General features: G+C 42.3%; 3 pseudogenes; 2 read left to right on the top strand and 1 right to left on the bottom strand.

The window, feature by feature from the left end:
* Positions 1 to 29,186: 29,186 nt before the first annotated feature.
* On the top strand, positions 29,187 to 33,506 carry LOC142434887 (protein kish-A pseudogene; annotated as a pseudogene).
* A 2,650-nt stretch (positions 33,507 to 36,156) lies between these two features.
* On the bottom strand, positions 36,157 to 119,102 carry LOC142434799 (prefoldin subunit 6-like; annotated as a pseudogene).
* Positions 119,103 to 123,075: 3,973 nt separating this feature from the next.
* Positions 123,076 to 124,173, top strand: LOC142434693 (neutral amino acid transporter B(0)-like; annotated as a pseudogene).
* The last annotated feature ends 20,006 nt before the right edge of the window (positions 124,174 to 144,179 follow it).

Genomic DNA, 144,179 nt, shown 5'->3' with positions numbered 1-144,179 from the left:
TGTTCCATGGCAGACAAACTTGTTTTAAAGTGTTAGCATTTAAATGGTCACACCTCTCCTTTGAAGTTAACACTCCATTAAGGGGCTGAGGGAGCTCACACCTCAGCCTGCAGCGCCTTTCACTCTTGTTGAAGCCTAAGAAGGAGAAAGGAAGGAGGAGGAGGGGGGAGGAGCAGGAACAAATGGAGCAGTGGCTAAGCTTGGTTCCTGGGAAAGTTGACAGTCCTGGTTATGCCTGATACAATTATTAATTATTAATAGGGTTCTCTCTTACTGCCAAGGTCTCCTGAAGTGTCCGGGCTTGTAAATTATATCATCACCCAAAGAAGAGGTGAACAGTCCAAAATGACAGTGTAGCAGGCCAACAGTTACTCACATTTGTGAGTATAAATAAAAATGACAATATCTTTTCCTTGGAAGGCATGCCTTAGTTCAGATACTTCTATGTCATCATAGATGCTAAGTTTTCATCATACCAAGAGTCGAATCAAAGAATTAAAATCTCTTAAAAGGGACTTTGGAGGCTACTGTGCTCATATTTTAAGAATGAAAAAAGAAGGCACTCAAAGAGGTTCCCTTGCCTGAGATCTCACAGTTAATTAATAGGAGAGCTTGAATAAGTAAGACCCAAGACTCCAAAATCTAGTGTGCATATTTAAAAATATGCCTTGTATATTCAAAAGGGAGCCCTGGTGGTCAAGTGGTTACCAATTGGGCTGCTAACCTCAAGGTCAGCAGTTTGAAACCACCAGCTGCTCCGTGGAAGAAAAACGAGGCTTTCTATGCCCATAAAGAGTATGGTCCCAGAAACCCAGAGAGTCAGTTCTCTCTTGCCCTTCAGGGTAGGTATGGGCTGGATTGACTTGATGTCAGTGAGTACGGTATTTGGTTTGCGTAAATTCAGAAATATAGGCTATTCTCTCAGGAATCCTCTCATAAAGTGCAGAAGGCCTAGGACAGAAGACTCGGGGATCAATGGGGTCTACCGAGAGTAAGCACCAGCTGGGGGTGGGGTAGGGTGTGGGGGGTGGGGTGGTAAGTTCTCAAGCATTTTGGTAATATAAGCTTACAAGGAGACCGAGAAACTTCTTTGAATGAACAAAAGTCAGGAATCAAATTGGTTTCTGATTCTACAACTGAATAATCAAGTGACATTTGGCAATGCTACCATTTGTCTTTAAAGCTTCCATTTCATCATCTATAAAATGGATAAAAATTACACTTCAGATGGCTATTGTGAAGATTAAATGAAAGTGCACATGTAAACCATAATGTGCCAACTGTTGGCAAGTAGCTATGCATTGAGTAGATATCAATAATCTTCATTATCAGGAGCCCTGGTGGTGTAGAGGTTACAAGTTGGGCTGCTCACTGCAAGATCGGCAGTTCAAAACCACCAGCTGCTCCCTGGGAGAAAGACAGGACTTTCCAAAGACCCTATCCGAGAGGGTTATTATGAATTGGAATCAACTTGACGGCAGTGAGTGTGGGTTTTGGTATCCATTATCACCATTATTACCATAGTCGCCATGGTCCTGCATCGTTATTCATAACTATCATCGTCATTTTCTTCTTCCCTCCTAATCTGACCCAATTTGACTGACTTCATAATTACACCTTTGTTTCCTTTATGTAATTGTAACTATTGCTCCTTTTGAACACATAAGGAAACAGATTCAGAGATACTAAATCATTTTTTCAAGGTCACGCAACTTAGAAGTAATGAAAGCAAACTTTGAACTTACGTTTTCTCTTATTTCAATTTGTCTGCCGATGATTCGAAATGAGGGGGCTGGAGCATGAAATGGAAAAGTGAGGAGGGGGAAAGAGTAAGAGATTAGGGAGTCCCTGGGTGATGGGAATACTTGCACATACTTGGTGGCCAACTGAAGGGTTGCATGATTGGGTCCTTTATGGGATACCTCAAAAGAATGGTCTGATAATTTACTTTTCAAAAACCCGTCGTCAAAAACCCAGCAGATCACTGTCCTCTTCTTCATACACATGGGCTCTCCCATGAGTCAGAATCAAGTCAAAAGCAACTGCTGTAGTTGGTAGAGGGGAGGTGTGTCCAACAACAGTTGTGCTGGTGGCTTAGTGGGTCATAGGTTGAGCTGCTAATGGCCAAGTCAGCAGTTTGAAAGCAGTAGCTGGTTCACAGGAGAAAGATGAGACTCTCTGTTCCTGTAAAGATTGGAGCCTCTGGAGTCCAAGGGGACCGACCATTCATCTCTGACCTATGGGATTGCTATGCATCAGAACTGACTCAATGGTAGTGGTATTTTTTGCTTTTTGTGGGCCAGACAGTAAGATGGTGCTGAGCATTCTTTGGTAAACCCTTCCTTAGGTGTTATGCACACACACTTGGGTTTTCTCTCAACCTTAGACAATCAAGGAATGTAGATTAAAATCTGAGAAAAGCCTAGATACCCTTTTGGGGAACGGAAGAACTGTCACTTGACTCCCCCCACAAAACACCCTCATAGGACCCAGAAAAGGAGGATGGGCAAAGCAGAAGGTTTAGTGTCCTTGGGGTAAAATACAGAGATCTAATTATTTTCCAAGTCACTGTCTCATGGTGTGTTAAATTTCAAACCCTTCACTTGAGTGACATAATAGCCAGGTGAGTAGTAGCAATGTGGTTGTTATTTATGTTTCCTTATCATTTCTTGAGACAGTTGAGCTTAGTTTGATGCCACTGGGCCCCTTCCTGTACAGTGATACTTTGTAGCACCACAATTAGTCGACTTGAAGTTCTTTCTAATCACTCAATTAGGACATCCAGTGAGGAGCAGAGAAACTTTACCACCCCCCCAAAAAAAGCTAATTAGTAAAAGCGCAAGACAGATAGAGGTGACAGAGATCCTTCTCTATCCACTTTCACAATGGATAAATCAAGGGCCTCCATTTCCTGAGGGCCCCCTTGCATTATGCCTCCATGCACTGTCTATTCCTATAATCTATTCAGCAATCATAAGCACATGTGTTGGAGTCAAACCTACTTGAACTTTAATCTTGTTCATCCCCTTGTTCATCACCTGGCCAGGTGATTTACTTTCTCTTACATATAAAATTTCTTCCCATGTAATAATATCAAGCTCAAAATATATGCAATGCACATAATCCTGTCATGTTAGTTACGGTGTTAGATGCTGTGAAGTCAGTTCTGATTCATAGCAGTCTGGCCCTCTGTGCAACCGAATGAAATTCTGCCCAGTCTTGCGCCAGCCTCATGGTTGTGGTTCTGTTTGGACCCCTTGTTGCGGCCACTGTGACCATCCATCTCATCAAGTTTATGTCCTTCCCATGATGCAGGTTTGAATAAGCCTTCTTTCAATCCTGATGTTGCATTCTTCTTCTTCATCTTCTCAGATAACTTTCCCAGTCTGGCTTCACAAATTACTTTCTCAACATACAGATGGAATAGATATGACAAAGGCAAACAACCCAGACATACACCTTTGCTGATTTCGAACCACGCAGCAGTCCCTTGTTCTGTTTGAATGATTGCCTCTTTGACCATATACTGGTTCCTCAGGAGCACAATGAAATGTTCTGGAATCCCCATTCTTCCTGATGGTATCCATAGTTGGTTATGGGCCACACAGTTGAATGCCTTTGCATAATCAATCAAATACAAGTAAATATTTTTCGCACTTCTCACTCTGAGCTCAGCTCCTTCAGGTGTCAGCCATGATAGTCCTTCAAAGTCCTCTTTTGAATCCGGCTTGAATTTCTGGCAGCTCCCTGTCAATGTACTGCTGCAATTGCTGTAGAATGTATTTGAGCAAAATTTTACTTACATGTAATTTAATGATATTGATCAATAATTTTTGCATTCTCTGTAGTCCCCTTTACTTTTTGGGGGGGGTACAGATATGAGTCCCTTCCAGTCACTTGGCCAGGTACCCATCTTCCAAATTGTTTAGCATAGACTAGAAGATGCTAGATTCAGAAGTGGATGAGGAACGAGGGATCGAATCATTGATGTCAGATGGAACTTGGTTGAAAGCAGACAATACCAGAAAATTATTTACTCGTGTTTTATTGATTATGAAAAGGCATTCAACTGTGTGTTACTCATAAACTCTGGATAGCAAAGAGAGGAATAGGAGTCTGAGAACACGTAATTGTGCTCTTGCATCACCTGTACAAGAACCAAGAGGCAATTGTTCAAACAGAAAAAGGAACTAATCAAGAATGATGTCATCAGCATTACAGGATCTCACCATCTTTATTCGATGCATTTGCCAAGCAAATAAGCAAAGAAACTTCACTATACGAAGAAGAAGGAAGCATCAAGATTGTCGGAAGGCATTTTTAATAACCTGCAGTATCCGGATGACACCATATTGCACCGGGCTTGCTTGCTGAGAGTCAGGAGGACTTGAGACACTGCTGATGAAGATCAAGGTCTGCAGCCTTCAGTGGGGATTGCAACTCAGTGTGAAGAAAACAAAAACCTTCAAAACATCATGGTAAACAGGAAAAGGAGTGAGAGGGTCAAGATCTGTCTGGCTTGGATTCACAATCAATGTTCATGGAAGCAGCAGTTAAGAAGTCAAATGACATATCGCTTTGGGAAAATCTGCTGCACATTTTTAAGGTCTCTTTAAAATGCTAAAGAGCAAGAAGTCATTTCAGGAGTAGATGAGCATGACTGAAAAGAGCATTGGAACTTTCTTGCTAGATGTTGAACCACACCCCACACATGGACTAGAGTCACCCCAGAAGGTCTGGGGAGCCCCAGTAAGAAACTAAAAGACCTATCAAAGTGCTGAGTCAACAAGAAGTAAACAAGTGGAGTAGGAGCCACGTCAGAAGGTCTGGGAGCCCCGATAAGACATCAAATGAGCAGCTGTACTGCCTATGTAAAACCCGTAGAAAGACTGAGAATTCAGAGAGCTACAACCAAGGCAAAAGCAACTCCTGCTCTCTCCAGCTCTACGGGGGGGGGGGGGGGGGAAGGGAGGTGAGTACACAGATGAAGGCGATGCTTAACAGGACTATGATGCTAGAGTAATGGTGTGTAACCCTTACAGTTAATGATTTAAGTTAATTTTAGAATTGTTACATTGTTTGATGTGTTTGCAGTGAATAAACTGAGCATTCGAAAATGTCAAAGAGCGTTAAGTCATTATTGATGGCGCCACTCATGACAATGAGCCAAGCCATGGTATTTTCGATGGTCTCGTCTGCTTGTGGAAGGTGAATATTGAATAAAAAGACTGAAGATGAGCCAATGCACTTGAACCATGGTGCTGGAAAACCATACTCAAAGCACCACAGACTGACAAAAGAACAAACAAATCTGTTTTTGGAAGCAGTACAATCAAAGTTCCTCTTAGAAGCAAGGACGGTGAGACTTTGCTTCACGTGCTTTGGACATGCTATCCGGAGAGACCAGTCCTGGAAAGGGCTATCCTGGTTGGTAAAGTAGAGGGACAGCAGAAAAGGAAGAAAACCGTGATGAGGTGGATCAACACAGTGCCTGCTTTATGAGCTCAAACAAAAAATAATTTTTAGGGCCGTGCTGGGAGGAGCGGTGTTTCCTTCTGTTGGGCCCAGGGTTGCTGTGTACGAGGGAATTCAGGGGCACTGACAACAGCACGTAGTCCGTGGGGGTTCAAATATTCTAACAACTGGTTCACTGCCTTAATGACCAATTTAAGTATAAAAGAGATTCCTGAAAGGTAGTTCATTATTCCATACAATTGATACTTAATAAGAACAATAAAAGAGATACACTAAACTAGATTATGTTTAAGAAAGCGTTCTAAAATATCAATAAAACATGTTGAATAGTACCTGACAAAAGCCAATCAAACCATTATTTAAGGGATTTCCTATTGCTTCTCGATTGGCATTCTCATTTGCAATATTCTTTGCTTATATCAGAGCATCATTGGCTGGGTGATTTATGATTAACCATCTTTTTACTGTAGGAGTAGGATCCCATTGCTTTAGAGGTAGGCCAATTAGACAATAGACATTGTGTCTGGTGTATTAGAACAGGCACTTTCTCTCCTCTGAACATACTGTGTTCATCTTTGAAGAATATTTTCCACTTCTGCTAAACTTACAGCAATTTTTCTGCAAACATTTTGAGCTCTTTGAACACTTTCAGGAATGGCACAACTCACTAATAATACCTCATGGGAATTTGGAGCCTGACACAACGCTGAAATGAATGGCAGCATGCCACCCTGTGGTCGTTTGGCACTTTTTCTCTTTGTGTCATAGGTGTGTTTACAGAAGTACCAAACACAAGAGCATCAAAAGTGTAGCAAGTCTTATGAAATGAATAAACATTACAAGCACCATTCCGTCCAATTGTTTGTACCTATGGACAGAATGAACATTACTCCGGGCACCTAGACGATGCTGTTGTGCAGGTGAACGTTACAAAAGCGTCAGGAATGTACATGTGTGACTTCCACTCTGGGCGGCTGCCCGGCCCTAGAGAGAAAACCCTGATTATAGGTGCCATGTTAACTCAGCAAAAAAGTAGCTGACAGTTCTACGTCACAGATATGAGCTGGCTGAAGCCCACCGGGCCCTCGTGCATGTTTCATTGCCAGGGGTGTGCACAAGAACGCTTTTTCTGAAAAGGGAGTGGCAGACCAAAAGCTTTTGGGAACTTATAGTCTAAAACGTTCAAAAGTAAAGATGTCCGTTTTAGGACTAGGGTGCTCCTGGCCCAAACCATGGCATTTTCAATCATTCATATGCATTCAAAAGATGGACAATTAATAAAGAAGACCAAGAAACAGTTGATGCATTGGCGTTACGGTGCTGGGGAAGAATATTGAAGATACCACGAACCACGAGTCGGCATGGGACAAGTACCGTGAGAATATGCCCACAAGGAGGAGGGTGAACTTCATCTTACATATTTTGGACATTTTGCCAAGAGGATCGCATTTCTGGGGAAGATGCTCATGCTAGGCAAAGTAGAAGGTAGGAAAAAGGGGAAGCCTCGCAGAATGACCTGAGATAGCTGCTCCAACAGTGACAGTGGGCTCAACAATAGGACCATTGTGGGAACTGCTGCGTGGCAACACTCCTTACCGTGGTCCCTAGAGGCACAATCCCTTTTGGTGTGTCCAGTAAATTGTAGCCTCTGAGCCTATGGTCATAATCTCATATTGGAGAGTGGGCTGCTTTAGGTTGAAGATGGGATGGATCCTTCTCTCTACCCTAGAGAGGCCGACACGTTGTCAGGACAACGCAAAGGAGAGTGCGGCCTCAGGACTGGAGGAAGAAGGCGTTTTAATAAGCTGAAATGTGCGATGACATAATCGTGCTTGCTAAAGGTCACTTGCTGATGAAGTTTTCCTTGGGGATGTGGTCTGATGAAAGATAGAAGTCACACCTCCATCAAGTTCTTCCCTTTTGGGGACCTCTATTCCCTGACTATTGGTAGGAGCAAGAAGACCTGCTTTGACTTTCGACATATTCAGCTTCTGGCTCTGAACCCTGCATTTGGTTTGCCTCTGCCTAACCTTAGGATTTGGGCCCTAACACAACTGACAATCATGTGAGATATCCCCTTAAGGTTTAGTGAGTGTTTGTTAGACTTTGCAGAAAATTGCAGAGCCCAGGGATGTGAAGGTATATACTAAGGGGAGGAGTAAGGGAAAAAATGGAGCGACATATCATCTTGGAAAAGTTACACATTTAGTGCATGTTTAATCCCCGAATCCTTGGGACTCAAAAACAAAACAAAACAAAAAAATGAATTACCATCAAGTTGATTCTGACCCCATAGGCCAGGGTAGAACTGCCCCTATGGGTTTCTGAAACTGTAACTGTTTACAGGAGAAGAAAACAGTGTCTTTCTCCAGTGGAGCAGATGGTGGTTCTGAACTGCCGACCCTGAGGTTAGCAGCCCAATATGTAACCATGATGCCACCAGGACCTGTTATTAATTCTTTTAAAATAAATTATAACACAATAGGACTGGACAGTGTTTATAATTCTGTTTTACATTGTGCCTTTATGAGTCAGAACCAACTCCACAATAATGTAATATAGTCATCATCCATTTTGCTGTCTGACATGAGTAGCCAGTCAGGTGAGAAGCCAGTCCATTGAAAGCGGATCTGTTTTCTTGGGGATGTAGCTTGTATCCAAAATACATTTATATTCTAAATATTATATTTATATTCTGATAAAACTTGTTCTTACTTGATCCTGCATCTAACTCATTAACCTCTGACTTCTTAATCTTGGGATATGAGCCAACACCTGCCTTCAAAATTTGGAATGTTGTCCAATTAAAAAATCTGGCCTACAAAATTTGGAATTCCCCCCCTTCCCACATCAGTCAGAAGAAGTCTCTAGCATGATGCCTGCCCTATGGATTTGGGACATGCCAGCATCCATAACCATGTGAGTCATTTCCTTGAAATAGATCTCTCTTTGTGGATAGATGATGATACATAGATAGATGATACATACATACATTGTTAATGGCCATGGTAGTTTCTCTGAAATAGGCTACTATGTGACTTGGATATTTTGGAAATACCATATTATGCACAGGCAGTCCCATGATATCTATAAATTAAATTCCTTTAAATTATATTAGAGTCATATGGGAGCTCACTGTCAAAGACAGAGCTGAATGCCCTGTGCAGATCAAGACTTTGTACACATGAGGGAGCAGGGCAGGTGGCACTTACAGAGCACAGACAGGGATCAGGTATGTGGGCGTCAAGAGCAAAAGTGGTGGGAGTGGCCTGTGCAGGGCATCTACTGCCCTTCTGGTGAGGCTACTTCCTGACCATGTACAGTTGCTCCTAGGGCCACCTACAGCTGGGGACCATGCGAGCCCAGGGTTTGGCCAGAGCTGCCAGCGCCCACACAGGAGCAGAAGAGGCACGACAGGCACTGATGTGCACTGGAAATGAAAGGCTTCGCAGCTGCTGGGTGGGCGAAAGAAGCCAACAGCAAGGGAAGGAGGCGTAGGGCACTATGGAGATTGGGATGCACCCTGGAGTTCGACTGCTCACACGTTATAGGGGCTTGAGGCCCTGAAAACCACTAGAGAAAAGCAATAAACAAAAAGACCACAACTTTCCCTTAAAGCACACATACATGCACACAGTGTTGTGTTATTGAACCACAGACATACATGTGGTCCGGCGTTGCCTGACGGGACATTGAACAATGCACACCTCTGCACAGCTGTGCTTCACTGCTTTGTTCCCCTAGAAAACCTGGCCTAAGATGGAATGCCACTAAGACAAAGCAGGTTCCAGGCAAATGGTTGACCTGGAAGCCCTGTAAGGGCCCTTTCAACCACAAGCATCCGCCCGGTGGTTTGTGCATTCCAGAGGGCCAAAAGTATTCTTATTAGAACAAACAGTCAATCCTTTTAAGATTGCCAAAGGAAATAAGAAAAAAAGTTCAAGTTCGTATTGTAGGTGTCTTCGTAAATCGGAAGGACAAGCCTCCCTGCTGTGACTCGTCTCATTTCCATAGATCTGGTTCTTTCTTTAGAAAGTGCTCTCCAACTGTAAGTATGAACTGGCCATTCTAATCCCTGTGCACACTTGAGTCAGTTCCTCCTCTACTCTGCCCCTTACCTGTCAAATATCCCAACCCCTTCTCTCTACAGATTCATCACCTCCCTCAAAATTGAACTCTGCTGACTTTCTTTAAGAGGAATCCCTGATTTCTTACATTCTTCTACGTTCTTTGAGAACTGGCTCCCCTCAACATGCTTGCTCACTGTTGTCTATGAATCGTCCTCAAGTTATTTCTGGTTTATGTGACTCTCCCAATAAAATATAAATTCTTTAAAAGCAACGAACCTTGAACAATGGAGATTAAGAAGAAGCGCTCTGGAGTTTCCTAATGATCACACAACGCTGAGCACAGAGCAACCGCTGGGGCCTCGCGCATCAAACAGCAGGGAAATGCTACTAGCGTTGAGGGTGGATGGGGCAATCAGGTTTCAGAAGATCAGAGGCATTTATATTCTGTTCTGAGAGGCCCACAGTCCTTCCAAATCACCAGGACTGCAGACAGACATAAAAGTTTCATCTAGCCACCAGCTCTAGCTGAGCACATTACAGCTTCCTTTATTTATTTAAAAAATTTTTAATAGCAAAAATGATTCTAGAATGAAACATAAAGTAGCCGCTTTCCCCCCTCTTTCTTGATGGTAGTAGACTAACCTTTTAAAGAATAGCAGCCTTGCCCTAGAGAGGGGCATAAAAGTGGAAAAGGTCATTTTCTACATTTTATGTAACCTCCATGCTCACCTTTCCTCCCTTTTCACCAGTTCTGCGCTCAGGGTGTCTGTGGCACAAACTCACTGAAAACACCGGCTCCATCAATGCATGATTTACTTCTCTTTACTTGGAAAAGCACAGGCTTCGTCTTTCAAAGCAAATCCATGCTTCTGTAACTCATTACATACTTGGTGAGACATGCTGGAGTTTCTTTAAACCTCCAAAGAGCAAAGCAAGTGCACTGTTCGAGAAAGCCTTCCTGACCCACTCAGAAGAGCTGGTTCTTCCCTGCTGTGGGTTTCTACAGCAGTTTTAACTTATTGCTCTCCTTAAACTTCTCGTGTCTGATGGTCAGTATTTGTTTACATGTCTATCTGACATATTTCAGCTGCCATCTCTAAGACAGCAGAAATGCTGTCCTGTCCATCTATTGGTAAGCGCATGCTGTAGATGCTTCGATGTGAGACCCATAGCCCTCCTCCTGGAAAAGGGCCATTTTCTCTCTCCTAGTGGGACTTCTGCCTCCTGTCAGCTCACAGCCAGGTCTCTCCTGCAATTGTGCCAAGCTGCTTTCATTCTGTGACTGGACGATCTGAGGGTCCGAAGGCCCAGTCACATGACCTGAATTCAGAATAACTCTGAAGAGCCATCTAGTTTCAGATCATTGCGCTCTCAGCCGAGGCCTCAGTTGTAATCACATCACAGATAAGCCCTTTCTCTGCTTCGCCGACCTCCTCCACACTTTCACATCCATTGTTCCTGAGAGACCTCCCCGGAACCCTTCTGATATATACAGCTCCATCTCACAATCCCCAGGGAGCCCAACTTACTGTATCCCAGACACTCCTACAGTGCCTAATGCCTAGTGGGTATTCAACTAACAAGCGTTACACGAATGAATCAGTGTCACAGGGAACTGATCAATATTAACAATTATACATGCTAACCTTCCTCTCTCACAGCTGTCTTTGTCTAATCCTCTCTAGGCTTGTGCTCTTTGACTTCAAGGTTGTTGTGTGCGCTGTCAAGTCCATGCCAACTCAGACAAAGTAGAGCGACAAAGTAGAGCGACAAAGTAGAGCGACAAAGTAGAGCGACCCTAGGGTTTCCTAAGTTTCACCAGTAGAGGAGTAGATTGCTAGATCGCTTCTCCAACTTTTTGGTTAGCAGCCATCCACTTCGCCATGTTAGACAATGCATTAGGCTAGATCAGTGGTTCTCAACCTTCCTCAGGCTGTGACCCTTTCATGCAGTTCCTCATGTTCTGGTGACCCCCCCCAACCATAAAATTATTTTCATTGCTACTTCATAACTGTAATTTTGCTACTGTTATGAATCGGGCAATCCTCGTGAAAGGGTTGTTCGACCCCCAAAGGGGTCGTGCGACCTACAGGTTGAGAACTGCTGGGCTAGATAATGTGCTAAGTACCAGGGAGCCAGAGACAACCGGCCTTTCTTTGAGAGTCCGTGTCCATGACCAGGCACAGTTTGCCACACATATAGCACATGCAGTCAGGCTTTCTTTTTTTTTTTTAAGATGAGATGGTGTAAGAGTGATTTTATGTATAACAAGATATGAGCACTACATCCCTGTGAATTTTTTCTCACTTTTCCCAGGCAGCAACTCATGGATAATTAAAGTCTTTTTTAGAATGGAAGGACTTTGATACTTCACCTTAAAACTGATGTTTCTCATTTATAAATGATTTTTAAGGGGATGGGAAGCAGGTCAATTTAAGAAAGGAGACTATGTTTGGCACATAGCAAGGAAGAAAAAAATAAACTAGTCCAGAATGTGGGGATATGTGACCCTATTAGAGTTAAATCCAAGAGAAATATCTAAAATCCAGACATGATAGGTACGAATTGCTGTAAGGAGTGAATCAAATATTTTTGGAACAGACCAGGTAAGGTAGGTCCCCCAAATCTAACCAAAGCATAACTAAGTTTGAACAAAACGTATAGCCCAGTTAAGGGTAATAAGAAGGGTCTTAAAGAAAAATAAAGAAATACGAGTTTTTTGTTTTTTAAAAAGTGTACATGGAGAATAGAACTAGAGAAGGCACTGAGACGGTGTGAGTGGCCATCCAGTGAGGAGTATGCACTCCCACTCCTGTTCAGTGTCACGAGCAGCCTGGTCCTTGACTCAGTGTCCACCGAAGCCAAATAGGGAATCTAATCTCCTATCTAAACACAGGCTTAAATAAGATCCAGACTCTTTGAACATTGTACCTCACAGAGCCCAAGTTTCAAGCAAAAGGCACATGCTGTACCCAGAACTATCTCTATTCATGCAACATAGTAGTTAATTTTCTTTTTTAGTTAAATCTCTGCCTAGTTTTGATATCAGGGATATGCTCAATTTGTAAGAGGAACTCGGGAGTGGCCCATCCTTTTCTATATGCCAACATCAGTGGAGTAGAATTGGTGTCAGCTCTTCTCTGCTTTCTTTGGTAAAATTCACTGGATCTGTTTGAACCCAGGTTTTACCAATAAAAGATCACCAGGTGGATCTTGGTGGTGGTGGTGGTGGTGGTGATCTACTTTGGTCCATGTTCATTTAGGCCGGTAATGTGTTTCTAGAAATTTATCCATTTGTAATAGTTTTCCAAATTTTTTGTCCTTTTTATTTCAGCTAGCTCTGAGGCCTAAGGTGGCCCTGCCCCAAGCCATGGTATTTGCAATTGCCTCACCTACCTATGAAAGTTGAACACTGAGTAAGGGAGACCGAAGAAGAATGGATCCATTTGAATTGGGGCGCTGGTGAAGGATACTGGAAATACCAAGGTCTGCCCGAAGAATAGCGGTTTTGCAGGTGCAGCCAGCTGCTTCTTAGAAGCAAAGAGAGGGAAATTTCATCTCACATACTTCGGAGATGTTGTCAGGAGATACCAGTTCCCGGAGAAGGGAAATTGGAAAGGTGGCGAGGCAGTAAAAGGGGGAGGTCCTCAACAAGATGATTGACACCGGGCCTGCAACAATGGGCTCAGGCGTAGGAGCCAGGGTCAGGATGGCGCAGGGCTGGGAAGTGTTGGTGCTGCTGTGCATCGGGTCGCTTTGAATGCGAACGACGTGGGTGACCTCACAGCAACGGCAGCTCTGTGGCGGCGTGCCCCAGTTAATCTCCTGTTTCTGTCACGTGCACCTTCCGTTGCTTTGTTAGATTTGTCACTGGTTTGTCAATTTGGTCAATTCTGTTCAAAGCATCAATTTATTGACTTGTTGATTGTATTATATTTCTGCCTTTATTTGTTCTATGTTAGTGTTTATCATTTCTTTTGCTGCTCTTTTGCTAATTATTGGGACTATTGCGTTAAGGACTTGGTTTGGAATCTTTCAGCTTTTTAAATTTGTACTTTTATTGCTATAAGTTGCCTTCTGAATGCTGTTTTTTCAGAGTCCCAAAGATTCTGATATGTTGTTCTTTCATTCTTGTTTCATTCAAGGAATTTTTATTTCATTTTTATTTCTCCTATTACCCAGTTGTTTTTTGTTTTGTTTTGTTTGTTATCATTTCAAAAATCATTTTATTGGGGCTTTTATTACAGTCCAAACATACATACGTACATTGTGTCAAGCACATTTGCACACATGTTGTCATAATCATTTTCAAAACATTTTCTTTCTTCTGAGCCCTTGATATCAGTTCATTTTACCCCATCCCCAACTGTGTTAGTCTGTTTGACTAGAGAAACAAATTCATAGAGACTCATATATGCATAAGAGAGAGTTTTATATCAAAGAGTAATTGTACATTAAGAAAACATCTAGCCGGATTTGTAGGGTAGAATTAGGGTCATGATAGTGAGGGTGGGGTGGGGAGGAAGAAGCATTAAAGAACTAGAGAAAAGTTATGTGTTTCCTTGGTGCTCTACTGCACCCTGACCGGCTTTTCTCTTCTTTACCCAGTTGTTATTAAGAAAGTTGTTATTTAATTTCTATGTATTTTCCCACCTTGGTCTTCCTATTATTGATTTCTAATTTTATAGTGTTGTGGTTTGAAAATATGCTTTGTAAAATCTCAGTGTTTTAAAATCCTTTGAGACATGCTCTGTAGCCTAACATATGCACTATTCTGGAGAATGTTCCATGTGCTCTGAAAAATAATGTGTTTTGTGTTGTAATGGCTAGGGTATTCTGTCGAGCTCTATTACATCAAGTTGGCTAACTGTGTTTTTAATTCTTCTGTATCTTGGTTGTGTTTCTTTATAGTTTTGCTTTTCATTGAAAGTGGTGTGTTAAAGTTCCTACTATTATTGTGGAGTTCTCGATTTCTACCTTAAATTCTGAGAGTTTGATTAATATACTTTGAGACACTCACTGAGTGGGTGTGCTTCTAGTTAAATTGATACTTCAATAATTACATAAATCCTTCCTTTGTATCTTTTTCAGAAATGTCAGTAAGTCTTATTTTTTTCAGAACTTAATATTGCCACTCTTGCTTAGTTGCCATTATTTTGATATATTTTCCCAACCTTTGATTTTTTTTGTCTATTTTCTTATTTATGTATAAGCTGTGTCTCATAAAGACAGCATGTTGATTGCCCTGTTTTCTTATCCATTCTGCTCTTCTATGTTTCTAGACTGGTGCATATAAACCAGGTGTTTTTAACCCATTTCCATTCCAGTATTGATGGTATAAATTTGTTGATGCTATTTTGCTGTGCATGCTTCATGTGGTGTTGCTGGTTTCTTCATGCTACATAATTTTCTGTGATGAGTTCATTTTATTCATGGATTTTCTTATTATTTTCTTCCTTTTCGTTGTTTTAGCATTTAGTAAATATCTTATTTCTCTCTTTTTTATTTTGATGAGGTTTATTTATTTTCTTTGAGTTGACCCATTAATTTATTCATATCTTCCAAAGTTTTAAGCATTCTGCTCTGGTTTGGAATCCACTTGACTTTCTCTCAATGTGAAAATTCTGTAACTCTGTACACTAGTCCCTCTATTCACTTCTGGTTGTCTTTGCTACAAATTAACATCTCTGGCTCCCTCTTGTTGATGCTGTCCTGTGAAGGTCAGAGGTGCAGGACCATTGGTATCTTTTCATCTGATCTCTACTCTCCGTGTCCTTGTTGTGTAGTGTGTCTCCTCCATCCTCTTGGAAGTGTTCGCAAAAAAAGACATGGGTGCACAAAATGTCACACCTTTCCACGATCAAATCTCATAATATCTCAACTTGGAAAACGTGTTTCCAAAAATGAGCATGTAACAAACATTACACTTGGTGGTAACAAACTTAATGGCTTTCTTGGGAATGAGGAAGGGATGTATGGCCTCACCATTCACCACAGTCAGTTCTGGAAGTTCTAGCCAGTGTGGTCAGATTAGAAAAGAAACTAAAAGACATACCATTGAAAAAGAGCAGAGAAAATAAAAACCATATTTTCATATGATGTGCTTGTGTTCATAGAAAATCACCTGGAACCTATAAAACAGAACAACAAAACCATAGAATTAATAATTAACTTCACAAGAGTTGTAGGATAGAGAATAAACATGTAAAAATGAATTGTATAACTAGTTATAAAATTATAGACACCAAAATTATACAGTATAATTTACAATTACTAAATTATTACTAAAAATATTACTAAAATTGTAACTAAAATATTAAATACATACAAATCTAACAAAATGTGCTAAAACTAAGTTCTAAAACTACAACACTTTGATTAAAGAAATCACTATCTAAATAAGTAGTGATACATATCATTTTCATGAACTACAATATGCAACATAGTAAATATATCAAATCTTCCCCAAAGGATGTCCAAAAATGGCTCAATTCCTTTCAAAATCTCAGCCAGATTGTTCCCAGGTTTAGAGAAGACAAAGGTCTTAATCTATATAAAAGACAAACATCATGAAACAGCTAAAACACTTAAATAAGCTTACATAATATGAAGATCTAATTTATAGATACAATAATCAAGATTATGTGGAATTGGCAGACGGACTAGGATAGAGAACCCAAAATAAACCCACAAAATATGCTCAACTTGTATTTGATTCATGGCAAAGCAATTAGATGAAAATCAAAATCAGAAACAATACGTATATTCTTTAGCATGTGAATGGTGAAATCTACATGATAGAATACTATTGAGTCTAGGTCCCTTGGCAATTATGAGGCTCAGTGTTCATGAACCACTGACACTCCAGTTTATGTAGTGGCCTGGGATTTGAACTTGAATCCCCAGTGTACATGATCCTTAGATTGCCATAACGAGCTAGGACCTAGAGCTGTCGAACCAAAGCAGGGGTGTGGGCCACCACAGTGCCTTCCTGCCTTCAATGCTTTGACTGCACATTCTGCCTGCAGAGTCAGCCAGCCTCACTTCTTTCCTTGGATCTTTGGTTTCAATAGAGACAATAATGAGACTGCTGGTTCAAAGGGAACGTGATAGCCAATATTCTCTACCCTAAAAACAGAAAAAATCTATTTTTCAGACAAGAACTCACAGTCCATAACTTGCTTATTCCTTGTGTGTAAAATCTTTGCCACAGTTTAACCACCTTTCCAATATGAGAAGCCAACATTGCATCTAAAATGCTGATAGGCATATGTCATATATAACAATACATACTATTTTCCTTATTTCTATATCTTTGACTGTTTTCACCCACATCCTTACACAGAGAGTCTCTGAATCTGATTCTGTTCAGTCATACCAATTAGGATTCCTATGTTGAACATCTCTATAGCTATATCTATATCTATGTATGCTCCACTTTGTTCAAACAGGGCAACTCCAGATTGATGCCTCCTGAGATATACATGTTTCGTATAGGGACCACTGAAAAAGGTGAGGCTCCTGGTGACACAGGACTATAACCCTGGCCCACACAGTGATGTGCTCTAACCCTAGCCCACACAGTGCATGTGCTAGGCTGCTACTCTGAGGGACTTGCCTAAGGACTGACTCAGGCTGAGGCCTTCTGGGGCTTTAGATTTTTGTTACCCAGAAAATAGGATCAGCACCTCCACCATCATGAATTATTTAAAATCTGTCCAGGCAACTCCTTGGTGAACAATGAAATAATGGAAGCTGACAAAATTGATTTGCAGCGAATTTTTAGTGAAGTCAAGTTCATGGCAAGTGAGTAAAGGCCAGCAGGGCTAGGAAGGACTTGACCACAAAGACAGTCAGCAGTTCCTCTGGGGATATCAGCATATGGCTGAGGGTACAGGAAGGCCGGAGCCCCTGCACAGAGCCCCCTTTCCTCCCATGGGCTAGGGAGACGGAATGTTTCTCTCCCAGGAAAGCACAGTCACTTGGATCCGCGGAGTCAGCTCCCCAGCCAGAAGGTTGGGCAAAACTTGTTAAGTATTTCATGAAGCGCTCAAATTGCTTATTAATTAGTAGCTCAATAATCAAATCTCTGGACATCATTTCAGCTGCTTAGCTGAGCACTGAGAAAGAAGGGCTTCACGTCAACATAGTATGAAGTTTGCATTTCATGTTCACTAATTAAAAGGGAAAAAAGTATTGGCACCATGTCACATCCTTCCATTAATCTCCCTCAACAGATATTCTGTTGCTCACTATTGTATAATCATTAACTGTGAAATATTAAGCTGGACATTTGACTGTATTGATCTCTTTATGGACTCTTTATTGATCTCTTTAAGGATACAGCTAGTAGTTATCTACCAGGACAGATTCATCGATTATGCTGTCATCTGGAGAGTTTTAATTGACAAAGGGCTGATCATCATTCTTGTATGTTGTTTATATCAATTATTTTGTATTTTTCTTTCCCTCATCAAGAATTTTCTATTTATAGTTAGTTTCTATTGAATAATTCAGTATCAGACATTTTTACCCTAAAATTGGATGGGTGGCTTATTGCGTAGATCAAACTTATTACAATCTAAGTGCACTGACTTAGTTTGGCAGGTATATATGCTATCAGTCCTGATACCAACCCAGCCAACTTTGACCAGTATCTGATCTTTCTAAACCTCTATTTTTCCACTTGAAAAAGAAAATAACATTATTTTCTTATAGATAATTTCCTTCCTTATGCGTCTTCTTGTCTCCACATTCACAAATCAGATCAGCTCTCAATGTCCCAGGCACAGTGCAGGATGCTGGGGATACTCATAGAAGTAGGGCAGAACCCCTGCCCTCAGGGGAACTTTTCATCAGGTCAAAGAGAAAGACTTGGACCCAAATAAAAGGTACCATATATACTCGAGGATAAGTCAACCTGAATATCAGCCGAGGCACCGGTTTTACCAGAAAACTGCATTAAAAATGTGCTGAGAAAGTCGGCTTATACGCGAGTATCTACAGTATGTAAGAGTATGAAGAGGTGCAGGCCGGCCAGTGGTATTGAACAGAACAGGCTCCTGGTTCCTTTGTAGCTAAGAGTGAGCTGTTTGAAACTCCTGTCTGGTGACAGTGTCACCATGGCCCACCCTATCCCGAAGGTGAATGACAGATGGAGGACGGGTTGCCCTGAAATCCCACCCGAACATGCAAGGAGGCAATTGGCAGAGTTCGTCTTTTTCACACTCTAGCAGCTGGTGTTACGGGGTGAGCCCTAACAGACTGAGATTCATGAAATTCCATTGTTGGAAGAGTATTGGAGGACAGCCCCAATGTAGTTTTGCATGTTGTTGGTACTCCTATTTTGTTGGCTTGTAGATATACACTTGCGCAACATAACATTCCTACATGTAGTTCCTTCCACAGGCAACTTTATCCTTCCTATGGGCAGAGACCATGACTTCTATGTTGTTTTTTATTTAACCTTTTTCATCGCCTCCTTGTATTTCAGCCTTCTGCAGCTATACCCTAAATGATAACGGAAGCCTCTTGTGGGGCATTTGTAGGGTAATGGCCTTCTTTGGGCAGCTTGCTTTCCATGAAGTGCAGTTTTATATTTCAGTTCATTTTTCCTTATGCTAAGTAAGCGTTAGTCTTCTTCCAGGTTACCTGAGACCTAGAAGCTCAAGTCCCATCAAATAATTGGACTTGAAGGTTGATGGCACAAATTAGTAAAGCTGAAAATCAGTTTTACTTATGCATCATTTCAAAGTTGGCAAAGGATACTGCCTGGATTATAGAAATAGTATTATATTCAGGTTAGGACAGTGGTTCTCATCCTGTGGGTCGTGACCCCTTTGGGGATTGAACGATCCTTTCACAGGGGTCACTGGATTCATAACAGTAGCAAATTTACAGTGATGAAGTAGCAATGAAAATAATTTTATGGTTGGGGGGGTCACAACATGAGGAACTGTATTACAGGGTCACGACATTAGGAAGGTTGAGAACCACTACTCTAGGCATTGCCAAAGACCTGTGTGGGAGGAGGTCAAAATTGTCTCTGGTTGAGGGCCATCGCTTAATGCTACAGTCGGGAGGCAAGTCCAAGTGATACTCTAATGCTTCCTCTCAGCTGTGCCTTAACAGTACAGGGTCTGCACATTGTCTCATCTCTAAGAGAGAGCAGGAGATTCAAAGGCTTGCCAGGGTAAGGTCAAGAGTCAAGGGTACACTGTGTATGCACAGCCCTCTGTGAGCGCGTGGTGAGGACTGTGGTGAACTGAGAACTTGGAGTCCTCTAACAAGAACGTCTGCTTGCTCCAGCTTATTGCTGCCTGTGGGAATGTAAGCCAGTTTCCAAATACTCTAACTTTCAGGAGACACCATAGATCCTCGTGTGTACATGTATATACACATATAAACATGCAGATGTGTACGTGCAAAGTGTGCATAATATTCATGAACTGTTTCCACTTTTAAGTATAAATTAAAAACTCACTGGCATTGAATAGGCTCCAATTCATAGCGATCTTGTAGAAGAGAATAAAGTTGCACACTGGGGTTTCTGAGGCTTTAGATTGCGATGAGTGCAGACAGTCTCATTTTTCTCCTGTGGAGTGGCTAATGGGCTTGAACTACTGACCTTGTGTTTTGCTGCCTAACTCATAACTCACTAAGACACCAGAGTCCCTTTCGAATATATTTTTGAGCCCTGTTAGCAGACAGAGAGCATTGTAAAGTCCATCGTGGCAGACATAGTTAGGTCAAATGTAGTATCTTTTCATTTGATCCTCATTTTAGACCCATTTTAAAGGTGTTTCGGTGTTTTTGTTTAAAAAGAGTGAAGGGGAAATACATGTGGATTAAGTCCGTAGCAATCCCCACTGGCCATGGACCAGGGATGTGAATAGACTTGCTAACATGCAGGATGTATTGGAAAGTGGGTAGCTGCAGACACAGGTTAAAATATAGTACCCTATCATTTGGTCTTCTTTATGGTCCATTTAAATTTGTCCTAGGTTTTATTGGGTTGTTTTTGTTTTTTTGTATAAGAGAGAGCTTTATGTCAAAGATCAATTGTATATTGAGAAAACCTCCCAGCCCAGTCCATATCAAGTCCATAAGTCTGATATTAGCCCATATGTCCATTACTAGTGCATAAATTCCTCTTTAGACCCCAGCACATGCAATGATGCTGAATGTAGGAAGCCCCCGGGTCAGTGGTGGATCTAGCCTGGTGCCGGTCTCCTCATGGTGCCTCCAGCTTCAGGGTTCTGGTTGCCATCAGCATTGCTCCACGTGGCTTGTCAACAGGAGTACAAAACAGAGAGTGTGTGTCCTGCCTCCAGGGAGGATGACAGAATTCCCAGAATCCTTAGGAGAAGGCCATGCCCACACAGAGGCATGATTAGCTATGATCTTTGTTCTAGTTTTTAATATTTTCTGCTTTCTTCTTTATTGAGGTGTTTTCTTATTTTGTTAGTTTGTTGTTGTGGTTGTGTGCTTGTTTTAAATGGTTTTCTGTATATAAAACCCAGGATTCACAAATCTATAGACAGTAACGGGATAAGTGGTTCCTTGAGGGTCTGACAGGGGAAGCTGTGGGGGAATGGGGATCTAATCACGATGAGCACAAGAATGAATCAAATATTCTAACACTGATTGTGATGCTGATTGCCCAACTCGTTTTGAGATGCTGAACTTTCGAATTATATGTGATGTGAATTATATAAGACTGTTGGAAATATAGATAACTAATTTTGAAATATATTAAAACAGAGTGAGGGTAAATCACAGAAATGTCACATTGCAATGTGACTTTCATTGGGCACATAATAGTTGCTCACTGAATACTAGTTTTCCACATTCTCTCCCACGCTTGGCAGGCAAAAGGTCATCCATCCAGCTCGAATCCCCGCGGCCTTTCTAGTGATCCGCGAGTTGCATAAAGGGCTTCGGCAAACTAAACCCAAACCGCGTTCCAGGATTGTGCCATCCGCACTACCGCCGCCTCTTTCTGTGCAAAGAAATCGTTCCTTTACTGAAGCTCAGTCTGCGTTTAATTGATCTGTGGATCACTCGATACACATACCCTTTAGGTACTGCCTAAGGAAAGATTAATTTTCAGCCCCAGGAAAGATTTAAAATGGGAAATTCTGGACCATGCTAATGTGGCTAAGGCTTTACCTTAGAAGTAGCAAATCTGGAGAATTAAAAATGGCACCCACTTTGCCAAGAGAAGCACAATTGTGCTGTTTCTAAAGAGTAGGGCATTTTTAAACAGAAAGAAAGAAATCCAAGTGTATTATGTAAGCTGGAGCAATACAAACAGCAAGTTAAAGTCGGAAGTTGGGATTGGAAGCAATGAAGTGAGTTACAGACAGTGCAAAAGGCATGAGGACTTTAACCATCGAAAGGAAGATAAATCGTTGTGCTGGTTTGACAGGGATTTTAAAAGAATGAGGCTGCGGAAGGAAATGAACATCTTGTTGGGTAAGTAGCTATTACTGCATGACAGACATGGTGACAGATACGTCACCTTTACTGACTCATACATCTAATTCTCTCCAACCACCTGCAAAACCAAACCAAACTCACTACCAGAGAGTGGATTCTAACTCATAGCAACTCCACAGGACCGAGTAGAGGTGCTTCTCTGGGTTTCTGTGACGGGAAATCTTCACAGGAGCAAACAAACACATCTCTCTTTAGCAGAGCAGTAGCTGGAGGCTGGTGGGTTTGAACTTCTGACCTTCTGACTAGCATCCCATGCTTACCGCACTATGCCACCAGGGCTTCTTAACTAACTACGAAGTAGATGGCTTCAAAAGGGTCAGAAAGGTTAAGTAACATGGTCATGGTCCCAAGGTTAGCAGGAGGCAGAATGGAGCAGGCTGAAGCACAAAACCCCTGTTCTACCATGGACTCTGGGGGACGAGTTTCAACCTGAGAGCAGCCTCCTGCTCTCCCTCCCGGTCATGGCCCTGAAACTGTAGGCAACACGTTCCAGAGTCTAGAACAATGCTGTAGGTCACGAAATACACGTGAAGTGTAGTGGACATAGCATCTAGACAGAGGGCTGGTTGTGTTCATCAAACTGCAAGCAACAATGGAGCCTTCGCTCACTCACCATCGAGTGCAAGCAAGAGACAAAAAGCGGTGCCAGCTCTGCCGCATTCCAAGAGAAAAATAGCAAGTGCATCAGGTGAGATGGAGGGAACTGTCCCATTGCGGAGGAGCATGAGCACAAGGCTTCCGCCTTGGCATGGATGTGGAGAGAGAGAGAGAGAGAGAGAGAGAGAGAGAGAGAGAGAGAGAGAGAGAGAGAGAGAGAGAGAGAGAGAGAGGATTGAGAACCCCTGCCCTAAAGATATGTGGAGTTCTGGCCCAAAAGATTCATTTCAACTCATAAAGACTCTACAGGACAAAGGAGAACTGCTCCCAAGGCTTTCCAAGGAGTAAATCTTCATGAGAGCATAAAGCCCCATCTTTCCCCTGAGGAGAAACTGGTGGGCTTGAACAGCTGACCTTGAGGTTAACAGCCATCACATTGCCATGTATACCACCCATGGGTCAGAATTGCTTTGCGAGCAGTAGTTTGGTTTTGGTTTGGGCCCAGAAGATTGTCTCCATAGTTCTGGAATGGCATAGGAACCATTTTACAGATTGACTTGGCAATTGCAAAGGTAATGTTGCTTTTTCATGAGTACTTTCCAAAGCCTAAGGCAAGACTAATTGGTTACTAGCATCTTTCTTTTCGATATGTGTTCTATAAGGAGAGACGCCACAGAGGGTGTTCAGACTTACAAATTTTAGGCTCTTATGTCTGGAATTGTCATCTTGAATAAAATAATTTCCTAGCATTGCCTTATCTTTTAATGCCCTCATGAATGCTATCAATGAATCCATTCAACTCAAGGCAAAATAGAAACCAGAGTGCCATTTCTGAGTACTGGCGCAATTGTTTCCTTTAATAGAGGAAGTACCCTTTCTGAAGTTTTAGGTCATTTTCCAGGGCCAGAAAGACCAAAAGACTTCTCCTAACCCACTGTCTCTCCACCTTCCTAATGTCACAGGTGAGGGGAAGGCTACTGGTATCTAGTGGATAGAGGCCTGCAAAGCACAGGGCAGACACAACAAATAAGTAATCGATTAAATCATCAGCATTGCTCAAGTTGAGAAGCCCTGCTCTAAAGAGGCCCAGGTCAGCCCTGGTGGCACAGTGGTTAGACATTCAGCTCATAACTGAAAAGTTTACAATTTGAACTCGGCAATGACTATGTGGGACAAAAGGCCGAGCAATCTGCTACCATAGAGATTTCAGCCTAGGAAACCCTGTGGGGCAGTTCTATGTCCCACAGCGTTGATATGAGTTCGATCTACTCATTGCACATAACAAGACCAGAGATGAAGAAACTAACTTTTGGAGAAGTTGCCTGTGCAGAGAGTCTCCTTATTCTGATCCAGGGAACCCAATTAAAGTTCTAAGAAATACAAGACAAAGTTGTAAAACCAACAGATCCTCATTACAAAAATTCTGAAAGACCGTACTTTTGAATAAGGAAGATCAATTAAGAATTTATGCATTTAGATCATGTGGTTGGCAAAGAATATTGAATATACCATGGACTTCCAGAAGAATGAAAAACTGCCTTGGAAGATGGATAGCCAGAAAGCTCCTTGGAAAAAAGGATAGAGAGACTTCATCCCCCATATTGTGGATATGTCACTGGGAGAAAAGCGTTCCTGGAGAAGTACGTACGTCATGTGTGGTAAAGAAGGTGACCAGCAGAAAGATGAAGCCCCTCAACGAGACAGCCTGACAGAGGCTGCAACAATGGGCTCAAATGTCGCCAGGACAGTGAGGTGGACATGGAACTGGACAATGTTTTATTATGTGGTCCACAGGGTTCATATGAGTCACAGCTGACGATGGAGCCAATTCACAAGAATAACACTATGTTTTAAAGAAGGACAATAATTCCAGAAGGAAGGCCTAAAATGCAGGACGAAATGACAGGGACATTACAAAAGTTAACAATACCTAAAACAATGATATCGAAATAGGGGAGTCGATTCCAACTCATATTGACCCGCTAGAGCATTTCTGAGGCTGTACATCTCGGGGAGAGGGAGAAGACAGCCTCGTTTTTGCGCCAGGATGCAGCTGACCCTGTGGTTAGCAGCCGGCATTCGCCCAACAGTGCCAGCGGGCTCCTTCAGGAAACCATAGCACCATGTAGCATGGGACTGAAGTGATTCAAGTTTAAACACTCTAAATTACCTGTATTATGTATCCTGAGGATAAACTGTTATTAAAAGTCTATCTTGCCAAGAAATCCATGCATATTAAAATTTTTTGAGTAATGACTGAAAGAATAAAAGTAAAATCTCAAACTAATGCGAGGTAGTGAGTGTTGAATGGAGTGTGAAAAACATCTCAACTATGAGAAAGGAAAAGGAAAACACAGAGCTAGAAAAGAGCAATAAATTGCTGAATAAGTCAGTAACATGATACATGTAAAATCAACTAAATGTTCCCTCATCAGACGGACTGCAACATGTGGATGTTAAGGTGTGCCAAGGACAATATGCTCTGCTTGTTCTGCTGTCCACACGGCCACCAGGATTCAGCACTAACCAAATTGTGCCCGACAGCAATATACAAGGGGCACAGGGGAACATGAGGATCCCACCAGTTGGATAAAAGGAAAGGCCATGGACAATAAAAGGGAGGTGGGCCCCAAATGGGGCGATAGGAAAAGACTCTCAGAGAAGTGCAATAGTTGAAGGTAACAGGTAAATATTTCTATAAACAAAATCCCGCAGTCACAGTAATCCGTGATTAGGTGCATACTTAGACACAAAGGCAGAACTGAACGGTGTGGGAGAGAGCGTGCAAGTATACCCATAGAGACACATAGACAAAGAGATATGTTTGACAAAACATATTTGTATAGGAGTATTTACCGTTGTTGCTAAAAGGGCGTGCAGTTATGAAAACTTCCCCAGGCATAAGCAGGCACATTGATAGAATGCGCTGTGGGGCTTAGGGGCTCAGGAACATAGTCTCAGGGGACACTGAGGTCAATTGACATAACATAGTCCACAGAGACAATGTTCTATATCTCACTTTGGTAACTAGTGACTGAGGTCTTAAAAATCTGTGACTGGTCCTCATAGGGGCTCTCCATCTTCCATGTGCACCTAGTTTCTGTTCAGGTGTTAAGGGTGATCAAATAATTTGAGAACTGATAAGGATGGTAGCTGGACAACATGACACAATTCAAGTCATATGTGAAGATAATTGGAGTGGCAAATGTTTTATTTGTTACATACATATATATAATGATTTTTAAAAATCATTGGGGGCTCGTACAACTCTCATCACAATCCATACATACATCCATTGCATCAAGCACATTTGTTGGCATCATCATTCTCAAAACATTTACTTTCTACTTGAGCCCGTGGTAATAGCTCCCTATTTTTCTCCTTCCCTCCCCACTGCCCCTCCCCCACGAACCCTTGATAATTTATAAATTATCATTATTTTGTCATATCTTACACTGTCCGACATCTCCCTTCACCCACTTCTCTGCTGTCTGTCCCCCAGGGAGGAGGTTATATGTAGATCCTTGCAATCTGTTCCTCCTTTCTACCTCAACTTCCTTCCACTCTCCAGGTATTGCCACTCTCACCACTGGTCCTGAAGGGATCATCTGTCCTGGATTCCCTGTGTTTCCAGTTCCTATCTGTACCAGTGTACATCCTTCAGTCCAGCCAGATTTGTAAGGTAGAATTGGGATCTTGATAGTATGGGGTTGGGGGTGGGGGATAAGCATTCAAGAACTAGAGGAAAGTTGTGTGTTTCATCATTGCTACACTGCATCCTGACTGGCTCATCTTCTCCCCACAGCCCTTCTGCCTGGGGATGCCTTATATCATGATTTACAAACAAATAAAAAATTAAGCTTCATTTCTTCCTGAAAGAAAAAGAAAATAGAGACATAGAAAATGTTATAAATTCCAATCTAAGGCCATAATCATGCAGACAAAAGGAGGAAAACCATATATTGAAAAAAACCTTCTGATTATCAGGAAGCTAAAACAGTTCTGACTTCTCCACACCTCATAGGATGATATGAACTATTATCCCACTTTTTGCAGCAGCCACAGAAGCCAGCGATGAATTTGAAGAATTCTACCAAGAACTCCAGTCAGAAACTGATTAAACATGCAATCAAGATGCATCAGAGACTGGAGTGAAAAAGTCGGCAACAAAGAAGAAGGAACGGTAGTTAGAAATATGGCTTTGGTGATAGAGACAAAGATGGAGATCACATGATAAAATTTTGCAAGACCAATGAGTTTATCACAAATATACTTTTTCAGCAACCAAAAAGGTGACTGCCTAAACACTTGGATGTATCCAAATGGAATTCGCAGGAAATCAAATTGACTGCATGTGTGGGAATAGACCGTGGAGAAGCTCCATATCAGCGGTGAAAATGAGGCTGGAAGCTGTCTGTGGAGCAGTCTATGTTTTGAAAAACAAGGATGCTTCATTGAGGACTAAGGTGTGCCTCACCCAAGCCTTGATGTTTTCAGTTGCCTCATGTGCTTGTGAAAGTTGGACATTGAATAAGGAAGACAGAAGAAGAATTGATGTGTCGGAATTCTGGTGCTGGTGAAGAATTCTGAAAGTACTATGGACTGTCAAAGAACAATTCTTCCCTATCTGTTCTGGAAGAAGTACAGTCAGAATACTTCTTAGAGGCCAGTAGTGTGTGTGTGTTGACAGGAGAGCCCAGTCCCTAACAGAGGACACCATGCTTGGTAAAGCTTCAGGGCAGCGCAAAAGAGGAGGACCTTCAGCAAGATGGGTTGACACAGTGGCTTCAACCCTACAGAAAACGGTGAGAATGGCACAGGACTGGAAGCATTTTGTTTTGTTTGCATCGAGTTGCTATGGGTTGGCGCCAACTCGACAGCACTGAACAACCAAAGAAGTGACTCACTGGCTTAGTAATGAGAGAAGAGAAAAAACCATGTTAAGGCCAAAGGAAAGGCTCTGCCATGGAACTGGGGCTAATATTTTTAATTCAACCCAAGATATCTTGAATTGTGCTCAATGATTTGGTATCTTGGCCTATAATCCGCTGTCACTGATCTGTGAGTCCATGTATGTGTGTGAGAGAGAGAACTATAGATTCAAACATCCTTAATGTCGCCAACAGAAATGAACAGTTATCATGTGTCTGGATCAGGGTTCTGTATGGAATTTCTGCTGTGAAAAATATGCATTTATTTCACTTAGAAATCTTTGTCTTTATTTATAGTACTGACACAATTAGTTTTTCTTTTGTGAGGCCCATTTATGAAATGCATATTCAAAGCCATGCTTTCATTTACTGGAAATTTCAAATGACCTGTCAGAAGCTGGAATAGTTTCTTGGTAAAATTAATCCATTAGTGAATGTGTTCTCATTTTTAAAATAGACTATTCTGAGTTATTGGGGAAAAAAGGAAACATACCTATAACCAAGAAATATTACTTTATGCACATTTTATTTGTAGTGATACATCAAATGGTCAATATAAATTGAACAGCTTTAACATATTTAGGTTCTGTCACTTGTGTATTATTTGTTACACATCAAAAAGAAATGCTTGAGGAAATAAGACCTATCATAAAGAGTATCTGTTTGCAACTGACCACAGGTGTTATATTTTTCTTTAACTGGTGTTATTTTGCTTGTTAAATGCATCCATAAACCCAGAGAATCTTACAGTGGACAAGGGTCTCATCCCTAAAATCTATAAAAACTGCAACACCTCAATAAGAAAAAGACAAATAATCCAATTTTAAAAATGGGCAAAGGACATGAACAGACAGTTCACTGAAGAAGATATTCAGGCAGCCAAAAGCATATGAAGAAATACTCGAGATTCCTAGTCATCTGAGAAATGCCAATCAAAACAATGAGATGCCACCTTACACCAGCATTGACAGCAAGGTTAAAACAAAACAGAAAATAACAGATGATAGAGAGGGTGTGGAGAGATTTGAACCCTCATCTGATGGTGGAACTGAAAATGTGCAATGACTGGGAAAGCCAGATGGCACCACCACAAACAACTGGGAATAGAAATTCCATATGATCCAGCAATCGCTTTGGTGGTGATGTACCCTAAAGAAGTAAGAGAAATAACAAGAACAGATATATGCACACCTGTATGTATTGCAGCATGGTCCCAACAGCAAGAAATAGAAACAACATAAATGCCTATCAGAGGAATAATAGATAAATACAAGTTGGTGCTTACACACAAGGTGACGTTATGTATTGATAAATACTAATGATGAAATTGTTAATCACCTCATTGCATGGACAGTCCTGGAAAATAATATGATGAGTGAAATTAGTTTATGACAAAAGTATAACTATTGTAAAAGAGCACAATTATGAAGAGAAAATCCAGAAAACGTTTTCATAACCAAAGAAATAGACTTCAGTGGTGGGGTAGAAGGCAAGGGAGAAAGGTGAAGCTATCGGCTAGACAGTAAACAGATGCTAGCGCGGGAATAAGGGAAGACAGTAGTCAGCACAGGGAGAATTCCCACTGTCAATCTGACTACGTCAAGTAGCAATCATGGCAGTCTTCAAGAACGCCGAAGCTCTCTTCGTAAATGTGTTGCTTACCATTTTGGTAAAAGATGTGTCCTCTGGGCACTCAATATCCAAAGGCAGATCTAGCACTTCAACTTGGTTTGGTTTGTCTGGCTGGTTGACTGACCACATTGAGTAGACCTTTGCTTAATCCATGTTTCAGTGAATCAACTAAATAATCGATTAGCTCCTTGTCTAACCATTCAAATGAAAACAGTGAATGACGAACTGATGCTTAGGAGGTTCATATCGTTAAATTCAGATATGCACCAGTATCATTGTTCCATACCTAAATACCCATCCCCACACGTGTCTTAGATTGCTCTTTGTAAACATTTGAAAAACGTGGCGTGAACATTGGAGTACAGCTTATCTTTACTTTTTTGTACTTTATTTATCATAGTTTAATGGTTGAGAGGCAAATAGGGGTGGTAGCGGTGGGTCTATGGCAGTGGTTCTCAACCTGTGGGTCGCAACCCCTTTGGGGAGGTCAAATGACCCTTTCACAGGGGTCGCCTGACTCAGAACAGTAGCAAAATGACAGTTATGAAGTAGCAATGAAAATAATTTTATGGTTGGGGAATCACCACCACATGAGGAAGTGTGTGAAAGGTTGAGAACCACTGATCTCTGGGGGATTCCGCATTATCGTATAAGTCCCCTGCCTCAGGAAATGGCACGGACAATGCCTCAGCACTTCCCCGGGTATCACCCCAGGGCATATCTCACGCACAGACCTATAAGGCTCATCTAGGTTAATTTAATCAGAATGGGGGGGAAAGGATCAAGGGTTTTACTGGGAGGAGTGATTTAGCAGGATGATGTACTAAAAGAGTCCACCGACATTTTAATTCAGACAGTCTTAAAACAAGACTTTGAATTTGAGTTTTGGCAATGTCAACTTGGCTATTACAAAAATAAGGCTTTCTTTTAGTGCACAAGTAACAACTTTTAGGTCGTGTATGTTGTCGTACTTGAGCTATGACTCTGAAGCTTTGTACACATCCCTTTGTTCCACCCTTTTGTCTATGGAAAAATGGACCGCCCCATTAGTTTTAAACCTCTTAATCTACAAAACTGAAGGAAATCTCAACTATGCATTCACCTGGTTTCTCACAAATATTTGATTAAACAGTCAGAATATTTTATTAATTTCTATTTCCCTCTCATGCTGTGAATTAGCAGGGTCCTCTTTCCTATTGGGACAAGAGTCGTCGGTGTCCTTAAGTATATGCAGGCTTGACAATCACATCCTAAAACTCATTCTTAAGGCATTTGTTCCTCCAATACCGAATGCCTTAGGCAGGTTTCTCATGAGTGAAGCATAAATGCATATTTAAAGGAAATGACTAACACAGCTGTGGATGCGAGCGAGTCCCAAATCTGTGGATCAGGGTTCAGGCTGGAGGTTTCTCCTGACTCACATGATTGCAGGAGCTGATAACCCCCAAATTAGAAGGTTGGATGGCAGGCTGCTCTTCCATGGGGGTTACAGGCGCTGGTGAATTCCAAAATCTGAAGGTCATAAGGGAGGCTAGTACCTCGTATCTCAAGAACTGGAGGTTAGAGAATGACAAGCCAGATGCAGAATCAAGCGGGTACAGGCTTTTCAGGAAATGCTCATCAACACTGGATGCAGGTCAAATGCTCAAGGAAACATTGGTTTCCAAAGGATTGATTTTTTTTTTTACCATTTTTGACATTTCAACTATTTACATCTGATAATAAAATGAAGAAAAATTTCATCATATCACATTATGGGCATCAGTTCGATATTTTCCAAACCACTGAGATTCATAGCCTAGCCATGGTGACATATCACATTTACCATCTTATCACCTGATCTCCTTCTTGACCCATTTTAAAGTTGTTTTAGTTTTTAATATTTTCTGATTTCTTTTCAATTTAGGAATTCCTTGCTTTGTTTTGGCCTTCTTGGGTTTTTGGTTGTTTTTTGTTTTTGTTATTGTAACTTTCTGTATATGGAATCTAGGATAGGCAAATTTACAGACACAGTAATTAGATTGGTAATTACCGAGAAGCACGGCAAGTGAAGTAAGGGGAGTTACCAACAATGAGGGTGAAGAAGAAGAAGAAAATTTTCTGAAACTGAGTGTGGTGATGGTTGCACAACACTTCTTATTATTGAACTATTAAATTGTATGATACCTGAATTATATGCCAATAAAACTATTTTTCAAAAGCATGGCTATCAAGGTTACAATTTATACATGCACAAGTTTATTTTGCACAAAACATGTTGAAACATGACTCCATAACCCATGGGTGGCTGCAGACAAGTTCTCTGAGTAATACATATGTCTTAGTTTTATTCCAAAAACTCACAGGCATCCAGTCAATTCCAATGCATAAATTACCAATAGGACACAGTAGAACGGTCCTTGTGAGTTTTTGAGGCTGTAAATCTTTACAGAAACAGAAAGCCTCGTCTTTCCTCCATGGAGTGGCCCATGAGTTTGAACTGCTGACCTTGTGGTTAGCAGCCCAACGTGAAACCCACTTGGCTACCCATGCTCTTTAAAGTGTCTTTTAAAAAGATGTCCCATCAAAGCAGTAAATTCTGAGGGGATCTGCCCAGCCAGTTAAATTCAAGGCCGAAAGCTCAGAGATCTATGGCAGCAGTTTTATTGCGTTCCAAAGAAGCAATCATGATAACTCTTCTCAAATGACATCAGGTAATCAGAGGAGCTAATATAGAAGACGTTTAAGTTACATTTGGAGAGAAAGAGGCAGGAAAGTCACACAGTCATTTTGTTCCCCATCGTGACGATGCCCCTGCTTATTAGGGATGCTCTGAGTATTTAATTTGTAAAACGCACCCCGTCAACTCTACAGTCCTTATCCTTTCCTTTGGGGAATTCATTTTGTTCCAAATCTCAAAGTGCACTGAAACGGAAGGTGATCTGAGTCCCTGGAGGTTGTCGTAACTGCCGTGTTGCTATGGTGCCAACCCAAGAGGGAAGGATTCGCCAGGGAAGGGTTAGTAAGGCGTTTCAGCACTTGGAAGCCCAAAGGGGCAGGGCTACCCTGTTGTTTAGGGTCACCATGAGTGAGTTAGCTTAATGGTAGTGAGTTGGCTTGGTAGAGTATGGAAAGGGTAAGGGTTCACTGCTAACATACATGTGACACTTCAAAACTATGGACCGTCTGCTTCCGTCGAGATAGCCTTGAGGATCGTATGGGCCACTCAGTCAAGATTGGATCCTGGTCATGAGTTTTCTGGTGATGGCATATTAGGACAAGCATTTTACACTGGGAATGGTCGGATAACATCATGCTAGATGGGGAAAAGATTGAACTTGCCCAGGCCTTCATTTTACTTGACTCACATGTAACACTCACAAAAGCCACAGTGAAGAAATCAAACTCGGGTTGCATTTGCAAAGTCCGTTACACGAGACCTTTCTAAAATATTAAAAGAGCAAAGACATTCCTTTCAGGACTCAAGTGCCCCTGACCCAGGTCATGGTTTTTTCAGTCACCTCCTAGGCTTGGGAAAATGAGACCCTAAATAAGGAAGACCGGAGAGGAATGGATGCATTTGAATTACAGTGTCGGTGGAGAATATTGAAGGCCCCACGGACTTCCAAAAGAACAAGTACATCTCTCTTGAGAAAAGGACAGCCAGAATGCTCCTTACAGGGAAGGAGGGCCTGCTGTGGGCATGCCATCGGGAGGTGCCAGTCCCTGGAAAGGTACACCATATTTGGTATCGTGGAGGGGCAGAGAAAAAAAAAAAGACGACCCTTAATGAGATGAGCACACACCGTCTCTGCCACAACGGCTCCAACAGAGCAGCAACGTGAGGCTGGCGCGGTGCCAGACAGTGTTTTCTTTTGTTGCATACAGGATGCCTATGAGTCGGAACAGACTCGACCACCCCGAACAACAGTCTTCACATGGACTTTTTAACTTGGACTTTGGTCCTTAAGTCCTGCTCTGTGTAGGACCAAGAACATTATCCCAGAAGGCGTTTCCATTCTTCATGTCTGTCTTTTTGACCCCAGAGGGAGCTCATACTAGAGCCCATTAAGAAATATAACCAGACGTGGCTGGGGTTTCACCAGCCTCCCTATATCTTCCATTTTCAATTTTCAGAGTCTGTTGACTGCGATCTTGCTGCTTATATATACCTCTACTCATGGCACTCAGTGTCCTGGAGAGAAATAAAACTGGACTAGTGGGTATATTTTGGAAGTGTGCCAGCTTTGGGGAATGGAAGAATCGTTATGTTGCAGTCCATTGTACAGTGATGGCATTCAGCGTACGATTCATACAGTAGCTTAGGGAAATGCCAGAAATTATTTTCCATGAGATTCCAATAAAAAATGACTCACTTGCAGAAACTAATGGAAAGAATGGTTAATCATTTTTATCTCTGAACACTGAATGACGTATGTTTTTTTTTTTCAATTGCTGCTCTCTATACCTATGGTATTGGACCAAAATAAGGTGTAACCATTTAGTACTCAGAGTTCAATATGTCTATGACAATCAACCTCAGTATTGTCACTACAATAGTACATTCTACAAGTGTCATTCTATTCTGTTCAATACCAATTTTTAGTGAGATATTTCTAAGGCAAATAGAGAAAAACAAAATTGGTCAGTGAGTTACTATATGTTCAATGTGTATTAGCAAGCATTGCAATCGTATGTAATAAAGCTTGCTTGCTTTTTTGCTGACAATATTATTTTGGATGCACATGAACCAGAGTACCTCTATGCTCAGAAAACCCTAGTCTATTAGTGGTTTTAATTATTTAAAATACGAGTATGCGTTTCTTAAGGAGGGTGATGAATGAGGTGCAACTTCAGAGTACTACTAGGAGAATGCTCATATTTAAAATAAATTTAGACAAGCTGACTAGTGTAGTAGCTGTGTTAGACTGGGTTGGCTAGAGAAACAAATCAGAGACACTCTTATATGTGTAAGAGAGAGCATTACATTAAAGATCAATTGTATATTGAGAAAACATCCCAGCCCAGTCCAGATCAAGTCCATAAGTTCAATATTAGCCCATATGTCTGATACTAGTCTATACATTCCTCTTCAGACTCATGCAGCCCATGCAATGATGCCAAATGCAGGCTGGTGAGTGAAAAGTCTTGTGGATCCAGTGTCAGTGGAAGCATCGCAGTGCTGGCATGGGTCTCCACCACATAGCTCACTTGGGTCTCAGCATTTGCTGCAAGTGGCTTACCAACAGGAAGTGGAAGACAGAGGGGGTGAGGATGTAGGCCACCTCTTCTGATGGCAGAAGCAAGAGAAAGGAAGTTCCCAGAATCTTCATGAGAAGGCCATGCCTACAGGTGGCATCATCAGGTTGTGACCTGATGGAAAGGCTAGACTCCACACCTCCACTCTTAATACCCTCAAGTTGATCTGAGATTATGTAACTACCACAGTAGCTTCTGAAACTTCTGCTTGAGTATTGATAAAGGTCTCAAACACAAACTTAACCAGTTAGCTATCGATCTCTGATAAAGACTCCATTCTTAGAAAGCAAAGAGCAAAATGGAGCAACTATAGGATAATGATCTTATATGTGTTTTTCATTCTTTTTAGTTTCAGATCTTCAAAAATGAAAGTATTTTAATTGCCCCCAGATACAAGCAGTATTTTTGTTTTCTTTTTAAATACGGCATTTTAAATCTAGATTAGGTGTTTTCTGTCCACTTTAACTGGGATCTCATGGCTATTTGATTCTGTATGTGGTAGGTACTGATGAAGAACTTTCAAATATACTTATCCATATAACTTGAAAAATATTTCATCAAAACACATTTGCTGTCGGGGTACAGGTCTCCAACACACAAACAGGGACTCAGGAGTGAATTTGCGATTGTGGAAAATTATACAGACAGATAGCAGGGCAGAGGTGCTCCGTGTCCCTATGTCATGACCAAGAGAGTGAATATATTTTTCAATGGGTATATATATAATAGAGATTACAGATATTTCAAAAGGCATACACATCATACAGCAAACATAGTACACAGTTAATGGGTAATATCATAAGTGGGTAACAAGCAATGAAGTGAGTCATCTTATATGAATGATTCATCTTCTATGGTAGCTCCTTTCTGACAGTTCCTTTATGGGGGAGCTAATGGAGGGGCTGTGTTCAGTCATGAGAGGATAATGTGTATTAGGAGTTTTTTTTTATATCTCATCACCGTGAGGGCCTTCCCCCATCAGGGACTTCAGAGCACCAATTGTGAACACAGAGGCTGTAGCTGTACTGAATCCTTACCCAGTCCCTCCGCGTGCACCACTGTGGTCCTCATAGAATCATTGGCATCCCCAATACTGAGCTCATCTCAGCAAACCATGTCATTCACGGCAGAATTAGTTCACGCACGGAATAAAACTGGAGAATATAAATCACTTGTCTGGAAGTGCGTTGTGCTGTGCAGGCTTGTGCACCGCTGTGCTGCTACAGCGGTGTCACCCAGAGTTAATGGTGTTCGGGAAGGCATCCAGACTAAGAAGAGATTTCAAAGAAGGAATTGGCTACCACTTTGGAGGAATTAGCCACTGAAAATTTATAGGTAGCATCAAACCTTGGCAAATACTGAAAACCTCATGGAAAGAAGCAGTACGTCGTGAGAGATAGTGCCAGAAGGAGAATCCCTCAGGTCAGAGGCACTCAAAATGTGACTGAGAAGGAGCTGCCTTCTCAAAGTAGAGTTGACCAAACAGACTCGTCTGGAGTAACTCCTCTGGAAGTAAAGCCTCTGCGACGGTCATTTGCTGATAGAGCACAACTCACAGCCACACTCCAGGCATTCAGCAACAAACTCGGAAGAAGAGAATCCCAGTAGGAGGCAAAAAGCCCCAAACCAGGATCCTAGTAGGCCTTTGCTTCCTCTGAAAGATCTAGGACAGAAAATTCCCTTACCTACTACTAGGCCCTGTTGATTGCTAGTCATCCTTGGTGTTCCTGGGTCTGCAGCTGCAGCCCTCCACTATCTGTCATCCGCTGCTCCTCGGTGTCCTGGATATTCATAATACCTGCTTATAAGGGCAGCAGTCATTGGGATCAGGGCCCATACTAATCAATTATGATCACATCTTAAATTATTACAACTTCTCAGTTTTTATTTTCAATTAAGGTTCCATTCTGAGGTCCTGAATAGACATGAACTTGGGGGACACTGTTCAATTGGATACAGACAGACTGGGAGCACCGCTTTAAATAGGCAGGACTCCATACAATGCAAATAGAAAGCAAACTACCTCATCCTTTTCCTTGGGGCTGCCCCATGCTCAGGAGAATTGTGTACCCCATGCACTCTTCTTATGAACCCTAACACTCACTCATCCCAACACCTTCTTCAAAAATGTCCCCCTGGTCTCTGCAGCTTCAATACTCATACCCTCCAGGTATATATAGCAAGCTGAGGTTTGTGAAGACATATTTCTGGCAGGCTGCCAACATGGTCTAGACCAGGGGTCAGCAAACTATGGTTCATGAGATATATTTGGCTCTTTGGGTGTGTCTATGCAACTGAAGTAAAATGAAGATGCAAATAAAATGATCATAATTTCATTTATAGTATTACTTTAAATTTACCTTTATTTGTAAACATATATTTATGGCTCTTGAATAATTTTTAAATCATTACTAGGGACAGGGTTGGCTCTTTCATCTTAAAAGCTTGCGAGCTCTCGTCTTCACCCTTGCTTTGTCATTAGTGTTTTCTTGGCGCCTGTTGCTTTCTTTTCAGCCTGTATTCCCAAGTCTTCAGCTAGAACAGAGGCTACAGAGAACTGTGATTGCTAACATTTTACAACAGGAAAACATCATCTAATTCAGAGGTTTATCTCTCATGCTGTAGTCAGCTGGTTGACATGGGAATAAGTACTGAGACTCAAACTCAAGCTCACAGACACCATGAGAAACGGTCAAGGCCCTAAGGTGAAGGACAGGGCAGAGGCCGCTGCATGTCACATACCTGCCCCAAGGAAGTCATCCTCAGGATGAGGAATCTGAGTCGGATTCTGAAAAGGAGAGAGTGCAAGTCAGAGGAGTGCAAATCAGGACAGGTTTCTACTGCCTCCTTGTTAGCGAAAAGCAAAGAAGACTCAAAGCAGTCCTGATGAAGATCAAAGACTACATGTTTCAGGATGAATTAAGTTCAGCGTAAAGAAAAGCACAATCTCCCAACTGGACCAATAACTAGCATTATAATCAATGGAGAAAATATTGAAGTCGTCAAAGATTTCATCTTTCTTGGAACCACATCAATGCTTATGGAAGCAGCAGTCAAGAAATCAAAAGGTGTGATACAGTGTGCAAAACGGCTGCCCCAAATCTCCTTAAACTGTTGAAGAGCATGAATGTGCTTTTGAAGACTAAAGTGTGGCTGACCTGTACCACGGTACTTTCAATCACCTCCTACTCATGTGAAAATGGAACAATGAATAAGGAAAACCAAAGAAGAGTCGCTGCCTTTGAATTATGATGCTGGCAAAAGACATTGAAAGGACCCTGGACTGCCAAAAGAAGGTGCAGCGTGAATGCTTCTTGGAAGCAAGGATGGGGAGATTCCATCTCACGTACTTCGGACACATTGTCAAGAGAAACCAGGACCTGGAAAAGGACACGATGCTTAATAAAGTAGAAAGTCAGTTAAAAAAAAAAAAAAGAAAGACCCTAAATGAGATGAATTGACCCTCATGGCTGCAATGATTAGGTCGAACAGAACAGCCATTTTGAGGATGACCCAGACCAGACAGTTTGCTCTATTGTACAGAGCTGACTATGGACAACATAACATGTGAACTATTGATACTGAAAATTGGCTCGCATATTGCCTTCCAGATTCACCTTCTGTTTCTTTGCTGGGTCTCTACATATTCTGAGATCACTGACAATGGACTAAAATTTGTCTTTCCTTAAACCTACAATGAGTTTTTATTCCTCTACGCCTTTGGGCACTTAATGCCACCCCATCTACTTAAAAGGGCCAGTTCCCAATTTCCCTACTAGAATCCTACCTTCTTCATAAAACTTCCCGTATTAACATGTTACTTCAGCATGAATTTCGCCCTAATCCCCAGACCTCCTTTCACCTGCCTCTACTACAACCCTGAAGTATTCTCCAAGAAACTAGAACGAGATGTTTCCGTGTTTGCAATATTGTCTATGACTAAGGCTGCTACATTTCTCTCCATATCATTGCTCAGCTTCCTCTTAATGAGTAAAATGCCCCATGCTTTCTGGGATGTAGACATGATGTTAGAGACCTGAGCAGCCATATTAGACCATGAATGAGACAAATGCCATGTATTGAAGATGATAGAGTAACTAACAAAAAGAGTGACAAGCCTGGGTCTGGCCTGCTTATGAAGCTGACTTTGCTCAACCAAGAGGAAAACACTTCTTTTCTTCTAAATTCACTGTTTTTGGAATCCTGTTTCTCTTAGCCAAATTAGAATCATTATATCAGTCCTTCTTCATAATCAGTCACACGATGCACTACAGCAATAAGCTCATTGAAGAAGTGAACTCCAGTAGGTGTCAAAAGTCTGTAAGACCCTAGTGAAACTATTTTGTGGATGATTTGGACTTGACCTTCCAGGAAAATTGGAAGTTATCTCAACTACATAATATCTAGTTTGATATTTTAAATGAATTAATGAAAGTTTTCCATGAAGATGATTTTATTCCCTTTACCTTAATAAAAGATGTCCTCTTTCAAATATCCACAGTACTGAATTTTAGTAGTATTTTATCCTTTTGTTTTTAGTCACTGCCAAGTTGGCTCCAGTGTGTAGAGCGATCCTACATACAACATAACAAAATGGTTCCTGGTTCTGCTCCATTCTTCAGGATTTTTTGCATGTGCAGACTTATTGCTGTGACTATTGGGTCAAGCTATTTAATTGAGGGGTTTATCTCATTTTTGCTGGCCCTCTAAATATCACTGCATCCTACCCCCCCTTTTTAAGGATCCCTAGTGATGTAGTGGTTACGAGTTGGGCTGAAATCCACATGGTTAGCAACAGGAAGCCACCAGCAGCCCATGGGAGAAAGCCTGGCCTTTCTCCTCCCGTAAACAGTTCAGTCTCAGAAACCCACAGAGAGTTGATGGCAGTGAATTTTGAGACACCCTTTTTTATGATGGCTTACAAGCTCATCCCATACGCTTAACTATTTCATCAGCTCCTTGATGTCAAGGTTTTATTGTTCTTGTTTGGCTTTAATCTAAGTGAACTCCACCGTACCTCAGGCATCAGCAGGCATTTGCAGGATTGCTTTTGCACCAACGGAAGCAATGGTTAATACCGAGTGTGCACACGTATGCACACACACACATACACACATACATACACACACACACATAAACACACATACACACACACATACACACACATACACACATGCTCACAGACACACACACACACACAGAGAAATGATTTCAACTCCATCTTCACTTTTCAGTCTAGCCCAGAGTAGGATCTGAAAACTCTACGTGGAACCGCCTTGCCTAACTGACTCCCAACTGCTGAAAACATACAGAAGGTAGACAAGCAAGCACCTCTAGATGTTGATCTGCAGCTCAAAGCTGAGGCTTAGACATGACAGGGTCAGTGCACTCAGGCGGGAGCTCTGGTGCCAGCTCCATCCTACAGAAACTAAGCTTGTTTCTTCTCATTGTTAAACAAAGTATAAACCCACCTGCTCATCCTGAGCAACTGTTTTCAGTCAATAATTAAGTAACTTTAAGGTCCCGATCTATACAAACTTATCAATATTTTCACTGAAAAGCAATCAATAGAGACCGAGGGAAGCATCCACGTGAACCCTTTTAATGGCCACGTTTGGGTTGTGAGAAGTAAAGGAATTGATTAAATGAGTGGCCAATATCGGCCTGCCAATGCAGTCCTCATTTCACTTTCATAAACCTTCCAACCAACCCAGTAGAACACGCTCCCCTGGCGTTACGCTACCTTGATAAAGTTCCGTTCTCAATGTTCTGCTCAAGAGGGGGCATTCGCTTCTAATCCGGCGAGAGAGTTTCTGAGATACTACTTTTGTTCACTAACTGTGAGTAAGCATTGTGCCCAGTGCAGTTCGTGAATCATCTCATTTAATAGCGACACAATCCTAGCAGACTGTGGGCATCCAGTCAGTTCCGATTGGTGGAGCCCCTGGGTGTTCTAGGGCAGCACTCCGCTCCATTTCATGGCTGTGACTTTTCAGCTCTCCAGCACGCTCTAACCACCTGCTTGTCGGTTAATGGCCCCGTGCTTAAAATGATGTGTCACCCAAGAACTCCAACAACCCCTTATGTATGTGATTATCATTATTATTCCCCACACTGAAACTGCAGGGCTGAAGATGTAGCAACAGCTGAGCATCTTAACCTTTTTTTACCACCCCCAGACTCAGAAAAGTGAGATGCCTGTGGCAAATCACAATAGCTCAACAGATAAGATCCAGTACCTCTAGTCTGATCCAACCTCCTGTCAAATTAATCCCAAGCCAAATCAACTGCCAGTGAGCCAATTCAGACTCATGGCAACCCTATGTAACAGAGAAAAAAAACCTTTGGGTTTTCAAGGTTATAAATACTTGTAAGAGTAGGACACCCTATCTTTCTCCCAAAGAGCAGCTGGTGAAGTTACACTGAGGACCTATCTGTTAGCAGCCCAGCTGGTAGCCCACCCTGCCCCAAGGGCTCTTGGTAATCTGCTGGATTATTGGACTCGCCCTCCTCACCCCTGTGCGCCCTGCTGCACAGAGAGGAAGTGTGGGCCACCGTAAGAGCAGCTGTCATATAAATTATCCCTTTGGACTCCATTTACTTATTTCTGCCTGAGCCCCTTGTTGACATCCTTCGGAGAACTCTGGAGATTTGTCCTCGGGGCCTATCAAAGCCACCAGCTCTATCATCTGATTGAGTTTGGTTTCCATTCAGCTCCAAGACGTACTGGCTACATGGTCTGGAGCAAGTTAACTCTTCTAACTGAGCTTCCATTTATGAATTCACATGTTAGATACTATGATATTCCATGGGTGCGTTGTGAGGATTAAATGAGAGTATCCACACAGAGCAAGGTGGTGCACACAGCAGTCATTAATGTCGTTTGGGAAGAAGCTGCGTGGAAATAAACGTGCCGGGAAGATGCTCTGGTTTGGGATGCAATTGACAATGCAGGGTGGCTCTAAAGCTCCTCCACAGCAGGCTGCCGTGTGCTTGTGTGCCTCGTCCACAGGCCAGGAAGGTTTTGGAGTTGGTTGCCAGATAGAATGTAGCACAGCGCCATCCTCAGCCCAAGCGCACTATTCAAAACGATTTCAAAAACTAAAATACACTTGAACATCCTATTTCTGTGACCTTATTTTGTGTTTTAATTATATCTCATAAGATTTAAGAGGGACTCTCACAAATGTAATGTTCAGAGAAAGCAGGCAGCCAGACAGGACTGTATGACTCCATTTATAAGAAGTTCAAGAGCAGGCCAATCTCATCTATGGCGATAGAAGTCAGATTAGTGCTTACCCCTGGGGAATTGTTATTGAGTGAGAATGTGCAGAAGGGAGCCTTCGGGAGGGCTCGAAATATTCTATATCTCAGATTGGGCCTGGGTCATGAGCATGTACACACATGTGAAAATTCATCGAACTTTACACTTAAGATTAGGACACTTCACTGTCCTTATCTCATACCTCAATAAAAATAGAGTTATTTTAAAGTCACTCATTGTATTTATCATCCAATTGAGTGGCTTTTTCTGTTCTTCCCACCTACATAGCGCTCTGGAGATGGAGTTGGGTACCTCCAGAGACAATAGTGGGGAAAGGCCAATAGAAAATACTCAAAATGAGGTGGAAAACATGCTGGGGGCCCAGTATTCGAAGATGTAAACACAGCCTGGTGACTTTGAACATAGTGCCAGTCCTCAGCTTCAGAATCCATTTGGTGGAAGTTTCCTATTTGCCAAAAAGAAGTGAAAAATCTTTGTCCAGTCCCAACTTCAGAATCTATTTAGATTCTCTCTCACGCGCGCTCTCCCCCCACCCCTCACTCCTTCTCTCCCTCCCTGCCTCCTTCTCTCTCTGTGTGTGTGTGTGTGTGTGTGTGTGTGTGTGTGTGTGTTCCTTTCTTTGCAGGCAGCTGTACTAACTGGGCTCCTTTTTCCCTCTGGGAGAAGTGTTTTCTCAACGTGATGTGGTGCACGTTTGGCAAATAGTCTCGATGTCGGAAAGCTTTGGCCTGCATCCTAACATTTCACTGAAGAAAATCAGAGGCTGTGGAGTTCAAAGGGCCCTTAGCAGGAGCAGTCCTCCAACCCATCTTCGCCCCTGTCAGAATCCCTTTCTGTAGCCTCCCTGACTGAGGACCAGGATATGACAATGAAGTTTAATTAAGACACCCTGAGAGTTTCCATCTTCTTTGCCACTAGGTCATCTGAGGATGTGAGAGGCTGGAGGCTGGGTATGGGCTGAGAGAAGAGAAGAGCCGCCAAATCGCTTTTATGTGTAATCAATACAGAGCGATTCCACAGCAATAAGAATTGCTACATCTCCCCTTGGGCTCTCTGTGTTGGCTTCTGAAGCCAGCCACATTGTTTAGAGTAATTCAGTGCTGGATTGTTGGAAACTGGCATGTCAGAGAGATGGGAAAGTTGCCCTGGCATTTGAGGTTCCCTTTGCCCATCAGCGGCAATGGACATTGCCATTACATGTGCCCTGGTCACCAAGGACACTTTTGTCGCCCTCAGCTATAGAAAGCTTCTGGATTCACTTTCTGTCTTTGTAGATATGTTTCTCAAAAGTTCCCTTTAAAAAAGGAAGGAAGGAGGGAGGGGAGGAAGGAAGAAAGGAAGGAAGGAAAATTTATACATATTCTCTTCCATAACAGTTGAAACTTCCCTTTTCCGTTTTTCTCTGCCTTCGTTATGTAGTGCCGCTAGAACAGAAAATCACAAACAGGTTTTTATTTTTTTTATTTTAACAATTTATTAGGGGCTCATACAATTCTTATCACAGTTCATACATATATACATACATCAATTGTATAAAGCACATCTGTACAGTCTTTGCCCTAATCATTTTTTTCTCCTCTTTTCTTTTTTTACATTTTATTAGGGACTCATACAACTCTTATCACCATCCATACATATACATACATCAATTGTATAAAGCACATCCATACATTCCCTGCCCCAATCATTCTCAAGGCATTTGCTCTCCACTTAAGCCCCTTGCATCAGGTCCTCTTTTTTTTTTCCCTCCTTCCCCTTTCCCCCCTCCCTCATGTGCCCTTGGTAATTTATACCTCGTTATTTTGTCATATCTTGCCCTATCCAGAGTCTCCCTTCACAAACAGGTTTTAAAACAAGAATTTATGTCTTCACACCTTAGGGGGCTCAAAGTTCAAACTCAAAGTGCCAGCTTTAGAGAAAGTCAGTCTCTCTCTCTCTCTCTCTCTCTCTCTCTCTCTCTCTCTCTCTCTCTCTCTCTCTCTCTCTCTTCTGCTCAGAAGGAAGCTCTGGCAATCTTCATGTAGCTTGGCAAGTTTGCCTCTCTCAAGTCTTGTTTAACCTCTTTTATATGTCAACCAGATGGACTCAGGACCCACCCGTCACTCAGTGTGTCTCATTAACATAGCAAATCCACTCCAAAATGGGGTTACAGCCACAGGCCTCCAAACTCCAACCTCACTGCCATCAAGTCTGTGCGGACTCATAATGACCTTTCAGAGACTGTAACTGTATACATGAGTAGAAAGCCGAGTCGTTCTCCTGTGGAGCAGCTGGTGGGTTCAAACTATGAACCATGAAGATTGTAGCCCAATGTGTAACCACTAAACAAGCTGCCAGGGCTCCTACCATGGGCATAGGGTCTGATTGGCAGCACATATTTTTGGTGGACACAATCCAATCCATAACATTCCACCCTTTGACCAACAAAATTCTGTCTTACATGCAAGACACATGCACCCCATCACATCTTCCCCAAAGTCTTAAATCAACTCCAAGTCTTAATCTCATCTTCTGAAACATATGAGTAGGGGTGAGATGTTTATGTGTATTTTAATCCTAGGGCAAAATTCTTCTTCATTTGTTAACCTGTGAGATCTAGACTACAAGCTATATATTTCCAAAGTACAGTGATGGCGCAGATACAGAGGAGACACATTCCCATTGCAAATGGGAGAAATTAGAAGATAAAAAGGGATGGATATCAGGAAACAAGCAAGTCTAAAACCCAGTAGAGAAAATTGCATTTGTTTTCAAGGCTTGGAAAGAAGAGTCTGCTCCTCGAGACGCTCTGGGCAATGCCTACATGCATGGAATTCGCTGCTTTTGCCACGCTCCCAGTCATCCTGCATCAGCTGGCTTGAGAGAACCATGGAAGGCCTTTGATCGGCATAATTAGGGTGTCAGATCACTAACACCTCTAGGGTTGGGAAATTGTTCTCCGGGAGTCTTTACTCATCTATGACCTAACCCAGCCTCCAATAGTTGGTGATGTTTCACCCACATCTAGAATTCACGGGCCCGGGAATCAGAGGGTTGAAATGGGAGTGATACTGTTACCCTAGTGGCCATTGGTCAACCGTTTGTTTCCCATCCCCGTGACTCGGTGCTGTGCTGGCCCAGAGGCCTTCATTCCAAATATATGGGAAGGCTACTCCCATCTGCAAATACAACACCGATTCCACTGAAATGGAAGTTTTGAAAGCCACCCAGCCACTTGGTGGTCATCATGCCCATGGATCCTACCTGACAAGGAAGTTACCATGCTGGTTGGTGCAACTGAGCCTGACTACTAAGGGGAAATAGTGGTGGCATTACATACTGGAGGTATGAAGGCTTCTCTGGAATACAGGAGGTCCTGCAAGACATCTCAGTACTATTACGCCCTGTGATTAAAGTCAATGAAGACTTACAGCAACCCAATTCCAGCATGATTCTTAATGGCCCAGACCCTTTATGAAGGATTTGGACCTTCATTCAAAGAACCACAGCTCATTGAAGTACTTGCAGAGGACAAAGAGAAAAGGAACAGGTAGTAGACGAAGGTAGTTCTAAATACCAGTTATGACCATATGACCAGTTGCAGAAACGAGGACTATAACCATTGTGAGTATTCTTTCCTTGTTGTATTGTACACATATGTGTCTGGATACGTATATACTTGTATATGTATACATATTCAAAAATAGATATGTCTATATATTTCAAATAGCTCTTCTTCCCTTTGTTATGCCACTACTTATTGTTAAATATCAATGGGTCTTCCACATTGTCTGTTGTACTTGTGTTGCTGTTGCTGCTTGTTGTTAGCTGCCATCGTCACAGCGACCGCATGTGCAGCAGAAGGAAACACCGTCTGCTCTTGCACCAGCCTCACAATTGACCTTGTGTTTGAGTCCATGGTTCTTAATCCACCTTCTCGAGGGTCATCATCTTTTTCACTAACCCTCTACTTGACCAAACAGAATGTCCTGCTCCAGGGATAGTCCAGGGACTAGTCTTTCCTGACAACATGTCTAAAGTACATTGGATGAACTATCACTGTCTTTGCCTCTAAGGAGCATTCTTGCTGTATTTCTTCCAAGACGGAGAGTTATTTTGGTGGTACATGGTACTAGAGTAGTCACCGGCACCATAATTCACATGCATCGATCCTTCTTCAGTCTTCTTATTCAATATCCAACTTTCATGTGCATATGACGTAATTGAAATTACCATGTCATGTTAGTCCTCAAAGTCACATCATTATTCATGTTAGTAGCACCATATTAGACACACACATGACTTTATTATTGCATTTATTTAGAGATTATGTGTGACGTGGACAAGTGCCAAGTTGGCAAGTCATAGACGGTGAAGGTTAACATCTTGTGTCGATTTAGCTAGGCTATGATTCTCAGTGGTTTGGCAAATAATTATGCAATCAACTTTATTTTTTGACATATATGAGCAGCCAATCAGTTTAAGGAGAAGTTTCCTTGGTAATGGGGTTCATATCCAATATAAGAGGGAATACCGAAACAAACACACACACACATTAAAATAAAGCTCTGCTGGGCAGAGCTTTTGTAGTATGCATTTTTCCTGCTAGATGAGCATACAGCAACTTGCTCTAAGTTGCACCCAGTGGCGTTATCTGGGAAGGCTCTCTCTGGTCACAGTCAAAATTTTCATAAAATCAGCTTCCCTCGAACCTCATTTTTTTGTGATAGCCAATTTAAGAGAACAGTGTGTGGCTATGAACTTTTGCTTCCTGTTCAGGAAAGCTGCTGTGGTATTGAACACAGGTTACCAGACAGTGTTTTGAGAAAAACACAAGTGTATGAGTGTCTTCCTCATTTCAAAAAAAAATGAAATGTCAATTGATGACAAACCTCATTATGGATATCTGTCACCTTCCCGAACAGATGAAAATGTCAACAAAATTCCTACCCTTGTCACAGACTGACTATGGACTATGGGGAAGTTATCTTGACTATCTTGGAGCTCTGTTCAGCAAATTTTAATGGAATATTTGGCAATAAATGGGGTCACTGCAAACTTTGCGCCTCAGATTCTGACGAACCAGAAAAAAGAGTGTCAGCTGGAAGCATGCTGTGCTTTGGGAGACCAGCTCTGAAGAGACCCAGACTTTTTCCCAAGGTCGTTACTGGTGAGGACACATTGTGCTGTTCCTATGACCCCGAAACCAAATATCAATCAAGCCAGTGGAAGATCCAATTGTTACCTCGCCCCCCAAAAGCTCGTCAAGTGAAATCAACGCTCCTTTGTTTTGTTTTGTTTTTTTATGTGAAGGGGATAGTGCATTTGGAGTTCATTCTAACAGCTCAGACTGTTCATCAAGCTTTCTACTGAGAGGTTCTCAAAAGATTGTGTAACAGTGTGTGACAGAAAAGGCCCGATTTGTGGCAGATGGGGGACTGGTTTTGCCACCATGATAATGCACCTGCTCACGCAACCATCTCAGTGCACCAGTTTGGGGCAAAAAACCAACATGCCCCTCTTGCTCCATGCACCTTACTCACCCGACCTCGCTCGGTGTGACCTCCTTTTCTTCTCACAAATGAAAAGGGGCATGGACAGACAGATCTGATGATGTAAAAGACCTGAAGGAAACAACAAAGGAGATGCTGTCACTCATCCCAACAGAGGCGTTTTGAAAATGTTTCCAAGGTTTGACAAATGCATTCAGTGTAATGGAGAGCAGTTTGAAAGGGATAAGGTTGTTCTGTAAAAAAAAAAAAATTTTTAAATACATAGCCTTGGAAAAAAATTTTCAGTGTTTTAGGTGGTGGTGGCAGGGAGCCCCTCATACATGGCTGTCCTATCAAAGCTTATTCTCTACCTTGAATCTGACTCATCGTCCTTTGATTTCTAGTTCTTGGGCTGGGAGACAACAGCCTGCTCTCTGACCTGCTGATTTGGAATTTGCTGACCTTTGCAAGCACACGCATCAGAAGAGGCCTCCAGCCTTTTACCTGATACATGGATCTGGACCTTGCCAGTCTCCACAACTGTGTCCACCATTTACTTGAAATTGTGTTTATATTTACATATATTTACAATTCACTTGGCTTGCTCTTCTAGAGAACTCAGTCTAAGACACTACCCTTCTTGGAGCTGTCTCTCCCCTGCAGAGCAAAGCTGAGAAGTGTTCGCTTAGGCTCTGGCAGAAAAGACTTTCCATGCAACAGAACAGAAACTCTCTAACTACAAAAGTGAATGGAAAATTGCACAGAGCACTTACTAGCAGCTGATGGGTCCCGGCTATGAATAATTATTGATCTGCAGAGTCTAAAAGTTGGATAATTATGCTTGGGAGAGTTCAAGAGACACAGTTTAGAGAAAAGTGGATTGTTTCTGGGTCTAGAAAACGGCCTAGTTAATATTTATATAGCAAAGGATAACAATGGATCGTGTGCATCAGGTATGAGTGGATCTCATATTTTGGTTTGGTTACAAAGCAGGCTAGAGTAGTAATTTAAACAAGTATAAAAGTCATTCAATCTGTAGAGAAGGAAATTCGAGTTGAAATATCTATGAGCATAGAACAGCCCCTGCCCCCACCCCAAATTACATGTGGAATATCTGCCTATAACTCTATCATCCCCAAACTTGTTTACGAGGCATTCAATGCCGCACAGCGCTGAAAACAGAGCAGCCCTTGCTTCTGCATCTGTGATAGAAGTATAATAAGGAGAGGCCCAAGCACCCTTCTAGCTGAAAAGCGAGACGGAGAACTAGCATTTCCCAGGGACGGATTATGAATGGTGCATCACGCTGGGATACGAGTAGCAGCAGATTTTGAAATGTTTTTTAGGATGACATTAAACAGTGGGCATAAATAACACAGCACAATGCCCATTTAGAAGATTTTCACCAGATTGTCGCTATTTTAAACAGGATGCGCACACATACAAATTCATAGGTTTAGGCATACAGCCACACACATAGATGGGGGCTTCACTTCCTTTTTCTTTTGTAAGATCCTCAAACCTTTCAGTTTAAGGTTGAAACATTTTTCTCATTCCCTCAGCTAATAAATAATTAATTAATGATCCAAATATATGGGAAGATAAAAGGATCTTTAAAAAATCTTTCAAAGTCAGTCAACATTTGGCTGAAAATACTTCCATACCCTTTTCTTTACGTAGATATCAAACATATGCAAAAATACACACTTACTTTTACATAAGTTGTAGCATCCTGTTTATACATTTTGAAAGCTGCTGCGAGGTAGATCCATATTACCATCTTCATCTGGGGACCCAGAGCTTTAAGAAAGCTGAGACTCAGAGAGGTTGTATAAACATTTCCCCAAGTCAAAGGGGCCAGGTTGAAATGTGAACTTTCGTCCTGTTACTCCAAACCCAGCCTCCTTCCATACCAAAAAGAAAAATGAGTTGTACAGTAATCCCCAGTAATTGAAAATTTCCCTGAAGAGAAACTCTATTGTACACAAATTTACTTCTATAAACCATTTTAGCAACTTGCTTCCAGTACACATGAATGGCAGGCCTGTCACGTTGGGAATAATTTTAAAAAGAGACAAGCAGGGCTTGGGAATAGAAAGGGGCGGTAAAACAGATGGCAGAGAAAAAGGAGAAGATCTTGCGCAGCCGCCTTGGGAAAGATTAGGGAAGATGAAGGAAAATCATTCCAGTCTTAGAACTGCACCTCTCTCCGAGGAGGGGGCAGCGCTGTGTTTAGGAGGAGCTGGCAGCAGCAGGGGAGTTCTCGAATGGCGCAAAGGGTTAATTAAGCACACAACTGAGAATCATGATTGAACCCTTCCAGAGGCACTGCTGAAGAGATACCTGGCAGCTTTCTTCTCCAAAATCTCAGCCTTAAAAATCGAATGGGGTGTTACTCTATTCCACATGGGGTGTCTGAGTTGGATTACTCCAGGACAATGGGTGTGTGCTGCGTGCTTGTTTGGCTAGTCCTTTGTGAAATCAGTCCCAGGGCGAGCCTGAGCAAGGGAATCCTGAACAGCACGCAGAGAGGGGAATGTTCACTGCAGCCGAGGGGGCGGGGAGGGCGGGGGTCCGGGGGACTCATGCGGCCAAGTGACTCCTCTCTGATTCTATCACAGAAGCTATAGAAAAGGGCTCGCAGCCAGAAGGCTTTGGCTGGTCCAGAGGTTAGAGAAAGAGAATCAAACCAAAGAAGCCAAACTCGCTCCAGGGACTCAGTGCCAATCCATAGCGACCTTATTAGAACAGGAAGGGTAGACCTGTCCTTGTGGGCTCCCAAGACTACAGCTCTCAATGGGAGTGAAAAGCCCTGTCCTTCTCCCAGACTGAGAAAGACACCCCACATGTTACCCTGCATATTTCCTTTAAGGAAGCAAAATGGCTCTCTTCTTGAAATGGTGGAGAACAGTGAGGCTGGAACTTGCAATTAAGCTAGACAACATAAAGAGAATAATTATATTATGCATTATTATCTATTACTAATTTTGGTGGAAAGTCATTGGTTGGCTATATTTGGTGTTTGTTTTTATGATTCAGTTTTTTTTTTCATAGGAAGCCCTTTATAAGAGCTTTCCTTAGAATATTTCTGATTATTGCCCTAATAATTCTATTTTCTCCCATAAGATCTTCAGTTCCTTAAAAACAAATTCTCTTGTCACAGAGGTTTCCAAACCCCAAAATCCACCACTGGAGAAATTCTTACTAAGTCGTAATATATCATTCATCCAGACCCTCAAGATATGGAATTTACAATAATTGCATAGAGTTGCTTGCAATTTACTTTACCATGCAATGAATAAAATGAAAGCAAACTTATAGGTACCCCAGATTATGAACTAATTCCACTCCTAAATCTGTCTTTTAAGCTTACTTTGTATGTAAATTAGATACAGTTCATATCTAATGTCAGTTAGTCAAAGGTTTGTTTTACTAATAGTGTATAGTACTTTTCTCTCATTAAAAAAAAACATTAAAGAAACCCATCCAGATACACTAAAACAAAAATAAAACAAACAATGATGTTTTGATACACGTTGCAAAATAACATGTGTTCATTATTATGTCCCTAAAATTTAATGTAATAGGCTTTACCTGGGTTGTTTACTAACTATGGGTTGTATGCAAGTCAGATATTTGTAACCCAAGAACTACCTGTATATTAGATATGTCAGGAGAAGGTAGAGTTCTGGACAATCATGTGGTTGTCGTTAGGTGCTATTGAAGTGGCTCCGGCCTATTGTTATCCTATGCACCACAGAACGAAACACTGCATGGTTCCCGTGCCATCCTGACAACTGTTCCTGCCCTTGAGCCGATTGATGCAGCTCTGTGTCAATCCATCTCATCCAGGGCCTTCCTGTTTTTCCCTACCCATTCCTACAAGATGTCCTTCTCCAGGGACTGTTCTCTCCTGACATGTCCAAAGTATGGAAGACAAACTCTTTCCATTCCTGCCTCTACGGAGCACTTTGGCCTGATTTCCTCCAGTACAGATCACTTTGTCCTTTTGACAATCTGTGGCACTTTCAATAGTCTTCTCCGGCACCACAATTCAAATACATGCCTCATCATAGGCAGGCAATAAAAATGTGTTGGAGGAATGAAATGTTACTCAAGCTATACTTAGAGGTTTCAGCAATGGTTACTGCTAATTTCCCGTGTGCTCTAACTTGTATTTCAGTGGTTTGGATGGATCAGAACTTTTCCCAGTGACACTGGCCATCAACTGGAGTCATTATGTCAAAGATAGCTTCATGTGCATTTAATGCTCTGTCACCATTTTGAAAGTCTTAGGAATGTGATCTTTGAATGTACGCTTTTTACATGTGAGACAATGGAGCAAGTGAATGAAGTGAGGAGAGACAACGAGTAGGTACCCTCCCTTCCATGCTGCCCTGTGTGCATAGAGCATTTGTGATTACCCAGAGCAAGGTTCGGTGGGCTCATATGCGTGGGAGTTCATTGCTCTCAGAGGTAAGTCTACTCCACCTACCACTCAATATGCAGGAGCACTAACCACCGCAGCAATCGTTTCCTTTTTTTCTATGTCATAACTTCCTCTCAAAACTGAACATGTTTGGCGCACAGACAAGGTGTTGTGACATTGTAAGAAACACAGGTGACAAAGAAACTCATCATACCCATTCTTACCCCCCTTTATTAGCCCATCAGTTAGGTGAAGACCATGACAGAGAAGAAGAAAGCAATACAGGAAAGCCCACGGTTCCCTTCCCTTCCAGTTCTAGCTTTCTTCCCAAAATAGGAGGTGGGGTGTTGGTTTGTTATGTTCCAATGACCTTAAGTAAATATCAAATCAAAACCAACGTGCCATATCAAGAAAAACCTTGAAAGAAATCTTTAAAAGTTGTATATTTTTGTAACTTTAACAGCACTTATTCCCTACATTTTGAACAGGAGCTGCACATTTTAATTTTGCACAGAGCCTAGCTCATCATGTAGGTAGTAGCCCCAATGAACTTCATCTGTAAGTAAAAATAACTGTCTTACTCCTACTGATTGACTCACTGTCCCCTTCATGTGACAAGAAATGAGCACTTTCTATTAGTGCTAGAACTGGGCCTACAGTGGTGAACAAACTGGCATGCTGTCTACCCCCACCGCGCTCCACCGTCTAGTTCTTGAGGCAGAATCTACTAGAAGGCAGTGGGCTTGGTTTTTGCCCTAGGGTTTGTTTGTTTTTGGTGGGGGGGCATGGACAGGGGCCCGATATGCTTTACCAGTTGTCGGTGGGTTGATTCCAAGTCATGACAATGCTAAGTGTGCCAGAGCACAACTGGGCTCCATAGGGCTTTACTGTAGACCTCCAGGCCTCTCTCCTGAGGTGCCTCCAAGCATTCAGCTGAAAGCCCAGCACATGAACCCTTTTCCCTGCCCAAGAACTCCATATTTTATTATGCTGCAATTCAGATGTGATTTTTTTTCACATTGGTTCAAAATGAGTGATGTTTCCTTTTCTATTACTTGTTTGAGAAAAGTCCTCTCACTAAGGTGCCTCCCAACCATCTGCAGCAGTGATGCTAGAATCGTGTTGAACCAGTGACCACATGGGCTATGGAACTGAGGATGCGAAAACACGTGAGGAAGAGCAGGCTGAGGTCCAAGTGACTGGGTTTTCACATCGGTCTCGTGTGGTGCAGTCTGCGCCCTTTTTTGCACCAGTTCTGATGTCTCACCCCTGTGGAGATGACAGTGACACTGCAACCACTGAAGTACTTCATGTCTGTAGAGCTGCCTTCTTAGCAGCAAGAGTCCAAGCCAAGAGAGTGCAGGATAGATCCACAGATGGGGGTAAGTGGGTAGAGGAGAATGGTCAAGTAACCACCAAGAGGGCAGATTATCCAGTAGAACTAGCCATTGGTTTGGATTTCCTCATCTAGGAAATAAGGGTTGAGTAAGATGATTTCACATATCAACTAATATCAGTGTTTTCTAAGTATTTTGTCTACTGTCTTCTCAATCAACTCGTACAACCCACATGGCACTGTCTGGAGGTCAGGGACATGTCTCCTTTGGTACTTGGGTCCCCATTGCATGACATGGTGCCTGGCACACAGTAGGTACTCAATAAATATTTATCACATGCTTGTTTCTTCAGGAACTCCTCTGTGAATGGATGTTGCTTTCCATTATCTCTGCCCGGAGAATAGAGGCGGAACTCTCTGGTAACATAAAAAGAGAGGGTGAGGGGGTGTATTCTAATAGTTGATGACACAGAATACATTAAAGCAATGCTCAGTCACCATACATTAAGTCTTTTTAATATAGCTTTTAAACAGCTTTTCTTATTAGCCAAATGAAATACAGTAATCCTTTAACTCTCCTGTGTCAGATTATCAGCTATTTCGAGTAAGTGTTAACATTTCTGTCACTGGCAAAAGTGAATTATGTTTTCCTTCCAAGCTTGCATCAACATGCCCAACAAGCAGGCTGAGCACGCCTCTCTAATGGGACAGTGTGAGGTGCCACCGCTTGGTGATTATGAAGCAGCTAGGCAACTGGTGGAAGGGGCATGCCAGCTCCACCCGTCAGGCTGAGGCGTGATGGAGTCTGACAGGACAGGGACATGCTTACAGGATGAGTGAATGAATGAATTGGAGTATTATCCAGGGTCAGTGATCAGGCTCCTATAACCTTCCTGGCTCTGTTCTATAAATAGCCCTCATGGAAGATCCTGCATGTTGTTATCCCTTATGTATTTCTGTTTCACGCACATCGACAATGCTGGAGACTCCGATCACTCTGTGAGCAAACGGCCATCTTTTGAGAAATCTGAAGAACTCCTCCACCAGGAAAATTCGAGTGGAGGACACAAAGCACTCATTTTGCTAATCAGCTGCCCCAGAGAAAATCGGGAAGTGATCGCATGAGCGAAAAGCTGCAGGAAAGAGTTCATCTGTCTTAGCAAGCCTGTGTCATCGGCCCCCAGAGCACATTTCTTGTCTGTTCTCCTATTCCGCGTCCCTGCCCGTGAGGCCCGCCGCTGCATGCTCACACCCTCAGGATGCTCTCCCTTCTGCTTGCAGGGATAGCCTGTCTCTTCTATCTGGAGGACTTCCACTGGTCCCCAACGGAATGCTGGCCCAGGAACTATTCTACCCTCCCCACACCTCTCCCCCCAGACTTTGCACTGACGCCTTCCAGACCTTATCCTGTTGATTCGTGTGTGATCTGGCCCCTTCCATCAGACAGCAAATTTCTTGAGATCTGAAACTAAATTGTATTCTTCTTTGAATCCCAAGTTGCTCTGGCATGTACTTAAACCCCAGTAGCTGTTTATGAAATCAATGATAACAACGACACTACTGACAGTGTCTTAATTTTCCGCGTCGCAACCCTGAGAAGTAAGCATCATTGCTTTCATTTGCAAGGTAGGGATCGAGCATGAGAGCTTTCAGATAACCTCTCTGAAGGAATGAGCTGATGAGAGGATATGCAAGGTTGAAAAACCAGTGTCTCTGACTCTGGGATTTAAATCCTTTGTGTTGACACAACAGTGGTGCAAACAGTTAAGCACTTGACTACCAACTAAAACATGGGAGGTGTAAACCCACTCTGGGGTGCTTCAGAAGAAAGACCTGGCCATCTGATTTCAAAATTATCAGCCCTGAAAATTCTATCGAGCACAGTGCTACTCTGACACATGAGGTCACATGACTTAAACCCACTCAACAGCAATTGGTTTGGTTTTTTATGCTGCTTAATCCTCTGTCTCCAGATGATAACTGATTAGCATTGCATAGCATTGGCATTCCTCTAGTAAATGTTTTCATATAAAATTCTTATCAAGTTCTACCAACACCCTTATGAAATGCTGTCTTAGCTCCTCCACAAAATGACGCTCACTTATGACAGCCTCTCCTTTGTGACCTTTCCTCCCTTGGGACACATGCTGATCTAGGAAGCAGGAGCTCAGAGAGGTGACATGATTATCCCAGAGTCCACTGAAATGGCATATTCAAATCCAGGTCTGCCGCCTTCACACCTAGATTCATACAAAGCGGTGGCATCAAAGAACTGTGAAGCACTGAATTCTGCGGCACAAAATTTACAGTGACTGGGCTCCACCGGCCGCTCAGCTTTCCAGAGAGCATCCCTTGATGCTGAGGGTTAACGAGGAAGACCCCTCTGGTCCATGCTTGTGTGGACCCATGCTTGCAGGAGCTGTTTTGCCCTCTTGATCTGAGGTGTGCCCTCTTTCTGGTACTTTTCCTTGGCCCTGTGCCCTCCTTCTCCACCCAGACACTTGAAGCGCAGACACTATTTAGGAAATATCTATATGCACCTCCAGTCTAGTCGGGAACGCCAGCTCTCCTGAAACGGAAACGATTGAGTCTGAAATCAAAGTTCACTGGCTTTGCTTTCTTCCCTTTCGCCTCCTTTCTCCTCTTTGGTAAGTGTATCAAGAACCATTCTTTCTCCTTAGGACAGGGCAACACCATTTTATATCAAGTCAATTATCTAACAACAACAAGACTTTCTTCTCAGATACCCAATGTTGAGCCAATGCCAACTCATTGTGACATTACAGGGCAGGGTACAACTGCTTCTTTGGGTTTCTGAGACTTTAAAACTCTACAGGAACAGACAGCCTCCTCTCTCCCAAGGAGCCGCTGGTGAGTTTTAACTGGAGTGAGCAGTCTCATGCTTATCTATCCAACCCTGGGGCCCCACTAACCCATGGGAGCATGGTTGTGTGTTCCTTCCTCCAAAGGGTTAGTATTAATAGATAAGATATTGGTGAAGAAGCCCAGGCAGTAGTGCTAATTGTTGACTCCTCTGCCTGCGTGTCTAATCCCTTAGAAAGGGTTTGACTTTCTTGGTTACACCAAAAGCACTGATTCATAAAAACCATCTCAGATCAAGGATTCTCCGGTGGTGGTCATGAGCAGTGGCCATGCAGACAAAGCCATGTGGACCCATAAACATCTGGCTCACTTTAATTATACCTTCAGGAATTCCTGAGGTTACAGGGCTTCAGTGGCACTGTGTTTTAGCACTTAGCTCCTAATGGAAAGGTGGGCAGCTTAAGCCCACTAGCCCCTGTGTGGGAAGAAGACATGTAGCCTGCTTCTGAAAAAATGTTCCATCGTGGACATGTTACGAGGCAGTGCCACTGCAGTTGAGTGGGTAGTGGTTCTACCCTCTTCCAGAGCGTCACTGTGCATTGGAATTAACTTGATAGTAGTGAGGGATGTTTTTGTTTGTTTGTTTGGACTGAGTAATTATGGGCTGGAATTGGCCCAAAGACTTGGAAAATTCCCACTATTTAAATCATTCAAGACTATCTTCATATAATTTCATACCTATTCACTGCACAAAACAAATTCTTCTTCTTCCTTCCCCGAAATAGGACTGGAAAAGACCATGTACTTTGCCAGCCTCGATGCCTCTTTGCAAGCATTTACAATGGCTTTCTTGCACTAAGACAGAGACATGAGGTGATTCTCCACCTGCTTCCACAGCTCCAATTTGGATTCCTGCTCTGTCTTTGACTCAACGCCGTCTGTCGGTTGCAATGAGCCAAACACGCTGTGTCCTCCTCACTGGTTTTCCCATTGCGCCCAACGCCTCCCATGAATTCACTGACTCAGCACATCATATGGACACATTTCTCCAACAAAGGGGTTTCCTTCAGCTCAATAGCAATCATTGTAACACAATTATCCTCCTTAATAAAAATCACTCTCTTTTATGACTTGCTTATTATTGCCAGGTCTTGTGCTGAGTGCTTTATAAGTATTATCGTAGTAATTCTCACAATAAGTCTACATGGAAGGTATTATTTTCTTTCCACGAGAGGGCTCCATGAGATGGAGTCACTTATCCCAAATTATGCCAGTTATAATTGTTTATATTACCTTCAGACTAGATCCATGTGCTAAAACTAATGATTGTTTTACCGGTTCTTCTGGCTTGATGCTTATTTTACAGTATAGAGAAGTAGGCCACAGTCAAACCACATGGGTTCTTAGTGGCAACAACTGGCCATTAGCTCCAATGCTGCCTTGCTTTTCTGGGAAGGGGAAAGTTTAATGTTCAGAATTTTTGCACATGTTGAGCCAGGCCATGCTTAGGTTTAAAAAAAGAAAGAAAGAAGCTAATTAGATATAATTGTTGAAAGTGTGTGGTAGGTGGAGAACACATAAATGAGGATCTTTCCCCCCTGGAGGTAGTAGGAAGAGTTCGACTTGCAGTTTGAACTGGACACAGACCCCCAACTCCACACCTGAGCAGTTTTGTGACCTTGACTTTTTTGTACCCAAGTGCTTCATCTTTAGAAAGAGAAGACTCTTACCTGTTTACTAGAATCTTCAGGAGGATTAAATGAGCTCATGCTTCGAGAAGCACTGTGCACAATTCCTGGCATATATCAGATGCTATTGTTGGTTGTGACTGAATGTAATTTCCAAAGAACTCAGAAAAAAAATTAAATCTGAACGCAGATCTTGGTCTGTTTGTATGTTATTTCTCCAGCCTCAGATGTTGTCTAGAACTTTACATTCATCAGTATTCCCGTCCCTGTGCTTGTATTACGTGCCTATTGCAACATCGTTGCCATCTTTTATCCTCTGGGTTTTCTCCTGACATTAACCTCCATTTGAAAATACTGGAAGCTAAATTTGAAGGGAAAGTACAAAGTTCATCAAACAAGAACTCGGGTCAACGTTGGGAAACAAAAATCTTGCTTCATTGATATTTAGAAAAAGTTCCTGGGATATTCACAGCTGTTCTCCAGTGATTGCTATATCAAAAGAATGCCTCTAACCCTCTGCCCTGTTCATCAATTGGTTACCTATCATCTAAGTTCTTCTGCTAAACTAAGAGCATAGTATCCCTCAGAGAAGTTATTAATTATTAATATATATATATATATATATATATATATATATATATATATATATATATATATATATATATATATATATATATACACAACTCTTTCTCCAGCATGCTAGCATTTGGAGTTAGCCAGGTCTCATAAATTCTTCTCTGTCTGAAATGGGGAATTTGAACAGACATGCCATTGTTTTCAATAAACCACTGTGCTGTAGTCCAGTTTACCCTCTGTACCATGTGGTCAAGTGCCCGGGAAGAGAAATACTCTTATCAGAGAGGTGATGTTTTATCCATCCAGAATCTATTCCTTTTTCCTGCCTCTTCTTTTTTATTTTTCTCAAAGCAGCATCCATATTTTTCTGGAGGCTCTATCTGAGCTTGTCTGTGTGAATCAAATGAGTTGCTTTATCCTCTGTCCCAGGAATAGGCATGTGACCCAGGGCTAGCCAGTTACAGTGCAGTGCCCTTCTGATTCCCTGGTGGTGTAGTGGTTATGCATTGGGCTCTGATCTGAATGATCAGCAGTTCAAAACCACCTGTAGCACCACCAGGGAAAGACTGATCTTTCCACTTCCATACACAGGTACAGTCTAGGAAACCCACAGGGTGTCACTATGAGTCAGCATTGACTCCACAGAAGTGAGTGAGTCTAGATTCTTCTGATCCAGGCAAGGACAAATCAAAACCAATCAGAACTAACTTCACCTGGACTTGCTCCCTCATCTGAGTGTGTACATGTTGAGGGAGGGATACATAATATATAAGGAGCTTTAGCCCTTAAAATCATGAAGAATTATTTCTGATGAAAAAGTGGCTACGCGAGCTCTTGAGAGATGGTGATGGAGTGACGCAGACCAGAGGGACTGCGCAGAATCCAGCCCAGGAGAGTGGCTCAGAGGGGAATTCAACGCTGCTGGAATGCAGGAGAGCATCATAATGATAAACAGGCACAGACCCGTGGACTTTTGAGGGGCTGGGGGCTTTTGGCTTACCTCAGTGGAAGCCGGCAGGGGCTAGACCTTGGCCCCGGCACTGTATCTGCCTGAGCCGAGACCATTTGGAGCCTGTAGTGGGGCTTGGTCTCAAAACAGCCACAGTTTTCCCCCACCTGCCTCAGGGCAGGGACAGGACCAGTGCAGCTCCACCGCATCTCTGTTCTCTGTTCCCACACAGCCTTGGAAGGTTGCGCAGGGACTTTTTCACGGCTCAGCCGCAGTCTGCCATCACTGCGTCTGTACAGGGACTAAACCTAAACCCTCCCAGCTCCACAATCAGGGATGGGGTTCAGCTACATTGTTGCTTCTGTTTACATTTCTGCTCTCTGTCCCCCCCCCCCAAGGTCTTTGAGGGCTGTGTGGCAATATATTTGCTTTTGTTTCCCTCTCTTCCCTATATTCCCACACAGTCTAAACAGTTTTACTTTTTAATTTTTCTCCTCCTCTTTTTCTCTTTCCTGTTCTCTCACACTCCATTGCTGACCTCCAGAACACTCCCTTTTCCCTAGGGCATTTACGCCTGCACCACACCCAGCTAGGTGAGTTCCACCCGGTGTAGCTAGCCCAAGGCTAGGGAAAGGCCCGCTTTCCCTCCAGGAGATACTCCATCCAACTTCTCATCAGGGAATTCCTGCCTGTGTATCTGGGGGCATAAAGCAGCGCAGCCAACCCTGCTCAACATTCCAGGCTGCTGCAGGAACCTCTGCCTAACCTCTGAAACACCAATTCAGGCAACCCACCAGCCTTCTAGGGCACTCCCCTGATAGGGAAGCCACAGGAGGATAAAGAGGTAGGTTAATCCCATAGTAAAATTAGCTGTAGGCAGTTTGAAGAAGCACTCCTGTAAATCTCCCAGAGAGAGCCAGTGCTCTTTGACTCCCTGGAAAATGGCACCTGGCTCTTCTAAAACAATGCAATGCAAACAGCCATCAGTCCCAAAGACCTCAATCAAAAAAACAGGAGAAACAAAAAGCAACGACAGAAGACGTCATGAACATAAAAACATACATAGAAGAGCAGGCATTGAGCTGCCACGGAAAGAAAATTTCAGAATGCTGCTTGGAGTCAAGCAGGATATGAGGGAAACAATACAGAAAAAGGATGAAACGATAGAGAGATAAAGGCCAGACACCAAAGGGAAATATAGGAGCTTAGAGAAGAGATAACAAAAACAGTAGCACAAACATGGGCCTTGAGAATCGACTAGAGGAATCAGACAACCACATCAGTGACTTGGAGGACAGCCAAGAAGACTTCAACAAATGTGAACAAAAATCTATTAAGATCATCAGAGAATAGGGTTAGGGTTAGAGTTAGGGTTGGGGTTAGAAAAAAAAGATAATCAGAGAAGCTGAAGAAAACCTAAGAGCTATGTCTAATGCTATGAAACAGAACAACATTAGAATTATTGGTTTACTGGAGGAAGACACAACAAAGAAGTCATCTGCAACAATAGTGAGAGAATTCTTGGAGGAAAACTTCTTCAGCTTAATGAATGAAAACCAGGCAACCATTCAGAAGACTGAAAGGACCCCAGCAAGACTAAATCCTAAGAAAAAGTCACCAAGGCACATAATAAACTATCCAACTATGAGGAAAAGGAGAAAATCATGAGAGCAGCTAGGGAAAAACAAGCAATCACCTATAAAGGTTCCCAAATAAGAATATGCTCAGACCTATCAGCAGAAACTATGAAGAAGGGGAGAGAGTGGAGTAACATATTCCAAAAATTGAAGGAAAACAACACAAACCCAAGAATACTCTATCCAGCCAAATTATCAATCAAGATAGATGGAGAAGTAAGAGTCTTCCCTGAGAAGGAAAAACTCAAAGAATACATCAGAAGAAACCCAGCCCTACAAAAGATCCTTGCCGACCCAGTATGGGCAGAAGAACAACACTCACCACGCATAAATAAGAGATCACCACATAGAACAACCTCACCCAGAGGGCAACAAAGAAAAAACAGACCCGAAGATGGCATTGGCTTAAGGATGGAAAGAAGTCAAGAATGATACACACACACACACACACACACACACACACACACACACACACACACAACACACTAATGAGAAAGGTAAGTAGGAAAACTCCCAACATAAAAGGTACAAGATGACATCACAGAGTCTGCAGATGGAGATAATAACCCTGAATATTAATGGCCTGAACTCATAGAAAACACAACCCATCAATCTGCTGCCTACAGGAGACACATCTCAAGGCTACAGACAAAAATAGGCTGAGAATCAAAGGTGGAGAAGGTCCAACCAAGCAAACAGCAATACAAAAAAAGCAGGGGTTGCAATCTTAATCTCAGGTAAATTGACCTCAAGGTGCAAACCATAAAAAGAAATAAGGAGGGACACGATATAATGCTCAAGGGAATGGTAGGCTAAGATCCACTAAGCATTGCAAACATATATTCCTAGAATGAGAGACCAGCTCAATACATCAACCAAACACTCCAAAAGATTAAAAAAGAAATCACAGACTTGACTATTATTGTGGGTGACGTCAACACACCACTCTCTGAGAAAGATAGATCACAGGGGAAGAAACTCAACAAGGAGGCTAGAGAGCTAAACACCACAATTAGACAATTTGACCTGAAAGATATTTACAGAACTTTTCATCCAAATATAAAAAATTTCACATTCTTTTCAAGTCCCCATGGCACATATTCAAAGATAGACCACATGCTGGGGCATAAGGCAAATGCAAATCTACATAAATTTAAGCACATTGAAATAATACAAACCTCTCTCTCTGACCACTGTGCCATAAGACTGGAAATCAACAAAAGGAAGACAAAGAAAACAAAAGCAAACAATTGGAGGATGAATAACTCTCTACTGCAAAAGGAGTGTATAGTGGTACAGATCAGAGATGAAATTAAGAAATTTCTAGAAACCAACGAAAATGAGCACACGATGTACCAAAACTTATGGGATACAGCAAAGGCAGTCATCAGAGGAAGGTTCATAGCAATACAGGCACACCTGAGAAAGGAAGAGAGACTCATGACTGATAGGCTGGCACAAAATTTACAACAACTAGAGCAGAGTCAGCAGGACAATCCTATTAATAGCAAAAGAAAAGAAATGATAAGAATCAGGGCTTGGATTCAGGAGAGGGAAAATAAGAAAGCCAAGGAAAAAATTAATACTGCTAAAAGTTGGTTCTTTGAAAGGATAAACATGATCGATAGACCACTGGTGACGCTAACCAAAGAAAGGAGGGAACAAATTTTAATACCATGAATAGGGGATGAAAGAGGGGTCATTACAACAGACCCTAATGAAATCAAAAGGATAGTTACACAGTACTATGGAGGATGGTACTCCAATGAATTCAACAATTTGGAAGATATGGACAATTTCTTGGAAAAACAATCCCTCCCTAGACTACCCTCGGTGGATGTCAAGAATCTCAACAGACCCATAACAATAGAAGAAATAGAAAAGCTTATCTAGGGATTACCAACAAAAAAAATCCCCTGGACAAAATGGCTACACTGGAGAATTCTACCAAGCATTTAAGGAAGAACTAGCACCATGCCTACACAAACTCTTCCAGAACATAGAAAAAGATGGCAAATCCCTGAACTCCTTCTGTGGAGCTAGTATAACTCTGATACCCAAACTGGGCAAGGATCCCACAAAAAATGAGAACTATAGACTGATATCCCTAATGAACATTGATGCAAAAATCCTTAATAAAATACTAGCCAACAAAACACAAACTTATATAAAACAAATAATTCACCATTACCAAGTGGGATTCATATCAGGGATACAGGGATGGTTCAACATACGAAAGACCATTAGGATTATTCATCACATTGGCATGAAAAACTTTAAGAAAAACATGATAATATCGATAGATGTAGAAAAAGCATTCGACAACATCCAACACCAATTCCTGTTTAAGACACTTGAGAAGATAGGAATGGAAGGAAAGTTCCTCAAGACAATACAAGCTATATATGAAAAACCAACAGCCAACATGGTAATCAATGGAGAAAAGACTAACACAATCCCACTGAAAAAGGGGACCAGACAAGGATGCCCCTTGTCTCCACTCCTATTTAATATCGTGCTGGAGGTTTTAGCTAACAGCATAAGGAAAAGAAGTGACATCAAAGGTATTCGTCTGGGGAAGGAAGAGGTGAAACTATCGTTATTTGGAGATGATATGATTTTATATATGGAAAATCCCAAAAGTTCCACAAAGGGGGTATTGGAAGCAATAGATGAGTTTGGCAGAGTGGCAGGATACAAGATCAACAAACAGAAGTCCATCGGATTGTAATACACATCGGATAAGACCACAGAAGAAGAGATAAAAAAGTTGTTACCCTTCACAATAGCCAAATACAAATCGAAATATCTAGGGATATACCTGACAAAAAATAACAAAAGATGTATGCGGGGAAAACTATAGAACACTATTACAAGAAACCAAGAGCGACCTCAACAAATGGAAGAATATCCCATGCTCTTGAACTGGAAGACACAATATAGTTAAGATGTCGGTTCTGCCAAAGGCGCTATATAAGTTTAATGCAATCCCGATACAATTACCCTCATCTTTCTTCAAAGAAATGGGAAAACTAATTACCAACTTCGTATGGAGAGGGAAGAATCCCAGAATTAGCAAAGAACTCCTCAAGAAGAAGGACACCGGGAGGGCTAGCTTTACCTGACTTTAGCACATAATATACAGCCACAGTTGTGAAAACCACAAGGTATTGGTACAATGACAGATACTCAGACCAATGGAAAAGAACTGAAAACCCAGAAATAAAATCATCAGCATACAGACAACTGAGCTTTGACAAGGGCCCCCAAAATATCAAATGGGAAGCAGATGCCCTCTTTAACAAGTGGTGCTGGAAAAAAATGGATATTTGCCTGCAGAAAAATGAAGCAAGACCCTTATCTCACTCCATGCACAAAAATAGGCTCAAGGTGGATCACAGACCTTGAAGTTAAACCCCAAACTATTAGAGCCATCAATGGGGTGATTGGGACCAACTTGAGAACTTTGGCTCAGGGAATACACAGGCTATCAGAAATAAGGAAGGACACACAGAGGAGGCACAAATGGACGAATGGGATGTACCGAAGATAAAACACCTGTGCATATCAAAAGAATTCACCAAGAGAGTAATAAGAGAGTCCGCGGACTGGGAACACATCTTTAACAATGACACATCAGACAAAGGCCTTATTACTAAAATCTACAATACTCTGTTAGATTCCAAAAAGAAAAAAAAAAAACTAATTGCCCACTTGAGAGGTGGGCAAAGGCCTTGAACAGAAGTTTCACAGGGGCAGAAATCCGAATGGCCAACAAACATATGAGAAAATGTTCCCGATCTTTAGCCATAAGAGAAATGCAAATTAAAACAACAATGAGGTACCACATAACACCCTCAAAGGTAGCCCAATTCAAAAAATCAGAAAGCAACAAGTGTTGGAGGGGCTGAGGGGAGACAGGAACTCTCATCCACTGCTAGTGGACTTGTAAGTATGTACGACCGCTATGGAAATTGATCTGGTGATATCTTCTTTTATTTTTCTTATATTAATTTGTTTCCTTTTATTATTAAAGAAAATTTTAGCGAGAACACAGTATAAAACAAATGGAAATCGAGTTACCATATGACCCAGAAATCCCCCTACTGGGCATATACCCAGAAGAGGCAAGAAACAAGCCAATGCCAGACATCTGTGCTCCAATGTTCATTGAGGCACAGTTCACAATTGCAAGGAGCTTGAAGCATCCCAAATTTCCATCAACTGACGATTGGATTAAAAAACTGTGGTATATAGATACAATGGAGTACTACGCATCGCTAAAAAGCAGTGATGAATGTATGAAGCACATAGCGGCATGGGAAGAACTGGAGGAAATCATGTTATGCAATGTAAGTCAGGCACAAAAGGACAAGTACAACATGAGCCCGTTGAGGTAAGTATTAAAAAAAAATGCAAAGGGCCACAGGGAAAAAGCTACTGTATACAAACATTCTTGGGGTGAGGACCATGTAGTATGGCAGGGACCAGATCAAATCCAGGGATGCACATGGTAGACAACTGGGGAGGAGGTGGGGAAAGGAGAAAAATAATAAGGAAGAAATGGGTAGCTGGGGCATGGGTTGCTAACTCACTCGAGGGTAGGGTCTTATTTATATCTCCACACAGAGAGGGACCAGACTTCAACCCCGTGCCCCAAGATGTGAATGCAACATTCTGGCATGTAGTAGGGAACCAGCGGAGAGGTCTGGGGGGCTGGCCCTAGTACCAAGTACTAAGTGGTTGCCTGCCCCTCCCCCCAGAATAATTTATTTCAAAGGACGGCATTGAATCTGCAGCTCCGGAAGAGGGACATATATGATCAGAGCACACGGGAGCAGATGAAGGGGGAGGAGGAGAGAGTGGAGCACATCCTGGCCCACCAGGTCCTGAGGATGATGACCCCAATTAGAGCAGTCAGTCCACAGAGAGGACCACAAGGCCAGCCCCACTATGAGACATGACATCCGTCACTGACCCATGGCCCTGCGGGGGACAGCACCGGAGACCTAGTATGGGAATTGCGCACGACCTGATCCCACCACACTGAGGCAAAGCACTCACTAGGGGAGTGCAGTGTAACAACAAGGGAATGGAGCGGCAAGGTCCCCAGGAAATGCTGAAGGTGGACTTTGGGGACAGGGTATGGCGCCCCAACAGACTGGACTGGAAAACACTCCTAAAGGCCAACAAATGATCCTTGAACTAATACAAGTTTTTCTTTCTGGTTGTGTTTTGTTTTGTTCTTTGTCAGTGGTTTGTTGTTGTTGTTTTGTTGTATATTGTTGCTTTGTTTTCCTCTGTCTTGTTTTTGTGCATGTTATTATCTCTGCAGGTCTGTCTAAATAAGATAGGCTGGATGAATTATCTGGAGGAAAAACAACGGGACCCACAGTTCCAGGGAGAAATGGGATGGTGGGAGGTGAGGGGTAAGGAAGTGGTGTTAACAAACCCAGGGACAAGGGAACAAGAAGTGATTCAAATTGGTGATGAGGTGGGTGTGGCAGGCCTGGTAGGGCATGATCAAGGGTATTGTAATGAAGAGGTATTGCTGAAACCCAGATGGTGACGGAGCATGATAGTGGGACAGGAGGAAAGTCAAGGGAAATAGAGGAAAGAGCTGGAAGGCAAAGGGAATTTATAGAGGTCTAGATAAAGACATGTACATAAGCAAATATATATATATATATATATATATATATATATATATATATATATATATATATATATATATATATATATATATATGGAGAAATAGATCTATGTGCCTATATTTATAGGTTTTAGTATTAAGGTGGCTGAAGGACATTGGGCTTCTACTCAAGTACTTCCTCAATGCAAGAATACTTTCTTCTATTAAATTGGCATTCTATAATGCTCACCCTCCCGACACAACCGCTGAAGACAAAGTTGGTGAATAAGAAAATGTGGTGAAGAAAGCAGATTGTGCCTGGCTATCAAAAGAGATAGTGTCTGGGGTCTTAAAGGCTTGAAGGTAAACAAGTGGCCTCTAGCTCAGAAGCAACAAAGCCCACATGGAAGAAGCACACCAGCCTGTACGATCACGAGGTGTCAAGGGATCAGGTATAAGGCATCATCAGAGCACAAAAAAAAATCTTGCCATAGGAGGAAGTGCAGAGTGGAGACCCAAAGTCTATTTGTCAGCCACTGGAGATCCCCTCACAGAGGGGTTTAGGGGAGGAGATGACTCAGTCAGGGTGTGACGTAGCACCAATGAAGAATACAGCTTTCCTGTAGTTCCTAAATGCTTCATCCGCCCCCCGCCTCCCCAGCTTATCATGATCCAAATTCTACCTTGCAAGTCTGGATAGAGCAGAGGATGTACACTGGTGCAATTTGCCTAAAGTTATACAGCTAGTAAGTGAGAGGGTCAAATTTTGAACATATATTTGGCTTTCTCTCCCTCTCAACTCTTCATAAACTGAGTATTTCCAAATCTCATTTACAATTTATGACGGGCTCCTAAATCCCCCCTCCCCCATTGCACATATTACTAAACTGAGTTTAGGATGGAGGTAAAAATTATATTAAAGTCATTTTATTCTCATACTAATTGAAACATTTAATCATCGTAATCTCTAGTGGGTGTTTGGGAGAAACAGATGTGCTGATTAAGGTCTTTATTAACAAATCTAGTGTGTACTTTTCACTAGCCAAACTGGCTTCACTTCTCTGTGGAATTAGACCAAGGTGACCAAGGTGACCTCCCAGGGGATATACAAGACTTGGTGCCCCTGGGTTGCTTGCCCCTTCCTGGCTAAAACCCTCTAGTGTGTCTGTCCTTGAGATGTGATTTTGGGCTTAGGAACATATAATTGAACAACCAAAAAGCCCATGATGGATAATTTCTCATGACATGAATGGACCTATGAAAAATGCATTTCTCCTCTCTCCATCTTGCGTCAGCTCATTTGGTATTTCAGTCTGTAGGATAGTCAAAACTTCTGGAAGGGCAGAGACAGTAATTGCAAAGAGCTGTAAAGGATTACTCATTTGCTGATCAAAATGACTTCCCACTAAATAAACCATGAAAAGAGCTTTTCCACCCACAGAGAAGTGAAGTGTAAATGATATATAGACTCTGCCATGAAGAAATCAACATGTCGCATTTTCCTGTACCTAGCTTGATACAGCAACAGTCACTTTCCAATGTGGCTCAGAAACAGTATAGTCAGGAAATCGAATGTAGGCAATGGCATCCACGTGACTGTGGAGACCCTGGGGAGCACTTGGACTGAACAAAGCTTTGGAGGAGAACTACCCTGCATCCTCTCTTTGACTCTCCACCTCGAGGAAAGCAACTTGCAAGGTGGATTTCTTTTCCTCGATTTGAACATAACTTTATTGGCTTACTTTTCTTGGACCTTAGGTCCAAGGACTATTAGCAAGGTATCATGTTTGGGTCTTCCTCCCGTGCCTTTGGTAGTGGAATGAAAGTTGGTGGTGATAGCAATAGTTGCTTGATGCTATTGTACCGATTAGTTCACTCGCAGAACTTCAGCTCGTTGATGCGAGAACAAGCTGGTACTGGTGTCAAGGAGCAGCCCTGTGATGTAACTCAAGCTCTTTGCTCAAAATATATTTCCTGATCCTCGTGATTTTGTTAAGCCAGACACTCAACTATTAACTAAAATGTTGGTGGCCCAAAACCACCCAGAGGTACCTTGGAAGAAAGACCTGGAAATCTGCTTGTGAAGGGTCAGAACTTTGAAAAACCCCATGGAGCGCAGTTCTGCTCAGTAATACGTGGAGTCCCCATGACCAAAAATGGACTCAATAGCCACTGGTCTGCGTTTTATTTGTTTGGTGAATTTGGGTTTATTCACTGGATTAGAACAGCCACAACTCTCTTCTCCACACGCATCTACTCGTGTACCCCACTTATCTTCCCTCACCTACATAATATGCAGCATAAACATATACAAACTATTACTAAGCCTCACTTTTCATAAATGTAGTCTGAATCCATCCCCATCTTGAGCTGTGGCTCTTCTCTCTCATGTTCCCTGGCTCTCTGTACAACCTTTGAGTTGAAACTCTGGCCCCAGGAATTTTCTAAGTGATGGCCTGATTTGGATATTCCATTTTTCAGACAACATTTCCTTTTGGAATTTTTGAAGTGATCTGGACATTGCATTTTTATCAGGATGCCCATCAGAGTTAGTCCATGTAAAGGAAGACGTTCAGCTTTGTCCTAAAGGCTTTCCCAATTCAGGGTCCCATCGATGCAGCCCCAGTTCCTGTGCCATGTGCACTCGGCAGAACGCCTCCTTTACACAACGCAGGTGCAGGTGCTCAATAGCTTGTTGAATGAGTGAATGAATGAATCTGCATTGAGCACCCTCTTGAAGCTGGGTTGGCCATTGAACCAGCAAAAGTGTTCTTCTCTAAAAAGAGAGTTGTTAAGAGTTTATGCCAAAGTTATAAGCACACATCAAGGCAAACTCAGGATATACAAGGGTAAGTCAAGAAGTATTGCTCCAAGATCATAGAAACCTTTGACAAAAAAGTTATTGTTTCTCAACTAATTTTCCACTTGGGTCTACATACTTCTGAAAAAAGTACGTCCATATCCTTAACCCTCCCCTCACCAATTCTGTACACTTTAATTGATAATGTGTCAATATGGCAGTTTTGACATCCTCAAAGGACTCAAATTGTACTTCTTTGAAAAGTTTTTGGAGTTTAGGAAACAAAAGAAGTAGGAAAGGTCAAGATCAAGGCTGTAGGGTGGATGGGGTCAGGTTTCTCAACAAAGGCTTCCTCTCCCAGCCTTTCCTGCTCTTGAAGAATGAGCAGGAACATTGTGGTGATGTGAAATTCCTTGGTGTAACTCTCCTGGCCTCTTTCCCATCAGAGCAGCTTTCAACTTTCTTAAAATTTCTTCATATTAAATCCCATGATTTCCCTGTGCCCTTCAAGAAAATCCATCGAAATACCCCTTTGAAATCACAAGAATCATTCACCCACCAAAATTTTCCAATCTGACCTCTCTGCTTGGAACTTCACTGGCCCAGTCAATCTCCTCAAAAGCCACTTTCTGAATCAACCTTTTGGAAGCCATCCAGACAAGGCCAAGACAAGGATCTTACCAAGAGAACTTGTCTGCACCATCCACCGGTCACGAAGACAGGTTTCAACACAGTTTGTTTGCATAAACCCATGAATATGGGAACTGGAACTTTAGTAGCAATACTTTTTTAAAAGAAAAATTTATAATCATATTATTGGGGGCTCATACACCTCTTATCACAATCCATACATATATCAATTGTATAAAGTACATTTGTACATTTGTCACCCTCATCATTCTCAAAACACCTGCTATCCATGTAAGCCCTTGGCATCAGCTCTTCGTTTTTCCCCCTCCCTCCCTACTCCCCCTTACCCCCTCCCTCATGGACCCTTGATAATTTATAAATTATTATTCATTTGTCATGTCTTACACTGTCCGATGTCTCCCTTCACCCACTTTTCTGTTGTGCATCCCCCAGGGAGGAGGTTATATGTAGATCTTTGTAATCAGTTTCTGCTTTCTATCCCACCTTCCCTCCATCCTCCTAATATCTCCACTCTCACCACTGGTCGTGAAGGGTTCATCTCTCCTGAATTCCCTGTGTTTCCAGTTCCTATCTGTACTAGGGTACATGCTAAGGTCTAGCCCTAGTTATGAGGTTGAATTGGGACCATGATAGTGTGGGGTGGGGAGGAAGGAGAAGCATTTGAGAACTAGAAGAAAGTTATGTTTCATCGTTGCTACCCTGCACCCTAACTGGCTCCTCTCCTCCCTGTGACCCTTCTGTAAGGGGATGTCTAGTTGCCTACAGATGGGCTTTGGGTCCTCACTCCACACTGCTCCTCATTCTCAATTATATGATTTTTTGTTGCCTACTACTTGATCCCTTGGACACTTCATGAGAGATCATAACTCTTTATGGGAGAAGAGAGGACAAATATTTTCCCAGAGCCACCTAGAATGGGGTTTCCAGGAGTCAGGTTAAGAAGACAATAGTCCCAAAGGAAAGTAAAAGGAAATAGAGGAAAGCGCTAGGAGGTAAAGGGCATTTATAGATGTCTAAATACAGGCATGTCCATATGTACATATATTTATATATGAGGATGTGTAAATAGATCTATGTGCATATATGTGTAGATTAAGTATTAGGGTCTCAGATGGACACTGGGCCTCCACTCAAGTACTCCCTCAATGCAAGAACACTTTGTTCTATTAAACTGGCATTCCACGATGCTCACCTTTCTGACAACAATCGTTGAAGACAAATGAGTGCATAAGCAAATGTGATGAAGAAAGCTGATGGTGCCCAGCTATCTAGCTCAGAAGCAACAAAGCCCACATGGAAGAAGCACACCAGCTTGTGCAATCACGAGATGTCGAAGGGATCAGGAATCAGGCAGCATCAGAACAAAAAATCATATCACTGTGAATGAGGGGAAGTGTGGAGTGGAGACCCAAAGCCCATCTGTTGGCAATTGGACATACCCTTAAAGAAGGGTCCCAGGGAGGAGAGGAACCAGTTAGGATGCAGTGTAGCAATGATGAAACACAACTTTCCTCCAGTTCTTGAATGCTCCCCACCCCCCTACTATCATGGTCTTAATTCTACCTTACAAATCTGGCTGGATTGAAGGCTGTACAGTGGTACGGATAAGAATTGGAAACACAGGGAATCCAGGACAGATGATCCCTTCAGGACCAGTGGTGAGAGTGGCGATACCTGGAGGGTGCCGTGGAAAGGGGGAAGCAATTACAAGAATCTACATATAACCTCCTCCCTGGGGGAAGACAACAGAAAGCGAGTGAAGGGGGATTCAGAGAGTGCAAGATATGACAAAATAATAATTTTTAAATTATCAAGGGTTCATGAGGGAGGGGGAGCGGGGAGGGAGGGGAAAAATGAGGAGCTGATGTCAGGGGCTTAAGTGGAGAGCAAATGTTTTGAGGATGATGAAGGCAATGAATGTACACATGTGCTTTACACAGTTGATGTATGTATGGATTGTGATAAGAGTTGTATCAGCCCCTAATAAAATGATTTTTAAAATAAATAAATCTTTTTTAAAAAGAAGAAGACAGTTGTCCCATCCCCAATGTGACCAAGTTTGGATGGTGTCTACTCTTCCCTGGTCTATGGAGCAGAAGGAAGGGAGTGCAGACGTGTCCCCAGTAGTGACTATGCAGTCTTCTTATTTCTCTCTGGGGCAGGAGGTACACAGTATGCAGATATGGTTGGCTGCCTACTCCATATCCTATCACCCTCCTCCTTTTGAATATATCCCAATATGTACTTAGATGGTACAGTTTGAGAGTTTCTGTGGTGCTGAAAAGTATGTCATTGGTATCTCAAATACCAGCAGGGTCACCCAAAGTAGACAGGTTCCAGCAGGGCTTCCAGACTAAGAACATACTACAAAGAAGATATAGGCCTTCCACTTCAAAGGACTCACCCACATGGTCAGTTACTGAAACCCTAATGAGCAAAAGCAGAGCACTGACAGAGACGGTGCCGAAGAATAAACTCCTTGGGTCAGAAGGCACTCAAAATCTAACTGATGAAGAGCTACCTCTCAGAGCAGAATCAGCCATAGTGACCTCGATAGAGTAAAAGCTGTGGAAAGAGAGCCCGCGGGACCTTCATTTGCTGATGGGGTATGACTCAGAATGAGAAGAAATAGTTGCAAAATCTACTAATCACCATAGCCTATAATGCACAAATTAGGAATCTAAGAAAATTGTAAGTCATCAAATATAAAATGGAATGTATATCAGTATTCTAGGAGTTGGTGTGCTGAAATACACTGGTATTGGCCTTTTGATTTATGCAGTCATGTGGTTTACTATTCTGCAAATGATACAATCAAGAGGAATGGCATTGTATTCATCAATGAAAAGGATAAGATCTATTTTGAAGTACAACCCTGTCTGTAATGCCTATCCCCCCAAAAAAATACTCAATACAATGATTATTCAAATTTATGAACCAACCACAAAAGCTTGTGATGAAGATTTGTTTTAAATTCTACCAGTCCCTTCATTTTGAAATTGATCAAACATGTGACCTACTTACATTAATAATTACTGGTGATTGGAATGTAAAAGTTGGAAACAAAGAGGAAGCAATAGTAGTTGGAACATATGGTATTGCTGACACAAATGAAGCTGGAGATGACATGATAGTTTTGCAAGACCAACAAGTGGTTCATAGTAAATACCTTTTTCAACAACACAAAAGTGGCTATACATGATGACTTCTCCAGATGGAACATACAGAAATCAAATTGAATCTACCTGTGGGAAGAGATGGTGGAAAAACTCAATTTCAGCAGCTAAAACCAGGCTTGGGGCTGACTGTGAAAAGATCATCAATTGTTCATATGGAAGTTCAGGTTGAAGTTGAAGAAAATTAAGACAAGTCAGCAAGAGCCAAAATACGAATCTATCCGACCCAAAGCTCAAGGACATTTCAAGAACAAATTTCATGCATTAACATTAATGATCGAAGACTCGATGAGCCGTGGGGTGATGTGAAGAACATCAAACATGAAAAAAGCAATATCTCAATCAAAAGAAAAGATCTGCCTAGACGTCAAACGCCCTTTCTTAATCATAGAGTTGCTAAGTCAGGCAAATGGAAGAAATGATGAAGTCAAAGAGTTGAATTAAAATTTCAAAGGGAAACTCAAGAAGACAAAGTAAAGTATTATAATGAAATGGACAAAGATCTAGAGGTAGAAAACCAAAAAGGAAGAACATGTTCAGCATATTTTAAACTAAAAGAACTCAGAAAGATTCAAAGCTCAAATTTCAATATTGAAAGATTCTATGGGCAAAATATTGAGTGGTGCAAAGTAGTGAAGGATGTAGGACGCATGCAAAGAAGATGGAAGAATACACAAGAGTTTCTGTACCAAAAAGAACCAGTTGATATTCCCCCATTTTTTGTGTGTGATCAAGAACCAGTGGTACTGAAGGAAGAAGTTCAAGCGGCAATGAACATATTAGCCAAAAACAAGGCTCCAGGAATTGATGGAATACCAATTGAAATGTTTCAATACGCAGATGGAACACTGGACGCACTCACTTATGTATGCTAGAAAATTTGGAATACAGCTACCGACACCAAATGACTGGAAGAGATCCGTATTTTTACCCATCAGAATATACAAATTATAGAACAATATCATTGCTATCACATGCAATTCACATTTTGTGGAAGAACATTCAATAATCGTTACAGCAGTCCATTGACAGGGAGTTTCCAATGGTTCAGGTTAGATTCAGAAGAGGATGCGGAACAAGGGCTATCATTGCTGACCACGAGTGGATCTTGGCTGAGAGCCAAGAAAGATGCTTACTTGTGCTTCATTGATTATACGAAGGCATTTGACTGTATGAATCATAACAAACGATGGATAGTCTTAAGAATGGGAATTCCAGAATATTCATTGTCCTCATGCAGAACCTGTACTTGGATTGAGAGGCAGTGGTGTGAACAGAACAAGGGTTGAAAATCAGGAAAGATGTTTATCGGGGTTATATCCTCTCACCATATTTAAGTGCGGAGCAAATGATCAGAGTAGCTGTATTATGTGAAGAAGAGTGTGGCATCAGGATTGGAGGAAGCCTTCTTAACAACCTGTGATATGCAGTTGACACAGCCTGGCTTACTGAAAGTGAGGAGGACTTGAAGCACTTGCTGATGAAGATCAATGACTACAGTTTTCTTTACGGATTACAACTCCTTGTAAAGAAAACCAAAACCCTCATAACTTGACCAGTAGGTAACATCATGATAAATGGAGAGAAGTCTGAATTTGCCAAAGATTTTATCTTGCTTAGATCCACAGTCAATGCTCATGGAAGAAGCAGTCAAGAGATCAAATGATGCATTGGGTAAATCTGCTGACAGGGCTTCTCTTCAAAGTGGTAAAAAGCAAAGATGTTATTTTGATGACGAAGGTGCACCTGACCCAAGCCATGGTATTTTCAATTTCCTCATATATATGTGAAAGTTGGACATTGAATAAGGACACCAGAAAAAAACCCAAAGCATTTGAGCTATGCTGTTGGTGAAGAATATTGAAAGTCCCATATACTGCCCAAAGAACAAATAGATTGTCTTGAAGTACAGTCAGAATAGTCATTAGAGGCAAAATGGGAAAGACTTCATCTCATGTATTTTGGACATATTATCAGAAGAGAACCGTCTCAGGAGAAGGACACCATTCTTGGTAAAGTGAAACACCTTTGGCAAGATGGATTGGCACAGTGGCTGCAAAATGGGCTCCAACATAAGAACAATTGTGAGGATGGCGCAGGACCAGGAGGAGTTGGAACCACTAGAAGACACCTAAGAACAACCCTTTCAGGGTGGCAGAATACATGTTGCAGAACAGAACATACTTCTAGAGTGCCAGGGTCCTCCTGGCCCATGCTCATCTCTTGATGAACCATGATTTATTTAAGGCAGTCTGACATTTGGATGGGAACAGCCTTTGCTGTGTGAGAATGCTGTACACACGAAAAAGCTGGTTTGAAGCCATAAACCCTGTGCATTGAATGCCAGCACTCTGTCCTGGCACATTTATTAACACCTGGTTGAGAACCTTGTGGTTTTGTCTCCTTGCCAACAAGAAGCTCGGTATATGCATGTGCTGGTGTAGTTCTCATCAGTGGTATTCAGAAGAAGTTGTGGAATGGTTTCTGGGAATATATACATATGATTAAAAATTTGCATGGATGGTACTGCTTGTTGATGTTACCATGTCGCTGCATAACCAGCCCCAGGACTTCCCTGCCTTGGAATTTCTATGAAATAATAACTATTCCTTCCGGTTGAATCCAAATGAGACAGATTTTGCTCTATTTTCAGTCGCAGGCCTCATTAGCCAATATAATAAGTTCTTGTATTAGCTTCTAGAAATGGCCAGGCTTTGGGAAAGCTCGCTGACGCTCTCGGCAGGGAGACGGGAGGGTTGAAGAGAGATGGGAAGCCCTGTGTTGCAGGAGGACAGAGGAGCAAGGACACGCCAGTGCGCTGATCTAACGCTGGTGACAAAGGGGGCTCTAGATGGCTGTCCCAACGACTCTTCAATCAGCCAATTAAAGAAATTAGAACCAAAGATTTTTTTTAATTAAAACTGCTATCTACAGAACTCTTTCGTGTTAATGTCTAGCTCTTCTACTGGCACTTCTGCTGCTCCTTTTGCAGTTTTAGGAATAAAATGTCCTGCTTTGAAAATGCCTTTATTTCATATTCCTTTTGGTCCTCCATCTAAACAAGAAGCTCCTGGCAAAAGGCAAAGGATTTTCTGGTCCCCAAGTCTCTGTGACTGGACCCTGCAGAAAACAGAGCATGGGGATACTCCTTTGCCCCTTTTTATGTGTGTATTTTACAATATCTTCCAAAGTTTGAGCGACTTCCATCTTCCTTACTTTGACAAACTTGATTCTAAAAAGGATGTGAGGGGTTTTATAGTAAATTTGCAGATAACAGAGAGGCAAACTCTTTTCACATGGAATCAAAGAGAAGGCACAGAGTAAAGAGAGACAGCCTAACTCAGACATCCCCCCTGCTACTTCATGGAGAGATTCTTGCCAAGGTGTACAATGAAACAGATGGGAAATGCTCACACACATATAGAAAGAACATGTAAAGGGATGTCCATAGTCTTATTGTTGGAAAGAGCAAAAAATTAGAAACCACCTGAATGTTCCTTATTGGGAAAAGGGATACATTTAATGTGGTATATTTGTGTAATACAGCCATTGAAAGGAATTATCTAGAACAATATATGCCTGCATTAGCTAATTTCAACACAAAGCATCACTATATACAGTCTACCATTTTTATCTCAGAAAATATTTTTAATAAATGGACATTTGTTTGCAGAAGTATAGAAAATGGTCATGAAATATTCATCAAGCTTAACGTAATGGTTGGTGCTGGGGGCGCAGAAGGAGTGTGGGGCTGGACTGAGAGGGTGGGGACATTGGCTACGTTGGTAAGATTTTTTTGAACAAAGTAATAGCAACAACTAATACAATACAATATTAACAGATGCTAATTGTGGGGAGTTGGAAATATAAGTGCATATTATATTATTTTGTGTATGTTTCCATATATTTTTAATTTCTTAAAAGAAAAGCAAAAGAAAATGTTACATAAAAAGTAAACAGGAATCAAGCTGTTGTATAAGAGAAAATGGAGTTCTGAGCATTCTAACTTCCTACTAGTCAAGACCGCGAAACAGCAAAGTTCCCAGTGTTTCCATGTCATCAGGAAGCCCTGGAGATGCTGTGGGCTAGATGTTGAGCTGCTAACTACAAGGTCAGCAGTTCGAATCCACCAGATACTCCTCAGAGAGGAGATGAGATTCCACTCAAAATTCGCAGTCCTAGAAGCTTATATAGAACTTATTTTATGGAAGTGTGGTTTACCACATCACTAGGAGGAAAGCAACAACAACGAAAGTTAACCATAGATAAATTTTGCAAAGAATTTGCTGTAAGGATCTTTATATAAGGCCTTGAGTTATATAATGTCTAGGTCCACCATAGCCATGTTGGCCAATGGGAAGACTGTTTTCCTTGTGCTGTGGCGTTTTTGATCACCTCTGTGTAGTCATTGAAATAGTGTGAAATTGTGCTTCTGTAGACATGATTCAACTTAAGGGGTCAAAGTGATCTCCTCCTAACAGGTAGCTGTTTTTCTGTTCTAGTTTCATATTAATCTTGAAGAATCTGGAAGAATAAATGCCTAGTATATCCTCGGTTCTCAATCACTTTTCTTCACACAAGAGATAGCATTCCATACATGGCACACCCCTCAAGGGCTATACTTGGCGTTGTGCACAATTCCCATACCAGAAAGTGAGTGTGACAGTCTCCTAAAGTCAGTCACACTCACGTGTGCATTCTGATGTGTTGGCGCATGTGTATAAAACCAAATCACTCACAGCATCACTGATCTAATTATTAGGGATGATCACCTGTTGTGGCATAGCTTTCCTTTACTGAGACACAACTTTGTTTGACACTATGGTTGAAGCTCTTAGGGCAAATTTTTCCATTACCTCTGTTTTGCCAGGCTTTGACAAGGTCAAGTATAGGTAACTCAGGAGCTGTGGGAGGGTGAAAAGCTATCATGACTGCTTCTTCCTGTCCCCACAGTCCAAGCAAAGGTGTCAGAGACACCAAAAAATCCCCTACCCAATGGTGAGGTAGACCATCTGTCTATGCTTGAAAGGTGCCTTTTTAGACCATGGTGAAGAAGAAAGAGACGCTGCTGGCAGGAAGAGAGCTGTGTCCAATCCAGCTCTGTCCCTAACTTCCTGTGTCACCACAGGTCAGCCACCTGATCAGTGGTGACCTGAGTCTTGAGCACAACCATCTGCGTTGTAGACAATCCTGAAGGATCTCACTTCTGCTTGGCTTTGTGCATCGCCGTGAAACCTTAGCAGGTCTTGGAAGTGTGCTGACCTGTACATTCAGTTCCCAAATATCAATGAGGGTCACTGGCCAATCATGGCTCACCATGTGAGGGGAAGCAGGTGTATCTATCCAGGTCCTGCCTGCCACCACCCAACTGCACGGGATTAGAGAGATCAGCATGGGTACGTGTTTGATGCATGGAAGAATGTTGCCAGAAGACTACTCAAACCCACATCTTTATCCCCAAATGAGGTCTTTGGTGTCAAGTGACCTGAAAGAATGACAGTGGTGAAGAAAGCCCTCAGGTAAACCACCTTCCATTAGCCGCAGTCAGAAGGCAGGGCTCAGCCACATTCACTCTGGGATTTAAAGAATTCGGGGTGGGTGAGGGCAGGAACAGACACGGGTCTGAAGGCTGGAGGATGAGCGGTCCAACCCTTCCTTCGTAAGCCTTACACACAGCATGCTTAGGGGTTTCTCATATAGCCTGCTATGTCTCTGGAGACCCATTGGAAAATGGCAATAGAGTAGCTGCCTCCTGGGGACTTCATGGCCATAAAAAGAAATAACAGATGAACAGTGCATTTGAAAAGGAAATGACTAGGTAGCTATTGGTTATAACCTGGGTTTCTTCTGATCCCGTTAGGTTCCTGAACTCAGTAAAATAAGTCACAATGGTAATAATAATCTTTAGAGCCCTCAAGGTGAGAATACTGTCGTTCCAATCTCCAAGCTCTTTGTGAGGCTCTAAGCTTATCTGTAGAATCTAGAAAGGGCCACACACTCAAATTAGCAATGTCACATAGAAATTTGGAGAAGGGAAAAAAAATGAAAAGAGGTTTAAGAGATTTACCCCACCAATCTCTTAGTAATTTTCATGCTCATTATCAGTAAGCTGTGTTGTTCTCGTAAAAGAGCTACTTGGGCATGCAGTGACTTGAGATAATTAAGAATGCATTTACATTTTGTGGCGCCATCAATGCCCTCTGCATTCACGTATTTTACATTAGATTCTCTCTTGCTACTTTCTCCCCATCAGTGAATGTTAAGATAGTTAACCTGGAGTCCGACAGCAACCTCTCAAGACACTGGAACTTGATTTGGCTATGTCAAGAAGTCAAAAGACGGTCCGTCACCAGAGAACCCCGTGCTGCCCTCCAAATTCTACGTCTGCGGGTGTTTTCTTTCTTCTTCTTCTCTTTTACTTGCTTGAAGGCTCTCACTAAAATTTCCCAGTTAAAACAGGAAGTGGAAGGACCACAGAGTTACTAGGGAAAGGCTGGCTCACTAGATGGTCCTCACATAATGGCACTAAGAAAGGGACAGTCAAGCTACTGGCCCCTGAAAATGATGATAAGAAGGCAGGGGGAGGTTTTGAGGGGATATTTGGCCAGATCATCTCTTAAGATTCCTTCCAGTTCTAAGATCTATGTAGTATATCAGGATTCGGTTATGTGGCCACCAGGATCTCTGTCCCTCTGAATTACACAATGCAGAAAAATTGTCCTCACGGCCATGGCATGATGCTTGGACATTACTTGCAAAGAGAACAGCCATGTCCCAGCAGCAGCTAAAGGTCGCTGTCCAGAGGCGGCAGGCTCCCTTTGCAAACGGCCATGAACGGTGGGCTGAGACGGTCTGAATGAGAACACGCAGCTGGCCGCATTGCCACGCCTCCGACTAGGGAAAGAGCACAGGAGTAATGGAGCAAAATAAATGGTATCCCTGGTATTCCCAGTACAGTCGCGCAGCACGAGGCTTTCCAACCCACCTAGGGAAAACATGTGAAGAAAGAAGTATAAAAACAGGGAATTTAAGAGTCTGATCTGTCCGTGGCTCTAATTTTCCAACTCAGACAAGACGAGTCCTCTAGGAGACTGGACCCTGCTTAGAAAGACATCTGAACTAGGCAATAAAACAATATGAAAATACCAAAAACTAAAAAATAAGGAACAGGAATAGATATGTGACTTCCTCGCTGGACTCCTGCGGTCTCCCGCAGCACCATGCTTCATGGACCCCCAAGAAAGCAGAAACTCCAGCTAGTGTTATAAATCCTGGTCAGCTGAATTATTTCACATGTTGCAGCCTGACTGAAGTCATTCATCGCAGAGCTAGCAGCTCCCTGATGCATCCTTCCATGTCACTGGCCAGGGTAAAAATAATAAATTGGCCATTGTGAGACACTCTGTGTTTCGTGGGGTTGAGCAGAGCATGTTTTATATTCTCCTCTTGGAAGTGCCTCTTGTTGGCAGTAAATGGTTGCCAGCGCTGCTGTTTCTCCATAGATAAGTCCTACAAGTGAAGATCATTCCATTGTCATTCACTTGTAGGCCTCCTGCTACCCACGTCCTTCCCTGACATGGACCAGGCTATACCTGTCTTCTTGGCTTGAGGCCCGAAATAGCGCTTGCATGGTTCGCCCCTTGCCAGGAAAGTGGCATGAGCCATCGCCAGAGCCTTTCACCCGCAGAGACCTCTCCAGTGGGCACACATGGTCTAGTGGTCTCTTGTGTTGGTTCTTCTTCCTCAGCTCGATTCTGCCCCCAAGAAAAAGGTGCGGAGAACACAGTGGTACCTGGAAGATAATCTAGCCTGGTTTCAGTCCTTCAAGGTTTCCGTTATATTGGCAAGAGAAGTAACGGGAGACTGGAATTAAATTACTCCCCTCTTCTTGCCCAAGTGGCAGGTACAATCTATCTCTATCATCTCTTTGGGAAGCAAGATGGCAAGTTACTGTGGATCAGTAAAACATCCCTCTTGTTGGATCTTTGAGAAGTGACAAAGTGACAGGAAAACTCATTTCAAGGGGGTTGCTCTTCAACAGGCAAAACAAAAAGTGGTGGCCATGCACCTTTCAGTGACAAATGGGAAGCGTTGTTGAACGATATGCACAAGTTGTGGTGAGTGGCGGTCCAGCCGATTATAACCACCCCGCAGGAACAGAGTCGAACTGACTCTCCGAGTTTTCAAGGCTGAGGCCTTCCGGAGCAGATTGCCAGGCCTGTCTTCCAAAGTACCTCGAGATGTGTTCCCCTGGCCAACTTTCCTAGCTGGCAGTTGAGCACTTAACTCTTTGTGCCACCCCGGGACTCCCTGCACCGCCCAATAGAAATGATTGAATGAATGCTGACACAGAGAGCTGTGTAGAAACCTGGAATGATATGTCCCCAACAGCAGCAGAGGATGCAAGTTTGGAGAATAGATTCTCTGCTTTCAAGTAGTCGAGAAACACAGCTGTGATATGGTGAGTGTGGGAAAATGAGTAGGAGGGTTGTGCCTTTTCCCCTGCATTCAAATTTATGCTCAACATCGTCTATTTATTCATCTATCTGTCTGTCTTAAAAGAGCCGAGTATGCCCCTTTCAGTGTTTGACATTTCTCCTGAAACTGGGTCAGTACGACTCAAACCTCTCTCTGTTTTAGGGGCGTAACAAGGGTGAGCAAGGAAGACTCCCCTTCTCACTGCTTGAAGTTGCCAGGCATGGGTCGTTCATCAAGGAACACTGGGTGCTTGGAGTTGTATTTGTGCTTTCTGACATTTTTGCAACTGTCCCATGATGGACCAAAGCTGGGAGATGCACATTGATGTGTCTGTGGTCCTGAGCCTCCACCCACCTGGGATTCTGAATGAAATCAGATCACTGTTCAGAGCCATCAGTCTTTGCTTACAGCAAACAGCCCAAGGCTGCGGTCAGCCACCAGCCAACAACTCAAACAACAAGACCCTACAAACCACTTACACGTCGCTCAAATAACAAAGGCCCCACCACCTGCTGTCTCGGGCCAATATTAAAGGTAAGCCATGTACCAAAAAATAGCAAATATCGTGGCTGGCAGTGACATCAGTATTCAGAAAGATGAATAAATGTAATTAAGGAACCAGGCTAAAAAGTAAACATGCCAAGGAGCTCACAAAAGGGCAGCCACATTGTGTTTATTTTAATGTTGTTTAACGGTAACACCTAATAAAGAGAGCATCATGATTGTGGGAAGTAAATTTTCAGTCATAATGAATGCTACAAACTTAACCTCCCAAGTTTAAATAGGCTACAACGTCTTGGGGAAAATGCAAGAAAAATTATTTGATAAAGGTGACGGTTTTTCACACCTGAAAATAATGTTTTTCTTCCAGCCTATCTTGATCAGCAGTCGGCAGCCACACATTGCAGATATAATCTCAGGACCTTGTGGCATGTACTTGTCACTACATGCATAACTTACCATGGACAGGGGATCACGGAGCTTTTGAACATAATTTCCCAACACGACAGGAGATTAAATAGACCACATTGGAAGAAGGCAAGAAGAAGCTAGGTCTCTAGGGTACCAAAAAGTAAACTTCAGCCAGCTCTGGAAACAGATAAACAGCAGGAAATATACTTTCAGATGGGCTACTTTCTCAATCCTCTTTCTAGAACTCTAGGGAAGAAGGAGTTACCGGGCAAGGGTGTAATAGAAGAGAGGCCTCCAACCCTGGGAAGATTTACAGGGGAGGGAGCACCCGTGTCTCCTCCTTACTGGCTTTGAGGCTCTCTTTCTAGGGTGTCTCTGCCCTGCAAACACGTTGGCCGTCATCTCATCCCAACCTGCTCATGAGCCCACTGTCCTGATACCTGTTGTGAGGTGTTCGTTGATGCCCTAGCGGTCTGCCTCGGCATATTAATATTCGGCTTTCTCTCTGTGCTGCATTCTCTAAGAAAGATATATCAGACATCACTGAGTAAGTCCAGAAAGCATCCTGGTGCAAGAGGATCTTCCCAGGGTCCCAGAAACTGTCCCACACAGTACAGCCTAGGACTTGGCAGGCCTGGTGTGCTCACCTGTGAGAAGAGGATAATAATCATACCTCACAGGCGGCATTGCTCTGAAGATGGGGTGAGTTGCTGCGCAGACGGTTCTAGAGGAGTGCCCGGGATCCAGTAAGTGCCAGCCTTCGGCATCATCACCAGCGCGCACTCTTATGAAGGTGTGGAAGACATGAGCCTTATGTGATCCCTTGGTTAAAATGGGAGTGAAAGCATGTTTGTGACTGGAATGTAATGCAGAAGAGTCTCACAGTTGTTAAACAAGCTGGGCTGGGATGCAAAAGGTCTGCAGTTCAAAACCACTAGCTGATCCTTGGGAGAAAGATGGAGCATTCCACACAGTTACCCTCTCAGAGACACAGAGGGAGCAATTCTACCCTGTCCTGCTGGGTTGCTCTGAGTCGCATCCACTCCATGGCCGTCAGTTTCCCTGTGGCTTTGATGGATCGCTAGGATAGATATCCTTTGAAGGACAGATAGCCTTCAAGGTCAGCTATCTGTGCTCAGAACTTGTCACGTGGCTACCACATGATGTTGGGCCTCAGTTTTTTTAACTGAAAAACGAGGGACTCATATATCTTGTTCAGAGAGGCTGTTCAGCTCAGAAAATATAAAACACAAAGCGTGCCTGACACAAAAATAAGCACTGAAATAGCAGCAGGGAGAAAATAATTCTCTTCCAGCAAAATTTCATCTTCAAAAATTGTCTAAGATGGAAGAAGGCATGAGTGTTTGAGAAGCTTCCTGTGAGAGCTGGATATGACAATAACTCCCAGGATTTAAACTGCTGGAGAAATAAGGTGTCCGTATCAGCCCGGCTCTGAATGGAGAACATGTCATAAATGGGGGGGGGCACGAAAGGATACCCTACAACTCAGCCCTGAAACAAACAACCTTGCTCGTGCTATTCTCTGGCAGCACTGGACTGTAGGCCTCCTCTACAAAGGGGAAACAAATTTGTGCATTCAGAGGAGCATCTACTTCGCACTAGAGACACCAGCAGGTGAGTAGTCACTCCAGTTAAACCCTTCTTCCAAACTCACGCCTCTTCCCAAGAGGGCTGGTGCCACTGAGGCTGTGGCAAGAGGCTAGACATTTTTCTCTCCTGGAATATAAAGGTGAGAGAAGTTTCCTTCACATCAAATGCCTGGTTTATTACCTTTGTCTTGGTTGGTATATTTGTATGTTTTAAAAGCATACACGTTGTTATGAGGAAGCCCCTCAACCAGGTGGATTCACCCAATGGCTGCAGCGCTGGGCTCAAACATAGCAACAGTTGTGAGGATGCAGCCAGACCAGGCAGTGTTTCATTTGCCATGCTATGAGTTGGAATCAACCAGATGGCACCTAACAATAACAGCAACAACATAACCACCTAAGAATCCCTGGTGGCAGAATGCTTAAGTGCACAACTGTGAGCCCAAAAGCTAGCAGTTCAAATCCACCAGTGGCTTTGTGGGTAAAAGCTCCCTGGTGGTGTAATGGTTACCAGGTTGGCTGCTAACTGCAGGGTTGGTGTGGTTTGAAACCACCAGCCATTCGGTAGGAGAAAGGGATTTCTACACCTGGAAAGAATTAGTGTTGGAAACTTCCAGGAGGCAGTTCTACCCTGTTCTATAGGGTCGCTATGAGTCAGCATTGACTGTGGCAGTGAGTTTGGTCTTTGGGAGTATATGCTTCTATAAAGATTACAACCTAGGGACCCCTATTGTGCAGTTCCCCTCTGTCGTCCTGTCTGTCACTTTGAGTTGGAATCAATCCCACAGGACAGAATCCATGCACCTGTCCCCCTCCACATACAACTATCTGCTTTATACAAAGAAAGGAAGCATATTCTGTAATAAAAGACACTGCTAGACACATTATCAGTATGAATATTGTTTATTCTTCCCATAGCATCTTGACTTCAAGATGCCCTATGCCAATTCTTCCCCTACCTATATGTACTTGCCATTCTTCAAGTCAGACTTGGAATTTAGTCTTTCACACTATTGAATCTGGGATAACTTTGATCAATAGACTACAGCAGAATTAATGGTGCATGGACTTACAGTTGAGGTCGTCAAAGTCTTGAAACATCTGCCTACATATCCAGGAAGGTTTGCTATGAGAGGAGCCAGCCACCCTGAAATATGTATGTTGTGAGGAAACCTAAGCTAGTTACATGGAGAACAAGATGGTTTAATCATCCCAGATAAAGCATTGTGCATGAACAAAGTAATCCATTTTAGGCGTCCAACCCAGTCAGTTCTTCAGAACTCCAACTGAAGCTGCAGACCCACGAGAAATTCCAAGAGCAGGGCCCCAGCTAAGCCAACTCAATACACAGACCTATGAGCAACAAATGCCATCTGATGTGGCTAAATCTTGAGGTGTTGCGTATCATTAGGTAATTGAACACTCTTTTTAATAGACTACAAGGAGCCCTGGTGGTGTAGTGCTTACACATTGGGCTGTGATCCTCATGGTCGGCAGTTCGAAACTACCAGCAGCTTCTTAGAAGAAAGACTGGACTTTCCACTCTTGTAAACAGTTAGAGACTTGGAAACCCACAAGGGGTTGCTATAGAATTAGCATTGACCCAATGGCAGTGAGTTTGGTTTGGGTTTAATGGGCTATATAAAATTTTTCATTGGACCTCCCTTTTCAAGTGCAGCTTAAACTGCTGAGACAAATTAATTTTTATTCAGAGGTCTTAAAATCTAAAGATAGATAATACCTAGTATTTGTTTTGGTGTTTTCTTAGCAAAACAGCAAGCTTCTCCTGAAATCTTCACAAAGACATTTAATTGTCAATTAAAATGTTTTGGGTAAACAAATGAATGAGTTCCTTCTACTAGGCTGAATGTCACATCTCTAATGCAAATAATAGATTTGATAACACAGAGAATGAATATTTACCATGAAACTAATTTCCCATCATTTGATACCAATTAACAATGTAATTGCTTCCTCAGCATCACCAGATCATTCACAGTTTTAGGAAGTATGAGTATATTTGGTTACATTTATTCAACTTGTGTAAACTATTCTGTGATTTGCTATCTCCAAACGAGGATGGAACTTGGAACCAGATATGCTTCCAATCTGATTTTCTGTAGATGTAAACCTTAAACTCAGATAAATGAGCTAAGTTAGCCGTTCAAATTAGTCCATACATCATGTCTGATGATCAAAGGCACTCTGAAAGACAACCAAAGACATAACTAGGTAGTTATCTAATTACTCTTCCTTCATTATGAACAGGACCTCTGGTGGTAATTATGAATGTCTCTTTTATAAGTTTGAGAGAATTATTTTTGTGAAATACAGTCTTTAAACATAAAACTATATCTACAGATGGAAATGCTCATGACTGGGATGAAAAGGTGATCACTGATTTATACAGAGAAGGACAATGCCATGTTTGCCTGCTGGGAACCTTTTCCTAAAAACTAAAGACTACAGGTATTCTGCCTGCAAGGCTGCCAATTTCCCTAGCCTAGAAACCCAAGGTACTTGGGACTTGCAATCCTGCAACTCCTTTGCACTCACCATTAGCCTTTTGAGTTTTCTGGGCTTCTGTTGACCACTTAGGGCAGAGAAGTAAAGGGTGTATGGGATTCGGAATTAGGCACAGGAATTCATTCTTGGAAAAGGAAGCTGCTTGAGCTCTGGCTTTTTTAAAAAATAAAACATTTTATTAGGGGCTCATACAGCTCTTATCACAATCCATAAATATACATGCATCAATTGTAAAAAGCACATCTGTACATTCTTTGCCCTAATCATTTTCAAAGCATTTGCTCTCCACTTAAGTCCTTTGCATCAGGTCCTCTTTTTTTCCCCTCCCTCCCGCTCCCCCCTCCCTCATGAGCCCTTGATAATTTATAGATTATTATTTTGTCATATCTTTCCCTATCTGGCGTCTCCCTACACCCCTTCTCTGTTGTCCGTCCCCCAGGGAGGAGATCACATGTAGATCCTTGTAATCGGTTCCCCCTTTCCAACCCACTCACCCTCCACTCTCCCAGTATCACCCCTCACATCCCTGGTCCTAAAGGTATCATCCACCCTGGATTCCCTGTGCCTCCAGCTCCTATATGCACCAGTGTACAACCTCTGCTCTATCCAGACTTGCAAGGTAGAATTCGGATCATGGTAGTTGGGGGGGAGGAAGCATCCAGGATCTGGGGGAAAGCTGTATTCTTCATTGGTGCTATATCGCCCATTGATTGACTCATCTCCTCCCCTAGACTCTTCTGTGAGGGGATCTCCAGTGGCCGACAAATGGGCTTTGGGTCTCCACTCTACACTTCTTCCTTCATTCACTATGGTAAGATTTTTTTTTATGATGATGCCTTATACCTGATCCCATTGGCACCTCGTGATCGCACTGGCTGGTGTGCTTCTTCCATGTGGGCTTTGTTGCTTCTGAGCCAGATGACCACTTGTTCACCTTCAAGCCTTTAAGACCCCAGACACTATTATCTCTTTTGATAGTCGGGCACCATCTGCTTTCTTTGCCACATTTGCTTATGCACCCTTTTGTCCTCGGCGATCATATCATAGAGGTGTGCAGCCAATTATATGATTTTTTTGTTCTTTGATGCCTAATAACTGATCCCTTCGGAACCACGTGATCACACAGGCTGGTGTGTTCTTCCATGTGGGCTTTGTTGCTTCTGAGCTAGATGGCCACTTGTTTATCTTCAAGCCTTTAAGACCCCAGACACTATCTCTTTTGATAGCCGGGCACCGTCAGCTTTCTTCACCACATTTACTTGTTCACCCTCTTTGGCTTCAGCAGTTGTGTCAGGAGGGTGAGCATTGTAGAATGCCAATTTAATAGAAGAAAGTATTCATGCATTGAGGGAGTGCTTGAGTAGAGGCCCAAGGTCCTTCTGCCACCTTAATACTAAACCTATAAATATAGACACATAGATCTATTTCCCCATCCTCATATATATATTTGCATGTACATGTCTTTGTCTAGACCTCTATACATGCCCTTTGCCTCCTAGCTCTTTCCTCTATTTCCCTTGACTTTCCTCCTGTCCCACCATCATGCTCCATCCCCACTTGGGTTATAGCTATACCTCTTCTTTATGTAACCTTACCCTTGATCATTCCCTATCTGGCCTGTCACTCCCCCCTCACCACCTATTTGAATCCCATGTTGTTCCCTTGTCCCTGGGTTTGTTAACACCACTTCCTTACCCCCCACCTCTCCCTATCCCAAGTCCCCCCGGAACTGTCGGTCCCGTTGTTTTTCCTCCAGATAGTTCATCCAGCCTGTTTTATTTAGACAGACCTGTGGAGATAATAACATGCACAAAAACAAGACAGAGGAAAACAAAGCAACAGTATACAACCAGACAACAAAACAACAAACCACTGACAAAGAACAATACAAAACACATCAAGAAAGAAAAGCTTGTAGTTACTTCAAGGATCATTTGTTGGCCCTTAGGAGTGTTTTCCAGTCCAGTCTGTTGGGGCACCACTCCCTGTCCCCAAAGTCCACTTTCAGCATTCCCTGGGGACCTTGCCACTCCATTCCCTTGCTGTTCCACTGCACTCCCCCAGTGCTTTGCCTCGGTGTGGTGGGATCAGGTCAGGTGCAATTCGCACACTGTGTCTCCGGTGCTGTCCCCTGTAGTGCCATTGGTCACTGAGGGCCATCATGTCTCATAGTGGGGCCAGCCATGTTGTCCTCTCTGTGAACTAGCTGCTATAATCAGGAACATCATCCTCACGGCCTGGTGGGCCAGGCTGTGCTCCACTCTCTCCTCCTCCCCCTTCATCTGCTCCCATGTGTTCTGATCAGATATGTCCCTCTCCCGGAGCTGCAGAATCAATGTCTTCCTTTGAAACAAATTCTTCTCGGGGGAAGGGCAGGAGATCTCTGGCTTTTATGACAAACGATATCTACATAAGAACTCACTAAGAGTAGACCTTGACTCTTCAATTCCCCACACCCAGGCCCCTGAACACTTTGAACACCCATCAGAGAAGCTTCTTTTAACCTGGGCACAAAAAGTAAATTGCTGTACTGATGTAGATTCTGCCCCGCAGAGTCTGGTTCAGCATCTTACTAGGATCCCATCTGCGGTCTGGGCTGGAGTTGGTACTTCTGTGCCGTAGACACCTTTGCTCTCCTTCTTCTCTTCTAAATCCACCGTTCTACCTCTAATTCTTCCGTCCCTCACCATTTCAATCAGATCTCCAACCAAACACAGAAAAAAGAGGGCCCTGGATCAATTACAGCAGCAGATGAAGCACCTGGAACAGGTAAATGAGAGCCTCTTGGCCTTCTACCCAGGAGAGACATGAGTTTGTTCTGCTTTATTTTGTTTGGGGCTATCTATTCTGACTATGATACAATAGATACAATATATTGAACATAGATGTATCAACTAAAATATTTGGCTTCATTGAGGACCTGTTCACCATCATTAGCCTGCACCTTGGCAAAGCCATTCCATTTCTGGTCACATCACCCTCTGTGTGTCAGAGAAGAACTCTGTTCCGTGGGATTTTCAGTGGCTGATATTTTGGCAGTGGATCGCCAGGCCTCTAGCAGACTTAAACTTTCTTTGTCCTCCCCAACCCTGGGACTCTCTTTAGACCCCGGTATCCAGAACTACATACAAGGAAAAGAGACAGCAGGAGAAAGATAGAGGAGAGGACAGATGACTGTTTTGACTTATTTTTGAATTATCACCGTTACCAAAAATAAAAGCCTAATCAATCCTACGCTGAGAGAAGGGGTTATAATGTTTAAAAGCCGTGTTCCAAGCAGTTCTAAATTCAACAAGCACTGACACGAACACACAAATTCTTGCCGAAAAATAAACATGACTCAAGCCAGGGACACCTAGTAACCATAGTGTTCTGTGGCTTCATCCTCCCTATTGATGAAAGAAATGTGATTTTTCACCCAGTAACAAAAAGTCAATAGAGCTGTGACTTACCATTCACAATTTAAATGGCTGATTTTATACCTATTGTATATTCTACAGTTAGGCTTTTTCTCTCCCTCTGGGGAGCTGAAAGGGGATATATCCCAAATCTTCTCCAATGTTTGGCGAATGCTGCTGTCGCCAATGATTATACTCCAATTTCTCTGAGGCGCTATGATAGCAATTCCCCGTGACCTTATACTGACTCTGACCTAATGGAACTCAGAGGCAAAATTATATACAGACTGGTCAGAAATTTGAGATCCTTGAATCACTTAAATGGAAGCTCTTTTGGTTGTCAGTGGAAACTGTAATTGAGGGCCAGGCTGAAGGGCATAGTACAATAAGCCCTGGGCAATTGCGGATTTCCCACTGACGGTTCTGGAGGATCTTAAATGACCCTGAAAGCCCAGAGCATGTCGTCATTTGTCATTTTGCTGAGGCATGAATCTGAATTGCCTGCTCTGCAAGGCAGGTGCGAGTCCCTTAACTGGACACCCTGAGTGTGTCCTCTGCTTGTTCCCGTGCAGGAGTTTAATGGATTGGGGGATTTGCAGAGGTCTCCATGACTCCTTCACATACGTTCTCCTCCCTCTAAAAAGAGAAGCAACAGTGAGGAAGGAAAGGGTGATGGATGATCCATAAAAACAAAGCATCCCAACCAGCACAGAGCAGGACAACGTGAACACGTAAGGAGTACGTCTTTGTATCGACTTATTATTAAAAGGAATAATGCGTGCTAAGCATTTAACACCATGTCTGACACACAGTGGGGGTGTTCTTTGTGAGTTAGTTCCCTTCTTTCTTTGCTTTGGGTCTGCTGTCCAACAATCTCTCCGGCGGCCTTCACATAGGTAGACATCCCTTTGAGCTAAATATGGGGGAAAACAACAGAGGCAATTTACTGTTTTTGTTTTTAATTTTTCAGGACTTGAGCAATGTGCAGTGCACAATCTGCTTTAGAGAAGGGGTCTTTGTATTAGAAAGCCCACACTTGAATTAGCCGGCTATATTTATGTGTAGCGACAGAGGCATTGATTAGACATTCCCTTAATCTGCAGCCTCACAGTGTGACAGGATTAGGAATCTAGGCCCATATGCAGATGTTAGGGTGTGTGGCAAAATTGAGACACTTCAATAAATTTGCTTTTGAAGATTAGGGGTGGGTTTTTGATTCACTCCTCTGGCTTTGCTCAGTGTCTGAACACAGAATCACAGTAATCCACCCTGATAGCAATCTCATTAACGTGCATTTCAGATCACATTACTTTATACACGTATCATGTCTGATGAAAAATCAAATAAGGCTTGCATTCCAGTAAGCTGGCCTTTTAAAACCAGTGACTGGTTCATTAAATTACACCCAAATGGACTTCCCTCGCAGCTTTGGTAATTTCCATATTCTGCAGATATTCAAATGAAAGATAATTCGGAATGTAGCCACCATTGTTCCGAAGCTCTGAAGGTGGTTTGATGCACCCCTCAACCAGACTGCTGCAGCGAGAGAAACCTGAGATTTCTTCTGTAAACACTTTGGAGGCAGGGAGTATTTTTAATAATGCAACGCGCCCCTCTTCCCCCCACCTAGGTACCTAAAATACTACACTCTTTCCACTCTTTCATCGGACTGACGAACAATAGAAATCAGGCAAGTGTTTGGTCATCAGATGCATGAATATGGTCATTCATACCAACAAGAATCCTGAGCTACCTTCCCTTCAACCCTTCTATCAAAATAATGAGAAAGCTGTTAGATATTTGCAGGAGAGCAAAAATTTAGGGTGGCACCCCAGCATTTCAGTTGGACTTCCCCCTTCCTCCACCCCACCAGCGCCCCCTTAACTGACTTAGGTTTGCAAGGTGCTCCCCAGCCCATCAGCCAAGGCAATGCACGTGCCGTCCATGCCATCTGCAAACCATTGATCGCAGATCCTGACGAGCGACTGCACCGGGAGAAGCGCTGAAGGGCGCATAGTGGCCAAACAAGACTTCAAAGTGATGTGAAATAGGGAGCAAAGAGGGCTGCAATTGCCTAGGAGCCTAAAATAGACGGAGCTTCAACGCCAAAGAAAGAAAGAAACCACCAGCTTCTCCATCATTTCTTTAAAGGTCAAACTTCCCGTAGGTGCCCGGGAGAGCCGTGGACTGCAGATGCGTTTAACAGCAGGGTATTTTCCACTGCCAGGACCGGTTAAGGGAGATGTTCAAAAGCATATCTGCTGGTAAACAGTTTGGCCCTCCTCGGGGTCATCCACCTTCTTTGGTCTTCTTGCTGCATGGATTCTTACCTGGATAGAGTCCCAAACCTCACATCAATCAATGCTAGGCTTTTTGAACAATCCATTCCGTTTTCAGAGAGGGAGCTCAGTGGCTTTCAGGAAGGTTTTATAATGTGAAGTTGCCTCTTCCCAAATATCTGAAGCACACGCCTGAGGCAGGCGGGGCCCGGAGTATGGACGCAAACCTCTAACCTCTTCTGGCAGCTGAGCAGGGGGTGGGCACCACAGCCCAGCCCTCGCGGCCAAGACCCCACTGGGAAAAGTTAACTAAGCTCAGTGACTTCCTACCCCCAACACATGACTCTTCCCATTGAAAACTGAGGAAACTGGCAATTTCAGTCCCTCTTGGGTGGGTGGGGGGGGTGTAACAAAATTGTCCACCACTGATACTCAATTGTTATAAAACAAGGAAGTCATTTAGCACACAGTCCAGCTGAGCAGTGAGAAATCCTCCACATTTGCTCATGTTTGCACAGGCTTCAGAAATATCAAAAATCATACAGCCCCCACCAGAAAGCTCTTTCAGATCACATCCAGCTCACACAGGTCCTCATGATGAAGACATCTCCAGGTGGGAAGTAGGGTTGTACTCTCAGCAAAAGACATGCTGGAAGTCATATTTTCCCCACGCTTGAGTCAAGTGCTAGTTGGAAATTGCACTTTAAGTGACCGGCAAACATACATGCACATGTGGAAGGTGGCTGTATGTAGGCCCCTGGGAGGAAGGTATGGTGGTGGACACTTACTGTTTGTGGTCTTCTTGAAGATACTGTCTATTGGAGTCTGTAACTTTGCATTCATCTTGAGATAGCAAAGCGTTTTAGTATGACCTTTTCTGGACATGGGGCTCCTTCTAGCCCAGTGGTTCTCAACCTTCCTAATGCCGTGACCCTTTAATACAGTTTCTCATGTTGCGGTGATCCCCCTAACCATAAAATTATTTTCATTGTTATTTCATCACTGTAATTTTGCTACTGTTATGAATTGGGTGACCCCTGTGAAAGGGTCTTTCAACACCCCCCCCAAGGGGTCGCGACCCACAAGTTGAGAATCCCTGTTCTAGCCTCAAGTCTCTCCTTCCAAAATAACTACATGATTTGGCTGGAAAGACTCAAAAGTCAAAATGCCATACCCATGGAAGAAACATCAGATCTTCTCCCGTTGACATGCCCCATTATGTACATTTCCTTTTAGCCAAGAAATAATAACTATTAATATTAATCCATTACATAGGTCCATAATTTGATCCCTTTTGCTACCCCCAAGCAGGAAAAAGTGCTGGCTAAGAAAGAGGCCACACAGAATCATACCCTCTTAGCAAGTTACTCTAAGTCTCTGTGCCTCAGTTCCTCGTTAGTAAAATGGGAATAATAATAGTACATAGAGTGATTAAGAAGACTAGATGACTTTATATGTGAAAAGTGTTTAGAATCATGCCTTGGATGTAGCATGTGCTCAACAAAGTGTTCAATTTAAAAGATTGCCATTTCATTCCCTGATGCTCAGCTTCCCGACACGGTCACTAAAGACAAATGTATACATAAGCAAATGTGGTGAAGAAAGTTGATGGAACCTGGCTATCAAAAGATATAGGGCCCAAGGTCTTAAAGGCTTGAATGTAAACAAGCGGCTATCTAGCCTGTATGATCATGAGGTGTCAAAGGGATCATGGATCAGATATCAAAAACAAAAAAAATCATATTATTGTGAATGTGAGGGAGTGCGGAGTGGGGACCCAAAGTCCATCTATAGGCAACTGGACATCCCCTTACAGAAGGATGGTGGGGAGGAGACAACCCAGTCAGGGTGCAGTGTAGCAATGATGAAACATACAACTTTCATCTAGGTCCTAAGTGCTTCCTCCCCACCCACTATCATGATCCCAATTTTACCTCACAAATCTGGCTAGACCAGAGGATGTACACTGGTACAGATAGGAACTGGAAACATAGGGAATCCAGGACAGATGACCCCTTCGAGACCAGTAGTGAGAGTGGTGATCCAGGAGGATGGAGGAAGGGTGGGGTAGAAAGGGGGGACAGAATACAGGGATCTAGATATAACTCCCTCCCTGGGGGATGGACAACATAAAAGTGGGTGAAGGGAGACAGTGTAAGATATGACAAAATAATAATAACTTATAAATTATCAAGGGTTCATACAGGAGGTGGGAGCAGGGAGGGAGGGGGAAAATGAGGAGCTGATGCCAGGGGTTTAAGTGGAGAGAAAATGTTTTGAGAATGATGAAGGTAACAAATAGACAAATGTGCTTTACACAATTGATGTATGTATGGATTGTGATAAGAGTTGTACGAACCCCCAATAAAATGAATTTTTTAAAAGATGGCCATTGTTGTTATTGTCCTCGTTGTTATTGTTATAATGTCTTTGTAACTCTTATCCGCCGTTGTTTCCTGTGTCCTGGAGGTAAAGAAAGTGAGGCATGGCAGGAAATAACCAGAGCAAGAGGTTACAGGCCAGGTTACAGGCCGAGTGGCCAGTCCACAGAGTTCCTGGGAGACTCCTTCTCTTGCGAAGGTTTCTGCTCTCCCTTTGGTTTACAGTGTCAACAAGCATAACTAACTCCCTCCCTTTTCATCTAGCTGTAGAGCTTTCCTTGGGATACAATGAGATCCTCGAGAGGCTTTCAGCATCTAAGCAGGTAGGAGAATGAATAAACCTGACCGCAGGAGTGCAAAACTCAATGGGGCTCAAGGGGGGGGGGGGGAAGGGAGATAGCAACACGGTGCTCAGGCTTGCAGGGCTCAAGCTCATGCCATTGTGGTCCCTGCATTTGAGAACACAATGAGGGAATTCCGTTTGGAAATACTAATCCACAGGTGTCACTTTCTTAATCATTAAGCGATCTGAGCAAACATGCAGTCTTCGTCCTGTGAGAGGTAGAGGGAGGTGCATATTGAGCGAGGCCGCCTCTGTCTGCCAGCTACTTCAAAAATGCCCAGAGTCCAAATCTGGGAAGAAGCAAGCAGTGGTTTATGCTAAAGCCATGTGAAAGCAAATGCATATAATAGAAAGGATTTAAGCAGCCGGTGGATGTCATTACATCATTTCCCAAGGAAGCCTGTCTTCTGGTGACACCAATCAAAGAACTGGACCATCGCTCAACAGTAATTCTCTTGGAGGCCATGAAATTCGTGCATTGATTTCAGCCTCCTCTGGCTGAGCCTGTGGGGAGAGCAGCCAAGCTGGTGAGGGCTCAGGCGGCCCGTGGGGCTGTCATCGACTCCATCTGAAGAGTTTATATCCTTAATGGGATCAGAGGTCTTATCGGCGATTCTCCACAAGTGCAAGGGAGAAACTGTCTTTCTCTCACCACTGATTCCACACCTGACAATTCTCCTATTTATCAGCTAACAATTATTGTCTGAAAGCAAGTCAATTACCAAGCGGAATTTATGAAGTCCTTAGCAACCCAGAAGAAGCTTTGATGGAATCTATCCACTCTGTTCAGAAAACTGATATGTGAGCTGTCTGGAGACAGCACTGAGTTCTCGTGTATTACCACCATTGCATAATGCAAATCATTAGAAAATTAATCCTTGTGCTTCTGTGCATACTCAACAGGTTTTTGCTACCTATGGAGGGGGGGGGGGGCTTGTGGTTACTGTAACAGGTGATCTTTCATCCTGCAAATCCAGCCCAGGAGGAGTTGATGGTAGTCTCACGACCCTCTTCAAACGGGTATCATGTTCCAAAACGTGCGTGGGTACGTGAGGGACTCCCCTCAGCAATAGAACAGCAGGATGCGTTCTGAATAAGGTGGCATCGTGGTTATATGTTGAGCTGCGAACTGAAAGGTCCGCAGTTCTAAGACCTCAGGCACTCGGTGGAAGAAAGACAAGGCTTTCTACTCCCCTAGAGTCACATCCAGGGAAGCCTACCAAGGCAGTTCCACGTCATCCTATCAGGTCACTGCGAGCCGGGGTCGACTCAATGGCAGTGAATTTGATTTTCTTGAGGGAGCTTTCAACTGGGATGGGTGGCATATGTTGTCTACTTGGCGAGACTGTGATGCCTGGTTAGTTGGTAAAACACTGAAACCCCCATCTAGGCCCTTTTATAAGGAGCTCCAAGGGCAACGTTGGTAAACACTTGGCTTCCAGCTAAGAAGCAGGTGGTCCAAGCTCCCCCTCCCCCACCCCAGGTTGTATCCGGCATGCTTACTCTCAGTATAGGGCAACAGCTTGCTTTCACTAATTTAACATATATGGTTCATATTAATACACGTTGCTTTTATTTATTTGATTCATTTAAACTTCTGGATTGTATGGTTTTATTTTCATTTGCTTATCCCGTCTCCCTTGGATGACTACTTAATCCCCCCCCGCACCTTTAATTTTCATGCATACCCTTTTTAAAAAGGTTTGCCTAGTTTGAAAACTAGAGAAAGCACATTTGCCAATGCGACCTTTCCCATAGAGACACTTCAGTGATCTCACTAGCATCACTTTTGGTGGGCAACCATCATCATCATCACCCTTTGCGAAATGTTTTCAAACCCATCAACAGAAAAGTTCAATGTTGCCTAAACTGTCATTTCCAGTCCCCTACTCTTCCTGCCCAGCCCCGGTAACTCCCATTACACTCTAGCCGCCCTACATTTACCTACTCTATGTACTTCAGATAAATGAAACCACACGGAATTTCTCCTTGTAGTGCGCTCTCTATAATGTTTTCAAGATTCTTCCATGCTGTGGCAATTATGAGGACTTCATGTACCCAAGAACTTGAAGACCAGTGTTCATTTCAGTGCTTTTCCCAGTAAACACAAGGAAGAAACAACTTGAATACCCATATAAATGAATGGTAACACAGAATGTGAGATATATATATATGCAAAGGCATATTATTCTGCCATAAACAAAAATATTTTTATATTATTGTCGTTGGGCAAAAACTTCTGAAACACTGTGCCAAGATGTTCCACTTTACTAGTATTATCAAACTGTTCTCTGAAGTGGTTGTTGAGTTCTATTCCCACCAGCAGCATGTCCAGGTCCCCACCATTCCCTTTTCTTATCACATTGTCCAACCAACATTTCACGTTTGCTATGCTGATAAATGTGAAGGGACATTGTCTTGGCCTTTCATTTGCATGTTTACAACATTTGCTTTATGAGGATACGGGCCCAAGCAAAAGATGTCCTGAAAGTTGATCTTCTCATGGCATCCCTGATTCTCCTGGGGAACCCCTGAAGTCCTGAATATCTGGGGAGGCTCCAGCTATTTCCTTCCAGGTGGAGGTGTGACAGGCATGACCTTTCCTCCCCAGTGCTAATTCACATACTATGACTGAAGGTGTGCCTCGCCCTGCTTTTATATACATATTCTGACAGAAGACACAAGACCTGTGAGTCACAAGCACGGCTCATTGACGACTCCCAGCACGCGTCCTGTCTAACAGACTCACTGGCCGAGTCATGTAGACAAACGGTGCCCCAAGCTGCTGACTAGCACTTCTTACTCCTTTATGCTTAAATCAAACGTCAGCCTCATTTGCTCTCCCTGACCGCGGACGGGAGAGACTGGTACTCCCACTCGAGAGATTTGCACTTGCTACTTTCTCAAAAGCCATTCATACCAACAGAGAAATACTGGGGTAAACTATTTTGAGTTCCTTGTGGCAATATACTAGGGTCAAGTACAGTTTAGTTGACGTTGAATCATCTCATTGCCTTCTCCTGGTGGTGTGAAATGAGGAAGTTCTGGATGTCTTTGCGTTTCAATGGCTCCATTTGCCAAATGGCAGTGAGAGTTCTTGGACATGCTCCTGCAGCTAAGGGACTTGAGAGATAATGAAAGGTTTAGTGTTAAACATGAATTACTCATCTAAACAGCAATGTCCTGGGTGGGAGGAGAGCTATTGTTAGCTGCCTTTGAGTTGGCCCTCCACTCATGACAACCCCCTGGCAATGGTGCCGGTCCTCTATCTCCGGGATACGATGGAGGCACGTGGGGTTTGTTTTTTCACATGGGCTGCGTTCCTAGCCTGTCTTTGCCAGGAAGCTCCGATGACTTGGTCATGTTCAACATCATAGCAGCTGCCAAGCTTTCACTGATGGGCAGGTGGTGACAGCAGGTGGGTACATCGATCGGGAATTGAAGTGAGGTCTCTCCAGTGAAAGGAGAGCTCTATCCATTGAACTGGACTGCCCCTCAAAGGGATGGTAACGTCCTTGAAACGAAAAGCAACTCTTGCTCTGGTGCCATTTCACTGTGTTTGCTTTTGGGGATATTTGTAAACCCACGGTCATTTACTGATTACCTCCTGTATGCTGGCTTGTTGTTGCAGCTGTTGTTTTATTGTTTTGCAAGCTAAAAATTATACTAGTCATTTTATTAGTTTTTAATCATTTTATTGGGGGCTCATACAATCTTATCACAATCTATACATATATCCATTGTATCAAGCACATTTGTACTTTTGTTGCCATCACCATTCGCAAAACATTTTCTTTCTACTCGAGCCTTGGAATCAGCTCCTCATTCCCCCCCCCCCGTTCCCCACCCTCCCTCCCTCATGAACCCTTGATAATTTATAAAGCAAATTTTCATATCTTACACTGTCCGAAATCTCCCTTCACCCACTTTGCTGTTGTCTGTTCCCCAGGGAGAAGGTTATATGTAGATTGTTGTGATCAGTTCCCCCTATCTCTGCCACCTTCCCCTTCACCTCCTGGTATCGCTTCTCTCATTATTGGTCCTGAGGGGTTAATCTGTCCTGGATTCCCTGTGTTTCCAGCTCTTACCTGTTCCAGTGTACATCTTCTTGTCTATCCGGATTTGTAAAATAGAATTGGGATCATGATGGGGGAGGGGAACTAGAGGAACATTGTAAGTTTCATCATTGCTACACTGTACCCTGACTGGATCTTCTCCTCCCCACCACCCTTCTGTAAGGGGATGTCCAGTTGCCTACAGATGGACTTTGGGTCTTCACTCCATACTCCCCCTCATTCACAATGATATGACTTTTTGTTCTTTGATGCCTGACACCTGATCCTATCGACACCTCGTGATCACACAGGCCGGTGTGCTTCCACGTGGACTTTGTTGTTTCTCAGCTAGATGGCCACTTGTTTATCTTCAAGCCTCTAAGACTGCAGATGCTATATCTTTTGATAGCCAGGCACCATCAACTTTCTTCGCCACATCTGCTTATGCACCCGCTTTGTCTTCAGCGATCGTGTTGGGAAGGTGAGCATCATGGAATGCCAGTCTGAAAGAACAAAGTGTTTTTTGCCTTGAAGGAATACTTGAGTAGAGGCCCAATGTCCATCTGCTCCCTTAATACCAGATCTATAAATATATGCAGTTAGAGCTATTTCCCCATGGTTATATATAAATATATTTATATACATACATACCTATATTTAGACCTCTGGAAATGCCCTTCACCTCCTAGTTCTTCCCTGTATTTCCTTTAACTTTCCTCTTGTCTCACTATGATGTTCAGCCTTCATGTGGGTTTCAGTAATTCCTCTCGGTTACATTGCCTTTGATCAAGCCCTACCAGGCCTCCTACACCCTCCTCACCATTGATTTTGAATCACTTGTTCCCTTGTCCCTGGGTTTGTTAACACCCACTTCCTTGCTCCCACCTTCCGCTCTCCTATGTCCCTCCAGAACTGTCAGTCCTGTAGTTTTCTCCTTCAGAGTGCTTATCCTATCTTATCTAGATAGACCTGAAGAAGAGACAGAGCAAAACAAAGCAACAAAAGGAAACAAAATAACTACACACACCAAAAAAGGCTGTAAATAGTTCAAGGTCTATTTGGTGACCTTTAGGGGTGTTTTCCAGTCTGAGTCTGATGGGGTGCCACAACCTGGCACTAAAGTCTATTTTTGGTATTCCCTGGGGACTTCGTTGCTCTGTTCCTCTTGCTGTTCTATTGCACACCCTTAGTGTTTCACCTCAGTGTAGTGGGGTCAGATCAGGTGCAATTCCCACACTGTGTCTCCAATGTTGTTCCCTGTAGGGCTATGGGTTAGTGAAGGATGTCGTGTCTTGTAGTGGGGCCAGTCCTGTGGTCCTCTCTGTGCATTAGCTGTTTTGAGCAGGGATATCCTCCTCAAGGCTTGGTGGCCCAAGATGTGTTCCACTCTCTCTTCCTCTCCCTTCATTTGCTCCTGTGTGCTCTGATTCAGACATGTCCCTCTCCCTGAGCTGTAGCTTTAGTGCTGTCCTCTGAAGTGAATTATTCTGTGGGGAGTGGGGGCTGTCCACGTAGCTGGATTGGGGCCGGTCCCTTAGGCCTCTCTATTTGTTCCCTGTTTCATGCTGGTATGTTGACTTCACCGCTTGGAGCACTGGGTTAAAGTCTGGTCCCTCTTTCCCTGTGGAGATATAAGCAATACTCTCCCCTTGGGTGAGTTAGTGCCCTATTCCCCTGCTACCCATGTCTTTTTTTTTTCTTTCCCCCCCCCCTCCATTTTAGTTGGATACCATATGTATCCATGGATTTGGACTGGCCACTAGTCATTTTACAGATGAGGAAAAGAGATCAAAATGCTTAGGAAATGTGTGTCTGGTCAAATCATACAGCCAGAATGTGAACCCTCATCTGTCTACCTCTAAACCTTAAGCTTTTATTTATTTTTATTGTCAACAGAGTAGGAGCTATATATTTTAACTTAGACTTGATTTTATCTTCCTTCCTTTCTTCCACCCTCCTTTACTTTTTTTTAATTAATTGGGATTTAATACATATTTCATATCCTATCATAGTTCAATCACACCCAATAGAATTGTACAATTGCTACCCCAATCGGTATCCAGCCATTCTTTTTCTACCTGAACTCCTTGATATGGTCTCCCTATTATCCCTCCAAACCCCCACCACCACTGTAGCCCCCTCCTCTCAGGACCCTGATTCTACTTCCTGTCCCTACAGGTTCATCAATCCTGGGTTTTATACCAAAGAAAATGGGAAAACATATAACACAACTCCAAGAGGGTGATCTCGAATGATGTAACCCCTCTAAAATACACCTCAATATGTACAAACAAAATTTTACAAACCAAAAATACAGAAAATTTTGGAAACCAGATCAGGTCCCAGCTGCGTCATCAAGTAGATCCACTAACAGTTTTAATTGTTGAAGTCAAATTTATGCCTTTGATCTTCTATACTCATCTCTCCAAAAGCACTCTGTTTCGTAGTCTTTCCCCCCACCCCTGATTGTAGAGAAAGGGAGTTTTCTGAATGTTTGTTTCCACAAATGAATACTGGGCTCCCACTGTCACCCATCGCCTTCTGCACATCACATTCTCACAGTTTAGGCTCTGATACTGATCTCTCCTTCGATTTAAGATTATGTGGATTTCAGTCCTCCAGTGACTGATGATGGTGTGCTTCTTTCATGTAGACTTAGTTGACATCTCACTTAGGTGGCTACTTAGACTTGATTTTGAACGTGCTGTCATAATTTTATTTGTCCTCAAAGATGACTACAACAATAAATGTATATCACAGGATTTGGCTTAGAAATCACACCAAATTATCTTTTGATCTTCAGTACCAAGAATATTTGTCTCTAATAAGCACATCAGACACATACCAATAATAATAATAATGTTCAAATTTTCTCAGATGAGTTGGGTAGTTAGCAAACAGCTTTGAGAAACATGGAGTATCGAAAGGCAGTAATACCCTTAAGGTATTATCATTTCCCCTCAAATGAAAGTATTTTGAAAACCAACAAATAATTTTAAGGAGGCTTCTATGACACAGAAAACCATCCTAGACCAGAGACACTTGAACTCAGGTATTTTACAACCAATTTACTTTATATATTTTCATTTTTATGGCCCTTCTGCTGAGCAGTAAAATGAGCAAGAGCTATATGGAAATACCAGAATGTCTGGTGTTTCCAGGTGCATTTAGAAGGCTTTGTCTGAGCTGAGTGCTGCTGTAACTGTGTTAACACGGGAATACAGCACCAACGTCAACGGCTTATACATAAAGAAGCGTACTTAGTGCTGAATGCATGTTTAACTTTGATCTTTTTCATAATCTAAAGTCTTATCTGAAGTTGTACAATAAGGAAGACCAATGTTTAAACTGTAAAGAACTATTAAGTTCAGAAATTTACCCTCAAAAGCCCTTCATCTTTAATTGGGTCACTATTTGAATGCACAACCCGAGCCTGCTTATATCCCAAGTGATGATGAGAGAAATTCTGCTGCGTCAGTCACCTCCCATCCAGCTTTCTGTCCTCTGCTTCTGGATGCCCGCACCATGACCCCATCTCTACCTCTTCATCCCATTTTGACTTTTAATTCATTTCACAATCAACCATTGTAAACCGATCTGAATCAGAACCCATGCTGGATGTTTTCTTCTTTCCTAATTGAGTCTTTCTCTTCCTGGCACTCATGTCACTTTTCAGAAACCCTTCTCAAAAATACTCAAGGATAGGTGCTCCCAGAGAATGGCACGTCCAGTCTAAAATCAACCTGGGCTACCTATGCATTAGGATGCAATCCATTTCCTTGACTAGTTAAGGAAAGTATGAAGATGAGAGTAATTATTCTTTCCCTCTAGCCAAATTCTTAAATTTAACTTTCAATGGCTTCCTCTAAACGACTGCCTCTTCCCAAGTCACTTAAGCAGATGTAACCACAAGTGCAGAAGCGCTGTGGACTGGTATCCTCCAGAGATCTGTTCATTACCTGTCATTAAATGTTTTAAAAGTTTGCATAATTGATCCAGCCAATAAGTCATCATTGATTTATGGGGTTCTGTGCTGAAGCGTTGCTCTTTAAAAATTCATAACACCGGTATGTGTCTTTACAATCCATTAGCTGTTTACGGATCCAGAGTCTTAGCATTGATTGACCTTGGACCGGGATTCTCATGGACTTCTTTTTTTTACAAGTCCTCAGTATAGAAAAGCAATACTTCAGCCTTCTCCCTTGGCAGCTACACTTTGATTTTTTTCCCCCTCCATCAAAATGGAAACTTTACTTGAAATGATGAATAAATAAAGCATGATTCCATAAACAGCTCTTTGCTATTATTTAAGCTTACGGGCTGTGTTGTGTGAATCTCCTTTCCCCACCATCAGAGTCAAGTGTGTAAATGTTCTAAAAGGCTTTGAAAGTTTTATGATGATTTCAGGGGATGGAGGAGTAATAGCTGAAGAGTGAAGCTATTAGTTTTAATATTTATATTGAGCGTTCTGAAACATTCATGTGACAGGATGGAAGATCAGCGCAGTGGGGGATATTTACTTCACAACCACTTCCACGTGGCAAAAAAATGTGTGTGTGTTTATTTTTTAAACTTCAAATCCAAGATTCAAACGTTGTTGGCGGGTTAACATTCTTTTGCTTTTCACAAGATTCTAAGTTCCAATTGCCAAGCTCATTAGCTTTCCCTGAATGTGTATTCTTAGGAAGCAGGAATGGACGGTGGGCGAAGTGCTAAGCTGGAGATTGGGCCTTGGAAGGGGTCTGCACTCAGGTGTTGCACGTCATCCACCAGATTAACCACACACACTGTCTGCCCTCCCAGCTGTGTCGTGGACAATGTGTTTAAATGCTGATGGCTCATTTGGATTGTGAAACCTTCATTCACACTGTTCAGAGAGAGTTCACCCAGTTCTGAAAGGTAGCAAAACAAAGCAGTGAACTCTGCTCTGAAAGTCCTGGGGTGTCATCCAGCTCCACCAGGGCCTAGCATGTGACTCATGCATGTTACTCCACATCTCTATGCCCCATTTGTCGATTTATAAGACGAGGGTAGTCACTGAACCAACTCGAATCGGCATTGTGATGATCAGATGAAATGGCCCCTGTGCACTCTTGGCAAAATAAAATTCCAGTTCCCATTTGTCACGAAGGTCGTGGGCACTCTACTACTTTTAGAGGAGTCCTGGGTAGTGTCAACAGTTAAGTGAGCAACTACTGACCCAAACGTTGGTGATTTGAATACGCTCAGAGACAACTTGAGTACACCAAAAGATTCCTTGACTCCATGCTCAGAGGAGGCCCAGCACGCTACTTTGCAAAGATCACAGATACGGAAGGACCCAGGGGCATAGTCTACTCTGAAACATACTGGGCGGTCATAAGCTGGAATCTACCCGACAGCAATTTCTTGGCTTCTTAAATGTATCTCTAGAAATCCCAAAGTGGGCCAGTCATTGAAATTGCACCTAAATGGATTTCTATCTGAATTTTAAGCTATTAGCAATATGTGGGGAAACCATGAGCATGTGTCCACTATAAACAAGGGCACACGTGTTCTGGAACTAGAACAGGTCTATCATCTGAAGACCCGGGGTTCAGTCTCAGCTTTTCTACAGGCATAACACTCCATGTCTCTGACAGTCGATTGCTTCATGTGTGAAATTGGGATGTTGATACTTACCTTGCACAATTTCCATTAAAGGTAAAGAAGACAGTGTCATACATTAATTCACATAATTTTGGGGGCTTTTGGTATTTGTTTTTTTCCCTTCTAGCATTCTTTGGTTTCTCAAGATAAGACTTCTTGAGATTCCTGCCTAAAGGCTTTACATGTGTTACTCAAAACATCTATTCTTGCTACCCCCTTTCCACCCCACCCTCCCTCTACCCTCCCAGTATCACCACTCTCACCACTGGTCCTGAAGGGATCATCTACCCTGGATTCCCTGTGTTTCCAGTTCCTATCTGTACCAGTGTACATCTTCTGGTCTAGCCAGATTTATAGGGTAGAATTGGGATCATGATAATGGGGCGGGGGGAAGCATTTAGGAACTAGAGGAAAGTTCTATGTTTCATCGTTGCTACAATGCACTCTGACTGGCTTATCTCCTCCCCATGACCATTCCATAAGGGAAGGCCCAGTTGCCTACAAATGGGCTTTGATTCCCCACACCCTACTCCCCCTCATTTCTTGGATGCCTGATACCTAATCCCTTTGACACCTCATGATCACACAGGCTGGTGTGCTTTTGTCATGTGGGCTTGTTGCTTCTCTGCTAGATGGTCGCTTGTTTACCTTATAGCCTTTAAGACCCCAGATACTATATCTTTTGATAGCCGTGCACCCTCGGCTTTCTTTACCACATGTGCTTATGCACCCATTTGTCTTGTATCAGGGAGGTGAGCACACAATGATATGTTTTTTTGTTCTTTGATACCCGATAACTGATTACAGGGATCTACATATAAACTCCTCTCTGGGGGATGGACAACACAAAAGTGGGTGAAGGGAGACATCAGGCAGTGTAAGATATGACAAAATAATAATTTATAAATTATCAAGGGTTCATGAGGGAGTGGGGAGCGGGGAGCGAGGGATGAGAAGCTGATGCCAAGGGCTTAAGTGGAGAGCAAATGTTTTGAGAATGATGAGGGCAATGAATGTACAAATGTGCTTTACACAAATGATGTATTTATGGATTGTGTTAAGAGTTGTATGAACCCCCAATAAAATGATTTTTTTTAAAAAAAACAAAAAATCGAATCTCTAAGCAGGACAGGGCAAATGTGCCAGGGCCATGTCAGTCAATACAACCCTTACTTAATCCCCTCCTTTAGATTCTGCTTCTCATCGTTCACCCTCCAGTGTGGCCATGCTCTGACTCTAGTCTCCCTGCTTTTATAAAAAGTAAATCTCTGTAGTCAGTAGGGATGGACAAGGGAATAAGATGTGAAGGAGGGGAGAAAGTAAGGGTTTGGGTCTGGCCAAGGTCAGACTACACCTTTCTTGCCAGATTTCTTCCATTATAACCTCTTCTTGCCTTGCCAACCTCTGCCTAGCTTACAATATGAATATTAATGTGGCATCAGCATTGGAGAAAGGCTTATAATAACCTGAGATGTGTAGATGACACAATCTTGCTTGCTGAAAGTGAGGAGAATTTAAGTACTTGCTGATGAAGATTGAGACTTGCAGCCTTCAGTGTGGATTACAACCCAATATAAAGAAAACAAAAATTCTCTCGGCTGGATGAATAGCTAACACCATGATACATGAAGAAAAGATTGACATTGTCAAGAATTTCATCTTGCTCTGCTCCACAATCAATGCTCATGGATGAAGCAGTCAAGCGATGGAAGGGCACATTGCATTGAGCAAACCTGATGCACATGATCTCTTTAAAGTGATGACAAGCTAGGATGCTACTTTGAGGACTAAGGTGTGCCTGCCCCCAGCCATGTTTCTTTTCCAATGATCTCATATGCGTATGAGAGTTGCACATTGAATGAGGAAGAATCAACCCATTTGAATCACGGTGCTGGAGAAGAATATTGAAAGTACCATGGACTGCCAAAAGAACAAACAGAACTCTCTTGGAAGAAGTCCAACAGAATGCTACTTTGAGGCAAGAAAGTTGCGACTGTGTCTCTCATTCTCTGGACATTTGTCAAGAGAGACCAGTCCCAGAAGATAAGTATCCTTCCTGGTGGGGTGCCAGCAAAAGAGATGCAGGCCCTCCAAGAGATAGAGGGAAAAAGTGGTCACAGCCATGGGCTCAAAAACTGTGGGGATGGTGCAGGACTGGGCAGGATTTTCTCTGTTGTACATGGGTTTGTTACGGATCAGAACCAACTCAATGACACCTAACAACAATGGCGGTGATGACAACATTCCTCAGGAGAAAGATCAAGCTCTCTGCACCCATCAAGAGTCACAGTCTCGGAAACCCAATATGGGGCCATTATGAGTTAGACTTGATGGCAGCAGACTTGGTTTGAGTTTATGGAATCTCCTGATTTCTGCTCCACGTTTACATCTTTTCTCATACCAGTCTCCAACCTGAATGTTCCTGAGGTTTTATTGGGTGAATCTGCTCATATTTTATTTCTATCACTGTCTTGAATGCTCTCCAAAGTTATTTAGTACTCTCCATCTACTTTCTACATTCCACAGATGTGTTTGCCTCCACTATCTGGTGTCTGCTTCTCTACTGCTTTGTCCTCGTGTGTTGAAATAATTTATTTCATTCTTTGAATAGGATCTTAATTTAAAAATGTCAAGTGGAAGAGGAAATAAATATATCTGATGAGTCTGCCATGTTTAAACAGAAGTCCCAGTAGTATTTGTAAAGCTGTTTAACAAATCCTCTGCGAAACAAAACCACACTGACTGCCACTGCACCGATCCCAACTCTCGACCAAACCAAACTCACTGCCTTCAGGTCGAAGCCAACTCGTGGTAAAAAAAAAAAATAGATGAATTAGAAGCCACTCCATTTAAGAGAAGGGGTGGAGGTGTCATCGTGCCCCCTTCCTATCCCTTGTCTTCTCCCTCTAACCCCGGGCCAACATTGAGGACTCAGATAGAAGAATGTCATGGTGTAAACAAGGAGTGTGTTAGGGAAGGTCTGAAGGCCTGTGGTCTTTTTCTCTTGTCCTTCTGGGACCTTCTACCAGAAAGTGGACTGACCATAGAGACGTGATGGAGGGAGAGGCCTTGTTGACGACCATGCTTTGGCGTGTTTTTTCTCCAGCCTGTCATTCAGGAAACGTTTCTTAATCCTCCATTAGAAAGACACTTGAGATTTTGTGGAAACTACAAAGATCAATAAGACTCCCAAGCTTCAGGAATTAATGAGGAAGGTGGTAGAAGAAAGTCAGATACTCTTTCATTTCAGAGACTCCTGTCTTACCTTACGATCCTCCGCAACTGAGAGGTCCTCCTACCACCCCCAACCTCATCACTTGGTTATTCAAAAAGAGAAACCTCACGACGTTCTGTATGAAAATGCTCAAAGAGGATACAACTAAATGGTGAACATGCCCGGCGATGCTCCGACACTCTATACATGCTCCAGCTCCTGACACCCCTTCTCAACGCCACAGCCTCAGCAGAGTCCTTGAAGACTAAGGATTTAGGCCAATGGTCATTCACATTCTCATGCTTAGTAAAGATTGTCCAGCCCTTACATTCAAAGAGCAGCAGAAGACAGTCTGGATGGGTACTTTTCTTTTTATCTTCTCCCTCTGTTTCCCTGCCTTCCTCCACATTGAGCACCACCCCCAATGCTCACATTGAAGCAAACATATGTGTTCTTTGTCCCTAGCTTTGGGTCCTCTGATGCAAAGGTTACGTGGCAAATATTTTCAGTCCCAAATGTCAAAACAACCGTGGACTTCCCTGCAGGGACTGTTTTTCAACGACTCCGTGAAATCGGGTTGGCAGGCCAGGAAAGACATAATGCTACTACTCCACACAGCCTTTGAAACCCCAGGATGTGGGACGCTGAGCGTGCTCACGGTGACACTTGGGAACAACCCAAGATGGGATCGCTAAGAAGCTTAGCAGGCATCGTGGGCAGCAGGTACCACCACCTACCACCTCCAGTCAAGATGACGACACCTCATAGCTGCTCGGTTTCCCTGGCAATAACGGTCTCCAGATGTACACATCTCACGTCAAAGGGCTAATAGGCTTTAAGGAAAATCTTCTGTGGGCAAAACTCACACACCTTTGCAGGCTGCTCTCTGGGGAAACCGAGCTCCACCATGCAAATGTAATAGTGGCAACAGCTTTCCAACAAATGCACTTCCCTCTGTGGGATTTAAAAGTGCTCTACACACCATGGGGGCAAAGTTGGCACAGTAATTCCCATTACTAGGCAGAGCCAGACCAGACAGCGTTTTCATAAATCCTCTTCCTTCTTTGTAAGGTACATAGAGGCAGACAGGGAGGAAAAGAGAAGACGTGACAGAGCTATTAACCTGTCCACAACTTTCTCCCTCTGTGACTCCGAGATTGTGCCTCTTGCCTGCTTACCTGAACTTCACTCTCTAGTGGTATGAGGACAGGAAGCGCAATAATCATGCTGGATGAGTCTCCCAAGAACAATAGCAAGAACAGATGTCCCAAGGTGCTGTCTGATATAACAGAAATATAGCGTGTTGGGAGGCCTTGCAGAGGAGTGGGCGCTTTCAGGAGACAAGCGGTATAAAGACTACTGTAGGCAGTGGGGCGTACTGCGTGCAAATTGGATTGCTAACCACAAGATCAGCAGCATGAATCCACGAGCCGCTCTGTAGGAAAAAGATGAGGCTTCTGCTTGCTGAAGAGGTCACTGAGGATATGGGGACTGTAGCAAGGTGAAGGGACTAGATGGTGTTGGCTGTCAGAAAGAATAGTGTTTGGGTTAAAACGGCTTGTTCTCAAGTGAGCAGCCGTCTAACTAAAGTTGCTAAACTCACATGCAAGAAGCACACCAGCCTGTGTGATCCAAGGGTTGTAAATAATATAATCGAAATCTAAATAAGGGAATGACTTCAGAGCTTAAATTATGTACACTTGGTTTGCAGAAGGCTGTGGATGACAGTGGAAAGCCAAAATCCATCTGCAGAGTCCACACGTGGGCGAATCCTCTGGGGAATCCCCTCTTGAGCATAGTCGAGGGATGTGAATTCTGGTTAACAGACAGAAAGCATTGTAAAGTCGATTTTAACCGGTGTGGTTAGATCCAATGTGATACCTTATTATTCAATATCTCCTTGACCCATCTTCAAGCTGTTTCAGTTTTTTTTTAAGTAATGGGGAAATATATATGGATTAAGCACCTGGATAATCCCCTCTGACTATGGACCAGGGATGGGAACAGCCTTGCCATCAGACAGAATGCATTGGAAAGCAGCTTGCTTCAGAAGCAGTTAGGTTAAAATTTAACACCCTATCGTTTGATCTAGTTTATGATCCATTTCATTTTTTTCTAGTTTTTAATATTTCTGCTTTCTTTTTGCCTGAAGTTTTTAACTTGTTTTACTTTGTTATTGTTAGTTTTGTTTGTTTTTAAATGTTTTTCTGGATATGAAGTCCAGGTTATGTAAACCTATAGAGACAGTTACTGGATGTACGGTTCCTTGAGGATATGGAAGGGGAGGTTGGGGAGGATGGGAGCTAATAAAGATGAGTATAAGAATGAAGAAATTGATTGTGGTGATGATTGTACAACTCTTCTTGATGTGATTGAACTATTGAATTGTATGACATGTTAATTATAGGCCAATAAACCTGTTTGCAAAATAAAAGACGAGGCTATCTGTTCCTGGAAACAGGTTAAGTCTTGGAAACCCACAGGGGTCATTCTGCTCCACGTTACAGGGTCACTATGAGTCAATATTGACATGATGGCAGCAAGTCAGGGCAGTAGGACAGCATTTTTCTGGAAATGAAAAATTTGTGCAAGTTTCCTTAAGCAAAACAAAAGAGGACAACAGGTGCTAGTACTACACTTCAGTGTATGTATGTCAACCTATTTAAATGAGATACACAAATTGAATTTTTATTTGTAATATTCTTCTTTAAATATTGGCATTGCTCTGATATAAGATCACATAGTAAAAGCTTCTAAGATGATCCGTGGGGCAACTCCATATTTACCAGCTCTTCTCCAACCTGCGGTGCTAGTTTGTGTTATTCAACTACCACCTGAGAATCAACCTCTTGGCTAGCTTTTCCTTTGCTTCCTTAGTAAATGAGCACTTGACCATGAATGTTCCCAAACGGCTACCTCCGTTCAGCTCACCCACCAAACTGAGAAACGTAGCCGGTGAGAGCAAAGAGCATTTGAACCAATGAATGAAAAGGTAAGGACTCTTTCATTGATGGACTTTCTTTGGATCTTTTGCCAACTCTTCCTCACCCCAGACTCAGTCCCCAGGGACTGAGCTTAAAGGCCCGAGTAACAGAATCCTTATCCTTCTAACTGTCCGTTGAGTTTGGCCAAGAGAGAGGATGAGAAAGAGAGACACTGGTTATTTATTCCCCAAGCTTGATTCCTTTTAACCAGGAGCACCCCGCAACTAAAAGACACTTCTCCAGTGGGGAGGTTGTCTCCCCACCGTTTTCTCACCTTCCCTGGGTTCTCGTAGCCACTCCTTTTCAAGAGCACTTAGGCCTGGGGCATCACTCACTCTGGAGTATGGCATCATCCCTTGTGAGTTTGCCCTGCTCCTCCTCCACATGCTTGAAAATAGTCTCTTCATCAGACTCTCCTCGAATTACCCAATTAAAGCGTACCATCTGTTTCCTGCCGGGACCCTGGCTGACACAGCTAGAAGAAGGAAATTTACCAAGGCAAGATGCCTTGCCTACCCAGAGGGTGTAAATCAAATAAGGTTTCTATTTATTAAACACTCATAAAAATAAATGTTGGCTGAGAAAAAAAAAAAAGCAAACATTGTCAGACTTAACATATACAACAAAACATTAGATTGTAACAAATAAGCCATGTCAATAATACGGCTTCCCTGTACTTAGGACGTTTATGATTCCAATCACTGTATTACAAAACCTGCTTTTAAAAGTCTTGTGCACACATCTTTCTTTTAAACATCCAAACTAAATGGCTTTCAGTAAAGGAGCTGAGAAGTGTATTTATAACACCAATAGACGGAGATGAAAGAGGATGTGGCGGGGATAAGTACAGGTTACAAGGAAACTGAAAATGAAATATGATCCACATTAGAAACAGTAAGGAGAACTGTCACGGGATAAAAGCATGCCAGGAATTGTGCAGAATCAATCGAGGAGCTCTATCACAATGCATATGAAATGCATAAAAAGGAATCAGATGATAAACAAAGTTACTAAATAGGCATATAGCAAGCTCTAAAATTTCAGATAATTGAGCCTTCCAGAGACCTGCAAGCCCAGTTGTGAGTTCCCTTGCTCTTACCAATGACGCCCTCCACCTAACAGGAAGTTCTATCAATCAGTCCAGGTGCTCTCCCACCCAGTCCTCTACACAGTAGATTTCACTCCCTTGCAGCCTATGAAATTCTCCAAGCAAGTCCCACATCCACAGGAATGGGGGAACCACCTCAGCCTCTTGTCACTACAAAGCCTGCTCCCCACAGTTCCTGCTGGCTCAGTGGGTTCCTGAATGCAGCACTGGTGTTGCCCCGCGTGGTGCCCATTTTGTCCTTTACCCCAGGACACGAGTGCATATGGTTCATAAGCTGCTGCCCATCTCACCTACCCAGTGCTGTGTGCTGTGTGCTAGTCAATGCCAGCACCCCTTCTGCAGGAGGAAGCCAGCAAAACAACAGATCGCCTACAAAATGAAAATGCAATAAGCCAGAGCTTTGTAGCATATCTGAATAGTTATTTGGAAAATAGAATAGGAAAAGTCTATTCATATATGAGAAAGTGTAATATTTAATTATGTGTTACTTAATTTGTTTATTTATATTAACAACAAATGTAGAGGGTTGTATGAAGAGAACTACTGAGCTTGTGTCAGCTATAACAAATAAATGTAGTGATATGCCATATTCTTAGATTCGTTATTATAAAAATATTAATGACTTAAAATTAATGTAGATTAATGTAAAATTAATTCATTACTGATCCAAATCATAGCAAGACTATTTCACGTGGAATGGGAACAGCAAAGACTTGACAAAGTGACTCCAGAATACATATAATAAATGAGTGGAAAAAATAGTGAAGAAAATTTTGAAATGTAAGTTCAAAGAATGAAGAGCTGTTCCATTAAGTCATACTCTAAAGTAATAATATCAAAAATGCTATATATTATCTACATAATATGGAAATGAAAGAAGTGAAGCAGAACAGATATTCCAGAAATATTAAACTTTATAAGATTTAACTCATACTGAGATGGCACTGTAAATCATTGGAGTATAAATTATTATTCATTAACCGGTGCTGAAACAAGTGAATAAATTTGGGGGCTGGATAAAATGATGCAACTTGGTCTCATGCTCAAATAAAATTAAATCCTCATATTAAAACGTTACTTTTTTATTATTAGACTTTTATTGGGATCTACTTCACATATCATAAAATTTAATCATTTAATTTTACTAGAAGATTTGCGCAATCATCACCATAATCAATTTCAGAACATGCTTTTTTGGGTACTCATTATTGTTAGCTCCCCCATTCTTGTCCTCCAGCCCACCCCACTTGCCCTGCCGTGCCCCTAGGTGATGATGTCTCCAGTGCTTGTCTGTACACATCTATCTTCCCTAGGCTTCATAAACAGAAGTCATATGAAATACAATCAGCAAACAAACATTTCAAAAACGTCTACTATAAAGGTATGGGAAAGTATTGATTACTATAAGACAGTGGCTTGAGAAAAGAACTTTCTGCATAAAAGCATTCTAAAACTTCATAAAGAAATAGTTTAGGAGTTAATAATGAGTCAAAAATATGGTAGCTTACAGAATAAAGCAGTTTATGTTCTCTCACCTAAGATCAAATTCCCTCAAATTCTTTCCAAGACTTTGCATCTCCATCTCCTTGAGCATAATTGCTCCGGAGCCTCTGCTGCCCCTGGAGTTTTGTGGGGGGTGGGAGGAAGGGCAGGGAGGAAGCATCTCCACTGTCTCCAGATCTGTCAGCAAATGTCAGCCATCACCGGGTACTCCTATCCCACGGGCAACAATTAGCCAATGTCTCTGTTTAGCAGGAAGGGTTTGAAAATGTAGTGCCTAGAGAGGGGGTCATGTGCCCACCTGTAATTCCAAAAAAGGGGATTTGTAACAGTTAGATAACAAGTAACAGGAAATGCAGGACACGGCGGCGAGGAAAACTGGCCACAAACCCTGCCGTGTTGTTGTCAGTAAACCAGTATTGCTGTTGTCCTTCCTTGCTGTGGAGTCAATTCTGACTCACAGGGACCCAACATGTGCCGAAGAGAACTGCCCCAGGAGGTTTCCAAGGCTCTGACCTTTCAGAAGCAAAGCCTTTGTGGTGGTCATTGTACTGCTAACCTCAAGGTAGGTGGTTCAAACCCACCAGCCACTCTGCAGGAGAAAGATGAGGCTGTCTGCTTCTGTAAAGTGTTACAGCTTCTGTTGCTTTGGGCTGGAATAGACTAGATGGCAGTGGTCTGGATTGTCTGAGGCATCTGTTGGCGGGTTTGGGGCAACAACCTTTCAGCTAGTAGTTGAGTGTTTAATTATTTGCACCACCCAGCAATTCCCATTAAAAGGTAAAGAGCTTTACAGAGAAAATTACAAATAAAAACCACTTCCACAATAGAAACAGGCAAAGGACTTGCCCAATATAAACAGCTAGACACAAGAAAATTATACAGCTTTAATTAGAATAAAATGAATTTATTGAATAATTAAATTCTATCTTTTTAGAAATCTGTTGGTCAAATCTTTTTTTATAGTCATTTGCAATTCTGGCACAGTATGGCAAGACCATTCCAGGGGAATATGAATTGGAGCACTCAGCCTTTTTAGAATGTTCTTGATAACCAGGCCCTTTTCCAGGAACCAACATTTCTCTAGGAAATAATATAAGATGTGGCCAAAGGTGTATATGCAAATATGTTCACTGCGGCATCAACAATGAAAAACAACCTACAGGCCTGATATTAAAGAAATGATTAAATAAATTATGTATAGGAAGCAACACTATTGCTATTTCTGTGTCCCGCCATACCTTACAGACAATAGGAAAAGCCATCTCATTTGGGAAGTACTAGCAAGGAGAACATATTAAACAATTCTCCCAATCCTTATTTGCTCCTTTCCTAGAGAAAAAAAATGGCTTATAGGAATTCAAAGAACACTGTGTATACAGACCACTTCCACAAAGGGTTGTCAAGAAACATACTCTCTCATCTCTTACTTTCAGTTTTCTTAGACTAGCCAAACCTCTTTTTGTTTCTCCATAAGTAAGTGATTTGACCTGCAACTATATCAAGACCTACATTCTTTCAGAGTCTCCATTTTGCCATAATTAAATTTATGAAACAGACCTAAAACTTCCATGCAACTGGTTAGGTAAATGTCTTGGATCTCACTTTACACACTCAGTTCTTCAGATAGAAATATGCAGTAGGACATGGGGTTCTCAGCTTGCAATCTCTCCCACTTTTCCAGGAGCTTGTGAATTCTGGAATAATAGGGCATCAATTAATAAGTGCATCTTACTCCCTACATGGCTTTTAGTGACCGTTTTCAACTGGTGGGAACATAAAGGGACTAGCATCCCACTCTCCAACATTGGAAGGGCATCTACAAGTGGATAATATCCATTTGTTTAGAATTACATTGAAACCGGAAAATTATACTCTGATGGTTCATGGAAAAACAAGAACCTAAGACAGTCTTTTCAACAACATGACAAGGTGAAGAACATTTCCGGTAAAAACATGCAACCGATTACAGGGATCTGCATATGACCTCCTCCCTGGGGTCGGACAACAGAAAAAGTGGGTGAAGGGAGATGTCGGACAGGGCAAGATATGACAAAATAAAAACTTATAAATTATCAAGGGTTCATGAGGGAGCAGGGAGGGGGGAAAATGAGGAGCTGATGCCAGGGGCTTATGTGGAGAGCAAATGTTTCAAGAATGATGAGGGTAACAAATTTGCAAATGTGTTTTATACAATTGATATATGTATGGACTGTGATAAGAGTTGTATGAGTGCCCAATAAAATGATTTTTAGCATACAAAATTATATATAATTTTGAAAATTATACCTGCATAATATTTTAAAGGGCTATAATTATACCTATATAATAATTATTAAACTGCATAACACCTATATAAAGTTTCGGAGGTTGTAAATCTTCATAGGAGCAGATCACTAATCTTTCTCCTGAGAATCATCTGGTGGATTTGAACTGAGGACCTTGTCGTTAACAGTCCAGAGCTTACTGGACATTGTCACTAAGGCAGCAAAGTAGGAGTCACAGAAACCCACAGCCATTGCGACCCGTATCGGCCCTGTAGCGGGTCTTCAAGAGTGGAACTCGTTATGGAAGAAGACAGCCTCATCTTTCTCCAGGGGGCTTCTGGAAGGTTAGACACCCAACATAGAAACCCCATGGAAAGGTGGAGCCACATAAAAACAATTCTTTTGCATTTTGAACTTGAACATTATGCCATCACTCATGATTAGTAAGGTGATTTTCCAAACTCAATCTGGGTTCTTAAAGGTATGCATAAATACGTATTAGGTTAGATATAAATACATCTACCTGCCTGGGTATATTTCATACTTTCCTAATCTTTAGTTATATTTTATTCATTTAAATATTAAATGAATAATTTTCATATTTTCCTACTAATAATGTTCATATGTGCAATTTTGTATGCACAGTTATGATAATTTTTGTTTGTATTGATTATTAAGTACAGGGCTCTTAGCAGTAAGGTAGATGGTTCAAATGCACATAGAAATTTTGGAACTCATATACTTACATATTGGTATGGCCCCAGAGATTCAAGTCACAGATTTAAAGTGCTCGTAAGCGTCTGGAAGATTAGACACATACACTCTAGAAAAATGCCGTGAATAAAAGTTTCAAGGAAAATGAACACACACTCACACGATGCTTGTAGAGCCAAGCCACCAAAAATAAGAATTAATCGAAACAAAAATCGGAACAATTGGATCTATAAAGACTCCAAATATTCAAATTATTAGGTGGAAAATATTTGTTTGGTACTTTAAAGAAATAAAATAAATAAAGCAACTAAGGAATACAAGAAGAGTATGAAAAATAGCCAGCCAGGCATTTAGACAAAGGGAGAAGTAGAACTTCAGAATTAAATACATAATTAACACAATTAAAACTTTATGAATGATTTTTAGAGGATGACAGAGCACAGGACAGCGCTTTGTTCGGTTGTGAGGGCGGTGGCTGTGAGGGATGCAACGCCATCAACATTCCTCTCTGCTGAGAAAACTCGGCCTTATTGTAAGACTTCGGGGATGGTACAAGCCTTCTTTGCTCGTTGACAAGATTGTTTTTTGCCTTTGTCTTTGCTTGTGAACTTCCTCCTTGGGTAGTGCAAACAGGTAAGTGCACCATGTTTCGCAGAAAGGCTGATGGTTCAAACCCACGTAGGAATCTTGCGGACCTGGCCTGGCCATCTACTTCCAAAAGGTCCTATCTTTGAGAATTCTGTGGAGAAATTCTGCTCCACCCACACAGGGCTGCCATTAGTCAGAATCAATTCCACAGCAACTCAATCAACAACGGTACACACTGATGGGTATTCAAAATCTCAGGGCCTGAGGCATCGAGCGGCCCGTGAGGGGTTCTGAGACTATAACTCTCCAGGGAGTAGAAAACCCAGAGTCTCTCTGGCGGAGCTGCCGGTGGTTTTAACTCCCAACCAGACTGATCACAGCCCAAGGCGTAACCACTACCCCACCAGGACTCCTTCTTCCTGTTGATGGTATCTTTTACATCCGCTTGTTCATTGTTCGTAGACAGATAAAAAAAATTCATTGTGATTTGGACCTTCCATCCTATTACATTGCTAAACTCACTTGTTAGTACATGTTTAAAATATGCTTTTTGTTGTTGTTATCTGTAAGTACATAGAGGGTTGGGCGTTAGGCTACTAGATGCAAGGTCAGCAGTTCAAAACCACCAGCCCCAGATTCCAGGGAGAAAGTCTCAATGCAGTGAGTTTGGGGTTTTTGTTTTGTTTTTAGAGACCCGTTTTATCCTGTGAAATGCTGGTGGTGGGAGCAGACCTTCCTAGCCTGCTGCTCAGTTTTTTATGACTCCATCTCATGTCAGCTGAATATTTTTTAAATAGATGCCTTCTGTCAGAATTAGGAGGTTCCTTCCTATGCCTATACTCCTAAATTTTTATTTATTTATTTTATTTCTTTTTATTATGCTGGTATTTAATCATGTAAAATCATTGTTTTGTATCTACTGAGATGATAACGTAGCTTTGCTCCTTTATTCTTTTTTTTGGTATAATTTTTGGTGTTTTCACATTTATTAGCTGCAGTATAGACCGTACAACTGACCCGTTCCCTCCCTTTCCCTTCCCCCACAAGGTCTGGCCTTCTCAAGAGTCCCTGCCTGTGCTGCCTGGGCCTGTTGGAATCCTATTGCAGCGGAGCGAGGCTTTCCTGTCCCTCTGACTGCTTCTCCAGGTCCCAAAGCTGGCATTCCCAGTGCTTGACTTCAGCTGTAATAGAGTCCAGCTCCTTACCCACGCTAGCTTGGGCCTCCCCTAGGTCCTGTTTGACTAACGCAGGGCCAGGAGTTTAAAAACCACATTGGACCTACCCAGTAGGGTCAATTCCTCCTTCATGATGTTATTTTTGTTTAGTTGTGCCTCTGCCATCTGCCGCCCTGACATGGCCTAACTCCAGGCCTGTGTAGCTGTTGCTATTTCTCCATGTCGCCAGGGTAGCTTCTTTGGATCACCTCAGTCAGGGAAAGGATAGCTCCCTTCAGAGTTTCTCAATCACTCCATTCTTTTCGTCCATTGGTTACTTACTGAGTTTTAAACTATCTCTCTGTTCCTGGAACAACTCCCACATGATTTTTAACCTTGTTGCTGAATTTCAGTTACTATTATTGTTAAGGGTTATTTATCGTTTTCTTGTTACCCATTTGTCAGTTTTTTGGTATCAAGGTTATATTGACCGTGTAAGAGCAGAGAAATCTTCCTTCTTCCCCATTTTCTGGAAGTTTTATGTAAGATTTGTCATCTTTGCCATTTTCTGGTGTGTATACACAAAACCATTGGGAATACTTTTAACTTACACGTTTACACCTTTAACTGATAGGGCGCTATTTGTATCTTCTATTTCACTTCAGCTTCAGCTTCAACTTAAAAGCTGCATCGTTCAAGAAATGTATCCATTTCATGTAAGCTATGAAAGTTAGTAGCATGAAGTTTTCATAACAGTCCCTTATTCTAAATGTATAAAAGTCCTGCAGTGATGTCTCTTCTTTGTTCGCTGAGAGTGTTTTTCATGTTGTATCTCTTTTTATTGTGTTGTGAGCGGTTTCTCAATTTTATCAATCGCCAACTTTCAGCTTTGTTTCTCTGTTGTCTATTTCACTGTGATCCAAACTCTACCATATAATAATTTTCTTTCTTTCAAATGTATAGAGACTTGGGGGGTTGACCACCTTATTGTTTGTTTGGGTAAATAGTCTGTGCATACTTGAGAAGAATTTGCATTCTTCTCTGATTGGTAAAGTGCTTGAGTCATTTAGATGAAGTGGGTTGATAGTGTTCCCACATTTTAAAGGTGTTTGTGTCCATGTATTCTGTAAGTGGAGGAGGACGAACCCTTCCCACTGTAATTGGGAGCTGATCTAGACATCCTTTCCGTTCCCTCGGTATTTGTTTCATGTATTTTGAGGTTTTGCATACATAGATATTGAGTATTGGTAGTCTTTTGGACAAACTGGTTCATTTAACATTGTCAGATGTCTTCCTTTATGCCTAATGGCATCTCTTGTTTTGAATTCTGTTTTGCCTGGCATTAATAGTCATAGACCCAATCCAAGTTTTACAAACTTATTTGCATAGTATGGATTCTTCTATCCTTTCTCTAGGCTTTCAAACATCTGCATTTATATTTTAGTTGTGTCTCTTGGATTGTATGTTTTGTTTTTATTTCATTCAGTCTGATAATTTAGACTTTAGATTATTATGTGTATTACATCTGCATTTAACACAATTATCTATTTTTCTGAATTAAAATCTGTAAACTCATTTGTGCCCTACCCACCCCATTTTCTCTGTTCTTCCTCTCTAGCTTTGCCCTTTCATCAAGTTTTTTTTTTAAATTATAGTCATGTGTCCTTTGACATCCATGCTACATTCTGTAAGCGACAATGCTAAGTGTTTTGAACATTGTGTGAATACCAAATCACATATCGGCAGTCTTCAGATTAGAAATAAGTTCCATTCTTAAACCCGTCTTTAAGTCAATTTGGTAGGTAAGTTAAAATAGTCAAATGTTTGTCTTAGTATGGTGTATATAGTGTACCATTCTATGAATATTTTTTAGAAATCTAAGAAACACAGGTAGATATACTAAAACATCTTTAACATAATAATGAAAATAGTTTGATGTGTATCACAAAGCAGTACTCACTTGTTATTACAGATCATTATATGGTTCTCAGGTTTTTAATATAATAGAGTTCACATGGATTGAGAACAAAGATGGCTGTGTGGTCAGACTTTGTCCAAACAAAAGTTATGCAAGCATCATTGTATTTCGTGTTTTCTCCTCTCTTAGCTGGTGGTGTAGTTGTTATGTATTGGGTTGCTTTATGCAGGGTTAGCAGTTCAAAACCACTAGCATGGAAGAAAGACAGGACTTTCTATTCCTGTGGGATTTGCAGTCTCAGAAACACACGGAGGCAGTTCTACTCTGAGTTGGCATAAACTTTATGGCAGTGAATTTGGAGTTTCAACTAGCTTTTTAACTGTACTACTTTGTTTTTAACTGTGTTTAGTGATTTATCTAAAACTTTATAATATTTTATTCCTTATTTAATTCACTTAACTCAATTTGTTTGTTAAATTACTATATTACTGTGTGTTGTAAAAGTCTTCCATACCTATTTTCTCTCTCCCTTCATTTGTGCACCTATTGATAAATGTATGGTCTACATTATTGATATGTTACTATCCCATAAGACCTTGTTATTAGATTTTCTTTTGCAGAAATTAAGAAAGAAAATCATCTATTGTATTTCCTCACATTTTTACCATTTCCTATCTCATGATTTCTTTTTTTAAATCTATATTTCCATCCAATCTTATTTGTCTTCAATTTAAAATTTTTCTTTGCTCCTCTTTTGCTTATCTGAAAAGTATTTTAATTTCTCAGATTTGGAATCTCTTTCCTGTAGATGCATAATTCTAGTCGACAGTTTTTACTTTCTTTAGCAATTTGATGTTTCCATTCACTGTCACCTGGCTTACAATGCCTCTGATGAGAATCAGAAATCATGCTAGTTTCTTCACCTGCAATGTGTCTTTCTTCTCCAGATGCTTTTAAGATTTTCTTTTTATCTTTCTGTTGTCTACAATTTGCACATAAGGTGCCCAGGTGTGGTTTTCTTTGTAACTTTTCCTGCTTAAGTTTGTTGGAGATGGTTGCATTTGTGGCTTGATGCTTTTCATCAAATTTGTGAAAAGATAGGAATTTTCTTCAAATAGTTTTCCTGTTCCTTCTCACACTTATCTTATTGGTAAACTCTAATTAAACAAAAGCCATCTGTAGTACATTTAGTTTTGTGTTATATAGGTTAATTATTTATCTGCATGTATTTTTGCTAAGACAGGAGATTTCAGGCAGGTCAGGATTTATCTTATTTTTATATATTCTTATAACATACAATTCAAGAAAGCTCAAAATATGCTTGTGAAATTAATGAATTAGTAAATGATAATGATCACCATCTACTGCCTGTTTGCTATGTGTTACATGCTCTTTCAGATACTGTCCTATGAATTATTCATTCCTACCTCACCACAATCTTGAGAAGAAGATAAGATTTACACACATTTTACAGAAGCATAAACAAAATCTGTGGGCTCAACAGACTTGCTCATATTTATATAGTTAACAAGTGTAAAGCTGGGAATGAAACCAGCTCAGAAAATAGAAAAGGTAGACTAGTTTACTAGTAGGCTTGCTTCTCCTTTTCATCCTGTATCATCATTCCATTAATGAGTGGAAAATAAATTGTGGAAATTGAGGAAGCAGATGGCATGATGGTCTTAAGCTGAATGAGCCTAGGTGTGCCCAGCAGGGGTGTGCTCCAACTGAGACAGGCCGAGAGAGGGCAAGGCTGGGGGCGGGTGCCCCATTTGCACCTACTCATGCAGTTTAAGAAGATGGCAACAAACAGTCTTCCCAGTGACATCAGGAAGCTTGTTAGCTGCTGATTCTTACCTATTTTGATTTCTGCAAAATGGATCAATTTTAGCCTCCACTGGGAGAAAGGGCTGAGAAAGAAAACACTTTGCCTACAAATTCTTAGAAAAAGTATTTCCAGAGATATCATGAAGGTAAACAGGGGAGCAGCATTTGGAGTTCATTTTCCCTTATTTGGCTTTTGCTTGTTTTATGTGTATGTGCGGTCCTGTCATTCCTGTGGAGAAAAGAAATCTCTGCTGCCTTAAGAAAATCATGGCTAGCAAATCACATCCTGCCAATCTCATGCTAGTATCTAAAAGTCTAAAGTTGATATTACTTTCCCTTCATATCGTCGATGTATTCGTTGCGCTATATATCTCTCTATCATTCATCTCTTTTTGCAACCTTTAAAATTTATTCCGCTTTGTAGAAAGCTCCAGTATCCCCCCCACCCCCATTGCAATTTATGGCATTTTTAATGCAGCTTGTTAGTGTGCATTTTGGACAATGTCAACCTAATTTCAGGTATTGAAGACAAGTGAAGAATCTTCTTAAGTCCTTAGGAGAAGCTAAAAAGACTATTAACAACCCAAGTCCATAAAAAACATCTGTTCCAGTCATGCTGGTGATTTTTTATTAGTCCTTCAAATCCATAACAAAGATCTCTAGAGCAAGACAAATGTTCTAGTGGAGTGCAATTTCCAATTTCTTAGCTAACCTGATTTTGTTTATTCATACATATGCATGATTCAGTGCTATTTCTGAATACACACACACACAAAGAAGGAGGAAAAGAAACAAAAATACTTTCCGGCGCTCCTTCCTTTTTATATTATTTATATTCCTGAAATGCCCTTGAAATTTCATTTGCTAAGGGAAACTAAACAAATAGTTGCATACTAACAGGGAAATGAGGAATAGCAAAGTAGATAATTTGTAGCATCAAATATTCCTTTTCCAAGGTTAACATTTTCTCTGTGAGGAAACATGAGGAGTAAACAGACCCATCCATCTTAAATGCAATAACTAATAACAATGCCAAATGCATGGAGTGAAAATACCTCAGGATACACGTTCACAGTTCTGCTCCATCACAGCTGAATGCAATCTGCTGTAACAGTAATAGGAGTCACGCTTGTCATATTTCCCCTGATCTCTACAGAAAGACGCCAATGCAGTAGTAATGCACCTTGCTTCGCTTTCTTGCTATCAACATTCGTTTTTGTTCCTGGGGCCTATTACATACTCTGAAAAGTTTACTCTGAAAACAAAAACTTGACAGAACCTGGAGGCCAACATAATGAGCCAGAGACCCAGCACCATCTTTGAAATCAATCCTGACCATAATCTGGAGGAGTGGGTTCACGTTATGAGACCTTATTTGGAACCCACAGGATTGGTCTCCGTGTGGAGCCAGGAAAGCAGCATGGAGGTGGAACTGAATTTATCTGACAAAACACTGTTTCCAACTACCCCGCCAGAAGAGATTGCATGTTGACTCTGACTGCCAATTGAGAACTGGTTTGAAAGCGAGGTACACTGTCATTTAAGTGAGCAAGGCTCAATTAGGGAGCAACTTGTTCAACTTGAGTTTCCTATGGAAAAAGAGGAAGATCTGCAAGTAGCTGTATTGACACAGTGTCCACAATTATACAACGGCGCAGGACCAGGCATCTTGTGGCCTGCGATATCATAAAGTTGCAGGTCGTGGGACCGCTCATCACCTGCTGGGCCATGGGCTTCTGGTGACGCCTCTCATCTACTTTCTGTTCATCAGCAAAACCCCTACAGCTTCCTGTGGGCGTCATGACCTAGCTGGCTGCCACCTCTGGAACTGCCTCCAGTTACACCCTGCTGCTGATGAGGATGATGAGGAGGAGGAGGAAGAGGAGGAGGAGGAAGTGCGTGGAGAACAGTGTGTCCAAGCACATCAGCGACTTCATTCTGCCTTCGGCACCATGGACAGCAATGCGCTCTTCCAGGGAGTGCAGGTGGGGTTCTTTGCCCAGCGAACCCAGCACTCCCTGGACTTTGTGAAGATCTTCGTGTCACAGCGTCTAGTACGGGACCAGCAGGTATCCCTGCCGATGGAGTCTTTACTCTGGCCATTATACGGGAGGCTGTCAGCCTGCCTGTCCACCTCTCCTTGATCTTGGCTGTGGACGGGCATTTGGACAGATCCTGCACTCTCTTCAATGTGGAAGACGATGTCTTTGGAGTGGAAAGTCTCCAACATTATGTGAACTGTCCAAAGTCGATGAGCTTGGCACTCAAGTCGATCCATGTGAAGAGCAAGACACTCCTGACTCAGCTGCAGGCTCCTTATGAAATCCCCACTTCAAATCGCAACCAGTCCCCTGGAGATTGTGGCACCTTCAAGAGAGAACCTATTATGTAAATGCTTATAAGGACCTTCCCCATCCTGACGTTGAGGAGAGAGCTTTGGACATTGGGGTCATGGGGTATGGAGACGTGCAAAGTGGGGATTGGAGGACCACAGCCACTTGCTACAGAATTACAGGAAGCCAAAGGCCCCAGACCCTTTCCTTACATCAGATCACAGCAGCTAAGCTGTAGAGGTGTGGGTTGTATGTGGATATGTGTGGGAATGTGATTCCCTAGTCTCTTCAGCACTGATCCCCATCCAGGGCTAGAAAACCAGGAGACCCAAACGTCTCTCTTCCCAGAAGACAGTTGGTCCTTCCCATTCCTCAGGGCACAGTCATGGTGTAGAATTGTCCCTCGCTGAGGGAAGGAAGGGTCAACATGCTGCTTGCTTCAGTGCATGTTATTGTTGGTGTGTGTGTAATATGTAGGTGTGGACTGATATGGCTTGTATCACTTGAGGCCACCTGCTGTCTCTGTAAATCCTACCTTGTCCACAGCCCTAAGTACCATTTACAGTAAAAGAAATGCTCAGGACGCTGGGGATAGGCTGAGGACAAACACTGCTGTCACTCCAAAGGATTTGTTGTTGTTGTTGTTAAGCAACTGTGGTAATTGCATAATCTGACTTTGTGGAGGAGTGGAGTCTAGCCTGTCAATCGGGTCACAACGTGATGACCTCATTTGGAAGCATCACGGAGATAAATAGCTCACTGGAGGCCAGATACACACTGACACCTCCTTCCAGACATTCCTCATGACAAGCCTGGTGGAGCTACACTGATGTAGCCAGAGCTCAGGAGCTGGAGGAGGCATGTGTATACCCACGTCAGTACTGAGATGGTTTCACCACCACTGGATCCACAAGACTTTCAACCCTCTGGCCTATGATATTCCTGCATTCGGCATCATTGCATGGCTATGTCAGCCTAAAGAGAACTGCATGGACTAGTATCAACATATGGGGTAATATCAGACTTACGGGTTTCATCTGGACTGAGCTAGGGTGCTTTCTTAATGTAAAATTGCTCTTTGATATAAAGTTCTCTCTTACATACATCGAGTGTCCATGAATTGGTTTATCTAGTCCACCCGGAATAACACAGCTAGAAAATCAAGTGTCAAATCTTAACTAACTAGGTGGATTTTTAGAATTTGATCAAATGTACTAACCGTGAGAGATAAAAAATATTTTTTGATAAATTGGACTTCAGCAAAAGAAAATATCCGAGGTGAAGAAATTTGGAAATGGGATAGTGATCGTGGTTGCCCCCCATGATGTACATAATAAATGTAGCTGAATTATATGTGTAAAAATATTGAAATAGTAAATATATATCTATATATATTTACCACCATAATACTTGAACACACACACACACAAAAGCAGTGAGTGCATCCTGCAGGGATTTAGACAACCAATGGTTAAAGGGAATGGAGGAAGAGCACCATTCAGAAAAGAAAGTTGACCTCAAGGGCACAACTAAATTATCTTCACACCTCTTGAAGCACAAGGAAGGTTTCCTTGTTGTGGAACCGTGGGTTCAAAAAGCCAAATCCACAACTGTCTGTGGATGGCATGTCTCAAGGTACAATAAAGACAACAATAGGTCCAAACCTTAAGGTGATGCCCTAGGGAGAACGCTTGCCCAAGTAGCATTGTGTGAAGAGGTCTGAAATCAAGGTATTCAGGGTTGATCTGACATGCACAGGAAATGGTCACTTAGAGATGTACTTCTCCAGGTTTAGCATATGAGTGCGGTAAAGAGGGTTTGCACTTTGAAACCTCCCAGGAATTCTCTATCTCTGCGAGCACTCTGTGCCATTAAAGGGGAATGTACCATTTGCCATATGTTATGTTTTACCCATAAAAGTTCTTTGTATGTTCCTGTGATAACCATGATCTATATGCAAGAGGCAGTAGAGCTGAATCTGAAGTCAACCTGCCTATACGTGACCCTTGGCTTTGCCACTTAGTGCCTGTGATCTGATACCCCCTCATCTAAAAAGTGAGGATAATTATAGTACTGTCCTTATTGGGTGGTCGAACAGATTAAATGAATTATCAGAGCAAAGTGTGAGGAACAGTGCCATGCAAAATATAAGCACAACATAATTGCTGTTATTATTAATCTTATTCCAGGTACTATCTGGTTGCTCAAGAAATCCTGGTGATGCTATTGGTTAAGAAGTTGGACTGCTACCTCCAAGGTCAATGGTTCAAACCCATCAGACTATCCTTGGAATCTGATCCCATAACAATTTACAGCCTTGGAAATCCTATGATTGCTATGAGTTAGAATAATCTCAGGGGGCGTGGGTATGATATAGGATCTATTTGGCTTTCCAAAGTTGTCTCCACTTCATCTTTGTGCTTCAGACCCTATATAGCTTAGGCGAATCTGGCTAATTACAATGACTGAATCCAGACCATGATTGTGGCTTGGAGTTTCAAATTGCTTCTGGTCACCCAAATCTATGTTAAAATTTTTTTATCTGGTCGATCTAACAGAGCCTAATTAAATGAGGTAACTTACACAAGAGGGTTAAAACAGAATTGCCATAATGGAGAGATGAACAAAGTTGCAGATTTATTACAAATTCTCACAATATTCTTCTTGATCTATGTGTCCTACCACTCCTCTAAGATGCTGAGTAGAGGACCCAGTTAAGCCTGTTGCTCTTCACTTTGACGCCATATCTAACGCAGGCCTTTGGAATGGCTAGTTGGACCTTATGGCTCCTCTTCCAACCATGACTCATGAAGAAGCCATTGAAGCAGAGAAACCTCATGAAGGAGAAATTTCTGTGAGCTTTGCCATGTAAATGCAGGGATGATGAGCTAATTCTATGAGATAGAACATATGTAATTTACTTATTACAGTGCCTGGGACATAATACTGCCATCGACTGAATGCCAACTCATAGCAACCTTATAAGACAGAATAGAACTGTCTCTGGGTTTCTGAAACTTTACATCTTTATGGGAATAGAAAGCTTCTTCTTTCTCCCACCGAGTGGCTGGTGGTTTTGAACTGTTGACCTTGAAGTGAACAGTCCAACATGTAACCCACTATGCCACCAAGGCTCTCAGACATAATACTCTTATTCACTGCCATCATATCAATTCCAGCTCACATTGACACAATAGGACAGAGTAGAACTCCTCTGTGCATTTCTGAGACTGTAAATCTTTATAGACATAGAAAGCTTCATCTTTTCCCAGTGGAGCAGGTGGTGGTTTCAAACTGCTGATCTTGCTGTTAACAACCCACTATTCCACCAGGGGATACAGAACCTAATAAGTAATTATTATTTTACCCACTGGGTTACGTGCAAAATAAATCACTTTAGGGTATCTCCTGGGATTCATGAGTCTACAGCATACACGAATTCCCAAACAATGCCTGATATGTGGCAGATATTTACTGGATTCGACTATACCTCTCTCTTGGCTCCAAATTAAATCACTGTCTCAGAGTGTGAGACTAAGTACTCAATTATCACATATAGATTTCTTTCTGAAATCTTCAATGTTAGGACTTCAAAATTACTTGCTAAAAAGAACGTGTTTAAGTGGAGAAAGATATACAATAAAGTGTACCTATTCTGTAAATCCATCTATCTATACACAACTGACATTTGACAAAGTAAAAAAAAACATTAAATAGGAAAGAGACAACTTCTTCAACAAATGCTACTTGCATAATTGGATTTCTATCGGCAGAAGAATGAAACAGGACCCATAGTTCGCCACATGCACATTAATGAATCCAGAATGGATCAGAGACCAAGATGTAAATCCCAGTTATACAAATTATCAATGATACAATTGGGACAAACAAAAGCCTAATGCAGGGCAGGCCCATACTACCAAACATAATAAAGGACGCTCACCTGGTAAAAGACAAAACAGATCACTGACACCTACTAAAAATGAGACACTTATGAGCATCTAAAAACTTCCTCCCAAGGGTGAAAAGGAACACAGAGATTAGCCAATTTTTTTTTTAGCAATGAAACAATGGCCAAGGGGCTAATTGCTTAAATACCTCAGTAAGAAAAAAAATCCAATTAAAAAGTGGGAAAAACACTTGAACAGACAGTTCACCAAAAGAGATAGATAGAGATAGAGATAGAGATAGAGAGAGAGAGAGAGAGAGACTGAAATAGTTAGCAACCACCTGATTAAGTGCTCATGATCACTAGTCATCCAGAAGACACAGATAAAAACGATAAGATATCGCTTTACATAGACAACGATAACCCAATTCAATCACACACACAAAACAACAAATTCCGGAGAGAATGTGGAGGGTTTGGAACTCTTATACACTGCTAATGGACTTGTAAACATGTACAACCATTGTAGAAAGTGATGTGGTGCTACCTAAAATAACTCAGAATGGAAATACCTTATTACTCAGCAATACCCCTGATGAGTAGATGCCCCAGTGAAGCAGGAGATACAACATAAACTGATTTATGCCCTCCCATGTTCATTGCAGCAGAGTTCACAACATTGAGAAGCTAGAAACAGCCCAAATGCCCATCAGTAGAAAATAGATACAGAAACTGTGGTACGTATACATGATGGGATACTATGGATCCCTAAAACAATGATGAAAGCAAAAAAACATCTCATGACATGGATAAACCTAGAAACCATCATGCTGAGCAAAGCTAGTCAACCACAAATTTATATAAGAGGGGTTACTCCACACCCCCCAAAAAAACAGAAAAGACTCCACTGGGCAGAGTTTGCATAGTTTGAATTCCCCCCCCCCCCCGCCGCCCCTAGGAAAGCATCCTGGAACTCACTTTGAGTTAGTGCACCCAGTGGCATCAAGTGGGAAGTTTCTGGTCACAGTGAATTATTTTATAAAAACAGTTTCACTCAATCTTTTTTTGTGTGTGTGATGGCCAATTAAAGAGAACAGCGTGAGGCTATGAAATTTTATGTCCTGCTTGGGGAAAATGCTACAGAAACTGTTGTGATGTTGAACACTGCTTACAAGGACAGCAGTAGGGGAAACGAATGATTTTTGCATTTCCAAAAGGTGAAATGTAAATTGATGACAAACCTCATTCTGGAAGTCTGTCAACTTCCCCAATATGCCAAGATGTTGACAAAATTCATGTACTTGTGCTCCAAGACCAATGACGAACCATTGAAGAGATGGGGAGCTATCTGGACTCTCTTGGAGCTTTGTTCAGCAAATTTCAATGAAAAATTTGGGAATAATGAGGGTTACTGAGAAATTTGTGCCTCGGATTCTGACTGACCAAGAAAACAAGCATTGAGTGGAAACACGCCCTGCTTTGAAGGAACAGCTCTGAAGCGACCCAGATTTCCCCCCCAACGTCATTAGTGGTGCCCAGAAATGGTGCTGTTCTTATGACCCTGAAAGCAAACATCAGTCAATCAGTGGAAGACCCCCTCATCACCTCACCCAAAAAAAGCTCATCAAGTGAAATCAAAGATCAAGATGATGCTTATTTGTTTTTCTTTATATCAGTGGGATAGTGCATTTTGATTTCATTCCACCAGGTAAGACTCTTCATCAAGCACTCTGTTTAGAGGTTCTAAAAAGATTGCATAACAGTGTGCAACAAAAAAGGCCTGATTTGTGGCAGATGCGGGACTGGTTTTGCCACCATGACAATGCACCTGCTCATGCAGCCATCTCAGTGTGCCAGTTTGGGGCAAAAAATAGCATGCCTCTCTTGCCCCGTTCACTTTACGCACTTGAGCACAGTCTGTGCAACTTCTTTTTTGTTTCTGTGAATGAAGAGGGACATGAAAGGACAGCGATTTGATGACATAGAAGAGGTGAAGAAAAAAATGAGGGAGGTGCTGTCAGCCATCCAAACAGATGAGTTTGAAAAATGTTTCCAAGAACAGAATCTGACAAGCAGATTTGATAAGTGTACTAGGTATAATGGAGAGTACTTTGGAGGTGATAAGGTTGATTTGTTAAAAAAAATTAAATGCATAGCACTGAGGGGAAAATTGGATTTTTGTTGGAGGGCCCTCTCGTGTATGACATGAGACCTCTACTGTAAGGATGAAACCAAAGGCAGGCACCTGACCGCAGGTCATTAATCTTCTCTTCTGGACTCCCACGCAACAAGGTGGTGTCCTGCCTAATGCTCATCATGGTCCACGCTTCACCCCCTTATTTGTCCATCTTAAAAATCACTTCAACAGAGGAAGCCTCACTTTGGCTGGGATCAGTTTCTCATGTAGGGAGAGAAGGAGAAGATCAATTCATTCCTGCTATATAACATTGTTCTATGGCCCTCCCATAACAACCGACACTCATACAAGGGAACCTAGTAAACCCTAATGGAAATCTAGGTCCGGAGATCAAGGGACAGGTATGTCTGTCTCTGTTGGTGGCTAACCCAGGTGAGACAACCTGTATTAGGTAAAATGCCTAACATAACTTAGATCGGCCCTCAAGAGGAGAATGCATTTGGTAATCTATTCCTATGTAGGCCCTTTTGACCTACTTTCTATCTAGCCTTTGGTGGCACAGGGCATATGCTCTACACAAAGAGGACTCTGGACTCTGTCCTTGTGAGGTGCATAAGATTCTTCATAGGCTCTGATTTGGAAACCCCACTAAATGATTTGGACTTTACCGTAAACTCACCTGTAGTACACAAGGAACTAAAGCACTCCCTTGGACTGAAAGCTAAAACACCCTACTAGAAGAAGTAGAAAACTGCTCTCCCAAGGTGGTGAGTTTGGAGGTTGCTGGACTTTGGTTTGGGTCTCTTGTTTGGAAGCTTCCCAGGGAACAGTGATTTGGGACTACCATATATTTGATGCTGAGCACCCAGTTTGCAGCTGTTTGATGGCATGTGCTAGTCTAGAAGGCATGTCTGCCTTTGTGAATGACAGTTACCTCCCACTCTCATTGTAGTTTCCAGTTACTTGAGTTTTTTATCTGTGCAGGTTAGCAATCCATTATTTTTGGTCTAAAAACATCCTCTACATGTATACTTTCCTTTTCTAAACAGTACGTTTAATTCTTCAATTTGGTTGTTGTTGGGTACCATCGAATTGACTCTGACCCAGAGTGGTCCTATGTACAACAGATTGAGATGCTGCCTGGTCCTGTGCCATCTTCACAATTATCCCTATGCCTGAGCCCATTGATGCAGTCACTGTGTCAGTCCATCTCCTTGATGGCCTTCCTCATTTCACTGCCCCTCTACTTTATGAAGCATGATGTACTTCCCAGGGATTGGTCTCTCCTGACATTATATCCAAAGTATGTAAGAGAAAGAAATGACACCCTTGCCCATTAGGAGCCTTCTGGCCATACTTCTTCTAAGACAGATATGTTTGTCCTTTCAGTAGTCCATGCTACTGTCAATGTTCTTCTCCAGCACCACAATTCAAATGCATTAGTTCTTCTTGGGTCTTCCTTAGTCAATGTCCAACTTTCACAGGCAGATGTTGCAATGGAGAATACCGTGGCTTGGGTCAGGTGCACCTAACATTGAGGACTAAGGTGACCCATACCCAAACCATGCTATTCATTACATTCTTTAATATTGACTAAATTAATGCTCGATCAATAGAATGACCATATGCCCTATGGTGATGATTTATAATGTTCCTCAATAAAAGAATAATGATGTATCCAATGTGGACCATGGATATATATAAACTATAGATATATGAATGGATCTTGAGCTCGCACTCAATCATAGCCCTAAACTGAAAACAACTAGTTCATATGAAGTGGCCCTACTTGAGCTCATCCTCCTGAAGAAAAATCTGAATATACGCACGGTATTGTTAAGTGTGGTAAAGAAATCAGGTGGTGCTGGCTGTCGGAGAGAATAGCACCTGGGCTTTTCTTACATAAGCAGCCATCTAAATGAGGTGACAACAAAGTACACATGGAAGAAGTACACCAACACACCAGCATGTGTGATCCAAGGACTGTAAATCATAACATTCAAGTCAGGAAGAGGGAATGGTATTAGAACTTAAATTCTGAGTACCCATTTTTCAGAAGGCTACAGATGACAGTGGAAGCCCCCAAACCATTTGTAGGGCCCTCACTTTGAGTAAGCCTCTGTGAATCCCCTCTGACTTTTGGGGATGTGAATAGTCTTTCGATCAGACAGTGTTCACTGAGAAGTGAATTAATGCAGATGTAGTTAGGCTGAAATTTAGCGCCTTATCATTTGTTCTCCCTTTGACCCATTTTACATTTGTTCTAGTTTTTATTTTCTGTTCTCTTTTCAACTGAGGCTTTCATTCTGTTATTGGGTGTTGGCTTTGTTGTTGTTGCTGCTGTAATTTGGGGTATTTTTGGTTCTGTTTTTAGATGTTTTTCTCTATATTGAACCCAGGATAGGTAAATCTATAAAGATAGTAACTGGAGTAATAGTTGGTGTTATGGCCAGAGACGTTGGCAGGAATAGGGAGCTAGTAATAATGAGGACATTCAAAAATGGTCTGAACGGATTGTGGTGGTGACTGTGAACACTTGATGTGATTGGACTATTGAATTGTATGTCAACAAATGTGAATCACATGCCAAAAACCTGTTAAAAATGAAGAGTAGATAATTTGTTAAAGTTCACTGCAAATTAAGGAAACATTCAATATATTTAAGTATGCTTATTTAATTGCTATCTATTTGTTGCATATAATTATATTGGGAGACCAAAGATTCATTTGATTCCTTACTTCTCAAGGAATTTATAGTCTATTAGATCAATTGATGTCTATTCTAATGAAAATGTAAGATTATCGGGATAATATAAATAATATCATTGAAACTAAAAGCAATTATACAGACGTTAACTAGTCAGTCATTTTACAAAGATGCTGTTCTTGTTCCTAGGGGAAAATGGTGTTGGTGTTGTTACACAGGACTAAATACCGTCCAAGTCCGACCGTCTGTTGCCCCACGAGTTGCCGGTTTGAGCTCATTGTGGCAGCCACTGGGCCAGTCCTCACCGAGGCTCTTTTTCAGCATGATGTCCTTCTCCAGGGACCAGTTCCTCCTGAGCACATGCTCAAAGTATGTGAAGTATGTGAAATAAAGTCTTGCCAGCCTCTCTTCTAAGACACATTCTGGTTTTATACTTGTAGACATTATGAGATGATGCTGTTGCTGTCCGGGAGGTACTGTCATGTCCATTCAGATTCAGAGTGACCCTGTGAACAACAGAACAAAACATGGCTCTGTCTTGTGCCATCCTCACAACTGTTATGCTGAATCCCATTGTTGTTGCCATTGTATCAATCGTCTTGTTAGGAATCTTCAACCTTCTCACTGACCCTGTACTTTTTCCAGCATGCATAGGTGGCAATTGTAAATTGCTTGGAGCAGGTACACTTTAAGCATCAAAGTGACATCTTTGGTTTTTAAATCTTTAAAGAGGTCTCTAACAGCACATTTACACAATTTAATGGCAATATGCCATTTGATTTTGTGATGGCTGCTTCCATGAAGAATAAGATGGATAAAGAGATCAAAGGAACAGAAAGATGCTTATATACACAGACACAAGGGTAAGTCCAAAGTATTACTACTACCGCTCAAATTCATATATGCACGAGTTCATTCCAAATAAAATGTGTTTAAAGATCTCTCTGTAATCAGTGGATGGCTGCAGACAAGTTCTCTTGTCTTCATCTCAGTAAGAAGCTTTCAAAAAATGATAGTAAAATAAGAATGTGGCGCAATGATCATATAGCTCACATAACTGATGTTTCCATCAGTCTCCTCAGGACAAGTCTTATATTTGCCAATGTTATCCAGAGAGCAGGGTACAAGAAAAACAGTGGCTCCCTAGAAGACCTTCTGAATCAGTTCAATTCAGGACAGAACGGTCTATTCATGAGGTTATGGTAACTGTTTCACTGAATTCCAAAGGGTTAGTAATCTCCGTAGATTTTCTCAAATGAGACAGGAAATTCCTGCGAGCTTATCATGAAGAAATTCTCAGAAAATGAAATTTGTGAGAAAAGGGCCAGGAAAACTGCCCTGAGAAATTATTTTCACCACAATAATGCACCTGCTCATTCTTCAAGGATAGGAAGGGCTTTGTAGTGATAGTTTTGTTGAGAAACCTACTCTATTCACTGTATAGTCCTAAAATTGCCACCTTTAAGCATTGTTTTGTGTCCCAAACTCAAAGATCACTTAAAAGGAACACAATGTGATTCTTTTGAGGATAAAATACCTACCATTTAATGTGATGTAAATCAAAGAGAGGCAAATTCTTCAGGGAAGTGTTTGAGAGACCAAAATACTACCTTCAGAAAGACCAAACTGGGGGGAGTATTGAAAAAGAACAGCTTCTTCCATTTGGGCTTTTTCACTTCTGAGCTACGTGGTCACTTGTTTATCATCAAGCCTTTAAGACTCCAGACGCTATACCTTTTGATAGCTGGGCACCATCACTTTCTTCACCACATTTGCTTATGCACACATTTTTCTTCAGCAATCGTGTCGGAAAGGTGTGCATCATGGAATGCCAATTTAATAGAGCAAAGTGTTCTTGTATTGAGTAAGTACTTGAGTTGAGGTCCAATGCCTGAATACTAACCTGTGAGACCACGAGGTGTCGAAGGGATCAGGTATCAGGAATCAAAGAACAAAAAATCATATCATTGTAAATGAGGGTGAGGGCAGAGTGGAGACCCAAAGTTCCTCTGTAGGCAACTAGACACCCCATTACAGAAGGGTCATGGAGAGGAGACAAGAAAGTCAGGGTGCAGGGTAGCAATGATGAAACATACAACTTTCCTCTAGTACTTAAATGCTTCCTCCCCCAATTATCATGATCCCAATTCTACCTTACAAAAATGGCTAGACCAGAGGATGTACACTGGAATCCAGGACAGATGATCCCTTCAGGACCAGTGGTGAGAGTGGTGATACCGGGAGGGTGGAGGGAAGGTGGGGTAGAAAGGGGGAAGCAATTAAAAGGATCTACATATAACCCCCTCCCTGGGGGATGGACAACAGAAAAGTGGGTGAAGGGAGACGTCAGACATTGTAAGATAATGCATAATAATAATAATTTATAAATTATCAAAGGCTCATGAGGGAGGGGGAGTGGGAAGTGAGGCGGGGGAATGAGGAGCTGATATCAAGGGCTCAAGCAGAAAGCAAATGTTTTGAGAATGATGATGGCAACAAATGTACAAATGTGCTCAACACAGTGGATGGATGGATGGATTGTGATAAGAGATTAAGTGTATCCAATAAAATGATTAAAAAATAAAAGATTCTTTTTAATCATTTTATTGGGGGTGTGTACAATTCTTATCACAATCCATCCATCCACCCATTGTGTCAAGCACCTTTGCACATATGCCGCCATCATCATTTTCAAAGCATTCTCTTCCTACTTGAGCCCCTGATATCAACTCCTCATTTCTTCCTCCTTCCTTCTCTGCCCGCCCTCCCTCACAAATCCTTGATAAGTTAGAGATTACTATTTCCATATCTTACATCATTATCTGTCACCCCTCACCCACTTTTCCATTATTCATCCCACTGGGAGGGGGTTATACCTTGATCCTTGTGATTGATTCTCTCTTTCCCCCCCACCGTTCCCTAAACCTCCTGATATCTCTACACTCATTCTTGGTCCTCAGGGGTTTGTCTGTCCCAGATTCCCTGTGTTTGGTGCTCTTATCTATAGCAGTGTGCATATTCTGGTCTAATCCATTTTGTAAGGATGAATTGAGGTCATAATAGTAGGGTGAGGGCAGCATTAAAGAACTAGAGGAAAGTTGTGTGTTTCATCGGTGCTATACTGCACTCTGACTGGCTCATCTTCCCTGTAACTCCTCTGTGAGGGGATGTCCAATTGTCTACAGATGGGCACTGGGTCTCCACTCCATGACACACACCCCACTCCCATTCACATTGGCTATGATTTTGTTCTGGGTCTTATATGCCTGATACTGATCCTATAGACACCTCATATTCACATAGGAAAGTGTGCTTCCTCCATGGGGGCTTTGCTGATTCTCAGCTAGACGGGCGCTAGTTTATCTTCAAGCTTTTAAGAGCCCAGATACTATATCTTTCAATAGCCAGGCACCAGCAGCTTTCTTCACCACATTTGCTTATGCACCCTTTTTGTCTTCAGCAATCATGTCTGGAAGGTGAACATCACAGAATGCGGGGTTGTTAGAACAAAGTGTTCGTGTGTTGAGGGAATACTTGAGTTGTCCATCTGCAACTGTAATTCTTAACATACAGATATGAGTACATAGTTCTATGCTCTCTCTCTCTCTCTCGCTCTCTAATATATATATGTATACATACACATGTACATGCCTATATTTAGACCTCTATAAATGTTGTTTGCCTCCTGGGTCTTTATTTCTTTTACTTTACTATTGTTCCAATATCATGCCCAGCCTTCATTCAGGTTTAGTACTTCCTCACTGCTACATTGCCCTTCATTAAGCTCTACTAGCATCCTATGAAGCCTTCCTTCCTTCCATTGATTTTAGTTCACTTGTTCCCTTGTCCCTGGGTTGGTTTACCCCCATCTCTTCCTTTCTCCTGCCTCCCCTTCTTTCATATCCCCCTGGAACTATTGATCCCATTCTTTTCATCTCTGAATTATTTATCCCGCCTGTCTTATCTAAATAGACATGCAGATTCATTAATAAGTGAAAAAAACAGACAAAGCCAAATAAAACAAAAAAGGATGTCAAAACCAACAAAACAACAGCAACCAAAATAACGATAACAAAAAGAAAGCCACTGACAAAAATTGAAAAGCTTATAAATAGTTCAAGGTCTTTTTGTTGGCTTTTATGAGTGTGTTCCAGTAGAGTGATGCGGTGCCACATTCTGTCTCCAAAGTCTATTTTTGGTATTCCCCAGGGGTTTCATCACTCTGCTCCCCCTGCTGCTCTGCTACATGCCCCCAGTGCCTTGCCCCAGTGTGATACACCCAGATCGTGCACTATTCCCACACTGCGTCTCCAGTGCTGTCCCTCACAATGCCATGGTTCAGCGATGGACACCTTGTCCTGTGGTGGTACCAGCCCTACAGTCTTCCTCGTGCATTGTCTGCTCTGAGCAGAAACATCATGCTTGGGGCTTGGTGGACCAGGATGTCCTCTATTTTAAAATTTTGTTTAATAAAGATTTCTGTGGTTTTGTTGCTAAGAAAATCATCAGAGAAGCTGGATGTGGCATCAGGATTAGAAAAAGGCCTATTAACAACCTGCAATGTGCAGATGACACAGTCTTGCTTGCTGAAAATGAGGAAGATTGAGGCACTTGCTGATGAAGACAGCCTTCAAGATGGATTACCACTCAAAGCAAGGGGAACAAAATTCTCACAACTGGACCACTAGGTAACGTCATGATCAGTGGAGAAAAGGTTGACGTTGTCACCAATTTTGTCTTGCTTGAATGCACAATACAATCAATGCTCAGGGAAGCATTAGTTAAGAGATCAAAAGTCATATTGCATTAGATAAATCTGCTGCACCAGACTGCTTTAGATTATTGAACAGCAAGGATGTTACTCTCAGAACTAAGGTGCGCCTGACCCAAGCCATGGTATTCTACGTTACATCATATGCATGTAAAAGTTGGACATGGAATAAGGAAGACCATAGAAGAGTCTATGCACTTGAATTGTAATGCTGGAGAAGGATATTGAAAGTACCATGGACTGCTAAAAGGACAAACAGATCTGTATTGAAAGAACTACGATCAGAGTGCTCCTTAGAGGTAAGGAGAGCGAGACTTTGTATTACACACCGTGCGCATATTGTCAGGAGAACCCAGTCCCTGGAGAAGGAACTGGTAACGTGTTTACTACAGTGGAAGGGCAGAGAGAAAGAGGAAGGCCCTCAAAGATGAACTGACACAGTGGCTGCTTCAAAGTGTTCAGGCCTAGGAACCATTGTGAGGCTGGCGCAGGATCGTGCGTTGTTTGTTCTGTTGTGCATCCGGTCACTATGGGTCAGAGACAACTTGATGGCACCTAACAACAACAAGGTTTTGTAGCAGTGTTTCATTTTTTTAATTTACTCTCATCTAAAAAGTTATGGATGGAAATATTTCCCCCCAGAATATGTGTTATAAATCCTTGCCTCCTGGCTGTGTTTATAATCCTATTTGGAAATTGTCTTTGTTATGCTAATGAGGAGGAATTGGTGTAGGGTATGTCATCAGTCAATCTCTTCTGAAATATCAAAAATATAAAATAACAAATGAGAGAAGCAGGAACGGGGCATGTTACGTCACTGCCTGTGGGTCAATACTGACTTACAGCGACCCTGCAGGACAGAGTAGAACTGCCCCTGTGGATTTCTGAGACTCTAACTCCTTACAGCAGGAGACAGCCCACCTTTCTCCCACCCTTCACTCTTAACCTCTCAAATTGACAAACGATTATGTAACTACCACAACCATCGAGTTCATTATGACTCATGGCCACCCCATGTGTGTAAACACAGAGCTCTTTGCTAGTCTGTAGTCTCAACAGAAGCAAAACTGAATACTACTCAGCCATAAAAACAAACTATTGATGTATTTGAATTTTTTAATATCTATGTAACCCATTACCTCTCAATGAAATTTAAAATATGTACAATATCAGAAATTGAAAATTATTAAGAAAAAAATAAAGCAAGTAGAGGCCAGAGGAACTGCAAAGTTGGCTGTGATTTTACATAAGGTGATGTAAGAGGTCCTCTTCTATTTGGGGAATAAATAGGAAGGAAGCAGTTAACCCTGGGGTAAGTGGGGGGGAGTGTTCTAAAGGGAATGATACCAAGTGCAACCGTGAGGCAAGAACACACTTGTCTGGCTTAAAGAACAGCAAGGGCGTCAGAGTGGCTCGAGTGTCATGGTCAAGGATGCAGTGTAAGGAAATGAGGTCAGAGGATGGCACGGCCCACACATGCAGGGCTTATGCATTATACAATCTCTGAGTTTGACCTTTAGTGAGATAAGAAGCCATGGGAAGGTGTGTAGCAGAGAACTGGCAAAATCCTTTACAAGGAGTCACTCTGGTTGTTGTGATGAGAATAGACTTGTAGGTCGGAGAAGCCAGGGCAAAAGCAGGAAGATTTGCATGGGAGCTTTTTTCAGTGGCGCAAACAAAAGGAACAACATTGGTGAAAACTGCCCAGGTTCTGGACACATTTTGCCAGCAGAGCCAACGGGATTTGTATGGAGTGTGAGACAGGAGGGAAAGGAAGCAGGGTGGTGCTGGTTCTCAGTTTGAAGACCGTTAGAATTGCAACCCAGCCAGCGCAGAACTGGTTCTGAATGAGCCAATACTCAACCACCATAGTGACTGCCTTCTTTCCAGAGTCCCACTGAGAGTCACTGTTGACCCTGCCCCGGCCAGCTCAGCCTGCGTACAGCACCATCCCCTCTCAGACTCACCTCTATGGAATATACCTTCCCCACTCCGCTGTCTCTCACGACAGTCCCTTTGAATCAAAGCTAGCTCCTGCCTTCTGTCTAGTATTTTGGATTTGATATTCCTTTCAACTGTCTGGTCCTCAGCCCCAACTTTGCCCTTGCATTTTGAAATCATTCTTTTTCTAAAATTGTAAGTACTGACCGCTTAGCCTTTGCCTCAAATCCCAGAGCTAGCAAGACACCTTGACAGTGTAAATGAATGTAGAAAAGGCCAGAAAGCTGGAAGATTGATTAGATCGAACTGTGCCCCCATCCTGGAAGCTCCACCAAAGGTCAGGTGGGGCTGTACTAGAGCCCACACGCTGTTTCCAAAACCATAGTCTAAAGAAAGTTACATAGTTTTCTAAGTTGTCAACCCAGAGGTAGGTACTTTTTCCTAATTGGTACACTCTAAATAAATGTCTTTACACAGGCACCTTTTTTGAATTTCCCAAAGACCCTATATGTACAAAACCAAACTTCCCAGTTGTATAATCCAAATCCAAAGGAGAGAATAGTATCAGAGCTTAAATTATGAGGTTTGGATGTGCAGAAGGTTATGGATAACAGTGGAATCCCGAAATACATTTGCAGAATCTACAAAGGGAATAAGTCTCTGGTGATTTCTCTCTAACCATAATTGAGGGATGGGAATAACCTGGTGATCAGACAGAAACATTGGAGAGATGACTAAAATAAATTAAAATGATCTCTCTGACTGGAACGGCTAAAATCTTCTCACTTGATCTCCCTCTGATACACTTTGGACTTGATCTAGTTTTTAATATTTTCTATGGGTTTTATTTTTCATATTGAGGTTTATTTCTATTGTAATTTGTCATTGTGGGTAGCCTCCTTAATCTTTGGTAGGTGTTTTTCTATGTTTTGGGATATATGAAACCCAGGGTCATAAATTTATAGGTCCAACAGAGTACAGGATGGGTGTGGGGTAAGGCGGAGCTGGTGTCAGAGAGCTCAAGTAGGAAGAAAAAATTTTGAAACTGATTTTGGTAGCAATTGTACAATACTGCTTGATGTGAATGAACTATGGGATGGTATGATGTACAGATTAGCTCCTAATTAAATGGTTTTGTAAAAATCCTAAATTCACTGTCATTGAATCCATTGTGGCTAACAGTGACCCTATATGGAATTTCCATAAATCCCAATGAATGCAGTCTTATCTTTCTCCCAAGGAGCAGCTGATGGGTGTAAATCACCAACCTGTGGTGAGTAGGCCAAAACCTAACCCGCAGCCATTAGGGTTCCTTGTATGCACAAGAGAGTCCCAATTTCAAAGCCAGCCAAGCATAACGCAGATTCACAAAGGGTGAACTTCTGCCCCGCCCCTCCACCCTCCCCTTCCCCCACCTAGAAACAACAATAAGAACCTTAACAGAACACCTTAGACAGCTGTCTCTCTTGGTTACAATTATGGTAAAGTTTAAGGTAAAAGAAGAAACCAAGCTTTATTAATCTGCAGCTATCAGAGGCAGTGTTCCTAGGTAGCGTCCCTTGTCTTGTCTCACGTCGGTGGGCCAGTGTTTCTTTTCCATCTAGAAGTGCAAACAGCATTTGCTTATTTCTACTGAACACGGTTCCCTTTTCTCTGATGTTGTCGCGATTGAACCTGAGTGGTTGACATAATTGTGCGATGCATAGCTGGTGAACGTTGAACTTTGCACAGTAACTGGAGATCTGAGCAGATAGAAACATCTGACAAGAGTTTGTACTTGACAACAGCATCCTAGCATCCTTCTCTTCTGAATAATAATATAGCCAGTTCAACACTCCTCGGGTTTCCTGCCGCTGCAATGTTAAATGCAAGTGTCGCTATGACCTAACTCTTTATTTGGTAAGAAGACAATTAATTTGTGGCCAGATACATTAATTGTTCTTAATTCACATTTGACCATTCTGTTTGGTCCCCAACCTCTGATCCCACTTGTACATGAGTATCTTCCTCTCAGTGAAGTACATCATGCCCTGAAATGCAGCTGCTCCCTGCTGACACCGACTGGGACTCTTCCTACCACCAGAGCTACGCCTGCCTCGGAACACACCAATGAATGAAAGACAGAGTTTGAGTCTCCATCTCTTTATTTGTAATGTCAAATGGCTGGAAAAGATGTGTTCTAAGATGCCAAGTAGGAGCTTATAAAACTCCAATCATTCCTGCTTCAATTTTCCAACATATTCTTCTGGCAACTTAAAGGCAAATGCTAAAGAAAAAGCTCCCGAAACTCCACGGTCTTTGGAAGCTTCTTTTAAGCCAGTACTCCGTAAGTGAACAACTGTAGAGACCAGGCATGTGGCCCTGCAGGGATTTCCTCAAACAGCTCAAACAATCTGCAGATTCAATAATTCCAGTCAATATTTTGCAACACATCCCACCCCTGCCCTTTTATTTTTTTACCTTTATCTCTAGACTTCATATAATTTTTTAAAAGAAATCCACCTCCAGGGTTCTGGCTTGTTTGCCTGAAATTCACTTACTTTATCGTCGAGAAACTCAGTGGGGTACTGTAAAAGCACTGCTTGAAAAAAAAATTAAGCCATTTAGTCTTTTTCTAGCTTTTAAGTAAAGCCACTGATCTTAGCATGGTGAGGCTATCAATGCATTCAAGCAGACAGGAACTGTTTAAGTAAGCACTTAGAACAAAATCTTTATACATTTTATACTTGGCACATTTTTGAAGATTATATCCTTTAGTAGCCATTTTCATGGATGTAGAAGTTGTTGTTAGATGCCATCCAATCAGTTCCAACTCTCAGTTGCCCTACATACGAGAGAAGGAAGTTCTGCTTGCTTCTTCACCATCCGCACAAGCCTGGCTAGGCTTGAGGCCATTGTCACAGCCAGCCTGTCAGTTCATCCCATTAGGATTCTGTGTGTTTGTTTTTCACATGCTCTATAAATTGGCACAATATTACTTGACCTTCTACCAATTTTCTCTGTCTGCCCACAAGGCTGAATTCGAACCAGTGGTTAGAAATGGTAGTTAGAAATATTTTACTACCCTCGTTTCCATCAACAAAAATAAGCAGGGATTAGTAAGGTCTTTGCTTGTTTTTAATCAAGAAAAGTATTTGTGAAGTGTAAAAAGTGTGATGTGATGTGGCTTCTGACCTCCTCTGAGCTCTTCAGAGGGGAAGAGGAGAATTGCCATCATCTCCATCAAATACCTGAGACGGATTCCTATGAAGTGGCAGACAGACTTGCCTCCACCCTCCAAACCCCTTACTTTTTCTGACACCAACCATTCCTACCATATCACTCAGCTGGGTTCAGTAATTCACTGTAATGGCCACATAGAATTCAGGAAATACCAGCAATTATGACATTTATTAAGGTTATAATTCAGATGAGAAATGCTCGGGGTACTGTTATTCAGTCAGGTCAGCCTCGTCTCTGCCACGCTTGCCGGTAGGTCTCCCTCTGGCCCTCAGTCTCTTGACCTGGCTTCTCCCCTGTGAGTGCAAGGTTAAAACACTCTTTAGGCCTTTAGGCCAATAAAGGCCCAAAGAGCATGCTGCCCCACCACTAACCTCAGTCACAGGTTCTCCGTTCAAGGTCTGTAGGTCAGCAAACCTGAATCCCCCAATTTAGTGCCTGGGGGTACCCTACTCCATAAGCCAGCCTCCTGTTCAAAATCACTCAGCTTTGTGTGCTGGGAAGTCCCACCATTCGGGGACTGCGAAGTCCACCATGCTCTGCCCTGGCTCTCAGGTCTGCTGCTGCCACTCCTCCATAGCTCCTCTAATGTCACAGATACCTCCTGGATCAAGGAGGCTCCGTGCATAGGGATCTTGTAGTCCTAGATATCTTCTCCACTTCTGGCTCATTTCCCTTTCATGCTTCTGAGATGACTCATTTTATACCCAGAAGGATGACAATTAGCCCTGTTAATGGTCACTCACAATTGGATCTGATCAATATCTTCCCCCACCTTCTCTTGCCCAGACCCATGAGGAAAAAGGGTGCTCGGTAGGAGTAACAAAGGTGGTAGCTAGGAGATCATAATAAATAAAGTCACCGCACTTCAAATAGACTGTAACTACACATGGAATGAGGGATATCACTGTTGGTGTCAGATGGAGCTTGGCTTCAGGGGAATATTAGAAATACATTTTTGACTATACAAAAGCATTTATCTGGATGAAGCATAATGAATTTTGGATATCATTGCAAATAATGGAAACTCCAGACATTGAATTGCACTCATGTGGAACTTGTAACATATGATGGAATGCCCCGCCACCAGCCCCCCCCCCAAAAAAAAATAAACAGAAAAAAGTTCTACTGGTGGAGCTTTCTTAGTACACATTTTTCCCACTGGACAAGCATCTGGAGCAACTCACTCTGGGTCAGTGCACCGAGTGGTGTCTCCTGGGAAGATTCTCTCTGGCCGCAGTCAATTTTTTCGTAAAAGTAGTTTCACTTAACCTCGGTTTTTTTGTTTGTTTGTTTGGTGATGACTGATTTGAGAGAATAGCATGGGGTTGTAAAATTTTGTTTCTTGCCTGGGAAAAATGCCGCAGAAACTGTTGTGATGTTCAACACAGCTTACAAGGA

The sequence above is a fragment of the Tenrec ecaudatus genome, chromosome 1, assembly GCF_050624435.1.
Source record: "Tenrec ecaudatus isolate mTenEca1 chromosome 1, mTenEca1.hap1, whole genome shotgun sequence".
NCBI classification, from domain to species: Eukaryota; Metazoa; Chordata; class Mammalia; order Afrosoricida; family Tenrecidae; genus Tenrec; species Tenrec ecaudatus.
The sequence above is the reverse complement of the archived record's forward strand: the minus strand, read 5'-3'. Positions and strand labels throughout refer to the sequence as shown.